Below are 144,179 nucleotides of genomic sequence, written 5' to 3'. Positions count from 1 at the left end.
ATCTCTATGGATGGATGGATGGATGGATGGATGGATGAGGCTGAACCCTTTAAACCGGGCGGTGGCATACGCCACCTAGCCATGACTATGACCCTTTTTTGTACTTTGTGGTGGGTGAAATTTCACCCCTGCCTTGATTTTATCCACCAATCAGATAACCTCTGTTTGGTTATTTCTACCCGCTTAAAGTCTATTTTGCCTTCACTGTCCCTAAACCCCAATGCTTTGAAAAAATCAGCCCCGTTGCCTTGCACTGTAGGGTTAAGCCCTTTGCAGAAAAGTATGAGGTGTTCAGCCGTTTCCTCTTCTCCACACGCACAGCACAACGTGTCTATACCTTGGTACTTGACTCGGTACATCTTAGTCCGCAATACTCCCGTCCTGGCTTCAAACAGCAACGAGCTTCCCCTAGAATTATCGTAGATATTTTCTTTGGCAATTTCTTGCTTGAAAGTTCCGTATGTTCCCAGTGCTGATTTCGTCTGCATCCCCGTTTTCCACAGACCCTTCTCTGTTTCCTTAACCTTTTTCTCAACCGCTGTTTCCTGGTTTGCACCCCTCCTGCAGTCCAAATATTTGATTGACAGTTTTCTGGTCAGCTTCCTCCATTTTGTATCAACATTCCTCATGTACAAATAACTGAAAACTCTCCTTGCTCACCGCTTTTCTGCCATTTCTCTCAATCGCTCCTCAAATTCTATCTTGCTGCTGGCTTCCCTGCCCTCGAATGACGTCCATCCCATGTCACCCTGTACCCCCTGATTTGGTGTATTTCCGTGTGCTCCAAGAGCCAGTCTACCTACCCCTCGCTGCTTAACTTCCAACCTTGCTCGAACCTCTGATCTCATGCACAGGACCGCATTGCCGAAAGTCAAACTAGGGACCATCACCCCTTTCCAAATCCCTCTCACCACTTCGTACCTATTGTAATTCCACAGTGCCCTATTTTTCATCACAGCTGCATTTCTGCTACCTTTAGCCGTCACATATTTTATTGCGATAGCAATTATATGGACACTTCAACCGGATTTCTGCCGTCGGCGTCGCCGTCGTCGTCGCCGTCGCCGTCAGGTTCCCTATATATAAAATCTTCGCCGCGTGCCGTATGCCCTAGCGGAAGCGTGCGGGAACGCGCGCTATCACGGAGAGCGAACGCACTCAATCTCCCACGCGCAAGCAAGCAAGCGGGAAGCCAGCGCCGGAGGGAGCGGGGGGGGGGGGGGGGGCGCACTTCCACTCTGCCAACAACCGCGCTCGTCGCTCGCTCGCACCGTCTCTTATCTCCACACGGCTCTGACCTTTATGCGCCGTGCATTCGCCGCTCAGTTTCCGTTGACGCGATAGACCGCACGTACCTTCGCCGCTGCGGCGTATCCGCTTGCTGCCAGAGTTTTGGCGGTCGTTGTCTGCAGTCATTCAGTGTGATCTATTCATGTTTGTGCGCGCTCACACCTCGCTTGTTCATTCAGTTAGTAATAGTCGGGCTACATTTTCCAACGCACGCTACACATGCAATGGTGCCCGGATCGGCAGTGCAGCGCTACAGGTGTGTCCCTTCGCACGCGCTGCCCACGGGAACCGCTTCTCATCAACACCACCCTTTCACACGCGCCTTCTCGTGGTCATCGAGTCTCTCTTCATGTCGGTCTACTTACGCCGCAGCACACCTGCTTACTTAATCAGCTCATGTTTACTACAATTCATATTGCTACCAAAGCCGCTCACCTTACTTCGTATGACATTGCTGTGTTGCTATCGCATTCATTGCTTCGCCCTTAGGGCGAAATTGTGAAATTTTTTCATGTTCCGTTAGGTATTCAGCCCCATTGTTTATCCACACTCCAAGATATTATTGCGATAGCAATTATATGGACACTTCAACCGGATTTCTGCCGAGCCGTCGCCGTCGCCGTGAGGTTCCCTATAGATAAACTCTTCGCCGCGCGCCGTATGCCCGAGCGGAAGCGTGTGGGGACGCGCGCTATCACGGAGAGCGAACGCACTCAATCTCCCACGCGCAAGCAAAGAAGCGGGAAGCCAGCGCAGGAGGGAGCGGAGGGGGGGGGGCGCACTTTTTCTCTGCCAACAACCGCGCTCGTCGCTCGCTCGCACCGTCGCTTATCTCCACACGGCTCTGACCTTTATGCGCCGTGCATTCGCCACTCAGTTTCCGTTGAAGCGATAGACAGCACGTACCTTCGCCCGTTGGTGCGGCGTATGCGCTTGCTGCCAGCGTTTTGACAGTCGTTGTCTGCAGTCATTCAGTGTGATCTATTCATGTTTGTTTGTGCGCGCTCACACCACGCTTGTTCAATCAGTTAGTAATAGTCGGGCCACATTTTCCAACGCACGCTACACATGCAATGCTGCCCGGATCGGCAGTGCAGCGCTACAGGTGTGTCCCTTCGCACGCGCTGCCCACGGGCAGCGCTTCTCATCAACACCACCGTTTCACACGCGCCTTCTCGTGGTCATCGAGTCTCTCTTCATGTCGGTCTACTTACGCCGCAGCACACCTGCTTACTTAATCAGCTCATGTTTACTACAATTCATATTGCTACCAAAGCCGCTCACCTTACTTCGTAGGACATTGCTGTGTTGCTATCGCATTCATTGCTTCGCCCTTAGGGCGAAACTGTGACATTTTTGTACTTATCCACCACCTCCAGCGTAACCTCCTGTATCCTATGTTCGCTGCCCTGATTATCATTAAAAGTAATGACTGCCGATTTTTCTTTCATCATCATCATCATCATCATCATCATCATCAGCCTATATTTTATGTCCACTGCAGGACGAAGGCCTCCCCCTGCGATCTCCAATTACACCTGTCTTGCGCTAGCGTATTCCAACTTGCGCCTGCAAATTTCCTAACTTCATCATCCCATCTGGTTTTCTGCCAACCTCGACTGCGCTTCCCTTCTCTTGGTATCCATTCTGTAACCCTAATGGTCCACCGGTTATCCATCCTACGCATTACATGGCCTGCCCAGCTCCATTTCTTCCGCTTAATGTCAACTAGAATATCGGCTATCCCCGATTTTTCTTTACTAAACTTCAAACCTAAGCTATCTCCCTCTTTACCACAGATGTCCATTAATCTCTGCAAGTCTTCCTTGCTGTCAGCCATAAGTACAATGTCATCCGCATACATCAGTCCTGGTAATGACTGTTTAATCCATTCTCCTTGCTTGAAATAGGAAAGGTTGAAGCCAAGTCCGCTCCTCTCTAATTTTTTCTCTAATCCTTGTAAATACAGCAAGAACAACAGAAGTGACAGAGGGCACCCCTGCCTAAGCCCCTGCTGTATCTCTATAGGCTCAGATACCTTGTTTTCCCATTTTATAAGCACCTTGTTACTTTTATAGATATCTTTTAAAAGATTTCTTGCTCCATCTTCCACATCTAGAGTGCCCACTATGTCCCACAAATCCTTTTGGATTACACTGTCATAGGCTCCCTTGATATCCAGAAATGCAAGTCATAGGGGCCTGTGTTCCTTTTCTGCTATTTCAATACACTGCGTCAATGAGAACAGATTATCTTCTAACCTTCTTTGTTTCCGGAACCCATTTTGTAGTTCCCCCAGCACCTCCTCGCTCTCCACCCATGCCTGCAATCTGTCCATTATAATCTGCATCATCACCCTGTAAACCACTGACGTCACTGTTATGGGACGGTAGTTGTTTATGTCGGCTTTGTCCCCCTTTCCCTTATATATCATGCTCATCCTGCTCAGTCTCCACCCGTCGGGGACTTTACCGTCCATTATCATTTTGCTCACTGCCTCTCTTAATGCTTTCTTAGATTTTGGGCCCAATGTCTTTATCAACATAATTGGGATGCCATCAGGACCTGTCGACGTGCTACTAGGAACCCTCTTCTCTGCCCTTTCCCACTCGCTTTGTGCCAGTGGAGCCACTGCACTGACTAGTCCATCCTCACCTGATTGAGCACATGCTATGTTTCGTTCTTTAAATTTTTCTGTCATCATTGTTCTTATATGTTCCATTGCCTCATCTCCCTCTAGTCGAACACCTTGAGCTGTAACTATAAACCTCTGTTCTAGGCTAGTCTTATTACTCAAGGAGTTGAGATGTTTCCAAAATTTCTTCGCTGCTTTTCTATCCTTCTTGTTTACTTCTGACAACCATTGGCTCCCCTTTCTTCCGATCTTCTCATTGATCAAATGGGATGCTTCCCTTCTACAGTTTAAAAAGTTATTCCATTTTCTGCCTACATCAGCTTCTGGTTCACCCCTCTGCTTTGAATATCTCTGTTCCCTGGATGCTTCCTGACGTTTCTCTATGGCCTTCTTAACCTCCTCATCCCACCAGCTCTTGGGTTTACGTCTTCTGTTCCCTTTTGTCCTGACTCGTACCTTAGTAAGCTCTAGCTGAAATAGTCCTGTTAAATTTGCATATGTCCATTCTGTTTTTGTATCCTCTGAAATTACTTCCTCAATTTGCTGGGTTGCTATTTCAAGCTGCTTTTTCGAGTAAAATATCCCACCTGGTTGTTCATCTTGCCTCCTACCTACTTTCATTTCCCTTCTAAAAGCGAGCGCCATGGAGCGAGCGCCACCAACGCCATCTAGTGATCACTTTATGAACTGGACGAGGTGGCTACGACGGAGGAGAGACTGACCCACGGCGTAAGGAGCTTCGCCCCTAAAAACAAGGGATGTGGCACTTTTTAGCACGGAGACGCCACGCTTCCGCTGACTCCCAGTTGCTGCCACATAGACCGGTTGTTTCCTGCACCGTTGCTTATAACAGTGATTACTATTGCCCCATACTTGTGGAGCTGCAGCACTGCTTCAAGCACGAGCTCTGCCAAAATTTTTCCGGGAGCACCGCCCTTTGTGGCAAAAGTAGCGATAGGCTGCACCCAGATTTCAAGAAGTGGCACAAATATAAAAACGAGCGCATGGTCAGAAAGTTCATTGCTTCCTTCGTTTGAAAGGCCAGCGTAGTCCACAAATCAGTCAATCTTGTAGCTCGATGTGTTAAAGTCACAGCCTTGGCGTAGCTTTATTTCATCTAAAATCAAGGTGCCAAATTTGTGGCCACCTTTATTGCACAACTGCTTCTAAATTGCACCCGTGCAAATAATGTATGTCGAAGCCATACTTGCACGGTATCTCCTTGAGGATTTGTGTCAAGCGACTCAGGGATGGCAAAGGCAACATATTCATGTCACTGATAAGCTTATAATCTCGTGGGCTTGATATTCTTAACATCATGCAGTTCAAGATCCACTAAGCATTGTAACGCATGCCGACTTCGTCTTGAGCTGCTTGAATGCTGTCATGAATGCCAGGCGTTGCAGAGGCGGAAGCTCAGCCAATGCGGTTTCAACGCAGTAATGTGGAGTTTTTAAAAGCTTTTCTTTCAGTGCCAAGATTTCCTTCTTGTCCTTCTGGTGGGCAGCTCTGGCTCGAAGCACCCTCTTTTTCAAGTTCCGCATTATGTTGCTTTTTCAGTTGCTTTCTCAGGCCTCAGTTACTTTCTTGTTCGAATTTTTCTTTTCAGGCGCAGGCAGCTAACACATACTGGCTATTTTGAAAACACACTACAATATTGGTGATGAATATTATCTGATGCCCGTACTTGTTCAGTAGGACCACTTATCCCTGAACAAATGTTCAAGGCATCAAATTCTGCCAGCAGGCTTTCAACGTCGGAGACACTGGTTGCAGTTTGTAGTAGCTGCTTATGCTGCTTGTTGTAACCATTTATGACACATCTTCAATTTTCGTCTATGACCACTGTTTTGGTAACTTGTAGCTGCTCTGCCACGAGCTGACGCATGTAGAAAACACCGCACGTTCTTCCAGTGGTTTCGTCGTGAGTCAGTGCGAGCCTCCAATTCTTGAAAGGCCGGGTCACCGTCGTCAAATCGTCGAATCTCACGCCAGAAGCATGAGAATAAGACGGGGCACGGAGGCGGCATCACTGTCTACGCACTGGCGCAAGCTGCAGTGTCACTGCAAGTTTCGTTTAGCGCAGCGGCCGAACCATGCGGTATCGATCTCGGTGGCTTCCGCCTGCACGCCAACCTTGTTTTGGAGATTCGCTCGGAAGACCAGGCAATAGCGCCGGGCGCTAGCTCCCATTTCCAACACGGAATTAGCAATTCCTGTCCATTTACAATATGTCTGTAGTACTAAATAATGTCTTCGGCCTCGAAATGACGCTCGCGTACCTTTGGTATGCCAGTGAGCCGCCTGTCCTTTCGATGCAACGCCTGCTCCCACCTTTTTAATTTTGTTGGGTTTCATGGTGGTGCGAAGAAGTGGCGTCCAGCAGCACCATTACGATAGCCACTTGTGCAGCATGGCGAAAACAGGCAGGCGTACGGAAACCTTTCGTATTGTCACCCAATGCGCATGTCACCAGAACAACGCGAACACATCACAGCCCATAGCAACGCCAGCCAGCGATCGTATCACAAGCAGTGCAAATAAGGCAAATCACATCACAGCCCGTAGCGACGCCAGCCTGCGTTCGTATCACAAGCAGCGCAACTAAGGCGCCGCGCGATGCAGCTGCGCTAATGAAGAAAGGCGCGACCCCAACGCCACTAGTTCGCGCGACCGCCGTACCGTCCACCTTTCAAGCTGAGCTCCGAAACTAAAGCAGTCTAAGAACGTTGGTGGTGCGTAGCCGTGGTAGCCATGGAAACCCGTAGGAGAAGGAGGAGGAAACCGCGTGTGCCGCGTGGTTTCCTCCTCACCCGCTCCCAGCCTTCCCGACCCCTGCCTCTCTTCTCTCCGCGGCGCGCTGAGCCAGGAGAAAAGAAAAAAAATTACTCCATCTCCCGCTAAAGGGAACCATGTGTGGATGCGAAGCAGCTGGGAGATGGTTAGCTTGAGCGGGAGATGGTGTAATCGGCTTCGCGTTGCCGCGCCGCCTCGGGATCCACCGCTCGACGTTGACAACACCGCATATCCACGAAGTGAATGATGATGAGTGCGCGAAGCACCGGGGGAACATTCGGGCTAAACGCCGGAAGCGTTCTCCGGAAACCGGAAGCTGGCTTCCGGGACCGGTAGCGGAACCGGAAAACTGGAAGTGTAACCGGAAGCGGAACCAGAAGCGGAAGCGGAAGCCGGCTTCCGGTTCTGGCTTCCGGAAGGCGAAGCATGCGCAGTGCGGCTACAGTGTACTAGAATAGGGGTAGTGGGCTCAGCGGCGCCGGGCGCTTGATGCCGCCAATGTCACTTTGGAAACGGAGCCGCGTGGTGGCGCTGCTTGCGAATGCAAGCAGCGCCACCACGCGGCTCCAGGGGCAAGGTTATTCACCATAGGGTACATTAAGCATTAAGCACATAAAGCACCAGGGGCAAGGTTATTCTGACATAGGGTACATTAACATGCAAGGTGGCAGGAATAGACTGAAGTGGGAGGAGATAGACGAGCAACTAAGGCAGTAGAAGCTGATGGTATACGGGTTTGTGGAGACACAACTTAGGGACATGGAGCAACAACCCTGTAATCCTGACTCGGAAAAGCAGCTTGAAATAGCAACCCAACAAATTGAGGAAGTAATTTCAGAGGACACTAAAACAGAATGGACATATGCAAATTTAACAGGGCTATTTAAGTTAGAGGTTGCTAAGGTACGAGTCAGGCCCAAAGGGAACAGAAGACGTAAACCCAAGAGCTGGTGGGATGAAGAGGTTAAGAAGGCCATACAGAAACGTCAGGAAGCATCCAGGGAACGCAGAAAATGGGATAACTTTTTAAACTGTAGAAGGGAAGCATCCCATTTGATCAATGAGAAGATTAGAAGAAAGGGGACCCAATGGTTGTCAGAAGTAAACGAAAAGAATAGAAAAGCAGTGAAGAAATTTTGGAAACATCTCAACTCCTTGAGTAATAAGACTAGCCTAGAGCAGAGGTTTATGGTTACAGCTCAAGGTGTTCGGCTAGAAGGAGATGAGGAAGTGGAACATATAAGAACAATGATGACAGAAAATTTTAAAGAATGAAATGTAGCATGTGCTCAATCTGGTGAGAATAGACTGGTTAGTGCAGTGGCTCCACTGAAACAAAGCGAGTGGGAAAGGGCAGAGAAGAGGGTTCCTAGTAGCACGTCGACACGTCCTGATGGCATCCCAATTATGTTGATAAAGACATTGGGCCCAAAATCTAAGAAAGCATTAAGAGAGGCAGTGAGAAAAACGACAATAGAAGGTAAAGCCCCCGACGGGTGGAGACTGAACAGGATGAGCATGATATATAAGGGAAAGGGGGACAAAGCCGACATAAACAACTACCGTCCCATAAAAGTGACGTCAGTGGTTTACAGGGTGATGATGCAGATTGTAAAGGACAGACTGCAGGCATGGGTGGACAGCGAGGAGGTGCTGGGGGAACTACAAAACGGGTTCCGGAAACAAAGAAGGTTAGAAGATAATCTGTTCTCATTGACACAGTGTATTGAAATAGCAGAAAAAGAACACAGGCCCTATGGCTCGCATTTCTGGATATCAAGGGAGCCTATGACAGTGTAATCCAAAAGGATTTGTGGGACGTACTGGGCACTCTAGATGTGGAAGATGGAGTAAGTAATCTTTTAAAAGATATCTATAAAAGTAACAAGGTGCTTATAAAATGTGAAAAAAAGGTATCGTAGCCTATAGAGATACAGCAGGGGCTTAGGCAGGGATGCCCTCTGTCACCTCTGTTGTTCAGGCTGTATTTACAAGGATTAGAAAAAAAATTTGAGAGGAGCGGACTTGGCTTCAACCTTTCCTTTTTCAAGCAAGGAGAATTGATTAAACAGTCATTACCAGGACTGATGTACGCGGATGACGTTGTAGTTATGGCTGACAGCAAGGAAGACTTGGAGAGATTAATTAATGGACATCGGTGGTAAATAGGGAGATAGCTTAGGTTTGGAGTTTAGTAAAGAAAAATCGGCAGTCATGATTTTTAATGATAATCAAGGCAGCGAGCATAGGATACAGGAGGTTACGCTGGAGGTGGTGGATAAGTACAAATATCTTGGAGTGTGGATAAACAATGGGGCTGAGTACCAAGCGGAACATGAAAATATCTAATGGCTAAAGGTAGCAGAAATGCAGCTGTGATGAAAAATAGGACACTGTGGAATTACAATAGATACGAAGTGTTGAGAGGGATCTGGAAAGGGGTGATGGTCCCTAGTTTGACTTTCGGCAATGCGGTCCTGTGCATGAGATCAGAGGTTCGAGCAAGGTTGGAAGTTAAGCAGCGAGGAGTGGGTAGGCTTGCTTTGGGAGCACGCGGAAATACAACAAATCAGGGGGTACAGGGTGACATGGGATGGATGTCATTCGAGGGCAGGGAAGCCAGCAGCAAGATAGAAGTAGAGGAACGATTGAGAGAAATGGCAGAAAAGCGGTGGGCAAGGAAAGTTTTCAGTTATTTGTACATGACGAATGTAAGACACAAAATGGAGGAAGCTGACCAGAAAATTGTCAATCAAATATTTGGACTGCAGGAGGGGTGCAAACCAGGAAACAGCGGTTAAGAAAAAGTTAAAGAAACAGAGAGGGGTCTATGGAAAACAGCGATGCAGACGAAATCAGAACTGGGAACACACAGAACTTTCAAGCAAGAAATTGCCAAAGGAAATATGTATCATAATTCTAGAGGAAGCTCTTTGTTGTTTGAGGACAGGACGGGAGTATTGAATTGAATTTTATTCTCCTTGAACAAATACACAAAGAAGGAGTAGCCACAAAAAGCTACTGAGATTAGTAGCTTGACGAGGTGGCTGCCCCTTTACACAACAGCAGCAGCAGCAGCAGTTATTAAACAATTGTTATACAAATGACTGCTTTTGCACATACGTACAGACAATGATTGCACAAGATAACATAAGCATTTTGCAAAAGACAAACGCAATCTTCAGATTAAATGAGCAAAAAATTGATAAATAAAAAAGTTGTCGCAGTTTCACCTGAAAGGCGAAGCATAAATTGCGATAGCAAATTTGTAGAGAGCTATACGGAGTAATGATAGTAGCTTTATCAGCTGTATAAACTTGGACATGCAGCAGCACCGGCAACACGCAGAACTGTTGTTGACGCCGTCGGCGTTATGCCCGCGTTCGCACGAAATGCGTGCGGCGTTGGTGACTGCTGCCGGAGCCTCTGATATAAATAGGCACTTGGTGCCGCAGCTAAACGTCGCCTCCCTTCCCTCCCCCTCCCCCCCACGGCCTTTCGTGCGTCAGAAGAAGGCGCGTTTGCTCTACATATATGGTGATGGTAAAGGAGGAAAGAGACGCCTACTTCTGCAGCCCTTAAGGGAGCACGGCACAGAACGCGCGTTTGTTCTCCGCCGTGCGTTCACTCCCCGTGAAAGCGCGCGTCCCTCGCGCCCTTTCACTCGCACAAACAGCGTTCGGCGGCGCGCGGCGACGATTTCATCTCCGTTGACGTCATACGGAACCTCACGGTGACGGCGACGGCGACGCCGACGGCAGAAATCTGCTTTGGAGTGTCCATATATATGCTATCGCAATAATACAACATAGTTCACAGAAACTGATCTCGCATTGTTTTTTTGGACAACTGCGACACATCTACAGATTTGTTGGCAAAATTATTGAGCAGAGCTGGAAGAGTAAAAGTGATTGATTGTTTCGCATAGTTGTTTTGACGAGTAGGTATGTGCCAAATATTGTGGTGACGTGCAGTGTATACGGCAATATTTTCTCTTGATTCTGAAATCTCGCTGTAAAAAGAGATGTTCTTTTTTGTGGCCGAACAGTATGTCTGGAGTAAACGATAATTATAAAAATAAAGACATTTATAACCTTACTGTTTAAAGAGTTGCTACATGTGAAAATCATATGGGACGTTTGCAATTATTCTCATAAACTTCTTTTGAATTGCGGACTAAGATGTACCGAGTCAAGTACCAAGGTATAGACACGTTGTGGGGTGCGTGTGGACAAGAAGAGGAAACAGCTGAACACCTCATACTTTTCTGTAAAGGGCTTAACCCTACAGTGCAAAGCAACGGGGCTGATTTTTTTAAGCATTGGGGTTTAGGTTAGGGACAGTGAAGGCAAAATAGACTTTAAGCGGGTTGAAATAAGCAAACGGAGGTTATCTGATTGGTGGCTAAAATCAAGGCAGGGGTGAAATTTCACCCACCACAAAGTACAAAGTATGTTAATAGTCATGGCTCAAGCCTGCCTCGCTACATCGCTGTAGCGTCGTTGAGCCCCCTGTTTCCGCCTGCTATCGCCCGCTGCTCTATGGCCACTAGGTGTCCCTCGCTGCTCTCATAGCATGCCTCTGCCTGAGACTCCGCGCTGTCACCGCCGTCAGCCTGTGCCATTAGCGCCTCCACCCGCTCTTCCAGCACGGCCCGCTTTTCCCGCTCTTCTTGTAGCTCACCAGCTATTCGCTCTACCAGGCTGGTCTCGGCCCCCTGCCTGTCCAGCAAATCGCCGATCCGAGTTTTGATCTATATCCTGCACCCTCGCTCCACCTTCTGCTCCCCTTTGAGCTCCTCCACACTAGCTGCCCATTCCCCTTCCATCCGCCTCATAGCCCCCCTTAAATCCTTCACACAGCCTGCACGCGAAGCTGGCCTCCTCAGCGTCGGCTAAGCTTGCGAAGTGCGTCTCGTCCAAATAACATCAACGTTTGCACTCTTCGAACTGCAGCAGCTCGCCATCACCCCTGACTTCCCTAGCCTGCCGCTCCATCGCCCGCGTGACCACCTAACGAGAACGCCCGCCAAAATACCTGAACAAAGCCCCACGGTAAGCCCTACGGCAATCTCGCTATCCGGCTACCTCCGCTAGCTTCCCTTAACACGGTTTAAAACTGCCCTACACTGCTTTCACAATGCAACACGTACGCCACGACCCGCTTCCACAAAAATTCAACTAGTTACCTACTAACATCCAACCAAAATAACCAAGAAACTAAAAACGCATGAAAAACAATATATATATATATATATATATATATATATATAGATAGATAGATAGATAGATAGATAGATAGATAGCTCGGTTAACCTAACACTTCCATCAACCAAATAATAAAAATAAATAAAAATTGAACTTATTCTTTAGTATGCTGCTCCTGCTACGCTGAGATCCACTCGGCGACGACCATATTCTAGTACACTCTAGTACAGTGTACTAGAAACTTCTAGTACACTGTAATTCTAGCCACGACCGTCCCGTTCGGCTTCACATTGGTCTCGACGGTCACGACGCCTGGTGAGCCATTGTGAAAGCACCCGTTGTTGACATCGGCGGCTTCACCTCTCCCTGTTGCCGCTGTGCGCAGTGGGCGCACTACCCCTATTCTAGTACACTGTAGTGCGGGTGTGGACGCCGCACTGCGGAAGGAGGGAGGGAGAGAGTGACATAGCCCCGACCATAAGCTGCTTCGCATCTAAAAGGTGAAAGCTTGCACTAGGCCGCGCAAAGCTCAAGACACAGCGAAGCTGGTCGATTGATATCGAGCGGCTGGCCTCCGACGCGTTCGGCGTCGGGAAGCAGCAGCGTTCTTGGCACTGTGCCAACCTTCGTTAGCCTGCCTGCGTTTGTGGCATGCCAGGAACGCTGTCTCTCGCACTAGCGCTAGTCAAGCGAAATGTCGCCAACGCGTTCGGCGTCCGCAAGTGACAGCGTTCTTGGCACTGTACCAAATTTAGCCTGCCTGCGTTTGTGGCATGCAAGAAGCGCTGTCGCTCGTAGACGCTCACGCGTCCAGCGCTAGTCACGCGAAATGTCGCGAAAGGGAAGGTACCTCTGAAAATGATCGCTCGAGAATACCTTTCCTCATGCGTAGTTAACTTAAACCAAGTTAAGACCTAGCAGCAACCAAGTTCATACCAAGCAGTAGCAGCCAGTAAGCTTCGCTGTGCCTAAGCTTTGCGCGTACGAGTGCAAACTTGTCTGATTTTGTTTTTACAGCGAAAGCTGTATATGGCTAGGCGAAACGAAAAACCGTTCGCCAGATGTTTCGATAAAGGTCTCCATTGGCTGCGCCGTCAGTTACATCACTCTCTACGTCGCACCCAAGCACGCGCGCCATGTGCCTACTCTAGAAACTCCCGCCGAAACCGGGCGTTGGCCCCGGTGAACGCGTTCCCGCCATTGCCTCACTGACGCTGCTCTGCCCGCAACGCCGCCTCCTCGGCTCGCCGTTGGCGCATGCGTTCGATATCTCGAGTTAGCTCAGCGTCGTGGTTAGCAGCATCCGCCCGCAAATGGCACTTGCGTTCCACTATAAACACAAACATGTAACCAATAATTGAGAAACACTTCAATACAGCGTCGGGATTAACCCACTGCTAAACACCGGGGCCGCACGTTTCAGCTGCGCTGGTTAACCATCTGTACGGAGTGCATGGGCGGTGTTTTTTTTTTTTCATTACTAGGGAAGCTATCCAGAGGAGCTGGCATCGCACTCGAACAGGACTAAGGCTGAGGAGTAAGAATATAGCCTTAATTCTTTTAAACAAACGGGATGCAATCATATTCGTCGCTGTATTTTGGGTAGCCACACGAACTTGGCCGACTTTTCCCCTATCAACAATTTCGGTTTGCAGTGGATGTCTGCTGCAGTTTAAGTGACCGGGAAGTCTCGTTGCACTTGGAATGCGTGGATGTTCTGACGTTGTGTTTTCTATGCCCCTGCCGGAAAGCACCGCTTCAGGATTGCAATATTCCCGCGAAAACTGGCGAAGGGACAGTGAGGCTCTAACGCGAGTAAATTTCAAAGGTAAATTATTTTTCCTGCACCTTTTCTGTTGCAGGTCTACAACGGCAGCACTGAAAATCCGTACACGAACCCTGGAGCACCGGTGCATATTATTACGGGATCAGCTGTAAGACATTTTCCATCTTCTTATAATGGCTATAAAATCTGCAGCTTATATATAAGATCATGGGCTGCCAAGCTAATTGTGGCATCATTTCTGATGCGGCTTCCAAGCATGGAGGAAAATAGGAGAGGGCGTGACCTCGCGTTTTTTACCTGTGTGTGTGTGTGGGGGGGGGGGGGGGGGGAGACAGGATCACGTTTATCATTCCTAGACCAGAATGATGCAGCGCTTTGTTGCAAGGTAGCGAATGTTTTATGCGTACGGTACGCCAAGTTGGGCCGCTTCATTTCTGCCACTGGCGGTTAATTTTCTTCTGTTCAGGTACATATGACTGGTCATTTATGTGTTCTTTTCTCGGGGTTCTTGCTTTCTACGTCACGACGTGTTATTTAGGGCTGCCAAGAGAAGCTGGACCCGTTCGTGAAAAACCCGGCGGAATGGAGCGCCGCACGTTTCTCTGACTATGGCTACACAGTGATGACGCTGCACAACGGCACCCATCTGAACCTGCAGCAGTTTTCCGTGGAAAATGTAAGAGCGGCAGTCTAATCTGGCTACTCCATTGCTCCTCCTGTGCGACAGTTAAGTGCAGACGGGCCAACTTCAGGAGGGTCAACGCGATTGCTGTAAAACCTTTTCCTGCTTTGAGAAACCTCATTCGTTGTAGAAGGCACTAAACATCTTAAAGACAACGGCAAAGGATTTAACTGCGCCAAATATGGCGCATGCAAAAAAAAGTAAAGAGCAACAAAGGCGTTTTTGTCAAGTAACCTTTGCCTCTGTACTGCTGTCTGCAACAAGTGCTCTCATCGTCGCAATGTGTTGAAGGGACAATTAAGAGAAACACTGAATCAGTTTATATTGATAATGTATTCTTGAACAACAGTAGTTTCGTTTATTTCGCGTTAATATTGTTATTATTAGAAGAGAAAATTACAGCCAAAGCTTTGTTTTTAAATTTTGCGCCGAAACGTCTTGCCCGGTATGTCAATGTGACGTCATGAATTACCCAAAGTATTTTTTCGCATTTTCGTCGTGGCTCAAAAGCTCTTGAAACTTCCTAACTTCAGTCTTTGGCTCGTTTAGAATACAATGTTGTCCATCTTTACCGATAATTATTTAACTAGGTCCGAGTAGTAGGCACGGAAATCGATGGTCTCATGGTCAGCTTGTGCGGGAATTTCTGAGAGGCGTCGCCGCCTGTCTCGTTCTTGGGCCTTTTTCTTTCTAACCAAGCGTTTTCTCACCGTGAAAGTGGCTTCGTTGGTATTGTGAAAGGGTCATTTACGAACACAGCTCAAATCACTTTTCTATTTAGTGTCCCTTAAACGTTTTAAATTGTGCTACGGACGACTCCGAAAGAGACCTCAATTTTAATTTCACGTTACCCAGGGACTCCAGCTCTTGGACGAAATCACGATCGTCAAGGAGAGCCATGGAGCCTACCCCAGTTTCCATCGCGGGACCAGAGAGTGACCTTCGTTCTAACTTGCATTGACCACGGCTTGCGATGGAAGCAACCTACGAACAGTTATGACTGGACCTCAAGAGAAATCTGACACTCAACTAATTTCTGTAGAAATGCGATAACATGAAAGCTTATTTTCTTCAATATATTAGGTTGGGTCACGTATCTAATCATGCCTAAATGCAAGAATGACGAACGTCGCAGCGCTAGCCACGCAAGAGCCCTAACTCGCACATGCTACTTTAATGCAGTGTGATGGATAGTTGCGCTAGTTTGTATTTTATTATTTGAAGCTAGAGCGCAGGACCACGCCAGTCGAAGAAGGTGACATAAACAAGCGTTCATAATGTAATGACGTGAAAGTTACTATGACGATAAGAGCACCAGCAGTCTCATGACCAATCAGTGAAAGCACCGGGTAACTACGACTCGCGGCAGAACAATTTTAAGAAGATAATTTTCTGTCGCCACCTTTCCCGTCGTGTACTGCTTTCCAGGAGCACTCCATGAACGCACACCATGTTCGGTGCTCTCGGTCCGGACCCAAAGACCCGAAGCTCATCTCCTTAGTACATTAAAACTTCACAGTGCTGTGACTCTTTTATGCGTCATCAATTATGTTTGACAACAGTTAAATCTGATCGACTACCTATAAAAGAAAATGCACGAACAGCAGCAAGTGTATACACCTGTTTACTGATTCGTGTTCCTCAGCAATGTTTCGGTGAGAAAATACCATAAGTGCATTACGCGTATTTATTGGATTTCATGCCTACACGCGACAACTCTGCTAAAAAAACTAATCAGTTTAAGGAGCTTTTACCACCATATTATAGAAAATACTGCCTACACCACTAGCTGCATGCCCGTGCAAGAACTAAGCTAAGTAGCAATCAAGTTCAAGGGGACCACCTGTGCAAATTACACGTACCTACCTACACTGCCACTCAGTTAATTTATCCTTTTCAGGCACTGGTTGCAAAATTCTCTACGCCAACGTAGCACGTCAAAAAGAAAACGATGGATAAAAATAATAATTAATAAGTTTCTCAAAGTCATAAAACAATTCTCATTGCACCTGTGCTGCGAGTTGGACGACTGCGTGTTAGCTCTCGGCGTCAGTAGGTCGTCATGTAAAGACGTCACTTCTAATGCGTCAACATTTGGAGTGTCAAAGTGTAAAAAAATGTGTGTGCTAAATCGCCTATGCATTTCTTTCAATGCTCTTCATGTTTTTCATCATGCATATTTCTTAGCTCACTGCATAGCTGCTCTTGAAGTACGTTTGACGCAAAATAGTTTATGTTCTCAAATTTGACGTTCCTGTTGACACCTCTCGCATTGAGTCCAGACTCTGCGCACTAGAAAATAACTCACTGAAGAATTGAGAATCCTTAATTTGTTCTATAGCTGTACTCATTTATTGATTCTGAACATGCGCAAAAGTAATGAAACTAAGTCATCAATGAGCAGGATAATTTGGGGCCAGAAGGGGTACACGGGTAACAGTGGCGCGCATTTTAGATCTCCAGGAAAGAAAATTAGGGGCAGCTTCACACTACTGGTGCGAATACTGGGCAAACAGCGAAGCTGGCACCCCCACCAAGCTTTATATCGGTTCGGCCAATTTTTGTGAGGTTATGCTTAGAGACTCGGCCACGTTTTGCGCAAGATCACCCCGGAATCATCGACAGCCCAAGGAGCAACGAACACACGGTAATTAAAGTATGCGGGCGCTCAAATGCATTTGCTCGCTTTCGCGGGCTCGTAACCCCGGATCTTCTGCGAATCGCCGACGTTTCACCGCCGCTTCGGCGGCGCGATACTCGGGGTCGGACCGAAGTCGTCTCACTCGCTCTCGAGTAGCGGCGCGGCGGCTTTCGCGCTGCGCTCCCTTTTCTTCGGGAGCGACGCTCTTCTTCGGCCGCCCCATCTTCGCGGCGATGTGCTCGGCGCGGAGACGGCGAGGCTTTTGCGTTGCCGAGGCGGCGACGCGGAGCTATATATCCCGTGGGTCGGTGCAGTGACGTCGTGGCTTAACTCCGCCTCTGTGCAGCCACGGCAACCACTCCGCACAGCGCGGTGACGTCATGGTTCGACAAAGCTAAGGCGAAGCGATGCGGCACGCGCGTTGACGTCACGACTCACGCAGCTGTGGTAAGGCTCTGCGCGGTCGGCGTAGCGGGGGCGAAGCGTTGCTAGCCAACGCAGGGTGACGTCATCGCAAGGCGGAGACTTTGCGCCGTACACTCGACGGACCATCCTCGAGCTTAAACAGCGTGGCTTGTTCACAGGGGTATGTGCCATTGCGCTTGGACCCTTTCTGCACTACCACCAGGATCGGCCCATATTTTGGCGTTACACCCAGGTTAAACCGCTTTGATGTTAAAAAGCCCAAGCGCGTTCTTTGTCACCTGCGGATCGCACAGGGCCGTGTGGAAGTCTACCACTTAGGAACTGGGGTTTAATTCCTGGTGTATCGAAAAGATCACTTTTGACTCCACCGCAATAAAGCTGCTAATCAATTTCCGTCAGTGGCTTTTTTGAAGCCACGGTCTTCTTTGGTGACTTCAGATCGATTTGAGGTTCATGGGGTCTGGGTATCTGGCCGTCACTTAATGGCCACTTACGTCCAAATAAGCCAAATTGAGGCGTTCTATAGTGCCCGTAGCTCTTTGTGCGGTCTTTAAAGGGACCCTGAAACGATTTTGACGATTGTGTACAAACGTACTGAGTCGTTAGAGTAGGCCCTTCTGATCATTAATTGGCGCATTTAAGCTCTCCACGTAAAGCGTGTAATTTATTATAAGGTTTTAAAAATTTACATCGCTACCGATTGCAGCACACCAAGCGGCTGATTTTTTTGCGCGGATGACGTGATTTGCCCAGAATATGTCACTGGGCCAGCTATCCGATTGGCTGCCCAGGGCGCGTCATGGATAATTTTTCCACCATTATGGTGAACAAATGTTGTTCGTAATAGTTTAGATGTTAGTTAATTTGTTTCTATAAAATGTCAGTTTCGCCCTAAGGGCGAAGCAATGAATGCGATAGCAACACAGCAATGTCATACCAAGTAAGGTGAGCGGCTTTGGTAGCAATATGAATTGTAGTAAACATGAGCTGATTAAGTAAGCAGGTGTGCTGCGGCGTAAGTAGACCGACATGAAGAGAGACTCGGTCGATGACCACGAGAAGGCGCGTGTGAAATGGTGGTGTTGATGAGAAGCGCTCCCCGTGGGCAGCGCGTGCGAAGGGACACACCTGTAGTGCTGCAGTGCCGATCCGGGCAGCATTGCATGTGTAGCGTGCGTTGGAAAATGTGGCCCGACTATTACTAACTGAATGAACAAGCGTGGTGTGAGCACGCGCAAAAAACATAAATAGATCACGCTGAATGACTGCAGACAACGGCTGTCAAAACGCTGGCAGCGAGCCCATACGCCGCAGCGGGCGAAGGTACGTGCGGTCTATCGCTTCAACGGAAACTGAGCGGCGAATGCACGGCGCATAAAGGTCAGAGCCGTGTGGAGATAAGAGGCGAGCGACGAGAGCGGTTGTTGGCAGCGTAGAAGTGCGCCCCCCCCCCCCCCCCCGCGCACTCCCTCCAGCGCTGACTTCCCCCTTCCTTGCTTGCGCGTGGGTGATTGAGTGCGTTCGCTCTCCGTGATAGCGCGCGTCCCCACACGCTTCCGCTCGGGCATACGGCGCGCGGCGAAGATTTTATCTATAGGGAACCTCACGGCGACGACGACGGCAGAAATCCGGTTGAAGTGTCCATATAATTGCTATCGCAATAAAAGAAAGTAACAGAAAGAGAATGCAGAAGGACATGTACCACTACACAAAAAGCACATCCGGCTCACAGCAAGTGTCGTCTGCCTGTGTTACAACGTGCTCCGTGTTGACGAGAGCTGTTGACGAGAGACGAGTGTAGGTCTTGTTCTTTCTTTTCGCAAGCACCATGGTTCGCCCTTGCGTTGTTGGCTCCAAACGTAGCGATCGGCGACATCTGAAGCTGCGACATCGTGCCCCGCTGCAAGGCAGCAGACGAGCGAAGTGGCTGCAGCGCATCGGACTGACGGTGTCCAAACGGTGCCAGCATCTACGCGCTTGCGGCCGTCACTTCACGTCGAAGGACTGCCACAATAGAATTTAGCTTGTCCGGTATTCAGGTGAATGCAAGCGTAAGTGTACTGGCCGTTTTACCACGTTTTACGTGATGAACGGCGGGGCAAACGTGAACTGTTTGCACGGTGCAGCCACCTGGCGGCACAAAGCTCAACCAAACGCAGAGCTGATATAGCAGTAACCAAGTTTTTTCTACTTTGCTGCTGGCTCAAATTTTTGGCAGGAGTGTAATCTTGAACACGTTGTCTTTTGATATGTTTCAAATGTTTTACACTTGGTTACAGGAATATTAGATCTGTATTTGGCTGTTTAAGCTCTGCGCCACCAGATGGCTGGACCATGCATGCCGATCAGGTATGCATGGTCTGCTGCATGCTGCTTCGCAGACGGTAACATCTACGAAGGAGATGATGCGATGCGGTACATCACAGACGTTATTAGGGATAACTTCGGCACGAGAAAAAGCGCAGTTCAAACAACAGATCCAGCAAAAGCAGAGAGGCCAGAGAGATCAAAATTTAGCTTAGAAAGCTTTTATTGGAAAAAGGCAGAAGAAAATGTCCCTAACAACACGGCAGCAGGACCCGATGAAATCCCAATACAGCTAATCAAAAACCTCGGTCCAAAAAGCAAGGCGCTGCTGACTAAGGCCATAGAGCAAGTGATTAGAACAAAGAAAATTTCCGTTGGATGGCGTGAAAGCAAGATGAATCTCATCTACAAAGGCAAAGGAGATAAGGATAAGATGAGCTCGTACAGGCCAGTTACAGTAACGTCGGTGATATATAGAATGGCAATGCAAGCCATAAAATTAGAACTGTCGAAGTGGGTGGAGAAAAACGATGTATTGGGGGAACTACATAATGAGTTCAGGCCAGGCAGACGCTTAGAAGACAATATGTTTGTACTAACTCAGTGCATAGAGATTTCAGTAGCTCAGAAAAGACCTTTATGGATAGCATTTCTAGATATTAAAGGAGCCTATGACAACGTAGACAGGGAATTGTTGTGGGATATTCTTCAATACGAAGGCATAGATGACGATTTCGTGGAGCTGCTGAGGGAGATATATAGAGACAACCAAGTACAAGTAGTATGGGAAGGTAGAAAAGGAAATGAAATGGTGGGAATTCACCAAGGATTGAAGCAAGGATGCCCGCTGTCACCATTGTTGTCCACGCTTTACGTCAAGGGTATAGAAAGACGACTGGAAAACAGCGAATTAGGTTTTGATTTATCCTGCATGCGTAATGGACAAATGGTGCAACAGAAGGTCCCCGGACTAATGTACGCAGACGACATTGTGCTACTAGCGGACAATAAAAAAAGATTTACAGATACTTGCGAATATCTGTGGGAATGCAGCGACAAATCTAGGCCTTAAGTTTAGCACAGAGAAATCAGGAATTATGATCTTTAATGAACACACGAGTAACTTCGTGGTGTCAATTAAACAGCAAGTAATACCCATAGTGAAGCAATATAAGTACCTCGGCGTACACATAAACGAAGGAAAGTATTACTCAAACAACCACCAAGATAATCTGAAAATAAAGGGGAAGCGGAATGCAGCAATAATGAAACACAGAGCACTGTGGGGCCACAATAAGTATGAGGTGGTGCGTGGAATCTGGAAAGGAGTAATGGTGCCAGCGCTAACATTCGCAAATGCCATTATATGCTTAAAATCGGATATATTGGCGGGTTTGGAAGTTAACCAAAGATCAGTAGGCCGGTTGGCTTTGGGAGCCCACGGTAATACCACAAATGAGGCAGTGCAGGGTGACATGGGTTGGGCCTCTTTTGAAGTCAGAGAAGCACAGAGCAAAATTAGTTTTAAAGAAAGGCTCAGGAACATGGATGAAAATAAATGGGCGGCTAAAGTGCACAAGTATCTCTACATGAAAAGCGTAGACACAGAATGGAGGAAGAGGTCAAGGAAGTTGGCAACCAAGTACAGGATAATCGAAACTGCAAATAGACAACCAGGAGTCATCAGAAAGAAAGTGAGAGAAATAGACACCGTGAATTGGATGCAAAGAATGGAAACAAAAAGGACAATGGAGATTTACAAGAATGATAAGAAAGAAATTAGAAGGGAAAATCTGTAAGATAACACAAAGGGCAGTGCCTTGCTATTTGAGGCTCGAGCCGGTTTCCTAAGGACGAAAACATATCGGAACAAATATTCGGAACTAGATGAGACATGTGCATGCTGCAGTAAAGACCCAGAAACCACTCAGCACATCCTGATCGAATGCGACGGGATCCACCCAGCGAGAACCGTAGGTAACGTGCAACTCCCAGAAGCGCTTGGTTTCAAAGTGGAAGGAAACATAAACAGATCAGCCGTAGAGATCAGCAAGAGACGATTGGAGTACTGGTGGCAAAAAAGCAGGGAAAAGATGGATACGACCTGATCTCTTAAAATCATAGGCAGCGGCACAAGGTAAATTTTTGAAAAAGAAAAATAATAATGAAAGGTATACAAAAATGCTAGATAAAGAACGTGTATAGTATACCTGATTAAATCAAGCAGGCTAGGTGACTATTTGTCGATGCCCCGTTTCAAAGGGGATGCCAATAAATGATCATCATCATCATCATCAGGCCGCTCACGTACGTCTACGAAGCTCCTTCACCACAACGGTATGGAGGGGCTTTAGTTTACGCCTCTGGCTATCCGTCAAAACAACCAGCCCGCCTGTGGTTCCGGGAATACCGGACACGCTCGCCGCTGCCACAGAACGCTCGCAACGCACGCTGCTTGATCGCTCTCGGAGGGGTTCGACGGCCGGGCGACTAGCGGAGAGGTTGGAGAGCCTTTGCGCGCTGGCTCCAAGACAACCGGAAGTAGACGACAACGTACGTCACAACATGAGGTAGAGCCAGCGAAGGCGGACCTTAGCCCCGATCACTCGGCGAACGAGTTGAGGAGGAATTGCATGGCTAGGGAGGAGGGCAACTTGTAATCGTCCGTAGCTCTCTTAAAGGGACCCTGAAACGATTTTGACGATTGTGTACAAACGTACTGAGTCGTTAGAGTAGGTCCTTCTGATCATTAATTGACGCATCTAAGCACTACACGTAAAGCGTGTAATTTGTTATAAGGTTTTAAAAATGCACATCGCTGCCGATTGCAGCATGCCAAGCGGCTGATTTTTTTTTTTTTTACCCAGATGACGTGTATTGCCCAGAATACGTCACTGGGTCAGCTATCCAATTGGCTGCCCAGGGCGCGTCATCGATAATTTTTCCAACATTATGGTGAGCAAATGTTGTTCGTAATAGTTAGGATGTTACTTAATTTGTTTCTATAAAAAGAAAGTAACAGAAAGAGAATGCAGAAGGACATGTACCACTACACAAAAAGCACTTCCGGCCCACAGCAGGTGTCGTCTGCCTGTGTTACAACGTGCTCCGTGTTGACGAGAGCTGTTGACGAGAGACGAGTGTAGGTCTTGTTCTTTCTTTTCGCAAGCACCATGGTTCGCCCTTGCGTTGTGGGCTGCAAACGTAGCGATCGGCGACATATCAAGCTGCGACATCGTGCCCCGCTGCAAGGCAGCAGACGAGTGCAGTGGCAGCAGCGCATTGGACTGACGGTACCTAAACCAACGTTTATAGAACTTCTTTCAGTTTTCAAACTCGTCGCTGTTGCGCGGCGCCGCCGCAAGCAGCGGCGGCGAGTGGCGCTGTAGTCACACCAGGCTCGAGCAAGTTTCATCAGGCGTGGGCAAACAAGTGGAGGCGTACGTCGTGTTTGGCTGTGTCGTGTGGATTTTTGCTGTACACACACAGAAAGCGCACACGTGCTTAACCGAGTGTGGATGTTTGCGCGTCCGCAATGCCGACGTGTTGTGTGCCCGGCTGCACAAGCGGCTATAAGACAAACAAAACATCGAGGCATTTCTTCTGGGCCCCGCGTGATCCGGCTCTCCGCGCTGCGTGGGATCGGGCCATTCCACGTCTGGACAAAAGGCTGTCAGACAAATCGCGAGTGTGCGATGTGCACTTCCACTGCCAGGACATCTTGAAGACGTACACCCACGTTGTCAACGGGCAAAAGGTCGAAATCGATAGGGGTAAGTGGAGTCTTGTGCAAGGGAGTGTGCCCAAAGTTTTCCCCAACCTACCATCGTATCTTTCAAAGGCGCCAACGAAAAAAAGGAAGACGCCAGATCGGGACAAGCTTGTGCTAGAGAGATCTTCGAATCAGTCAAGCTGTGAACCGCAAGATTGTGCAGGAAATTTTGACTTGACTTTGAATGGCGGTGTTCTCACTTTGAAGGATATTGAAGACGCTTTCTCGCCGTCTACGAGTTGGCGTAGAATTGTCGATTGTGACGAGAGGGGTAGTTTTGTTGCCTTTTACGCGATTAAGGCTGAACAAAGCACCCTGGTTATTGAAAAATGCGTCATAGTCGCTCAAGATATGTCAGTGAGTGTGAGTGCTAATGGTCGTGTGGCTAAATCCTTTAAAGCTGTTGTCATCGCCGTGTCACAGCTGACAGATCTGCTCGCGCATGTTGACACACTGCACGTGTGCCAGGGCTGTGAAAAAGTATGCGCAGGAGGGCTGCTGTATGAAGGAAGAAGCAGCTGCTGTGAAGTACTAACACAGAGCTCAAATTGCAGCCGTTGCTCGAAGCTTAAACTTAGGATGACCAGACAGGTGGGCCAGAAAGGTCGTAGGCAAAGGCAGCAGCAGCAGAAACTGAACATTTTTCAAAAAAGAGCCGTGCGAGCAGCGTGTCGACGAAGTAAACTTTTGAACAATGTGAAAGAGCTAAAAAAAAGCTGGAATCAGAATCCGACTACAACCTCAAAGAAGCACTGAGTGGGTTACCACCTATTCAACAAGTTGCCATTGAAAGTTCTCTAAAGCAAGCGAAGGCGAAAGCTCCTCAAGGCGCACGCTACAGCACAGCATGGATGATGAAGTGCCTGCTCTTAAGGATCGCGAGCCCAAAGGCATACAGGCTTATCAGGGCCATGAAACTCTTGGCGTTGCCAACATGTAGTCGACTTAACCAAATTCTTTCTGGAATGCCTTGTGAATATGGCTTTAACAAAGTTGCACTGGAGAGCATTCAAGCCTATTTTAAAGAAAAAGGAGGTACGTCCAACTATGGGACCATATTAATTGATGAAATTAAGCTTAGACAGGTCGTGGAATTCAACCCATCGACATACAGCTTTGATGGCTTTGTGAACTTTGCTGGAACAGCACCTGATGAAAGTGGAAGATTGGCAGATCATGCGCCTGTTGTGATGTTTGTTCCTCTTTTTGAATCCTGGGTTCAGCCTGTCGCCTCTTTTGCAACTAGAAGTGCAGCACCTGGTATTGTGCTTTCAAAAATGGTATTGGAGTCAGTCCTTCAATTAGAGCGTCACGGAGCTTCAATTATAGCAGTTGTATCAGATGGTGCAGGAAACAATCGCTCCATGTGGACACACCTAGGAATCAGTGGAAAGCTCTACCACGCTACAAAGAAGATCCAGCACCCGTCACTAAAAAAGGACAATACTTGCACTTCTTATGCGACGTCCCACATGTGATAAAATGCATCCGGAACCATCTGCTGACCCACACCTATGGCATGGTAAGTGTTCACTTGTATTTTACTATAAAGGTAATCATACCAACAGGCAGCTCTTGAGTCTTGTCTGTAGTATATTCATTATGTGTGGATATAAGATATAACATTTAAGAAATGGTGTGAGCCCTCCTTTGTTGATTCTCAACATTTTTATTCCTTCTCAGGCTGGCACACACAAAGTCAACTTCAACGACTACAAGTTACTTTACAAGACAGAGGAGGACAGACAACTGAAAGATGTGCCCAAGCTGACAACATGTCATGTTAATCCAAGCAACCTGAAAAAAATGAATGTCAAACTTGCGACGCAAGTATGTATTTAATTTTTCTTTTTTCGATTATGGTACATAAGCACAATACATTGTCATTTGCTTTCACAGTTTTAAAAAAAGAGCGCGCATGCTGAATTGCATGTGACTTTGCATTTGAAGGCCCACTAAGTTGCAATGCCCCTCTTCGCATTTCAGCTTTTCAGCAGAAGTGTTGCTATCGGCATGAACATCTACAGGGAGCAAAAGACACCTGGTTTTCAGGATACCCAAGGCACGGAGAAATTCACCCTACTGATCAACGACTTGTTCGACGCCCTGAATGCACGAATACCAGTTGAGGGTATTCGAAAAGACTCTCCGAAAATCCAAGTAAGAAATGTTATTACAACGCGGTAGAATGCTGTGGTGTGAAAAAGTAGTCCTACTGGGATAGCTTGACTTGCATGATATTGGTATGTATACTGCATAACATAATTGTTTACATGCTGTTTTTCTTTGGTGTAGGTGATAAAGGAGTTTCTTCAGATGCTCAATGCAACATAAAGGCATTGCAGAGACAACAATAGAAAAATGTTCACTTCCCAGATGACAGCCGAGTCTTTGCGTGTCACACTACTGTCGGTCCTTGACATCATCCAGCTTCTCCACAGCGAAGGAGTGTCGTATGTGCTCACTGCCAAACTAAATCAGGACCCACTTGAGGTACCACATTTCTTAAAAATATTTTAAATGCGAACAATGTTCATAAATTATTTGTGTGGAACACTCATTTATGCTAGCTTGTTTTATGTTTCAGCGCTTCTTTGGCGTTGTGCGAAACTTTGGGGGTGATGAAGATCACCCGAAAATCACCGGCTTCAGCCAAGTGTTTCGGCTCCTTAGCTTGCACACTCCGCTAAAGATGGCAACGAGAGGAAATTGCTCGGGGGCTGCGGATCCTGTCCTTATATCACTGGAGAAGACTCTAAGCAAGAAGAAGATGTCAGCCCTGGTCGAAAAACAAGATAGAAATGAGAAACTTGACAGCCTTTTGAAATCTATCACCCTTCAAAAATGTGCTGTGCGTGTTCCAGAACATGACTACAACCATCCATCTGCTCAAGACGCTGTACTATATTACCTTGCAGGCTATGTAGCCAAGAAAGCTTTGAAGTTTTCCACATGTATGCAGTGCCAAGCTACTACCACGGACGTGCACTGTGTGCCTCCAGCAGCTGCTTTAACTGAAAAGAGGTCGTTTGTCCCTGGCGCTTTGAAGCACCCTTCCCAACCACTTGTAAAGCTGCTGGCAGATATCGAACCCGTCATAGAAAAAGAAACAAAAACTGGAAAGGTTTTTGGCAGTCTCTTTTGGTCTATTGTAGACCTGCTATCTAATCGGTCACTTGTGCAACTAGGCTGTGATATGCATTCCGAAGAATTTACAGTAAAGATAATCAAGTTTTACTTGATAATGCGCATGCATTTTTACACTAGGCACCTTGCGGAAAGAAGCCAAATCAGTGAGCAAGTCAAGAATGCCAGAAAAAAGGCTCGTTTGCTCTAAACCTCAAAACCATTCAAGATCTTGTGAATATTGTAAATAACCCTGCAAAACTGTTTAATTAAATATGCAATTCTTCTGCTTTTGATACACTAACTATTGTGCTCTGCAAGGATAAAACCATTAGCTGATCACTTTTTTATATATTCTTTTATGATGGCTTACAAGCCATTTCCAATGCATTAAGCGAGAGAAGGCTGACAACGTAAGTATTGATTTTTAATACTTTCAAGCTATATGTGAATAATAATTCAAGGGAGGGGCAAAAAAAAAGAAATATACCTCAACAAGAACATATTTTAAAAGTAGAGCATACTACAAGGTAAAAATACACAACGCACACGAAAATATAGTTAAAAATTCAAGGATATTACAAAATGCACAATCAAAAACATAAGGCGACATTGTAATGTTCAATGAATTTTTTAAATAAGGAAAGTAAAAACTGTTATTCCTGTAAGTGTGATTCGAAGAGTGGCAATAACAAATGAAACAAAATTAAGAGCTATTTTTCCTCTTTATGAATTATTAAGGCTTGTTATAAAAGATTCGGCCCTCAGTACGAATTATAGTATCATAAGAGCTGAGAGCCGAATCCTATACATGTTATTATACTATGATGTGCCTGCGAGCTTAAAATTCATGAAATGCACTCCGTTGCATTCGCGACCTGAATAATCAATGTGCAGCGGTGTTTCCTAGTATCTCCGCCGTTTCTTAAGCTGAACGCGTCAACCATAATCTAATCTGGATTGCAATTTTCATAATCATATAGGGTCTCGCCGCCAGAAATGCAAGTAAAAAATAATAATAATAAACACGGGCACACGAGACTGCACGCCGAGCGCGCCTCCGACGAAATTCTGCAATAGCGCATTTGCCTCCCAACCAACGAAAACCTTTCAGTTTTCTCTGCTGGCCAAGAAAACGGTCAGTCAAAGTCAACGTTTATAGAACCTGCGTCAAAGCTACTCTTTTTGTCGTCGCAAGCGGTCGCAAGGTGCGTTTAATCAGTGAGCCAATAAACGTTGCAGTGAGCAACGTTGACCCTTGTCGCCTTGCACTTGACGCGAGCCTGCGCCAACCGAGCTCCCATTACAAGTGCCGAACAGTCCTGAGACATTAACTGTACGACTGCCTAAGGGGGTAAATTATTGGTTGGCTAGGCAATTCAATATTTGCGCGCGGATAGTCGCAACTGCAAGTGAGCCGCCGCCTTCGCTCGTATTCTGTAGTCTGCTACATAGAGCCTGTTGCTGCGGTCGCGCCACCTGTACCGGAAGTCGTTCTTGCGCCGCTTCGGGAGTACAGCGGAGGCGGAGAGTTTGGCAACTGAAGCAGGTTCTATAGGCACCGGGCGGCCGTCGTAAGGCGCCAGCGGTGCGCCGGCGATATGCTGGCGAACAGCGCCGCGAACGGCAGCTGTCAAAGCACTGGCGTGTGAAGCAGACGACGGGAAGAAGGCGCTCGGCGCTTCCAGTGATTTGGCACAGCGAGTTTTAAGGGCTGACGCACCGGAAAACGCATTTTCGTGTGTGTGCTTTTGAAAAAGGTCGTCACTTGTACGAGGCAAATCACATTCGTGGCATCAGGTAGTACATAAAGCAGAAAACGAGCGCAAATAGCGATGCAAATGCACCACGCGAACGGAGCTCACCGCGGCAAGCTAAGACGTGGAACTCCAGCAGTTATATTCCAAATGTTATTTTGCTTTGCGCTTTAACATTACCGCGCATTTAATCATGCAAATATGCGAATGACACAAAAATTATGGACAGAAAAAAAAAGGAGACGTACGTCTTCCTTATTACGTTTCTTGAGCTGCTTCACCGATCGCACATGTGTCAGTAAGTTCCCGCTGTCTGTCTGTTGTAGTTATTTTATCTTTTCAATGCTTCCCCATTCTTAATTGCTTATAAACTAGCCTTATCTTCAGTCAAGGCCCATTTTAAGTAGCTTAGCGCGACGGGAGCCGTCGGTGGCGGTGAGTGTGAACACGCCACTGCGTTGGCGTTCGCCGTCGATGCACAGCACAGTCATGTGCCGGACGCAACCAGAGTTGGGAATTGCTAGGAACGAAAATGTACATTAAAGGAAGACTGATACACTGATAATACGGCAAAATGACTACAAATCTGAGAGTTCGCCTTCGGTGCCCAAGCTCCGGAGCCGTTACACTGCGGAGGCGAAGACAGGCAAGTGGGACACGAAGCTCTTGCGTATGAACGGCTCTTTTATTAACGTTAGAACAACTACATCATAGCAAATCAGCGTCAGAAATGTACAGTGCCCAGCGATTGAAGCGCTGGCAGCGCGCGGCTGCCTCCGTTTCTTTTTTTCGTGCCACAGGTGAGCGCCGTGGGACCAAATGCAGTCATAATGCGTTACGAAGGTTCTCGCTTTCACTCTGCACCACAAGGCATCAGTTCGGTGTCCCCAGCGCTTACAGTGAGTGAAAAAAGCGCTGGCGACCATGCGATTCGAGTATCGCGTTTCAATTGCTGAGCACTGAACGCGCTGTTGCATACAGACCGCACGTATACAGACTTTCCGCCTGAAAAATGCGATGCCGCGATGAACAATGCTTAAATTGAATGGCCTAACCAGCTTCAGTCACGTTTCAGTAACTGTTTGTGCACCCAAAAACGCAACATGTTTGATCAGACTTGGTTTCACGGCAGCGCCTGCTGCGCGCGGCCCAGCCGCCACATGCCATTACATTCGCGGCGCCTCCGCATGAAGGCGCCACCGGTCCAAATTCATCCCGCGCCCGGTGCCTATAAACGTTGATCCAAACGGCGCCACCATCTACGCGTTTGCGGCCGTCACATCACGTCGAAGGATTGCCACAATAGAATTTAGCTTGTCCGGTATTCAGGTGAACGCGAGCGTAAGTGTACTGGCCGTTTTAGCACGTTTTACGTGATGAACGGAGGGGGCAAACGTGAACGGTTTGCACGGTGCAGCCACCTGGCGGCACAAAGCTCAACCAAACGCAGAGCTGATATAGCAGTAACCAAGTTTTTTCTACTTTGCTGCTGGCTCAAATTTTTGGCAGGAGCGTAATCTTGAACACGTTGTCTTTTGATATGTTTCAAATGTTTTACACTTGGTTACAGGAATATTAGATCTGTATTTGGCTGTTTAAGCTCTGCGCCACCAGATGGCTGAACCATGCATGCCTAACAGGCCGCTCACATACGTCTACGAAGCTCCTTCATCACAACGGTATGGCGGGGCTTTAGCTTACGTCTCAGGCTATCCGTCAAAACACCCAGCCCGCCTGTTGTTACTGGAATACCGGACCCGCTTGGCACTGCGACAGAACGCTCGCAACGCACGCTGCTTGATCGATCTCGCTGGGGATCGACGGCCGGGCGGCTAGCGGAGAGGTTGGCGAGCCTTCGCGCACTGGCTCCAAGACAACCGGAAATAGACGACAACACAACGTACGTCACAACATGACGTAGAGCCAGCGCAGGCGGAGCTTATCCCCGATCACTCGGCGAGCGAGTTGAGGAGGAAATGCATGGCTAGGGAGGAGGGTAACTTGTAATCGTACGTAGCTCTCTTAATATGAGACGCTTCACTTAAATTGTGACGCGAATGTTTTACTGTAGCTGCACCCTACGCGTCTACAAAATTTGACCGAACCGTTTCAGGGACCCTTTAATATGAGAAGCTTCTCTTAAATTGTGACGCGAATGTTTTACTGTAGCTGTATCCTAACCGTCTACAAAATTTGTCCGAACCGTTTCAGGGACCCTTTAAGTTGTTCTCAAAATTCCTTTTTAACCTCCAAGTTTCTGCTCCATATGTTGGGACCGCTAGAATGCAATGCTTGTATACTTTTGTTTTCAACGACAGTGGTAAGCTCCCAGTGAAGATTTGGTAATGCATACCGTATCCACTCCAACCCAATTTTATTCTTCTGTAAATTTCCTTGTCATGATCAGGGTCCCTGTGAGTAATTGACCTATATAAACGTACTCCTTTACAGACTCTAGAGGCTGACTGGCGATCCTGAATTCTTGTTACCGTGACAGGCTATTGAACATTATATTTGTCTTCTGATTATTAATCTTCAACCCCACTCTTACACTTTCTCGGTTAAGGTCCTCAATTATTTGTTGCAATTCGTCCCCATTTGCAGGAAATTTGCAGGCGCAAATTGGAATCAGCTAGCGCAAGACAGGGTTAATGGAAGATTGCAGGGAGAGGCCTTCGTCCTGCAGTGGACATAAATGTTGGCTGATGATGATGATGATGATGATGATGATGATGATAGTGCCCGTAGGACAAATAAAAAGGCGTAAAAATAAAACTTGGAACGAAAGAGATGCAACAAGTTAGCCTAAAGCTGTGTACGGGGCAGTAATAACACCTAATTACCGCAAAAATGACAGAACTTAGCCAAATCTGCTCCTTCGAACTGCGCGCGCGTGCCACCGAAACCAGGAGTGTGGCTTTACTCAACAAAACAACTGGATCCACTCCCGTTATCGAATGTAGATGTAAGCATGAAGTGGCTACCGGGAAAGCAGACCGGTTGGAGACGATAGTAGCCCCAATCTTAAAATGGTTGTCGTGCATGTTCGCAACGGCACACCTCATCTCACCACACCGCACCGCAGCTCGCCATACGGACGCTGCCCAGCTAGAAGAAGAAAGCCGGCTGGAGGCGGCACGACAGGCAGCGAAAGAGGCCAGGGAGACAGCGAGAAGAAGAAAAGCGCGTGAAGGAGGCGCTTTTTTCTCGAGGCGATCAATATCTCGAGGTGACGCAAAACCCGCGCCGACGAATTCACAGACCGGTGGTGCTCAAAAGAGCACAGGCAACCCGGTCTCAGCGCCAAAAGATGACAATCAAGTGTGTGGTGTCCTGCATCAGCCTTTTGAACGTCGCTATTGGAAATGACAAATAAAACTTCCGCCTCGGTAGTTTTGGGGGGCGGAGAAACAACAGCCACTGTAGCAACAACATCATGATCACTTATACCAGGAATTACACTCACGTTAGACACAAAATTACTGACATTGAAAAACAACAAGTGAAGGAGAATAGGACCCCGTGTTTGTTGGGAAACATGCTAATAAAGACCAAAAGACTCTGAAATCAAAGTTTTAAATTGATAACAGGCTCTAATATTGTGTTTCAACACACAATCGCCATTCGTCCACGTAACTTAAGGAAGATTAATATCACTGCCAAAAATAATGCACTCCTTAGAAAAGGTGCGAGTAATTTTACGCAATTAGTTTAGAATATTAGGATCACACGCCGGCGGGCGATAGAAGGCCCCTACAGTAAATTTTAGACCATCATATTGTGTAACTTGGCACCAAAGCGACTCTAGGGTTGCGGTCGATGCGAAGTGCGTAGCTGTGAAGCATTTGGCTTAAGAGCACAAAGACACCACCGCCGTGCGAAGACCTGTCATTGAAATATGCATTGAAAGTACTGGAAAAGACCTCATGATCAGCTATTGTAGGGCCAAGCCAACCTTCGGTTCCAATAACGACATCAGCACCTACACTATTTATTATGCCTTCCAGTTCACCGACTTTATTTATTATGCTACGGCAGTTTATTACAAGCAAGACAAGATTGCGTAGCTGCTTCACAATGCCATTACGTCACTTCCGCTTGTATCGCACTACTCGTGTGCTTCAGTGCCTGCAACCCTAGAGTCGGTTTGGTGCCAAGTTACACAAAATGATGGCCTAAAATTTTCCATCACTAATCAGCTCATCAAAGGCAACCTTCAATGAATGCCCACCCTCATATTTTTTTAGCTTTAGCGTGTTCGTGCTTTCTTTTTACGCGCATTGCCCGAGAGCCATCATCACTGAGTGATAGGCAGGAGTATTTTAGCTTATGCGCATGTTTGGAAAGTTTCTTTTCTCATTATAGTCAAATAGTCGAAAATAACTGGTCTTTTGGCGCTTGGTTATTTAGCGCCGACTCCATCGATTCTTACTAAGCTAGACACCCACACTACCGTCTTACCACAGAATACATCATCGACTACCTGCCTCCTTAGCGACGCCGGTTCCTTCATTCTATCGTTCAGTCCATAGATACCCACATTATTTCACCTGCTCCTGTTTTCTAGATCGTCAAGCATAGAGCCCATTGCTACAGAACACTAGGACATTTGCCCAACTACCTTTTCATTGTGATCAAGTTGTGGACTGCATGACGAAAGACGTTTCACTTCGAATTCCATTGAATTAAGGCGAGAATCAATTTGAGCAATATAGCCAAGCTTGACGGCGAGTGTGCCTACCTTTTCAAGAATTCTTCTCGCCACTAAGGAGGCTCTTCTAAACTTTATCGTCTGGGCCTGGATTCAATTCAACGTCACCGCTCAGTAGTAGCCCAAGCAGTCAGCAATACACACGCATAGAGCACTTGGGCAAGTAAACACCCCTAGGAACCTAAAACTTGTATTGTACAGTCAACCACAAAAGTTTGCGGACCACGCGAGCGCGTGGCCAAGAGCCTCTTCGCGACACTTCCGCTACGTCACCAGCGATCGACAGCAGCGCTACGTTGAAGACGCATCCCTCCTTAAATCTATGGCCTGTCTATTTTCGCACTGTGCGCAAATATTTTCTACCTATCTCTTTCAACGTGACGCGCTCTTTGTTAGCCAGGGCTACTTGCTTATATTTTGAGAGCAGAATATCAGTACAAGTAATCAGACAGCGTATTCTTCGGCTGTTATCAGTTCTATTTTCGCGTAGCCACGCTGTTTTTTTTTTTTTCGTGAGTGCGTGAGTGAGCGGTGAGGCAGCCATGGGACACAGATGCTTAGTCAGTAGGCAGAATTTTTCCGTTCCTCCCCCATCGCTAAGTGACAGTAGCGGCCGGGATTTGATCGCCTGCGCCCAGGTTTTGCTGCGCAAAGCCCGAACCACCGCGCTGCTATAGTGGTTACATTTAGAAAAATAAGAAATAATCGGGTGCGATGACTCTTTTTATAACCCTTTGCGACACGGCGTCCTCGTTTGGGGACTCGAACTTCGGAGGCGCGTCCCACGCCACGTGTTTCTTCAAATGACCTAAAGCTCAGTGTGCACATTCGTGTCCGCTTCCTGATAGGACAACTAGCGGTCAGTTAACTTCATTGTCCTGCGTATTGCTGCAGATGATCACTTTGCTGGAGACACTACCATGTTAGACAATCGTTCGACGTGCCGCGTTCCAAGACCAACGTCAAGAGTATTTTTTTTCTCCGGTCGACACGAATACAACCGAAAAAGCAAGTGTGCATGCGTTTCGGGCCTAATAGCTGATTCTTTTTATGCAAGCATTGAAGCTGACGGATTTCAGAATAATTAGATAATGAGTTATACGCTAATTAATTTTTTTTACTTAAGCTCGCACAAAACAGCACATTGCTTCGTCTTCTTTCTTGGAATGTAATAGTGAGCGTCTTGAAATGATGCCATGCGCATTTGACGCATTTGCAGACAGTGCATCATAATTCGTGTCTGAAGGGGATGAATTTATTCACAAGACATTTACAGAAGTGTCATGAAACATAGGTCTCTCAATGATCTAGTAGGAAGTGAAATGTCCGCCGTTTTCTAGCACCTTATTGATGCGTGTGGGCATCGACTCGTACAAAGATTCAGTAATCTCCGGTCGACCGCGCAGGCTTTCCCATTCTTGTGCGATCGCTTGCCACAGCGTATCGGCCGTGCGGCCGCGGTTGGCTCGTGTGGACAGCCGTTTCTTCAACATGCCCCAGACATTTTCTATGGGATTCAAGTCGGCGCCACATGGAGGCCACTCAAGCTGGCAAACAGCATGTTCTTCTAGCAATGACTGGACGATACGTGCTTTATGGATCGGGCTGCGGTCGTGTTGAAAAAAATAGCAGCCGTCGCTGAAGGGACCGTCCAGCGCATACGGAACGAGGTGTCTAGTGATGACGTCACAGTACCGTGACGCAGTGAAGGGCCCTTCCAGACGCACAAGGGGACCAAGGCCATCTTTGCTGATTGCTCCCCACACGCTCACGGAACACCGTCCACTGGATAGAACACTCTGTGTGTAATTAGGCAGATATCTGCAAGAAATAGCATACAATTGGGTTCCAGCGGCGCGTCTAAAGATGTTGTGATTCCTCTTGCGTATGAACTTTATAATGCTGTTATAGAGTTGCAATAGAAAACGTGCAAACATCATTAGATAGTACTGAAAGACCCACTGGCAGCTTTTAATTAGCTTCAGAGTAAGTAGTACTATGAAACAATCGTTAATGTTTTCAACATAATACCACTACAGAAAAATCTCGTAATGTCCAAAAGCTCATTTTACGTGAAACATGTTGTGATGCAGAATTAGCTTCGTGAATTAACTGCCAATACACTGTAAACACACCTGCAGTTTAGTGGACGCCAAACCCGCTTCCGTTGGTCCCAGCGCGTGGAAAAAGTTGACTCGTCGCTAAAGATGACATCGCCCCATTTCTCTGTTGTCCAATCTTTCATTGCTGTAGCGAACATGAGTCGTTCTTGTAGCTGGCTGTCTGAGAGGCAGGGCTTCTGTGCTGCCACGAAAGACTGCAGGCCAAGCTCACTCAGCCTTCTTCTTACAGTCTCAGACGATACCGTGAGCGAGAGCGCTTCTCGGATATCCTCTGCACTTTGAAAAGGATCAGCCACGATGGCGGCCGTAATCAGGCGGTCCTCTTCCTCAGTCGTGGCCCTTGGACGCCCACTGCGCTCCATATCTGTGAATCTGTCATCGTCGCGGAAAGCTTGAATAATCCTATTCACGGCAGTCCGGCTCCTGTTGGTTCGGCGGCAGATTTCGCGCTGAGGTATTCCCTCTATAAATAAACGCACAATGTGCCTTCTTTCGTCAAGTGGAACACGCAGCGGCATCTTTCCAAATAGGCAATCACCACGTGGCCTGAAGCAAGTCTACTACGTTTTCAGCGACTGATGCGAAGATGCGCCTATGTGTGAAAGAAAATTTTCTATGCATCCGCTTTTTCTTTATTTTTGATGACAGTGAAACACCTCCCTACCCTTTCTCTCAAGACGCAGAAGCAGCAACACTCATTGGACCAAGATGCTGCCAACCAAAGTGCGCCAGTAAACGTCGCGTAAAAAAATCGTCGCAGCGCTTCGTGAAACTTATCTACCCACTGGCACACTAGTCGACAAAGGTTGCAGTGATTGCTCCGATACTGCTATCAAGCCAGATATGTGGCGGTCTTATCGCAGACAGCGCTCTGCGTCAACACAACGAACTAACAATATCATGCACAGGAATAAAAAAAAACATGTGGTTGATCCCTCTTATATAGGAATCGGTATAGAACACGAAAGTGAAACGTGTCTTCACAGAAGTAGTGTAATGTTTATTGCACATTGATATATAATGTCTATTGTTGTTTTGTGGCTAAAGCGCCCTTAGGCGTTGATGCACCCACGCTGACGCCTGGTGGCACGTCTCCTCCATCACGACTACCAACGTCGATGACCATGAGCAACCGTCGTGCATATGGAAGCTGCACTACGCTGCACACGCTAGCACAACGCTAAAGACGAAGCACGTAACTGACACACTAATAGAACGCGCAAGACAAAGCACGTAACTGAATCGTCACCGAGTCAAATCAGCGCGTACAGCGCATCGTAATTGCAGCCTCCGCGATCAACTTCAGAAACATTTTCAGAGCTAATTGCGGAGGCCACGCCACCTAGGTGGCGTTGGTAGTGCTTCTTGATGCCAGCGTCCCTTCGAATGCTGGCATCGAGGCGTCGTAGTGCTGAGACCACCGAAGCGTTCACTGTCGGTGCGCGTTAGTGTCATAATGCAGTACTTCTCTTTTCTGCTCGTAGGCGGCGGCACCGCCCCGAGCAAGAGCGCGGGTACACGGAGGAGTGTTAGATATATAAGGCGCGTCTGTGTAGCTCTCTGCAAATGCGTTTGTGGCGCAATGGGTTAAACGCTCGGCGATCTGTCGTCGCGGACCGAGAGATTACAGGCAGGCGAGTACCAAGAGGGCTCATATCCGGGAGAGCGCCCCTGTCGCCGCTAGGTGGCGTACCGCTAGGTGGCGCGGATAGGCAGTCTGGCACGCGCTCGCGTGGTCCGCAAACTTTTGTGGTTGACTGTACGTAGAATAGGAAGAATGAGCACAAACCTGCAGTACAAGTTGGAGCGGGTTACTCTATGGCCGGATGCAAACGGTGTTGCCTTGCCCAATGACGCAGCGAAAGCTGGGGGCGTGGCACAGAGCCTTCACTATCGCTGCCGGCGGCACCCCGACGAAACTAAAAAATAAGCCGCTGGGACATTGTTCCGGGGTTTCTTGAGTGAAGTTCTCAACAGAAAAGCCTCCAACAATGCTTGCAGTAGTCAGGTGCTTGCAGTAGTGCTTGCAGTAGTGCAGTGCTTGCAGTAGTCAGACAGACAGACAAGGTGATGCGCGAAATGACAACTTGTATAATGACGATAACGGAAACCAGGGCCAAAGAAAAAGGAAGCAACAAATCCACACAGCCTCACTTAACATTAACATTTGTGCTCAAGTCACGTGCATTTTCCTGATTTCTTGTTAATTCGCGGTTTTCAAAAATGCTATTTCATTTCTTTCGTTTTGATGGAGCAATCTAAGGCATGTTCCCACATCCACCACTGACATCCATTTGAAATGCGTCATTCCTTACTGTCTTCGACCATGTGATAACTTTCGTGTCATGGAAGCGCGCTTCACACACGCATGCCGCACAGTGCGCAGCTCAACTTGGCAGCACATTCAGCCATGAATCGCACCAGGCTCTATCGCAAGCTTTACTGAAGCTGCTCATTGAAGTTGATCCTGGTGTTCCGTTTCGCTCTCAAACTTTGTCCGCGAGGATTATTGTCTCTTCGTGTGCGGGTTATGCACTAAGCGCATAGTTGTCCAGCCACCTTTACGCTATTGCCCAGCCTTGCGTAGGCGGGCTGCACATCAGAGTGTACAGACATTTCATTATAAGGTGCCGTTCCATATTGGCGCGCTTATAAATTGGCACCGTTAAACCAGAAATGTTGTAAGCTTATACAGAGAGCAGTGGCTCACTGCAAAGTGAATTTTATTCCCAGAGAGTCTGTTGAGGCAGCATGTCGATGTACGAGCCAGAGATGAGGCTACCGGTGTCTACGCCCAGTTCCTCGCAAAGACCCTTGGCAATGGTCTGGCCGTCTTCTGTCGTCTGCTTCTCTTCCAGCACAACCTATCGGTGACCAGACAAGGACGCGATGCACAACGTACATTACAATGTGCTATATATACGAATAGATTTGAAGTACAAAATAATATTTAGAGAAGGTGATAGATGAACATACTTAGAGCTTGTCAACTGTACGCAAATATCTCAAAGCAATGAGAACACACAGTCCAAATCTTGACGTTCCTTTGACGGATTAGGTATAGGACCTACAGTATTCTACTTAGTTCTAAAAATAAAAGTTTTTTTTATTCTTCCGTGCCATAACCACGATGTCATTATGAGGCACACCATAGTTGGTGATACGGGAATAGTTTTGACCACCTGGGTTTTTTTTAATGTGAACCTAAATCGAAGTCCCCCAGCGTTCTTCTGTACATCGCCTCTACCAAAATCCGACCGCCGCGGCTAGCATCGAATCACCGACCTCGATCTCAGCAGCGCAATACCACAGCCTCTACTTAGTCCTAGTGACAATAGACAGGTTAATATTGATGGTGCTTGGAAGGACAAGACGTAAGACATAGTATTCTACCTTGTTTGTTTGTTTGTTTTCCTACAATTTATTTAGCTTTTCGCACCCTGTTCCGCCTCCTAGCGCTTTTTGACCCCTTATCAATACGGAGGGCGGCATGTAGGCGGTTACCGGACACACACTGACAGACGATTCTGCTTTTAAATAAGCAGGTATCTATCAAACGAATACGCAGTGTGATTCGCTTATAGCTGAGTACAACATCGAAATAAAAATAAAATATAACGCTCGAATACAAATATATACACCGCCACTGAGATTGGTGACATGTTACTTCTTTAAAATAAATATTTTAGCACATAACGCCGGTGACAACAAATGCAAATGCGAAGGCTGCACTGCGCTATAATGACTCCACAAAGACTCGGAGATGACCGTAGGCTCATTATTCACGGCACGGTTTCCTTACACTGCCACACATCTAGCGTGCAAATCACAAATTCGCTTGTGCTACTTCAGAGGGGAGCTCTGTGCCGCCCAGTGGACGTGCCTTATTTAAAAAAAATAAACACATGGCAGGACACAATATCGTCTTGTTGCTCCCTATAGTAAGTGTCACAAGGTACGAGATCCCAATTGATTAATAAATTTTTATTTATTATTACACCTTCAAGGCCAATGGGACGTTGCAATGGTTGGTTTGTTTGGGTTAAGTGCCATTAGTCACGTACTCACCAGTTAGCTATACGATCAAGATCGGCTTGAACAGCGATTGAAACTAGGAGCAGGCTTTAGCTCAGGGTCAACTGTGATTCCCCTTTTCAGATATGCATTGAAGCCAGAGGTTCTATCAATACACAGCGGTAAATTGGTTGGAAAGAAAAGAAAATTCCAACTTACTGTTGACCACCGAATTTTCATTCATGCCCTCAAGATATTCGCAAAACTGACAAAATCGGTAAACTAAAAGAAAAAAATTATCGATGCCTTTCTTACTGTTTTAGTTTTTATTAGTTATTACAGTTAGCACGAGTTAAATCGTAGGCTCGGTTTGAGAGGTGACTTAAATTTTATGTGTAAGTGTCAAATGACCCATTGAGCGAAATGCAGCACCACTAAGGTGAAACCTGAGGAGGTGCGAAGCATGCAGTGATGCACCGCTAATGGGCTCACACTGCCTTAAAGCAATGGCTCACAATCACGTAAACGCGGTCTCGCCATTACAAGGACAGAAGAGAAGTGAATCAAAGTAAACAACACAGCAGCGTACGCTAGAGAGAAAGATTTTTCGCTATTTCCTGTTTAGGACAATGTATTCTTTTGAACTTAAGGCATTACGTTTGGAGAAAAACGAAAGCACGTGTTCTTCTTATTGAGCAGAATGCGTCTTGCAATTTCTTGGTTACGTTGTTGGCATTCTCCGTGTATAAAGCATGGTGATTGTTAATCGATCTAAAATTTTGCATATTGTCTACACGGTATACCTTCCTTGCATTGCTGTTCCACTCGAACATCCAGTTCACATGTTTCTACTCTAGTCCGTGTTGCCTTCTTTGAGTATGGCAGCACGACGGAGACTGACCCACCTCAAGCTCGACGAAGTCTCCGAGACCCTCGACGGTGTCCACGTGCACTCTCGTCTGGCCCACGAGGAAGAGGTCCCGCCTCTTGCGCACCACGCCACGCACACCCATGCTTCGCGACAGCAGTCTCTGTCGTGAAACAATGCCACCGACGATGCAAACGATAAAAGAAACAACAACGGCAGTCGCGACTTCCTTCGCATTATGCCTCAGTTATGGCAAAACCTATTCTAGATCGTTTCGCAACATACCGGTTGTGAGCATCGAAATCGAGACGGGAGGCTTAAGCGAGAGAAAGCCGTATTCTGGGACCGGATGTCGACAGGCATGTCGGCTCGTCATTATGTGGGTCTAGCGCGAGGCATCAAGAAAAGAAAAACAAAAAGCCCTACACTTTCAGTTTCCAACGAGGCTGAGATCTCCAAATAACTCGCGCGGTTGCATCCATTCACATGCACAAATTGTGGCCGTCGTACCTGCAGTACGATTTATTTTACAAGCCCCCATGCAATGCAAAGCGGTTCACCTTTCGAGTCCAGGGACGTGCATATACAAAAGTATTATTTCTCACTAGACGCTCGTATAAAGTTTTCGCAGCTAGTCCACAAATTTCACCGCAGGACTACCAATCGCGCAAGCACAATGTGCTTGTACAATCATGTACAAGCCCATTTACGTGCAATTCGTGCTGCCCTAGAGTGAAAAAGTCCGATAATAATCATTTAACTATTCCTTCTAAACGAAAAGAGAATAAATTACATCATGTGTAAGATAGTACGAGGCACTGTTAATGAGTTACTTTTCACTAATATATCAGAAAGTTGAGAAACATTTCCTGCGGCAGAAAGTGTTATCACCTAAACGTCGCACCATCCCCCTAAGGTCACCTTCGTCGAGCTGGACGTTAGTACCCTTGCTGCCTAGTTTGACCTCTTCATGGCTGCCGTAAAATAATTAAAAGCAGCGTGTGTACATTGTACTACGCTGTACAAACAGGACGCGCTTATTTCGCAAGCTTCCGCTGAGTTAGTTGAGCAGCCCTGGTGTCACCGTCCTCTTCCAGGGCTATTCACAAAAATCGCCACAAAACACACGTCCGTATCACGGCGCCTGGACATGAATGGCCCGATGGCGCAAACAATAAAAACAAGTAAGTTTTAGGATTGACGTCAAATTTCTCAGGGGGGTTCCTGTAAGCAAAGTAAATTAATGGCTTTGAAATGAAAACTTTGTACATTTCGGTCTGGGTGGGAATCGAACCCGGCTTATGGGTTGCCAGACGAGCGCGCTTCCCCGACGCAACGGGGGCTTCACGGTTCTGACTAAAGGTGTGCCTAGTGCGTCCGTGACTGTACACGTCACGTCGCAGCCATCTGGCCGACTAAAGGTTTCATCAAAAGATTACAATGTTTTTGAATTCCAACACGTAAGCAGTCCTAATTAAGTGCCTCTGCCGAATTATTTATTGTTCGCATTTCGCCTGTTTGTCGATAGCTTCCGTGGTCACGTCTTTTCCAGTCGCATTTGCAAGCGAACAGCTAGCCGCGATAATATCGCGCTTCACTGGGCGAAGCGGGCAACAAATCTCGGTTTCGGCGTAGTGTGGTCCCGTATGAAAAAAAAAACAATGTATGATTTCATAATGTATGGAGCCCATGTGTGCAGCCTAAACAGCTTCGATGGTAATCCATCCCTATATGAATGTTGCGGCCCCACATTTTTTTTTTTTTTTTGCGTCACCGCTACGGTCAGTATGGAGCAGTCCAGGCAACTGGAAGCATCGGCAAGCGTTAATCGCTTTCTTCTAATCGTGCAGATTCCGGGGCCGATTGCTGCTAGCTTCTCAACTAAAAAAAATTTGCGCAGCTTGCACTGGAGGCGCAATGATAAAGAGACAGCGGAGCTGATGGCCACCTAGCTAGTCCTGGCTTTTGGGCTAGGCTAAGCACTACCAAGTCATCCCCAGCATTTTCTGGAATTTATTTATTATTGATCGATTATCGATTAGCTACCGCAAGATTTGGCCACGTATTTGGGCTGGGCTGACTACCAAGTCATCCCCAGCATTTCACGGAATTTATTTATTACTGATCAATTATCGACTAGCTATTGATTGTCTATCAATTGTCTATCGATGGCTGACTGTAGCTTAAGTGGTCCTAACCATGCTTAGCTAGGCTTAGCAAGGCTCAGCTTCACTAGTTCACAGAGGTGTGGGCCATTGCGCTTGGACCCTTTCTGCACTGCCGCCAGGATCGGCCCACATTTTTGGATTCAGCAGACACATTACGCCCGGTTTAAACAGCTCCGCTGTTAAAAACGACCGGCTGTTTCATCGCATCAACTGTCTCTGCCTTCATCTTCAAGACTGCCACCATGGTAGCTACAGACTGCTCTTGCGTCATGGAATGGCGCTGTGATCGCCAGGTCACGGACGCCACCACCCATCAGCTATCAAAGGGCTGTAACAAATGCGAACTTCGTCAATACGGAGCAGTCCAGCCAAATGGAAGCATCGGCAAGCGTTAATCGCTTTCTTCTAATCGTGCAGGTAAATCAACTTGCGTCTTTTCACAATAACGTTTCACAAAACAAAACGAAAACATCATCGAATTATTGACATCGTCTTGTCAAAAGCATGAAATTTCCATTTCTAAAACAGACTTTGATGTGATTCATCGTGTTTCTAGTAAATATAAAAATCGGTCAAATGTTGTGGTCAAGTGCATGTCTCGTTCTATTCGAGACCGCATAATTAAACGAAGCAAGAAGAAAAAACTAAGCCCCCAGAATTTTGGATACAATGGCTCAGTGAATGTATACTTTAACGAGCATCTATGCCCTGAAATGAAGACACTGTTAGGAAAAGCTATCTCCATGAAAAGGGCAAACAACTAGAAATTTGTCTCGCTTGTAAACGGAAGAATTCATGCCCGAAAGGCTGAGTATGTAAGTGTTGTCAATATTCGCAATGATAAGGAGCTATCACTTATTTGTTTGTAGGAGGGACGTGACGGCGGCCGTACGAGCCGTGCCGTCGTCCCTGATCAAAAGGGCGAAGGCGGCGAGCCGAGCAACGGCTGCGACGACCAGCGTGGCTGGCTTCTGGAACGACTCCTACATTGGTGAGGGATCCCCTAGAGCGTTCGGAGTGAGCGGATGTGCATCGCTTGAGCTCCGCCGAACATGTGCTCTCACTGACCGGATTACCTCGAGATCGTCACCGACATTGCATCGGACCACCAAGAACTCACGATCCGGAACACCCGGACATCTTTCCCGAGCCGGTAGGACATTTTTTTTATTTTTTTATCGGCTCGAGAAGATCCGAAGCGGGCGTTGGCCCGCTAGGCATAAGGGTGGACCTAGTTCGCGTCGGCGAGTACGGGCCACCAGGTCTGGCGACGCGGCACCCTCCACCACCAATATGGACGCTCCCATCACGCTGATTGCCGGCACGACCACCACCCCATGCCTGCAACCTGCGGTCAACCCCTCCGAGCCCCTGGGCCCCACGGACATCCTCGACCTCGACGAGCTCACCTCGGCAAGCGACGACGAGGTCCCAGTACTTCAGCCCATCTCGTCTGCACCGTGGGGGCCGGTGACTGACACCGATGCGAACTGGAAACTGGCGATTTCCCGTCGTCAACGCCAACGCCAGAAAAAGTTCGACCAAGCTCGGGCGGAAACAATGCAGTCAGCCGGTCCTGCAAGCGTTCCTCCCAGCCACACCGTCGCCGGGGCTGCCTCGGCGGAGAACGCTCCCGCTGCGTCGAAAGACGCGGCCTGCGCTGCGTCGGCGCGAACAACACAACCTGTGAAGGAGCCGCGCCAGTTACGACGGAAGCTGCCGCCGCTCCCACGCACAGACCTAAAAATCATCATGCAGCCGAAAAACGGTCTGGCCATTCGGAACTTCACGACACACCAAATCTCCCGTGCCATTGTGGTGGCGGGCGATTCTCAACAACATTGCACAGGTGACCACTTCATCATCCGCACCCGCCCCGGATCGAACATTATTATTGCCAGCACGCCACATGTTGACACCGCCCAAGTTCTCCGCCGGATCACCACCCTGACACTGGGGGGGAATACCCACGAATTCAACACTTACGTGGTGGCCCCCGAAGACACGTTGCAAGGAGTCATCCATGGCATAGACCCCGGCACTACTCCTGAAGAACTCACTGCCAACCTCCGCGTGCGCACGCAGGGGGTGAGAGTGCACAGTGCGCGGATGCTTGGTGCTACTAAATCCGCTTTGATCACCTTCAAGGGCCCCCTCATCCCCCGCTATGTTCTGTATTACGGGGGGGAGGTAGCCTGCCACCCTTACAAGCCGACGCGGCAAGCCTGCCAAGTCTGCCTACAACCGATCAGACGTGTGTCCTACGCCGAACGCTCGAGTGTGTCGGCAGTGCGGTACCCTCGACCCTGTGGATGGTCACCCCTGTGCTCCCAAATGCCAAGTATGTGGGGAAGGCCACCTGACGGGCGCCAAAGAGTGCCCATAGAGACTGAAGACCCTGCGGCCGCGGCCCACCCCACCCACCCAACCCCGTGGGCGCAACCCTCAGCGCAACCCACCCAATCCCAAACGCAGGTCGTTCAGCAAGGAGGGAGAGACTTCGCGCAGCCTCTCTCACTCGCGGTCGCAGTCTTTCCCTCCTCTACCCCCTGCAGGACCTGGCCAGCAGCAACAGCCGCAGAACCAGGACCGGAAGACCAAAGGGCAACAGCAGCAAGCCACATGCCAACAGCCCCAGCAGGCCTCTCGCAAGTCTGCCGAGAAGCACAATTCCACTTCTTCAACCGGCACCGATACCAAGGTGAGCTGGCCAGCAGTAGGGGCGACACCCATCGTTCCGCCCAACACTCAGTCCCCCGCGTACGAACACCTTCTCGCAGAAAATTTCAAGCTCAAACAGGAGCTGGCTGCCGTCAAGGCGCGTCAAGCTAAGGACAGCGCTCAGCTCCACGCCCTAATAGCGCGCATTGGATCGCCACCGGAATCCACCGAATGCCACTCACAAAACAACCCCAACAGACAGGCAACCCCTAAGATTCCGCCCTCGCTTCCCACCCCGACGGACTCCGCAGTCACACGCGAAGAGATACGCGAAATGCTGTCTGCGCTCTCCCAACAACTCAGTATCGTCTTCACACAACACCTCACACAGTTCGGAGCCCGCCTTGACACCCTCGAGACACGCCTCGACACCCAAATTGCCGAAACAGGTGGTAATATACGAAGGAAGAGGGCCACCCGCAGCTCCCGCACCACGGAAGACCAAGTCCCTCTCAGAGTAAGCTTGGAATCGCTTGCCCCTGAACACTACTCTACACCGGCGTTGACACACGCTGATCTCGGCCTCACATCGGCCTCGCAAGCCAACACTCCGACAACCACACCTTCCCACAACACGAATTAACCATGGGCAGTACAACCCCACCCATTGGCGAACCATTAGAAATCTGGCAATGGAACTGCCGCGGCTTCCGCAAAAAGCGGAGCCTCCTCCAACAATACATTAACACACACCTTGCTCAACCAGATGTCATAGCGCTACAGGAACCTGGCACATCACCCATACTCCCAGGCTATGAGGCCCATGATAGCCCGACAGAAGGCAGAGCGGCCGTCCTGATTAACAAAGCATTAACTGCAATTGGTCTTGACAACATCCCAGACACCAACATCAACCATGTGATAGTGGAGCTACTTCTCAGGCGCAAAAAGAAGGCCGAGAGGCGAAGCATCATAATCGTCAATGTATATAGTCCCCCGAAACAAAAATCCACCGACTTCCACGCTCTCGTTCAGGGTGCCTGCAAATTAGCCCAGGGGAAGGAACTCGTACTCCTCGAGGACTTCAACGCTCTCGACGAACGCTGGGGATACAATCGTTCGGATGTCAAAGGCAAACAACTTGCAGCTGCCACCGAAAAATTCCAACTCGAACTGCTTACGGATCCAGCAAACCCTACCCGGATCGGCAACAGCGTATGCAGGGACACTTGTCCCGATCTCACCTTCGCCCGTGGTAGTGCAAACTATAATTGGGACAACTTACAGGAATCCTTGGGTAGTGACCACTGCATTCTCCGTACACAAATTACGGAGAGTGCGATGCGTCGCTCCATTGGACAAGCCCGCATCACAAACTGGGACGTCTTCCGTCGCGAGAGCGAGAATTCAATTGGCAACCTTGCAAACCTCACTGACTGGTGCGAGCAAATTAAAGAAATTTGGGACCGTTGCACCACCGTCATGAAAAGAACACCTCAACTCCCAGAAGTGGACGGCCATCTCCTGCATCTGTGGGAAGCCAGAAGAAGCCTCATCCGCAGATGGAAGACCCGAAAACATAACCGACGTCTCAAGCTCAAGATCGCAGCTCTCACCCTCGAGGCTGAGCAGTATGCTGAGCAACTGGCACGAATTAACTGGGCCCAGTTCAGCGACTCGCTTCGAGGCTCACTGGGTACGGCCCGCACGTGGCACGTTCTACGAGCCTTGATTGATCCTACTCGAACAAAAAATGAGACAAACAAATCAGTCCAGCGCCTCATACACGCCTTTGAAGGCACGGACGACGAGCTGCTTGCTCAAGTACAGCGCAAATGCTATGGTGATTATCACCCGCCTCCCTATCGGGCGAGGTATCAAGGTTATGCAAACCACACCCTGGACCGACCGATAACGTTGGACGAAGTTAATGCTGCCATTCGCAGCAGCACCCGCAACACAGCAGCGGGGGCGGATAAAATCACGTACTCTCTTATCAGGAATCTCAACGACACCGCCGTACAAGAACTCACGAACTTCCTAAACGACCAATGGCAATGTGGCACGCTCCCCCCCGAGTGGAAGCACGCAGAGGTGATGATGATACCGAAGCCGGGTAGGAAGCTCCAGATCGAGAACATTCGACCAATATCACTCACTTCCTGCCTCGGCAAACTCTTCGAACGCGTCATCACTAGCCGCCTGCAAAACTATCTCGAGGACAATGACCTTCTCCCGCATTCAATGTACGGGTTCCGGGCACATCTTTCAACCCAGGATGTACTGCTTCAACTAAAGGAAGAAGTCATTGACACTGCCCCAAAGCAAGGAGAAAATATCATTCTGGCCTTGGACATCAAGGGCGCCTTTGATAATGTGAGCCATCAAGCCATTCTCGACGGCCTCGCTGCCCTTCACTGCGGACAGCGCACCTACAGTTATGTTCAGGCATTCCTGTCGGACCGCACCGCCACGGTCGGTCTCGGTTCAATCCGCTCAAACATCATCAAGGTTCCGAACAAGGGCACCCCACAGGGCTCAGTGATCTCCCCGCTACTGTTCAACGTAGCCATGGTTGGTCTTGCGCACGAACTCCATCGCATTGATGGCATCCATCACGCAATGTACGCGGATGACATCACAATCTGGGCTACGCGGGGGTCCCTTGGAGAAAAAGAACATAACTTGCAGAAAGCAGCCACCTGCGTCGAACAATACGTACAGGCACGAAGCCTGACCTGTGCAACCGAGAAGTCTGAGCTCCTGAGAATCTGGCAACACAAGCCCCCCCAATCGGCGCAGAAGGACCCAGGCTACAGCCTGCGCGTCGTTGTCGCCGGCCAACAAATCCCAGAGAAAACCACCATCCGTATATTGGGAATGTGGATCCAGTCAAACCGCCATGTGAATCACACCCTCACTATCCTCCGCACTACCACGCTGCAGGTTGCCCGAATGATATCCCGGGTCGCCACTCGTCGCCACGGTATGCGCGAAGAGGACACCCTGAAACTCATACGCAACGTCGTGGTTAGTAGGATAACATACAGTTTGCCCTATCAACGACTTACCAAAGGCGAACAGGACCAAGTGGAAGCCATGCTCCGGAAGGCCTATAAGGCGGCACTCAAGCTACCCCAGGGCACTCCCACGAGCAAGCTCCTCGCACTGGGTCTGCACAACACCTATGCAGAACTTTGCGAAGCGCAGCTCGCCACGCAACTGCAGCGACTTGCACAAACACCAACGGGCTGCGCATTACTCCGACGCCTCGGTTATACCGGCCAGCTCCATGAAGCAGCTCGCCGCAAGCCCATTCCAGACCACCTTCGCACCACCTATAAGGTCGCCCGAATCCCCCGTAATATGGACCCCCGACTACATCAGGGACGGCGGGAAGCCAGAGTGGAAGCTCTCGAACGAGAGTACGGGCACAAGAACCCCACTTACTATGTTGACGCTGCCAACTACGACCGCACGAACACCAAGGCAGTAACCACAGTTCTGGACAACACACTCCAAGAACTGACCAGCGCCTCCATACGATGCCACAACATCACCGAAGCCGAAGAAACAGCTATTGCGCTCGCTCTTGCCCATGGCTACAGACATAGACGATCGCTCAAAGTTCTGACGGACTCCCAAGCGGCTTGCCGTAACTATCCACAAGGGCGCATCAGCCAGCCTGCCCTCGGTATCATCCTAAGCGCGACAGACACTGGCGAGCATCTCAGTACACACACACACCCAATACGGCATCGGATAATATGGACCCCGGGTCACATGGGGCTGGAGGGAAACCAGGCGGCGGATAGGGTAGCTCGAGGGTACACGAGCCGAGCACCCCCCAAATGCTCCCCTGAGGAACCCGTTCCCGTCCCGTGCGACTACTCGGCCATTCTAAACCACTATAGAGGACTTGGGAAAACCTATTCCCCACCACACCGAACACTAAATAAAGAGGAATCGGTCAGTTGGAGACAAATCCAAACTGGCATGTATCCCAATTTGCATATCCTCAGTAAAATACATCCTACGGCATACCCTTCTCGCTGCCCATGGTGCTCAGATAAAGCAACCTTATATCATGTCACGTGGGTATGTCAGGCTATCACTGCCGTACCCCCCATACAACACCCCACAGCGGAGCGATGGGAAGAGCTGCTGGCCAGCGAGAGCCTGGACGATCAGCTAAGTCTCATTGACCGGGCCCGCAGAACGGCAGCCGCAAGCGGAGCCCTGGACTGAGGGCCCCCCACCACAAGCCAAGAACCTCCGACCAGCCGGAGTCTCTTCGCAGCAATTTTAAGGACAATAAATAAGTTTTAACCACCACGTACATTGGTGACCCGGGAGAACGCGCGTTCCACCGAGCGACACGCTGCCATGGCCACCTGGCCGGAGCCACAGCTTGACCCGCCTCTGCCGCCGTTCTTGTCCCGCTGCGTCGGCGTCTGGTTCGCGCAATTTGAGGCTGCTCTGGAGCTGAATACCATCTGGCTCCAGGAGTTCAAGTACGAGGTGCTATTTCACGCCCTGCCACTTAATGTCCAGCTCCGCCTCGGCGTTCCATCGCCTGGCCCGCGCCCCTACGACGAGCTGCAGCAGTCTGTCCTCGACTTCTACGGCGCTGCCTACCATACTCTTCCAGAGGTTGAACGCACGGTGCGCGACTCTGTGCCAATGCCTTCCCGGCCAGCACCAGACGCGTCTCCTTCAACGCCCGTAAGCCACCATCAGGCAAGCCGTCCTCCCTCGACTTGCCCCGATACCGTTTCGGCGACCACCCGATGCGCTACCGCACAGTCCCCGGCCTCCGGCTCTCTCCAGTGGTCTCTTTTGTGCGAGTACGCGCACAATGTTCTCGACACGACCGTGATACCGGCCGCGTCATCGCCTTGCTTCCCACCACCGAAGACACGCGACAGTGGTGCCATCGCCGACCCTACACCGGCTCCTGGGCCGCACGCCATCGGGTCTGGCACCAACGACGTCGCTCCTGCCGTTCGGGCTTCTACCAACCCTTCACCGGATTTGTCGACGCTGCCGGATGAGCGATCCTCCGAGTCAGCGTACGAGCCTTGCCCCGTGCCGACTCCGCTGCCTCCGACCGTGTCAGCTGTCGTTACACCACTGCATCTGCCAGCCAGTGAGAGCGACGCAGCAACAGCAGCGACCTTCTTTCCTGCCCTGCGCTCCCCGTCCTCTCCTTCGGTCACCTTGCCGTTGAGCCCTTCTAGGTACTACTCTGACATGTCGGACGTTGGAGGCTGGGAACAATCGTCGCGCGACGCTGATAGGGCAGAAAAACTGACACCATCATCTCGCGACGCGAGCCGTGATGCTGTCTCGTTCCCACCACCTCAACTTGTCCTTCGCGTCGTTCCCGCATTGGAGCTCGCCTGTCAACATGACTCGGCTGCTCGTGCTCCAGCTGTCCCACATTTTCGCCAACTCTCACCGGTGCCGTCATCGAGCGTCGTCCGACGACGCCTTCCTGCCCGTCTCGAGCGCCACTCACGTCCAAGGCCGTTGACCGTGGTAAGACCGAGACTGCGGCCCGCGCGTCTCGGACCCTCTTATCGTGACTCGGGCGGTGTCGCGCGCAAAAGCTTGCAGCTTACGACGTCTACCGCGGGTCGGGCAAGACCGGACAAGCGCGGTCACACGGCACATCGACCCGAGCTCGCGCATCTGCGCGCACGTGGCGATCGAGCGTGCGGCTTGTCGTGCCCACCAATGACTGCGCCCGGTCCCCGTTCGTTCCGCCTGGCCTGCGTGAACCTTCTATTGCCGGCGTGCTGTGTACCGTGCGTCCGCATCACCACTCGCAGCCTCGTCCACCGGAAGGACTTGCTTGTCCCCTTCGCCTCCAACGGACTCGCTACCTGGACTGACCCCGGACTCTTTTGGCGCTTGCTCCTGGCACCTAATTTATCGCCGTTACGTCTGGGCGGGGGGCCCTGTAGCGCCCACCAACGCCGCAGCGCGGAGCGCTTTGGTCGGCGCTCTCAGCCGGTGCCTTGGCACCGGCTGTCGAAGTGAAAAATAAAGAAGCGCAGCGCGTGCTCGGGGCGCAAGCTCGGCACGCGCAGTGTCGTTCTAAAAGCCAGCCACGCTGGTCGTCGCAGCCGTTGCTCGGCTCGCCGTCTTCGCCCTTATGATCGGGGACGACGGCACGGCTCGTACAGCCGCCGTCACGTCCCTCCTACATGTTAGTTTTTTAACACTAAGCTAGCTAACATAGTCCACTCTGCTAACGACTTCGTCAACAGTTCCTCCTGTTACACTTCAATTCACTATAATGTCCGCAGCTTGCACAAAAATATTAAAGCCTTTCGTCCTTTCTGGCATTGCATACTTTCCTGTTTGATGTTACTGCTAACATGGCTTCGTTCAGACGAATTGCACCCGGGTATTCATTCTTTTCCACTCCTCCAAGTACGGTAAATAGGTGGCGTGGCACTATTTGTGAGCTATTCGATATCGGGCTCTGTCATTAAGGAGTAGTACTTTTACTCATACGCAAATGAATTTTATATGCTTGTTGTGAATTGTCAATGCTTTGTTCTAGCGGTAACTTATCGTGCTTCAAGCAATAAGAAATCAACTTTTATGCAACATTTTGAACACTAATTAGTTTATTTTAACCAATTTAAATCAACGAATAATAATATGTGGAGTCTTCAAAATTGATGTTATAAAGGAACATGGTGGTGAGTATTTTAATATTAGAAGATTCTATGGGATTCCATAATGTCATTAGAACCCCAACACGTATAACTTCAATGACTTCCACACTGATAGACCATATCGTGTGCAACTTTAACACCGATTCAAGCTTGTGTAATGTTTATGATTCGGCTGTAACGGATCATTCTGCTACCGGCATCTTTTTCCTTCTCTCCACTCATTCTCAGGGCCATTCTCATGTTTCTCATAGAGTTAACTATGCAGTATTACGTGAGCGTCACTGTTCTTTAACTGTACATCCACCTAAAATGTAAATAAGCAATTTGGCAGCTTCAGCAAAGCGTTGTGTGATGCATCAGTGCAATCGTCAAACACCTTAGAAAAAATATATTATAACACTCCTCTCTTTCCTTGGATCACAAAAGAAATGTTAAAATTAATTAAAGGTAAAGACTGTTGGCACACTAATGTAGAGTCACATAAAGGTAACAAATACTACGAACAAAAATTTCGTACCACTCAAAATATAGTAACTAGCGTTTTACGTATTCGTAAAACAGTATTACACAAATTTAATACTCCGTAACTCTGGTAATTCAGAGACTACATGGCGCATTATCAACTCAGTAGTCAGGCCATCAGTTAGAGAATATACAATGCCAGACTTGAAAGTGTTAGGAATATCTGTGGAATCCTATGTAACGTCATTTAATTCGTACTTATGTACGATTGGTCAAGCAATATCTAATAATGTACCTCTTCTTTCTTCTATTACTTACCCGGAAATGACGGCAAAGTCATTTGGTTTTGTGAAACATACAGAGGAAGAGATAGTGTTTGTAGTTAATGGCATGCCATTCAAACATTCTACTGGGCATGATGGAATATCGACAGTGGCCTTAAAGCTATGTATTGATATAATGAACGTGCCAATAGAAAAAATATTCAATCTCTCTTTCTGTGCTGCTACTTACCCAGACCTATAAAAGATCGCTGAGGTTATTCCCATTTACAAAAATGGTGACCATAACTTGTTAGAAAACTGCCTTCCTATTTCCTTCTTAAGTTGCCTAAATACCGTCTTTGAGAAACATATCGCCAAACGAATTACTTCATTTCTAGAGCGTCAATCTATTTTGTCATATTGCCAGCATGGTTTTTGAGCTAGAAGATCGACAAATAGAGCAGTATTAGCTTTGTGTGACTACATAAATTCCCACTTGAACAATGAAAAAACTGTCCTAGGCATTTTTTAGACGTGCGAAAAGCGTTTTACACTGTAAATCATGACACACTGCTAAATAAGTTAGCAGTTAGAAGCTAAAAAGTTAGAAATAAGTTAGGCTTTCGAGGCCTAACTCTTATATTTTTCCGCAGCTATCTCTATAACAGAAACCAACTAGTTCTCATTGAAGATACCAAGTCCGTCGTTTCTGACATTGTTACAGGTGTCCCACAGGGCTCAGTACTGGGGCCAATATTCTTTTTTTTTATTTGTAAACGATCTTCCCAATGCCTTAAACAACTTATCTGCTGTAATGTATGCAGACGACACTGTTTTACTTTGTGCGCTAGACACCTTGGACAAAACATTACAAGTGGTTAATATTGAACTACTGAGTGTCAAGCAGTGGCTTACGTCAAATAAGCTAACTCTGAATACCAAGAAAAATAAATATATTATCTTCACTTCTTCATGGAACGCACCCCTAAGAGAATATAATTCGCTTCCTCTAAACCATATTGTACTTGAGCGGGTAAGTTCTATTCAATACTTGGGTGTCACACTCGATGAACCTTCATTGGAAGCCTCACGTTGCATCGCTCTGCAAAAAATTCAGCAAAGCTTGTTTTATTCTGTACAAATGCCGTTATTAATGCCACTCTGAGAGCAATTTACTTTACCATATTCCATACCTACTGTATTGCATCTTGGGGTCACCCGTATGTTTCATATGTAAATCCTATTGTACTTCATCAGAAAAGAGCATTACGATTTATGTCTTTTTCTGATTACAATGCAAAATCAATGCCGCTGTTTCCAAGTTTAAATACACTGAATTTATTACTGAATTTTAAGACAATAAGTACTCAGAATAGCATAACCATTAACTGCCTGTCGAGTTCAGATTTTTTATGCTCCAGAAGCAATACACGCAGCGCACTTCAGGGAAGTTTTCTCTTGCAAAAATTAATAATGTATATGGACGGAGGAGTTTAAACAGCACTAGAGCACTCCTATGGAATAACTTACCATCAGAAGTAAAACAAGGCAGAATTTTTTCATTGTCATTGAAGTATCATTCTCATTCACTACTGTTATCTGTTTAGGGTATTTATTTCCTTGGGGCCTTTCTCTGTTTTGTCAATTCCAGTACAAAATTCCTTTTTGTGGGTTTCTCGCAGCTATTAGTAGAAGCACCCTGCCTTTTGTTTATAAATGCATATGTATGCACATATTACTTGTTTACACTTCGCCGTATTACTGTTGTGATTGTGAATACTGACTAGCATGGAACCCAACTAGCCTTGAGCTAGAGATCCAGATGTTTTATACAATATTTCCTGTGTACTCTTCCTATTTGGATAAACTTGAACTTAAAAATGTCACAGTTTCTCCCTAAGGGCGAAGCAAGGAATGCGATAGCAACACAGCAATGTCATACGAAGTAAGGTGAGCGGCTTTGGTAGCAATATGAATTGTAGTAAACATGAGCTGATTAATTAAGCAGGTGTGCTGCGGCGTAAGTAGACCGACATTAAGAGAGACTCGATGACCATGAGAAGGCGCGTGTGAAACGGTGGTGTTGATGAGAAGCGCTTACCGTGGGCAGCGCGTGCGAAGGGACACACCTGTAGTGCTGCACTGTCGATCTGGGCAGCATTGCATGTGTAGCGTGCGTTGGAAAATGTGGCCCGACTATTACTAACTGAATGAACAAGCGCGGTGCGAGCGCGCACAAACAAACATGAATAGATCACACTGAAAAACACTGGCAGCGAGCGCAGCGGGCGAAGGTACGTGCGGTCTATCGCTTCAACGGAAACTGAGCGGTGAATGCACGGCGCATAAAGGTCAGAGCCGTGTGGAGATAAGAGACTGTGCGGGCGAGCGAGCGACGAGCGCGGTTGTTGGCAGAGTAGAAGTGCACCGCCCCCCCCCCCCCCCCCGCGCTCCTTCCGGCGCTGGCTTCCCGCTTCCTTGCTTGCGCATGGGTGATTGAGTGCGTTCGCTCTCCGTGATAGCGCGCGTCCCCGCACGCTTCCGCTCGGGAACCTCACGGCGACGGCGAAGGCGACGGCAGAAATCCGGTTGAAGTGTCCATATAATTGCTATCGCAATAAAATTTGAATAGACAGCTGAAAAAGGTTGTCGCAGTTTCACCTGAAAGGCGAAGCATCAATTGCGATAGCAAATTTGTAGAGAGCTATACGGAGTAATGATATTAGCTTTATCAATTGTATAAACTTGGACATGCAGCAGCACCGGCAACACGCAGAACTGTCGTCGACGCCGTCGGCGTTTTGCGTTCGCTCAAAATGCGTGCGGCGTTGGTGACTGTTGCCGGAGCCTCTGATATAAATGGGCACTTGGTGCCGCAGCTAAACGTCGCCTCCCTTCCCTCTCCCTCCCCCCTCCCCCACGGCGTCTCGCGCGTCGGAAGAAGGCGCGTTTGCTCTACATATATGGCGATTGTAAAGGAGGAAAGAGACGCCTACTTCTGCAGCCCTTAAGCGAGCATGGCGCAGAACGCGCGTTTATTCTCCGCCGTGCGTTCACTCCCCGTGAAAGCGCGCGCCCCTCGCACCCTTTCACTCGCACATACAGCGTTCGGCGCGCGGCGGCGATTTCATCTCCATTGACGTCATACGGAACCTCACGGCGACGGCGACGGCGACGCCGACGGCAGAAATCTGCTTTTGAGTGTCCATATAATTGCTATCGCAATAAAATACCAGCCCAGTGTTCACAAGATATGTTTACTCTAGACCGCAGTGGTGTCAGGTCAACGTACTTGGACGCCAATGTGTCCCTATGAGTATTTTTTTCTTTGATGATAGGCCCGAAACACTGCATACTTTTGGATTACACGTCCTGCAGGCATTCTCCCTGCATCTCCGTACGAACAGCCACGGATGGCAGCCTCAGCGGTGATATTATCTAACGACCCGGCCGACAGCATCCAGACACATACAGTCGCTTTCCAGTCGACCCAGGAGAATCTCTAGACGCCCGCACAATTAGAACGCAGAGATGAAATATCTAAGCAACAAGACCCCTCGGATGCCTGTGCCACTATTTCGTGATACCTACTTGCGTTGGTCCAACCAGACAACCAACCCAGACAAGGTGGAAACGATACCACTTACATACACGCATATACTACAACACCACAGACTATCCCGTAGAACATTCCCCCCACCACACGTGAAGCTAAACCGTGCAGATGCAGCCGCTTGGCGTCAGCTCCAAACTAATACGTTCCCCAGCCTTGCTCTCCGCCACACTTTTTACCCTAGCCAGTACCCCGACAAATGTCCTTTCTGTGGTGGTCACCCAAACCTCTACCATTCTACGTGGGAATGCTCCAAACCACCCGGCTTACCTAGAATACCCAACCCCTCCCCATCCCAGTGGGAAGCCGCTCTTTCCAGCACAGCCTTCGACGACCAGCGATGCCTGATCGACCGGGCCAGCCGGATAGCAGCAGCAAATGGGGCCCTGGACTGAGGGCTCCACCCTCTGGGACTTCGTTCTTAAAACATAAAATAAAGTTTTCTACTACTACTACTACTTGCGTTGGCTACTATGTTACACACATGCAACGACCGGTGCGTGATCCCATGACACAACGTCATAATCGCTACATCGGCGCCAGACAGTCTTTCGAGAAAGCTGCTGCTGCCACACACTCACCTTCAGCACAAGTGCCTCCTCAACGGTGGAGAACTGGAGGAAGTCGTAGTCGCTGCGCTTTGGTCCCTCCGTGTCAGGCCGGTCGTAGAAGTACAGCGTGGCGGTCTCCTTCTGCGCCAGAGGACATAAGCACCGAGTGATTACACTTCGCAGACGCAACAGGTTCGCCCACAAAAGGCTTTCTTCTTTTTATTGCGATAGCAATTATATGGACACTCAAAGCGGATTTCTGCCATCGGTTTCGCCGTTGCCGTCGCCGTGAGGTTCCGTATGACGTCCAACGGCGATGAAATTGTCGCGCGCCGTATGCTGTATGTACGAGTGAAAGCGCGCGAGGGACACGCGCTTTCTCGGGGAGCGAACGCACGGCGGAGAGCAAGCGCGCTTTCTGCGCCGTGCTCCATGAAAGGCTGCATAATTAAGCGTCTCTTCTCCTTTACAATCACCATATATAGAGAGCAAACGTGACTTCTTCCGTCACGCGAAAGGCCGTGGGGGGACGGGAGGGAGGGAGGGGAGGCGACGTTTAGCTGCGGCACCAAATGCGTATTTATATAAAAACGTTGCGAGGCGAGACGGTGGTAAAGACTTCAGACGCTGCTTGACGAGTGTCCCATTCTGATCTCGTCGAAAATCTCCGAGCCGGCCCCAGAAGCACGGCCAACAACCTCCAACGCCGCGCGCGTTCGGTGTGAACGCGGGCAAAACGCTGACGTCGTCGACAACAGTTCTGCGCGTTGCTGGTGCTGCTACATGTCCAAGTTTATACAGCTGATAAAACTACTATCCTTACTCCGTATATCTCTCTACTAATTTGCTATCGCAATTGATGCTTCGCCTTTCGGTGAAACTGCGACATTTTTTTGCGCCTTCAGCAGCTTCAAAAACAGGCAGCAACAAAACGTGATGGGAATTTTGAGAAAGTTTGAATGTTTGTGTCATAGTTTCCACAAGAGTAGAGCTATAAGTAAAAAAGTCACAGTTTCGCCCGAAAGGCGAAGCATCGATTGCAATAGCAAATGAGTAGAGAGCTATACGAAGCAAGGATAGCAGTTTATTTGGCCATATAAAGTTGTAAACAATCGCTTACTAACTAAATAGACAAGCACGGTGTCACGTGCGCACAGGTAAATATGAACACATCTCGCTCGATGACCGCGGAAACTCGCTGTGAAAACGCCGGAGCGAGAAAGCACGCCAGCAGCAGCGGGAAAACTGACCGTCGCGCTGTTTCTATTCTCGTCGCACTTCGACGCGAACTAAACGTCGGAAGCAGAGCGCATGCGAAGCTATCGGCACTTGGCGCATGCACTTTGTCCTCGTGTCAGATCGCTTTGAAGATGAGGCCCACGCGGGCGCGCAATCCGCCCGCATCGCAGATCGCTCTCAAGATACGGCGCGGCCGCGCTGTGAGCAGAAGCCGATGGAGCAGAGCGCACCCCCCCCCCCCCCTCTCCGTCGCCCCCGTGCCTCGCGCGCGCGCAACTTTCAGCACATGCCCTGAGCTCCAGCCGCCCCTGAGTGGCAACTCACCGACGTCGAGGGATGGGACACCGCTGTGTCTAGCTCCAACCCAGCCGACCAAATACGGCTGGTGGACTGGGCTTTGAGGGTCGCCGAGGGCCACAAACTGCCGGCCACCCTACGCGCTCCTGAGCCCCCTCACAAGTAGTTTTGGTACATAAGGCACACGAACAATAAATGTTTACCACCACCACCACCGCGCAAGACGACCGCGCGCTTCCGCCCTGCCTTCCTCCCTCGCGTTCGCTACATTGAGCCGCGATTGTCGGCTCCCCCCATACGCTTTCACTCGCACACACAGCGTATGGCACGCGGTGATGATTTTATCGCCGTTGGACTTTATACGGTTCCTCATGGCAACGACGACGACGGCGACGGCAGCGACGGCGACCCCATATAATTGCTATCGCAATAAAATATTGCGAGGTTGTGCGTGCAAGAAAAATTCGCAGTTTCGCCCGAAAGGCGAAGCATCAATTGCGATATCAAATTAGTAGAGAATTATACGTAGTAAAGATAGTAGTTTTATCGGCTGTATAAACTTGTACACATTCGCTTATAACTGAATTAACAAGCATGGTGTCAGCGCGCACTAGCAAACATGAATAGATCACACTCGAAGACCGTAGACAGCCACTATGAAAACGCTGGCGTGAGCAAGTGAGGCTGCAAGTCACGCCGTAGTGGGGGACTCCGGAGTAATTTTGACTACCTCGTGTAAAATAACGTGCACAGAATGAACGGTAGCCAGCTCTTGCATTTAATGCCCCCATCAAAATGCCCCTGCCGCGGCCGGGATTTGATCCCGCGACGTTGTGCTTAGCAGCGCAACTTTATATAGCAGCTAAGCCAGCACGGCGGGCAAACAAAAGCTATACCTTTGTGAACTAGTTAGGATGCCACTACGTTGACATTGGTAAATTTTCTGGTTTTTCCAGGTTTCCCCCGACTTTATTTATGAAGTTCTCAATCAGGCTATGAGACCGGAGGTTCAGGCGCACAAATAAATAATTGGCTGCTAGAGTACCCAAGTTACTAGTCAGTCCATAATTTTCTACTACTACCAGGCGGGATGCACTATCATATTTGACTGAATCATGTGTTTCATGATATTGCGACCACCTGGCTAGGCTCACAACCACAAAACCAAGAAAGACACCATATCAGCGGATGAGCGTAGGTTCAAGTTGAAAATTTTGCTTGCCTGGTGACAAAGCTAGTGACATACCACTAGCTCTACCATAACCGCTTTTCGGACTATCTTTCCTGATTCAAAGCAACAAGGGCGAATATTTCCTGTATGTTTCCTGAATTTTCGAGCTCGAGCACATTCATAACAAATTCCAAGCTTTTCCTGATGGTAGACACTTGTTAATAGGAACAAATAGCTCGCGCATATAGAAATAAAAACTAAGTCCTTGTAATTCCATACGAATCTTGGCCAATCCCCCATAGTGAGTATGAGCCCGTAACAGACGGCGAAGAAAGAAAAAGAGCGTGTTAAACTTGGGCTTCCTTGCCAGAATAAACGGCGGCGTAAGACGAGCTACTTTTTAAGCGTATTGTCTTGCGCCGTAGTAGAAGCCCAGTCCACCCGGGCAACGACGTCTTCTTACTTTAATTGGTGCCAAAACCCGGAACCTGCTTTCGTAGAGGACCATGGAACGCTTGCGGAAGCGAGATCGGCTCGGAGACAGCACTGTACTAGGCTCATCAAGGACGTCCTGGACCTTCTAGCCAGCAACGAGTTTGATCTCGCGGCACTTCGCAGCATTGTTCAGCGCCTCTAGAAAAGCAACGACGAGCTCGTCTAGGCCGACCAAGCACTTCAGGCAGAAATGAGCAACGACGAGGTGGCTGCAGACATTGACTCTGTGCTGGAGTACGAGAACCGGACTGCGGGAACGGTTGGTCTTCTACGACATTACATCCAGGAGCTCGCCGTCCGGATTTCGGGTACGTAAATGCCCACAGGTGATGTGCCAACTGACTCCTCTTTGTCACGTCAAACCAGCCCTACAGAAGCTTCATTCATGTCCTGATCGAGTCTTCCTAAGCTATACCTAACGAGACTTGACGGTTCACCTAAAAAGGAACACCATTTTGAGACTTTTTGCTACTTGGTACACGAAAACCTGCGCCTTAAAACGACGATTGATTCCCCTACCTCCGGTCTATTCTGAACGGCCGTGCAGACAAAGCTATTGCAGGCATACTGACGACGGACAGCAATTACCAGCACGCCATTTCCATCTTTAAGGAGCGGTTCGGAGGCTTATGAATTATTGAACAAATACCCTTGGAAAAAATCCGTACTCTACGCCCTTTACTATCACGGCAAACGTTACTGCGCTGAGAAGCCTCTACGATTTTGTGCGAGTGAATATCTGGGGCCTCAAGAACTCGTAGTCTCGGAGTCGACCTATGCAGCAATATCGTGCGATGTGCTGAAAAAATCGATTGCACAACACATAATGGTGGAACATTACCGACGGCGTCGACTTGAGGCCACAAGTGCGAATGACAAGCCAAGCACTGAGTAAGAAATTCAGGAACTCCTCAAGTACCTTTGCATCGAGGTGGAGTGTAGAGATCAGACGACCTACTAGCAACGTGTCTCGTACGGCGGTCTGCAGCAGTCTTTTGGCAGCTGTATGGTCAGCCTGCCGCATCAGCTGCCATCCTCCATAACAACACCATCCCAAAGAAGGCGGGCGTGCGTATTCCGTCAGAAGGCCCATTCAACGCAGGATAGTGACGCACCGATAGACAATGTAGAGAAAAAGCGTCTTCTGTGGACGGCTGGCTGCTGCTTCAGGTGTGCCACCAAGGGACACCGAGCCATAGACTGGCGACGTCAGGTGAGCTCCTCGCACTGTCAGGGAAGGTGCGCTTTTTCGATACACGCTCCTGAATGCGCGCTCAACGTGCTCCCATAGCAACTCCACTGTCCCTTCAGTTATGCTCTGTCAGACGAAACAAAGTGAAGCAACATAGACAGCATACCTCTGTAACCATCGCCCTATTGCATGTGCGCCGTGTAGACTAGAGGGTGCGTGCGCTCAGACTCGGAGTCCTCGGTGTCGGCTTGACGCCAAGGATGGCTTTTCTATGAGAGGAAATCTCTGATGTATTAATGCGTCCTAGCCCCCAGCCAAGTGTGTTTAGCTTCTGTAAGATTTCTGTATGCTGTGGAAGGACGGCAACTTTTGTAAAGAATCACGCAGCCTTACTAGTGTATCCCGAAGAGGACAGGGACCAAAGTCGGCGTATATGCAGTGTGGATTCGGTTTACCCAAATTTCCCATATATGCTCGTTTCAATTAATGCCCCGAACGACGCATCACTGCGAAAGGAATTTGTTTCTCGCCTGTGGCAGTACTTTGACGCATCTCGCTGTACCCCATTTGCCGGAGATTTCAATTGTATTTTACGAGCTTCGGATTCCTCGAATAAACAATCCCCGAATGCCAGCACAGCCGAGCTCCGGAAGCTTCTGTAGAACTACGACTTGAAGGATGTGACCGAACTTGCGCCAGCAGACAAAGTCGGTTTTACACATTGGCAAGGCGACTGTCAATCAAGGCTCGCTCAATTCGGCGTGTCTAACGATCTCTCACCGTACAAAGTGCATTACTTCGTAACGACCGTCGCATTTCCTAATTATGCGTCTGTCACGGCTCTATTTGAAGAAAAGGAAAGACCAAGAAGGAGGCGGAACGAGCGGAACTTGTGGGAGTTGAACGAGTGTGCTAGATGACGAAGAGAGCCGCGACAGCCTAAAGGCATCGAATCAAGGCAAAATAGGACTGGGCAAACCTAGACGTACGATAACGTGGCAAGAGTTCCAGAAAGAATAAAAAAAACTGTCAGCCCTTCCACTGGGGTGGAGATGGAAGACCAGCAAAGCTGTACTATGATGGGAATTACGTATTTCCAATTATGACTATTGATATGTGATGGTGTAATTGGTTATTTGAACTATTAAAGAATGAGAAATATATATGATCCGGTGGTTTTCATTTATTTAGTGACCACAGGGACCATGGCCGTATGGTGGCTACGGTACACCGCCATAGGGTGTACGGCAAAGGTTGTCACCTTCTTCATAAACACGTCACGAACGCCGCGCGCGATCGGTGCGAACGCGGGCAAAACGCCGCCGCCGAAACACAGTTGTGCGCGTTCTTTGTGTGACCGCACACAACCGCTGTCAAAACGCTGGCTACGTGACGGAATGGCTAAACGCCGTTGTCGACACTGTTGGAGGCGCTGCGGTCGCCGACGCGAATGGTCGCAGATCACATCGGCTCCGTTGATTTCCCATTTCTGTGCCGGTCCTTTAGGCCACACCTTGGTGTTGGTGCCACTAGTGGATGCAGCAAATCGTCAGGTTCATTTTGACACCAACCTCAACCCGATACCTGCCCGGGAAGCCCCAGGAGAGTTTTCATAGAGGTCCACGCCGCGCGCAAACCTAGGCCGACCTGGCTTAGTTGGAGTGCGCCTGCCAGCACGCTAACCCTCTGACGGAGAAGCACTCGGCTACCAGCCGCCGCCCTGCCTTCGTATACCTTTCGGCCGCCTACCGTATAACTTTACCTTTCGGTAATCACCAGGCCTTCGCGCCCAAGAGAAACGCCGCCCAGCGTTGCGTTTCACCGCCGCCACCGCAGCAACGCCAAACGACGCGTCGGCTTCCTCAGCTTCGTCGGCACAGCCACCGAAGCAAGCAAAGGCTTCGCCTCCTTCACTACGGCGTCATGTTCCACTCCCGCGCCTTCCAGCCGAAACAATTCACATTGTGGGTCGTCCAAAAGCCCCCGTGGACCTCACCAAGTCTCAACCTTGGCATCTTTACACCGCACTATTACAAGCAGCGAACCTACAAGATCTCCCACCTGCGTCGCGTGACATGGTGCGTATTCACCCAACCAACACCTTCATGCTCAGCGTAGCGGAGTCAGCTCGTGCACAAGCCTATCTGCGGATCACTTCTCTCACAGTCTCCGGCAAAACCTTCGCCCTCCATGTCTACGCCCCGCCTCGGATGATGCTCCGCGGGGCATACTATACCATGCCTTTGACGACTTCACGGACCAAGCCATCCTGGAAGATCTCCAGGCAAGCAATCCCACGTTATCCGTCGTGAACGGTCGACGCATGGGAAAAACGCCCCATATTTTGGTCACCCTCATCGACACTAAACTACCTCGATGGATATGCTATCACGGGGTCCAACTTCGCCTTCTACCCTTTCACAACAAGGTAGAGGCCTACTTCAACTGCCGTTCAACAGGTCACAAGACTGATGTCTGCCCCAAACCACGACAAGACCGCTGCCAACGCTGCGGAGGTGACCATCCCCCACCACCCGAAGGATCGACACCCACCTGCACTCCCCATTGCATAATTTGCAACGGACAGCACTCCACGTACAGCTCTAACTGCAAATATCGTTTCGTTAAGACGCGCAAGAACCCCTCTGCAAACAACGCAACCAGTAAGCACACCGCAGGACAAGCCCGGGTTTCATTGACATGGGCCAACTCCATCACCACCTCTACGCCCACCTCTACCAACACCGGGTCTCAACAGAGTGGTTGTGGTAAGCGCTCGATCTCCAAGTACCGGTCAATCTCCTTTCCGCCACTGCCGAATACGGGAGATGGAGGAGGGGACCGACACCAAGCACACGCCAGCAGATCCAGATCAAGATCCCGGGACTCGCGGAGAAGCTCGCGATCTCCTTCCGAGAGACATTCGAGATCCCGCTCGGTCCGACGTCGAAGATCTCGTTCCACCTGGAGGCCAGCCACTACGACTCAGCCGCAGTCGTCCAGCAGCCAACTGCAGCCCAAGAGAGTGGCCTGGGACCAGGGGCCCCCGGGCTCTACCAAACCGACAGGACCTCCAGCGGTCGCATCAACGGACCCCCAGGTGAGGGAGCTGGCCAAAGAGAATGCCCTTCTTAAGAGCAATATCACCTCCTTGCAGTCCCAGATAGCGCGATTAACAGGCTATATTGAAACACTAGAAACAAAAGTTAATAACGCTATGTGCCCCCCATCCCCCTATTTCAATGCACCCCCCTCCCTACCCCGATGCAAACTGAAACCTGCACCACTCCCTCGACCAGCAATAGCGAGTCAGGGTCGGCGCAGAAAGCAGCCGGTAAACGCAAAGCCGCCTCTACCACAGCGTCACTACATGCAGAAGTCGACATCACCACTGCGGTACACGAGGCGGTGCAGGAGGCTATTAACTCCTTTTGAAAAAAGGCTGGAAGCCAAGATAGTCACCCAAATTAATGGTTTACAAGAAACTCTGCTGGCCAGAATGCCAGACACTCAACCTAACCGGACCGCCTCGGCTCAGCCGGGCTCCCAGCCCATACAAGTGAAATAACCATCATGGATACTGCACATACCAAACTTATGGTGTGGCAATGGAACTGCAGAGGCTTCCAAAAAAAGAAAGGTCATCTGCAGCTACTTATTCAACACGTGGGTAACAACCAACCCAAACATTTTCCTGATATCATAGCGCTACAAGAGACAAATTGCAACGTAAAGCTCCCTGGCTACAAAGAATATAACCAGCTGGGAGCCTCTTCACCCCCCAGCACGGCCATCTTGGTGCATCGTAAACTGACAGCTGTGAAGCATGAAATTGAATGTGCCAGCATTCAGCACACTCTTGTTGAAATCCTGCCCAAGAAGCGAGGGAACATGGCTCTCTTCATCCTTAACATTTACAGCTCACCCAGAGACCGGGGAGCCCACTTCTCTCCCATATTAAAGCATCTTGCATGGCCAAAGGCGCTCAACTACTCGTCACTGCGGATTTTAATGCCAAACATCCCGATTGGGGTTACCCCAAGTCGGACCCTAAAGGGACCAGACTATGGGGAATCATTCAAGATACAAGGTTTACTATCCTCAACGATCCACAGCAACCTCCGACAAGGGTCGGAAACAGCGCATGCAAGGACACATCCCCTGATCTTACCCTGGGCAAAATGTGACGGGAGCCAAGTGGGAAAATACTGGATTAACGGTAAGCAGTGACCATAACATCCTAGTCACATTAGTGTTCACCTCACATAACAAACGAACCCGCACGGCGGCACGCATAACCAAATGGGATCACTTCCGCCAGTATCGGGGGGAAACAGCCCCCGACACAATTCTTGACCGCGGAGAATGAATTAAGATCCTAAAGAGCGACGTCACAGCCGCAACGCAGGAAATGAGTGTGGAAAATCTAGCGTCCACAGATTCTCGTCTCCTACACATGTGGGAGGCACGAGAAGGCCTCATGCGAAGGTGGAGGCGGCAACGCCACAATAAGAAACTCCGACGACGAATCGCGAAGTTAGAACGCGACATTGAAACTCATGGCACCACGCTTGAACGTCAGCAGTGGGAACAAAGATGTAGCAGCCTGAATGGTCAAATGGGCGCCAAAAAAACGTGGCATCTATCACGCCATCTCCTCGACCCTAACAGCACCAAATCCGAGACCCGAAAACGCCTTGAACGCATCATTTACCAATACCCGGGCTCGGACGAGGAGTTGCTTGACGAACTGGCCAATATCTATATCAATACCGAAGCCAATTTAAATGGCGGTAGTAACACCAGAACGGCGCTACCAGAATACTGGGGAAACCCTAACCCCCAACTCGATGCTGATTTTTCAGAGACCGAGGTTTGCGCGGCACTCCAAAGGCTGCGCACAACATCGGCACCGGGTCCAGATGGAGTGACCAACAAAATGCTGCGCAACCTCGACTCGAAATCAGTGATGGCTATCACCAAATACATGAATAAATGCTGGAGATCCGGCCAAATGCCTGCAGAGTGGAAGCACGCCAGGGTCTCCTTCATTCCGAAACCGGGAAAGAAACTGGAGCTCGGCAACCTCCGACCCTTACCTCGTGCCTGGGTAAGCTGATGGAGCACGTTGTGCTCTGTCGCCTACAAAATTACGCAGAAGCCCCCCACGATGATGGGCTTCCGTGCACATCTTTCTACCCAAGATGCCCTCATCCAGCTGCACCAGGACCTCATCAAACCAGACAGTGGCAAAAACACCAAAGCTCTAATGGGACTCGACCTTCACAAAGCCTTCGACAACGTGAAGCACTCCTCCATTGTCAGCAGTCTAGCCGCGCTACAACCTGGAGAGCGCACATACAATTATATCAGCACCTTTCTCTTCGACAGAGCGGTTGAGCTATCGGTGGGCTGCCTCACTTCCCAGCTGATCAAACTCGGCGACCGTGGCACCCCTCACGGAGCCGTTCTCTCCCCATTTCTCTTCAACCTCGCAATGAGCTCACTACCCCACAAGCTGGGGCGCGATCTTGTACGCGTTCCAAAATGGAACTACGGTGGCTGTAATGGAACGCAGCTGGTCCGTTCCATCGAGCCGCACACGATTGGTCAATTTGAACCGTGACGAACGCCATGACGTCAATTGTGACGTGAGCCGTGACGTCTTGCTGCTGTCAATCATTCCGTGTCGCTGCGTTATGCGCCGTTCTATATCAGCGGAAACCACGGTGCAAGAAATATACTCTTACACCGTGCTGCAGGTCAAACTGCGGTACCTTGCTTCCGGTAAGTATCACACGTTTCCAAGTTATTACAGTGATCGCCGTGGTAAATGTATAGGTTGAAAACTGAGCTTGGTGCTGATCGAAGGCCGCTACACAAGTGTCTTTAAGTGCGTTCGTGTGGTAGTGTACAAGCTCAATCGCGCCCGAAATATTCAACGCAGACCCAGAGGGTTCACGTGGAAGGGGTATCACGAGTGCGCACAAGTTTTGTATGGCCGTGCTGTCGGCACCGACTTTCTGCATAAACATGCATGAGATAATATTGATCTGTTTATACTTAACTACACCACTGAGTGTGATCGGTTTTCGCTGATACTCTATTCATTTACTGCTCTGAAACAACCAGATATCAGATGTATTTGTACACGTCCTACTTTTTTGTAGTCTGCTAGCGAGCAATTGACTGCGATTTTTTTATAACGGACGAACGCAACGGAACGGTTGCCAAGTCCGTCCGTTTCGATAGAACGGATTAAAACAGCTACCAGATGGCTTGGATTGGATTAAAACGTAAGCGCTTGGGACAGTTAGCCTCTTTCGTATCCGGTTCAATCCAAATCGGGAATCCCAACAATTGGAGAAGATGGCGTTTCCTTTCTCTGCCGTGTCTTTTCGTGTCGCCTGTGCGGCTAGTCGCACAGAGACGACGACCCGAGGTAGATGATGCATTTGAAGAGTAGACGGAGGAAGAGTTCCGGCAGCATTTTCGTCTGTCCAAACGAACAGTGCGTAGCTTGTGCGACGAGCTTGACCCCATCGTTGGATGCCAGAAAGTCAGTGGCCTTTCCACAGAAAGGAAGGTGTTGTGCGCGCTTCGATTCTTCGGCACCGGAAGCTTCCAGAGGAGCGTTGGTCGCGAGGAGCAAATAGGCATGGCGCAGTCGGCCGTGAGCAACACCATCCCCTAGGTGACGGAGGCCATCATTTCCGTGTCTGCCCGGAGAAAGTTGGTAGATTTTTCATTGACACCGGCTGCCAAGGATGAGGCAAAGGCGGCGTTTGCGCGACGCGGTGCCATTCCAGGCGTGCTAGCGTGCGTCGACGGCACGTTGATCGCCATTATGAAGCCAGAGGGACTCAGCCTGGCCGACACGGCGAGCCTAATGTCGAGGAAGGGTTATTACGCCCTAAACGTCATGGTCGTAAGTACCGTTGGAATGTTTTACTTCAAACTGTAGCTGCCATTTTTACTCGCCCTTAGTAGCAATTGTTCAGTGTAATGCCAATCTGGCATAACTAGTAATGTAACGGTTAAAAGAGGACGTGCGGCGAACTGTGTACGAGCTCGTTGAAGTCTGACATCTCGGCGGTAATGATGAGTGCCATGTGTTTCTGTGCATGAGCCGTTTGCCGTTCCAAAATTGTGTTTTAGTTCTGGCGTGCATACACAATGGAGTTGTGCATTTTGGAGGTATTAAGGAACATGGGTAGCAGTCGTAGCAAAAAAAAAGATACTATGGAAGCATTTTGAACAGGGAAGTACTTACAACCATTGCATAGGTGTTTTTGCGCAATATTGTGCCCCAAGTTTTCATTTAGCGATCACTTAGTGCAAACCATAGGCGTGCACACAAAGGGGGGGGGGGCGGCGCATTGCCCCCCCCCCCAATGCAATACCCTGTGCACGCCTATGACAAACAGTGTAGCTGCTTGTACCAGCGTTAATTTATGTATTGTTTCTGCATATGAATGGCAAAAAGAGATTTAGAGCATATCTGCAGCGCTATTTTGTATTGCTCCTCATTGCAGGTGTGCAACTCGGAACTTTGCATCCTTGTTGTGGACCCCCGACTCCCTGGTTCGGGCCACGACTCTTGGGTGTGGCAGCATAATCCACTGTGTGCGCGCCTAGCCGCACAACTTGAGCCTGGCGAGTATCTGCTTGGTAAGTATTTGTAATGTGTACACCTAACTAGGGCAGAGCACTTTGGTTGGCAACAACTTTATTGATAGTCACAGGAATATTGATGTCACAGGAATGGTGAGCTTTCATAAAACATACATAATTTATTTATACAAATTGCAGTGCCCCTAGTCTATCACGGGGCTGTGTTTGTACAGTGGAAAATACATTAAAGAATTTGTATACACATCAAGTACCCCTCCATACGGATGGTCAATGTTACCAAATCAAAACATCCGACAGATTATGATAATTTAAACACAAACGAAGTGGAGCTATACAAACAATCCTTTAAGAAGAATGCCGCAGCCGTGGACTCAGAAACCATTGTACCCTCTTCACTTTGAAAGAGTCTCCAAGGCTACCACTTATTTACAGTACTACTCGTGAAGCAGTCTTAAGGCAATGCGTTATGCCCCTTTACCTGTGAAGAACTGCATTTGCTGCTGCGCCCAAGCTAGCATTGTTCTCTACAATATGCACCTCACAAAATTCTTCTTTCCTCGTGAAACATTAGAAATCCTATGTTACAACAGCTTTTATGCATTGTGTGCATCCTATGATATGTCACTTGCTCTGCATGTAGATGCATCAATTGTTACTTTCTACTCAGGTCAATACATCGAACATATGTTTGTTTTCTCATAGTTTGTGCTTACAGTAATCAGTAATTGGCACTAAGTACTTCTTTCCTAGTGTAGCATGAAACATGATAGCAACATTAAAGTGCAGCCTTTTCTTTAAATATCACATGAAATATGAAATGGAACCATCCCTTGACCCATCATAGTTATGACAAACTTGATGGAAGCAGTACATGTGATTGGCACTCTGTGCTCACCATCAGGAAAAGGTTTGCATAATTTTCATGAAACACACCAGAATGATCGGAACTGCCGCATCCTGTGCATTCGGGCGCTCGGTGTACATCGGTAGGAACGAGGCAATATGCTTGCTAGCTACCTCTTGTGCTAGGTGCATGAAAACTTCCATGCAAGCATGAATACACAGATGAGGAAAGCAAGTAAAGTGTAATTAATGCGGATTCAAACGCACAAAAAAATCTAACGCTGAGTGTTGTGACATTACACGCGTCACATCATGTCCAAATGGGTAGACGTAAGTTAACGTAAAAGCACAAAAAATACAGAGGTCAACTTTATCACACGCTATGATGACAAGTACATCATGAACCTTGTACATACAGCACGCTACACGTAGCAAAGCATGTGAGAACATTGCAACATCAGCATCACACAATTCTTTTTCACCACGGCACATAAAACTTGCAGTTACATTTAAGTGACCTTGCAAGAAAGTATGACTTTGACAGGTACGTCCGTTCCCTTCTCTGTGTTATGAGTCACTGACTAGAAGCATCCATTTCTCGGCAGCAATTGTAGTGCAATGAAAAAAAAAACAGGTGAATCATAATTTTAGAAAGGTAAGTGCACTTGCCAGCTGTGATGGAACATAAATTACATACAACATGAATAATTGGCTCTGCGATCTAGCAGCACCCAGAACGTGTCACACTTGAAATGTATTTTGCAATGACTCACTTGGAGAAAACTAGAGGAAACCAATTACCGGCGTGGTGCAATGATGATGGCCATTTTCATTTGTGAAACTATGCAACTTAAAGAGTGACTAGTTTGGTGCTCTGAAAAAAAGACCACATTGTAGTTGTTGCACCTTAGTCTCACTGTGCTGACATGAAAATATCACAGTGCAAACACCATGCGGTAACGTTTCATAATGAGTGCAGTAAGCCACAAAACACAGTGAAGCAATATAAATATCACAGTACAAAACCAGCAAGCGACAACTACTTGTTATGATTCCAGTGTGAATGACTAGGCGTCTTCGAAATGTGTAAATAAAAGAAAGCATGCTGGCGTTGCAGCTGGATTAGCATAAATAGAAAGAGGAAAATACTACAATACAAAAATGGGTGCACGCATTACGCCTTTTGTCCAAAAAATCCTCCTGTATTATTCATACAAGGCAACAATGAAACACTAAAACTCAAGCGTAGCAACAATAAGTGCATAAAATGAAAGTGAAGTTATAAAACTCAAAGAGCAATAAATAATATAAACTGAACTCATAAAACACAAAACACAATAAATGAATAAAATGAAATTGAAAAGGTGAAAAACCATAAATAATTTCCTCCTTTCTTGTTGCAGGTGCCCAGCTATGACTAGTGCTAGGGAGCGCACCTTCTCCAGGATGCCCTCCTGAGCCGCTGCCGTCCTGTCTGCCTCGACAGCGAGCCGGGTTGTGGATTGTTCGATCCTCCGCAGCATCTGAAATGAATAATTGTGGTGGAATTGTTCGCATGAGTTGCTGATTACTCGCAACCAGCTCATCGCTGGAAGCTGTAGTTGTCAAGAATTGAAATGTGCACAACAATTGCCCGCCTCCCTCGCTGTAGCCACTGTGGTGTCTATCCTCCCAACACATCACATATCCTATGGCAATGTCATCCAAAACTACCCCCCCCCCTTACCCACACCTTCATCCCTCCCATCTACCCCTTCCTCCGAGTTACTGACCGCCGCAACCACCCTTCACGACCGGCGATTCCTTGCGGACTTCATCGGCCTAGCGCTGAAGCACGCCGCAAGCGACGCCCTGAACTCAGGGCATCGATGCTTTTTTTTTTATCGCAGAATAAAAAAGTGATTTCTCTCTCTCTCTCTGTTGAAGAGCCACTGGCCTGATGGCATCCTTTGGCAGTGTCACGCTTCATGCACAAGCTATGCCCTCTTCGTTTGGACAGACAAGGACCTGTTGAAACTACTTTTCCGTCATCTACTCAAATGCATCTCTTACCACCAAACAACCCTTTTTGGGGCCAACCAACCTTTTGCCCGGCTGTTGATCGTTGGCAAGATACGATACCGAGTCCTCAATACAACGCATATTTCTTATTTACATCAAAAGTCGGTTTGTTTTCCAGATTCATGAATCACTTATGATAACAGAGCATAAATAATATTTATGTCCTTCACGTAAAATGACACCAAAGGATCTACTAACCTGAAGCTTCCTACGCTATTTTCCTGTTCACCAACAGTGTAGCGTTCCGCTAAATGTACCACTTGCAGATAATGGCAAACTCCAAGTCGGCACCGTTCAGGAACGCATGATATTACGCCGGCAGTGTGCTTACCTCTTGGTAGGGGAGGTCGGTGACGCCACGGAAACGGACCGTGCCCGTCAGCTGGAGACACTCGGCCCCGGAAGCTGGGTGCGCGACCCCCTCCAGTGCTTCTGAAAATACACACCAATGTCGAAGGACAAATCGCCCACACCATTCGACGGTCACTCACCTTTGCTCTTGGGATATAGCGGTAGCATCGCGGCGGGCCTCGTAGACCTGCTGCTTCCTTCACCAATCCTGCCACTGGTCGACCGTTTTCACAACGGGCCCTTCCGCGTTCAGCACGACGGCCAGCTGCTGCCGCAGCCGTCGCCGGTCAACAAGGGTGAAGCCCGGCCCCAGCTCGCTGGATCTTAAAGCCAGCTGGAGATGCTGCTCCATTAAACCGAGAACCGTCTCCCGCTGGCCCTCGGAAACGCGCGGTCCCTTAACAGGTGCAGAAGCTGACACGTTTTCCTACATGGCTCTCTGCACGCAACGGCTCGACTGAACCAACAGCTTCAAAACTCGCGCCGTTTGAATTTCAATAGTGGTGGAGACATGCATAAAAGCATTGCTTGAAACGGGGTAGTGGCTAGCGCCACCACTAAACGTGATGATGATGATGATGATGATTTATTGGCATTCCCTTTGAAACGGGGTGGCGACAAATAGTCACCTAGCCTGCTTGATTTAATCAGGTATACTACACATGTTCTTTATCTAGCATTTTTGTATACCTCTCATTATCTTTCTTTTTCAAAAATTTAGCTTGTACCGCTGCCTATGATTTTAAGAGATCATGTCGTATCCATCTTTTCCCTGCTTTTTTGTCACCAGTACTCCAATCGTCTCTTGCTGATCTCTACGGCTGATCTGTTTATGTTTCCTTCCACTTTGAAACCAAGCGCTTCTGGGAGTTGCACGTTACCTACGGTTCTCGCTGCGTGGATCCCGTCGCATTCGATCAGGATGTGCTGAGTGGTTTCTGGGTCTTTACTGCAGCATGCACATGTCTCATCTAGTTCCGAATATTTGTTCCGATATGTTTTCGTCCTTAGGAAACCGGCTCGAGCCTCAAATAGCAAGGCACTGCCCTTTGTGTTATCTTACAGATTTTCCCTTCTAATTTCTTTCTTATCATTCTTGTAAATCTCCAAAACTGCGACGCCACCTAGCGCCATTTCAAGACATTAACCGCAATAATTTGTTTAAGTCATTCTGCATTCCAAATTGAATCTTTCAAAAGCAACACCAACACATTTTGCTACTCAGTCATAATAGTGAAATATTTTTCAACATGTTAGAAACGCTTCTAAGTATGTTATACTGTCCCCAAGCAGACGTCAAAAACGTGACGCAGGCGTCCACTTCGCTCATTGGCTCTTTGTTTCCTCTAGTCCTCGCGAACATGGCGGACCGCCTATTTCGTGACGTAAAGAACGGACCGCCTCCGTTCGATTTTGGAACGCGTACAAGATCGTGCTCCTGGATGCAATCCCAGGTCTGCGCCACACACTTAATGCGGACGACATCACGCTATGGACGACCACCGGGTCCGACGGGCAGATCGAGGAGACCTTCCAGAGGGCCGCGGACGTAGTCGTCCAACATGTGGGTGACGCAGGCCTCGAGTGTTCACAAAGCAAGTATGAATTGATGATCCTCCGAACTCCCGACCTACGAAGAATAAAATGTCCACTACCCATTATCAACGTACTGGTTAATGGCACGCCAATACCCCAAGTGGAACACATTAGGATACCTTGGCCTCATCGTGCAGAAAAACCACTACAACAATATCACATGTGGTGGGCAGCCTCGTTCCCCGGGCTCCCCGAATGGGCCGGGACCCATACAAGTTCGATGGGGCAAATGAAAACATCTGCGTCGTCATCGCCCTCCCCGCTTCCACACTCAGGGGTAAATTGAGAACGAGAAGAGAGAGAGAAAAAAATTTTTAGACCATCGAGATGAGAGAAGGGGGTGAAGTAGTCGTAGCGTTGTAGAAGCTACGATGCCACGAGTGAAGTTGCTGATGGCGGCATTGGGGTAGCTCAGAATTGTGGTGAAGCCTGCCACTGCTGCAAGTGCGATGGCGACCTCTTCGGCTTCAACTGCGTTGGGGGCTCCCAATGAGCATGCTGTGCGTAGACGGGACTCGCAGTCCCGGCTGTTGGGATGAGAGACCACGCTGATGGCGAAGTTGTTATTGGTTGGGTATTTGGCGGCATCTACGAAAGCCGCTTCCGGGTTAGACCCGTGAGTTTTGTGGAGAGTACTTGCTCTCGCTTTTCTTCTTCCATCGTGGTGGCCGGCCAACATGTTCTTTGACATTAGCTTGATGAGGAATTTCCTCCTAATTTCTGGCGGAATCGTGGCAGGGTCATTGCGCGTTGGAAAAACCCTGTGGCCAATGCGGTCCGGGATCCAACGACCCGTCCTGCTTCCTTGAAGCCGGTATATTTGCGCAGTCCTTTGTGCTTCTAGGAGTTCCAGCAGGGTGTTGTGTAGGCCCAAACTAAGGAGGCGTTCTGTTGAGGTATTACTGGGAAGTCCCAGGGCGGTCTTATAAGCCTTACGTATCAGGCGGTCTAGGCGATCGCATTCGGTTTGTCGGAGTTGTAGGTATGGCAAAGCGTACGTGAAACGTGGCACGACAGATGCCTGAAGGATCTGGAGTAATTCCTTCTCCTTCATGCCCTGCCTGCGTGCGCTTACCCTGTGTATCAAGCGAGCCGCCTAATTTACCGATGTGGCAAGGCGGTCTAATACCATGCTCGAGAATTCGTCCACCGAGCGGCGGGACAGGCCTCCGACCCGGAGGACCACATTATCTGGGACTGCCGGAAGGATCCTCCCCCCCACTCTCTCATGGCCACTCCCTCATCCCGGGCATGGAATAATATCCTCGCCAAGACTAGCCTGGAGGATCAGCTCCGGGCCGTGGACAGAGCCGGGGAGGTGGCTGTCAGGCACGACCTGACAGACTACCTCCCCCCTTGAACGACACCTATTGTCGAATAAAGTTGTACCTACCTACCTGTCGACACTGTTAGGGGAGATGCGGGCGAGAGCCCAGAGAGAGTCGGCGACAAAGGCGGCAGAGGCCGGAAGGGCTGCGCGCATGCGCCGCTGTGGGATAGCGGGCACGCACACGCACAATCTAGGGTGCCTCGATGGCCTCCTCGCCCACCGCTCCCCGGCCACTGGGAAGTCGCGTTTGCTCTGCGCGGTGCGTTGGCTCCCCGTGAAAGCGCGCGTCCCTCGCCCTCGCGCGCTTTCATACGGCCAATGAGAGCTTTTTTTTCTACATCCGGACGGGACCATCTAAGAGCGAGCCCTTAACAGCTGCGCTGTAACAAATGTTACTCGTCACAAAAGAGCAGGAAAAACCGCAATAAAAAGAAGTCGAGTTTAATGCGAACTCTGAAAAAAAAAACCTTATCGAAGCCCAGAACTGCCACCCAGGCAGCTGAAGAGAGGACATAAAAGAGTGCAAAGACCACCTGTTGTCAATTCTATACAGAGGCGCTATGACCCAACTAGTACTGAATCACATCAAGGAGGTGAGGAACCACTCAAGGTTTTTAAGACAAAAAATTCACCGACGATTACAAGTTTGCAGATTTTCTTCTTGTAGCGCAAGAAACACACGGACGTAGAAGAAGAACGACGACACACACAGACGCTCTTCTTCGTTCTTCTTCTATACGTCCGTGTGTTTTTTGCGCTACAAGAAGAAAATCTGCAAACATGTTACACCAACAAGCCCAAATGTCTACACTGATGGACGATTACAATACTCCCTAATGCGAAATTTGAGTGCAGCTCTACATATTTTCGTTTCGTGATATCGGCCACGGCGGCCGCATTTAGATGGGGGCAAAATGTCAAAACACCACTGTACTTAGATTAAGGTGCACAAAAAGAACCACAGGTGATCCAAATTATTCTGGAGTCCCTCAATACGGCACGCCTCATAATTAGATCGAGGCTTTGGTGCGTAAAACCCCCTGTCGCAGAAACGAGACGAGACAGCTGCGTTCGATGCGAACGAAATCAAGATTCTTCTTTTTCTTTTCTTTATTGCTTTTCTTAGCGCGCGCGCCTTTGGAGCCCGCCGTCTTCTTCTTTCTCGTCTTGTCGACTCTCATGAGTTTCAATAGCTTCCGGCCGCGAAAAGTTTCCTTCTCATCAGTGGAAGCAACCTTCGAGTGCGTATAGGTGTTGAACAGGTCTCCGAACGAGTTTTCCTTTGGATTTTAAGAGACAGGAGCGCGGTTTCCCGTCGACTCCAGAATATACTTCAATGACCTTAGCCAGGTTCCAGAAGGATCTAGGAGCACGTGCACCGCTTAAAACGATATCTCCTTGGTTCACTGTCATTTCTTGCTTTCTTGCGTTACACTGCTCTCTCAGTTCTTTCAGATATTCCTTGTTCCATCTCTTCCACCAATCTTTCGTAATTTTTTGCTTATTTCTCCACATTTCTTCTATGCTGATCTTTTTTTCACTTTCTGTACTGTCCTTGATCCTATGCTTTCCACCTATTATATCAGCCGGCACAATAGGTAGAGGTTCATCTGGTTCGCTGTATACATAGGTCAACGGTCTGTTATTACGGGCAGCTTCAACTTCAGTTGTTATTGTTTGCATCTCTTCTCTTGATAACATTCTTTTCCCAATAACTTTCCTCATTGTTGATTTCATGCTTCGTACCATTCTTTCATAAAAGCCTCCCCACCAAGGCGCTTGTTCTGCGATGTACTTCCATTTGATTTGATCCCCTTGGCTTGCTCTTTTGGAGACTTCTTTCTGTAGTTCCTTTATCATACGATTGATGTCTCTGTTGGCCTTCTTGAACGTCCTTGCGTTGTCACTATAAATGATGCAACATAGCCCTCGTCTCGCAGTAAATCTTCGGAATGCATGTAAGAATGCTTCTGTTGTCGTGTTGTCCACAACTTCGAAATGTACAGCTCGTGTGGTAGCACATACAAATATTACAACATACTGTGTTGTAGTACCTTTCATCGCGTCCTTTACAAGTAACGGACCCGCGAAATCCACTCCGATCACTTCAAATGGTTGTCGCTCGTTGACTCTGTCAGCAGGAAGTGGTGCTGTTTCTTGGTGTAGTGGTCTAGCGTCAAATCGTTGGCACTTTAGACATCCATGAATTATCTTCTTCACGAGCTGTCTTCCTTGTATTATCCAGTACTTAGTTCGAAGCTGTGATAATGTGACGCTTATTCCTCCGTGCAGCGTGAGTTGATGGATATGGCGTACCAGCAGCTTTGTACCAGCCGTCCACTTTGGCAGCGCAATAGGATGTCTTTCGTTGTATGATAATCCACTTTGAAGTAGCCGACCTTTGTGTCTTATCAGACTTTGATCGTCTTCAAAGACTTCCGTACCCTGAAGAAACATCCTTGTTGTCTTCGTAGGAATGCTCTTGCTCTGTACTATGTTTTCTCGTAATGTTGTTGTTCTAGCTTGATTATTGTCGTCTCAGCATTCTTCAGTTCCTCAAAACTCAGATCTCCGATGATCGGTCTCTTTTTTCGTATATTCCGGATATACCTGAGAACCCAAGCTGTGACTCTGAGTAAGCGTATGTATGTGCCATACTTCTCCGCGTCAATCACTGCCGTATTTGAGGTGCATGTGTTGATCGCATAACTTTCACCATGCTCAGTGTCGTCTTTTGCTTCTGTTTGTTCTGTATTTTTCTTTTTCAGAACTGACCATTTTGGACCATGCCACCATAGCTCTGAGTTTATCAGACGCTCTGCGCTTACACCTCTAGTCATCAAATCAGCTGGGTTTTCTTCACTTGCAACGTAATTCCACTCTGACAGTTTCGTTTTTTCCTTTATCTCCTTCACTCTGTTTTCGACAAAATTGTCTCGTTTTTTCTTTCCGCGTAACCAACTGAGAACAATGGTCGAGTCTGTCCAATATCTCGTTTCGTTGAGTTTTCTTACAAATCCTCTTCTGATATATTCAGAGAGGCGTGCAGATAACGTCGCAGCCATTAGCTCGAGTCTTGGCAAAGACATTTCTTTCATTGGAGCTATTCGTCCTTTTGCTATGAGTAGCTCAGACTGTTTTTGGTTTTCGTAAGTATTTATCAAGTAGGCTGCTGTTCCGTAAGCGTACGGGCTTGCATCAGAAAACAAATGAAGATCCGTGTGAAGAGGCTGGCTGCCTTGGTTAATATCAAACCATCTAGGTATGCTGAAGTCATGTATTAATCGTAGCTCTTGAATCCAGTTCCTCCACGACGCCGTTTCATCTTCTGGTAGTGGGTCGTCCCAAGATGTCCCCTTCCTCCACATGTTTTGTATTTGTCGCTTAGCTGTCACTGTGAATGGAGTGAAGACGCCTAGAGGATCGTATATTCTTGCTGTTAGCTGTAGCATTTGCCTCTTAGTAATTGGACCGCTCGTATCGATGTCCTTTGTGTCAAAAGATGGGAGGTACAATTTATCTTCCTCGTAATTCCATCTTATGCCAAGTACCTTTATCTGGGTTGAGGTTTCCATGCCTGTGTTTTCCTCTTGTATGTTTATAGTTCGCTGTAATCCAGGCTCATTAGTTTTGAACTTTCTGAGTGTCATTGACGCCTCTTGAAAAATGTATTTTGACTCTTTATAAAGTTTTTCGGCTTCTTCTGATGAGTTGGCTCCCAGTATCACGTCGTCGACGTAAATGTTGTTCTTCAACTGCTTAATCGTTTCCGGAAAGCTATCTTCCAACTTGCTTAGGTGGTTTCGTACAGTTGCTGCAAGTAAGAAAGTACTCGGAGCTGTCCCAAACGTAACTCGTGACATTCTCCATGTCACGACTTTTGCGTCGCTACCGCTTGGAATTCTGTCCCACCAAAGAAAACGCAATGCGTCTCTATGTTCTTCGTGTATTGAAATCTGCAGAAATGCTTTCTCTATATCAGCTGTCATTGCTATGTGATGGTGTCGGAAGTTCATCAGCATATGCACCAGATCACAATTGAGATTCGGTCCTGTTTCGAGGTTATCGTTTAAAGAAAACCCTTTTGTCGACGATGAAGATGCATCAAATACAATTCTTTTCTTTGTGGTTTGTCGATCTTCCCTTATCACTGCCTGATGCGCCATGTAGTAGCAGTGTGTCATCAGTCTACTTTTTTCGTCGACCACTTCTGCTACTCCACTATTTAAATAATCTATGATAGCACTGTCGTAGCGCCGGAGTATGCTTTCGTCCTTCAGTAGCCGTCGAGTGAGTTGTCGTAATCTGTTCATAGCTACGCTCTTGTTTTCATCAAGTTCCACGTTATCTTTATATGGAAGTCTGACAGAATATCGCTTCTCTTCAAATTTTAAGTGCCTCTTGAAGTGCTCAATCACTGCCTCTTCTCTCCCGGTTTCTTTCTCAGGGCACTTTATGCCTAGATTTTCAATATCCCAGAAATGGCTGAGTTCTGTCTGTATGTCGCAGTTATCCACGTTGACGTTAAGTACCATTACGGTTGACTTCTCCATTATTGTTGCTGATATCCTAGCTTCACCTTGTACTGTCCAGCCGAATATGGTTTCTGCTGCTGTCAACCTCTCTTCTAGTCTTCGGATCCCACCTGTCATTACTTGCCAATACTGGTCTGATCCAATAAGTATTCCAATTTCTATGCATGATGGTACCATCATGCATAATTAAAGGCACGTGCCTTTACATGAAACGTCAGCCAGCTTGAATCCGTCCTCTTCATACTTCTTTTGCAGTGAAATAGGCAGGAACGGTAATCTTTCTTTTGAAATTATGTCTACCTCCAGTGCTTCCAGTACCACTTCTTCACTACTGGAGATACTTTTCAGTTTAACTTCAACTGAATTCATGACTCTTTCATTTTGTCCTCCTCCGAATGAGCCTATCGTGAGTCTTTCTTTTCCTTTAACCTTACAGCCAAGTTTCTCAGATAGGCTTTTCAGTATGAATGATCTTTGGCTGCCAGTATCCAGTAGAACACGACAATAACATGACTGCCTTCTACCTTCTGCTAATGCAACTGCAGTCTGCAGAAATACACTTGATGAGTTGTTCATAAACTGGCATGTAGATGTTTTCTCTTCTTGATTTTCACTTTCACCAAGAGTACATGTTGCACACTGTGCTGTCAGTTCTTTGCTTCGGCACATAGACGTCGCATGCCATTTTCGACATATCTTGCACCTAATGTTTGCCTTACATATTTTAGCAGTATGGCGAGGCCTGGTACAACGGAAACATCTGTTTACCTCTCTGAACTTCATTTTCTTGTCTTCATAAGGCATTGTTTTCCTACAATCATCAGTATAATGAGTTGTATTGTCGCAAAATATGCAAAACTTTGCAGCTGTACTTTGAAAATTAACAGTTCTTGTATGCTGCTTACTCTCAGCCCTGTGGCTGTAGCTTTCTCTCCTTTCTGTTGACAAGTCCTCTCTGCACTCTACTTGATCTTCGATGTATTTCATCAAGCGCCTGAGAATATCTTCTTGACGTATAGCCACATTCTGATCTCGTGATGAAGATCCACTGAACGCTTCTCTTTGTTTTAACTGGAATCCAATGTACATATCCACTGGCAAAGCTCTTTTCAGGATAGGAAGCAACATCGATGCATAGGACTCGCTTTTCAATCCTAAGGACTCCAATCCACGTATGTGCACTTGCACCTTTTGTGACAGCTTTCTTAAACCGTCAATGTCGTTGCAGCTCGCTACTGTATTCAAGTTAGTCAGTTCTTTCATGTGCATTTCTACCAGCACGTCATCTTTTCCGTACCTCTTCTTGAGTATATCAATGGCGTTGCTATAGTTACTGTCGGAAAATTGTAGTCCCTCCACGGCAGCTGCCGCTTTTCCGGTTAGTGATGACAGAAGGTACGTAAATTTCTGATTTTCGTTCAAGTCGGTTCTTTCGTGTACAGCTGTTTCAAATTGCCGCCAAAATCTCTGCCATTTCATTTTGTCGCCGTCAAACTTCATTAGTTCTAGCTTCGGTAGCTTCACTATTGTTGCTTGCTGAGATTGTCTAGTTTCGCCATTGAAATTGGTTTGCTCCCTCGCTGTTTGCCGTACTTCTTGCCGAGAAAGGTACGCGTTGATGTTGTGCAGAGCACTTATTATCTTTAGCTCGTACTCATTTGTTTTCGCAAACTCCGAGTCAGCTGTTTCGGGCGTTATGAACTGCTCCATCTGCTCGTCCGCTTTCTTTAGCGAGTCTGCAATACCTTTAATCTGGCTGGCTATCAGCGACATCGCTGTAGGATCTTGATTCTCCTCCAGTTTCTTTTCAGCATCGCTCACTAGATTTGTTATTTGCGTCCTCAGCGTTTTTCGCTTCTTCAAAATCACTTCTCTGTTCATCTTGAATAACTGAGGAAACTGCTGGTCGCTTACATATTCTAGCGGCGAGACGTCATCCGAATCTTGGTCGCCCTCTGTGTCCGTGCCGCTCCTTGCCGTCGATGTCTCGTCTCGCTGCCGTTGGTTCGCTCTCGGGCCTCCTCTTCGTCCGTCTTCTGTGGCCAGTCCGTCGTTCTGGTAGTCCGTGGCCAGTCGGAAGAGAAGTAGCCGCTAAATCCTGGTCACGGCACCATGTCGCAGAAACGAGACGAGACAGCTGCGTTCGATGCGAACGAAATCAAGATTCTTCTTTTTCTTTTCTTTATTGCTTTTCTTAGCGCGCGCGCCTTTGGAGCCCGCCGTCTTCTTCTTTCTCGTCTTGTCCAATAAGTATTCCAATTTCTATGCATGATGTGCCTTTACATGAAACGTCAGCCAGCTTGAATCCGTCCTCTTCATACTTCTTTTGCAGTGAAATAGGCAGGAACGGTAATCTTTCTTTTGAAATTATGTCTACCTCCAGTGCTTCCAGTACCACTTCTTCACTACTGGAGATACTTCACTACTGGAGATACTGGAGATACTACTCGAGATACTTCACTACTGGAATACCCCCCTTAATTTAATTTCATTTCGCGATATATTGGTAGGCGCGGACAATCTGTCTCGCTAATGTGGAGATCGCGAGAGCTAGCGTGTGGGTGGCGCGTGGGCGCGATTCACAGCAACCACCGCCGACAGATCTACCAGACGACACGTGCTACTCTGGCGCCATCTCGTAGCCATCGACGACCAAGGTGAATTTTTCCCCCTTAACTGACGTTTCGGCCACACACGGGAGCCTTATTCACAACGTTAACAAAGCAGCCATGACTCTTCCCGACCAGACGAGATTTCGTCAGCCATCGTCGCCGCACTATATGCGCTTTTCTTCTCACGCTTTCGCCATACCGTCCTCTGCTTTCCACCTCATGGTTCCGCTGCACCCTCCTCTCCGCTTTCCTCCTCACGTCTTTCATCCCCCGCTGCGCTCCGCGTTCACTTTCACCTTTCGCTGTGCTCGTTCGCTCGGTTACGCCGCCGACGCAGGAACGGGCGCCTGAGAGCTGCGCTGTATAAGAGAGAGAGCGCGCGGCACGACAAAGAGAACAGAAGCACTGCTAAGTTATCGACAGTATTCTCAAATTGCATCGTGACATCCAGTGTACTCAGGCATCCAAGGACTTGGAATATGGAAGCCACGCATTGTATAAAAGCCACGGATCGCGGTGACGATCTTGGTGCTCAGAAGAACGGTGGCGTTCTTCTGAGCACCAAGACTAATCCCGCCACGAAAGAGGAATGCGACGCGGGTGACGTCAGTACCCGCCCCGCCTGGTTCCTGCCGACGAGGAGTCGCCAAAAGGATTTAAGGGAGAACCGGCAAATTGTTAGGGAGAGTCGCCACCATCCGCCCCATCGGTCTGGTTCACTCTAACAGCTACTTGTATGCAATTACCTGCTATATCTGTACATATTGTATAGAGCTTTTCATCTGCTCTTCGTCCGCTCCAAGAGCTCGTCTCTCGTCCTCGACCCCGAGTCACAACAGCATGCGACCGTGAACTGACGAAGAAAGTATGGTTGAAAGTTAAATCGCATCATTGCTAAAACAAAACAGCTAGCCAATGAGTGCACATCAGAGAGCGAAATACAATGGGCTGTATATAAGTGGAAACGGCAAGAGTTGATGGACTGAGCGCTGCGCTTTATAATAAATGCTTTCCGAAATTAGTGCCGATAATGCGTGATGTGTGGTATGACGTATTTAAACAGTGGTTGCTGCCGTCGTGTACGCAACGACGCTTTTGTACTGTTTTACTGCCAACGAAGTAAGCGCCGACACTGAGTGATTTCCATGCCATGAGTCTTTTAATAACCGATAACTAAATTTTCGCTAAAATTATAGGCTCGACTTTCCTTCGCTACAGTCGTCACGAACTATCCATCACACAGCATCAAATTATCGCATCAGCGGTAATCATACGGATACTCTGTGAGGCCAGCTTTGCTGTTGAATCCAGAGCAGAGATGTTGCAGGTGGATCTGAGCACAGCTTTCGATAGATATTCCCCTCAAGGCATGCAACACTGCAGCTTCTTAGGTATAAGTATACATGCATCTGCCCCAGACAATTAAGTGTCCAAACGTTTGGTTGTCAGCGGGCAAGCGACACCGACAATCGGCTCAACAGATCCGTCAGGCAGGGATACCCTATGTTCCCAGCTCTTCTTTCTATGTACTTGGAACCCTTGTGCCGAACTATTCTGAACGACGCTGGAATGAAAGACATAAGTATCGTATATTCCGCAATGAAAGTTCTCATCTACGCGGACGACTGTACATTTGTATGTGCGTCTAAAGAAATCCACCAAAATGTGCAGCATGGTATCAAATTCTGTAAAGTGTATGACGCTAAAGTAAATTGCTGATAAGTTCGCGGGTGCATGGCTAAGTGCATGGGACTCGAAGCCCCATACCTTTCTAGAAGTCAAATGGACCTCTGAAATCAGCAGTTACCTCTGCGTGTGCAAATCTACAGAATGGATGAAGCAATTACAATTGACACTCTCGCGGCAAAAGAGCAACAATGGCATGGGAGAATTGTCCCACTTTTGAAGAGCCTTTGTACGTAACTGTCTGTTTATTGCAGCTATGTGGTACGCAGCGCAAGTGGTGAGGGTTTCGGCTGAATTTTAAGGGCTCTGGCTCCTTTCAAAGCGTATCACCTCTGAATAAAGCTGAGCGCCAGGCCGGGTTGCACTTGTGCCCATTTTGAGCGAACCAGTTGGTGCCGGCCGCGGTGGGAATTCAACCCACGACCTCCAGCAGCCGAGGCGAGCGCTCCACCACTAGGCCACAGTTGCGGTATTTTATAGCGAAGCTGTATACCCTAGATTCCCTAGATATTTTTTTGCTTTCAGCAAAAAATCTAGCGACTTTAGTATACCTCTACCAGCCAAGGAAATTTTCGTGTCGTTGGCGTAAGCAAAGAATGTCACGGTAAACAAGCGGCTCGTGCTCGCGCGCGCTCGTGCCGAGCGCGGGCCGAGCGCTCCGGCATTCGTCGTCGTCTTCCACAGCTGGCTGCGTTGCCGCTCATCATTCCGGCGTAGAATTTCACTTCTCTTCTGTCGTCGCAATGGGGAGGCCGCGTTTACGGGGTTATGAGTCATTGCTTAACGCAGTATGGGCCCATTAGCGGCGCATCACTGCATGCTTGGCACGTCCCCAGGTTTCACGTTAGTGGAGCTGCATTTCGCTTAATGGGTCATTTGACACTTACGCATAAAATTTAATTCACCGCTCAAACCGAGCCTACGACTTAACCCGTGCTAACTGTAATAACTAATAAAAAAAGTTGTCGCAGTTTCACCTGAAAGGCGAAGCATCAATTGCGATAGCAAATTATTAGAGAGCTACACGGAATAAGGATAGTAGTTTTATCAACTGTATAAACTTGCACATGCAGCAGCACCAGCAACACGCAGAACTGTTGTCGACGCCGTCGGCGTTTTGCCCGCGTTCGCACCGAACGCGCGCGGCGTTGGTGACTGTTGCCGGTGCCTCTGGGGGCGGCAAGGAGGTTTTCGACGAGAACGGGACACTCGTCGAGCAGCGTCGGAAGTCTTTACCACCTTCTCGCCGTGCAACGCTTTTATATAAATAGGCATTTCGTGCCGCAGCTAAACGTCGCCTTCCCTTCCTCCCTCCCGTCACCCCACGGCCTTTCGCGCGACGGAAGAAGTCGCGTTTGCTCTCTCTCTCTCTCTCTATATATATATATATATATATATATATGTATATGGTGATTGTAAAGGAGAAAAGAGACGCTTAATTATGCAGCCCTTCATGGAGCACGGCGCAGAACGCGCGTTTGCTATCCGCCGTGCGTTCGCTCCACGTGAAAGCGCGCGTCCCTCGCGCCCCTCGCAGCAACGGCGACGGCGACGGCGACGCCGACGACATAAATCGGCTTTGGATTGTCCATTTAATTGCTCTCGCAATAAAATCACAAAACAGGCATCAGAACCACATGATGGATGATAAGGCGCGTGTGATTATTGGGAGCACCCTCCGACACGTTCCGGTAAAGATTAGGTTTGTAGCTGCTTCGAAATGGGTTGACGTCATTCAAAGCCCTCGTGTGTAGTGCAAACCGTATAATGTATGCTAATAACGTCTGCGAATAATGCGACGCACGTTCCTTCTCTCGCGTGTGTTTCCCGGTAAAGATTACGGTCGCGTAAGCTACTCCGAGTGGAAAAGTACTCAACAGCATAAAAATCACGTAGTGACGTCACCACGGTCTAGCAAATCATTCAGTTCATTCCAGGCTACCATGGGTAGACCACGGCAAATAAAGACACCAGAAGAACAGCGTGAATATAACGTCGTTGTGAAGTAATAAAGGGTTTGGTTAAGTACATTTCACTTGTCTCTGGTTTCACTCTTTTTAGAGCCACATGTGTTCATTCAAGTGACGTCACAATGGGTAATCGTTGTGGGTGTCGTTTACGGCTTCGCTGTCCATCCACCTTCACAGCTTGGATTGAAGCCGCAGTTTATTGCCATGTAATACCCCAGAAATTAATTTTAAGAGCCTAGCGCTTCAGGGGCCCGAGCTATCCGCGTCGGCGTCTGTCGCGTGATCACTCTCAAGAATATGTGCTCAAAACAGAGTCAAAACAAGTGCAGAATTGATCAAAACCAGTTCAAAATAAATTAACATGATTCAGAATAATTTAGGACACAAATAATCAAGCATTATGCTTATTAATTAACAGAAATTCGTTAAGATCACTTCCATCATTCGAAATTGCTTTGGCTCCATGTGCATGGCGGTTTCCCACCAGTTGTGCCTTAGCACACGTGTCAAAAGTGATGATGGATTGCTAAACACAAGATAAACACGGGATAAAACAATATAAACACAAGAGAAACTCCAGCGAATAACTGCTCCGCACTTCCCCAGCTTTCACGTTGAGTGGAACTTCATTACCGCCGAGTTTACCAATGCATTAGCGCCGAGTTTTTTCAGCGTTTCGCTGGATTGCCATTCCGCGGCTCTGCGACGAGTTCTCTTACTACCTGTCATAGGTGTCCCGTATAATGACGGCGGCTGAAAAACGAGATCAGCGTCAGATGATTCTCACCTGGACATCTCCGTTGTCGGCGAGCAGCTCCTGCCACCGCAGTTTGAGCCTTCCTTGCACTGCACCGAAATAGGTGTCCTGCTGGCGCAGCGCCGAGTGCGAGCGTGCCATGGGGCGAACGCGTTCCAGCAGACCGGACCGGTCAGCCAGCCGGGCTTTCAACTCCACGTTGGACGGCATGGATCACTGGGCATAAGCAGAAACATCGCTGCTGTGCCACAGGAAGAGATAATAGTTGGTAGCCAGGTTTGCTCGTACGGCAACATAAGACAGAGCAGATAGCCGTACAAAAATATTAAGGGAACGGACGACACTGGCACTGTGTCGTCCCTTAGGGCTCATTCACACTTGCGACTAGGCGAGGTCGCGCGACCAGTCGCAAGTAGTCGCAAATGGTCGCTTTTCTCGAAATGCGACCGTTTCGGGCCAGCCGCTCATTGCTCGATTTTTCAGCCGCGCGACCGCAGTCGCAGAACAGCTGAACCAATCACACGCGAAGAAACAGGACATCCGTAAATGTTGACGCTTATTTTACGCGGCGATGACATTTCAAGCAGACGTGAACGGCATATCGTGAGACATTTCGGTTTAGCGACTCGTCGGTCGCATTTGTCAGTGTGAACATCGTTCGTCTTGAGTAGCTTTCTGGTCGCCAGTCGCAATCGGTCGCGCGACCTCGCCTAGTCGCAAGTGTGAATGGGCCCTTAATCTTTTGTCCCGCTATTGCGCGGTGTGCCATATTATGAAGAGAAATCGCAGCTTCATAGAGCGAACACTAGAGGACAGTTTCACTCTTGTGGGCACTGCCACTGTGCCGGTTCATACAGCCTATGGTAGTGCTGGGTAGTACAGCTCCCGTTAGCAAAACGCTCCTGTGAGCTTCTACCAGAGGCGCCGCCGGGAGTGGCTTTGCCTACCCACGCTACCGGATCGCCGGCAATAGACCACAGCGATAAACATCACTCGCGGCGATAATAGACCGCCACTCCCTGGCGTGCGGACACCGATAACAAAAGCTAATTAGCGAGGCGCATTAGCCTCACTATTATTTGGCAGCGACTTGGTAGCGAAGCAGCGGACACAACGCGCAACATCGTGCTCCCACGCTCTAGGACACTATGACAAGGGCTCTATATTGTGTTACTTCGTTCTCGTGGCGTCTCCGTTCTTGTGTTTTCATAGGAAAGTATTAGTATAACATAATACTTGCCACTTCAAATCCTTCACATGAAAATTATTGCGATAGTTTAACCTCTATTAATACCGTGCAACTGCTTTCAGGGGCTTAAAGAACAAAATTGTTCAGGATATATCAATTGAATACACCCTCAGTGAATGTTACTGCGCAAATATTAAATTACCCTGTTTTAACAAAGCAAATACAATAAATATTTATCCCTTTGGCGAGTGCACTGAAGTTTCCGTTATAAACAATTCATTGGTCACGCTACCCATACATGTATATGTCGTTATAAAGTGTCTCGAAGCAACCTGCAAATTATGGCCTCAGTTCTGTTTAAGAAAAAATGCTTCTCAGCAAATCCGATGGTCGAGAGGACAACACATGCACTGCCCAACATGCCCATTGTGTTTAGAGTGTACAATTGCTGTATTTTCTGCCTATATTTATGTGTCGAGTACGTTGTAATACGACCAATTTTATGATCATTTTTATGCTGCTTAAGCAATGATCCTGTTCGTAAATTTTTATAGGTTTACCGCTCTTACTCGTGCTAGTGGATCTCGTTCGCTCGCGTATTGTTTTCTATTACAAAACGGATGAACTTGATTCTGATAGCTAGCAGTTGCCCTCCAGCAATATTCCCACAAAACCTTCATCCAAAAAGGTTTAGTGGACATGCAGCGTTAAGAAGGCACTCGACACACTGCACGATCCTCGGTGCGACCAGACATGTGGAGTCTATATAATGCTAAACCAACACGCCCAGTTTTCCATCCTGACTGACGTATGGGTTTAGACTATAGTTGGTAACAAATAACAGCGCCAGCAAAAGACGACAAAGGTCCTGTCGCTTTTTCCTTTTCCTCGTATTGTGCAATCGTGCTTTGATTTTCTTTGATTTGGCCTTGTGTAGGTTCCCATTCTTAGCCAATCCTGCATAGAGCCTACGTGCCACTGCGACAAAAGAGGCCATTTTATCGGCGAGGAGCAACATACTCTCCAAACAGCACGCCGCACTCCTCCTCCCGCTGGTATGTGCAGAAAGCCGATTTTCCCAGCGGCAGCTTGGAATGGTAGCGGTGTCATTGCGAATCAGTGCGGTTCGAACGTGTTCTATTTGTGATAGCTGCCATTGTGAGATGACTCACGATCAACGGGCTACTACTGCACTGTATTCAGTTGCAAATATCGCAGCCATTACACTCTGTGAATGTGGGCTACCAGCGGAGCCGTAAAAGAACTACACTAAGATCACTATACGCACAAACGTGGCAATCGCGGTGTCGCTTTTAGTCACGTCACGAATGTTCGCAATCACCGATATTTCGTTTTCAATTATTATTATTATTTGATTTGAAAACATAAACACAGGAAAGAGAAAGCGAGAAGCAAGGCTGGCAACTGCCACCAGAAGGGGCACAACGCCTGCCTACTCTTCGGAAAGGACGAGAGAAACATAGAAGGTTCGTTTTCAAACCACACTCGGTAACACACAGGCCAACTGAAGCCAAACCTTTTGCCCACGAAGTCTCGGCGGAATCTCGCATCCGCGCCACTGTAAAAGTATTAGCCTTCCGAGCGTGGTACCTCCATCGTTGCGGCGCATTAATCGCTTCGCGATCTGGTGGCCTTTCCTATCGAGCCCGCCGCTTAAGGCCTGTACACGCTCGAGCCGCACATCGCCGCAAGCCGCACCGCATGCTGGCGGTTCCGTGACAGCGGGCGGTTGGAGCAACCGGGCACAAAATTCGATTCACGCTGGGACCGGCGCGAGCGGTGCCGTACGCATGCGCCCTCTGGCTGGCAAAACAGATAACCAGCGACTGGCAACATGCAACAGCGCGGTCGCAGCGTTTGTGTGTGCTGGCGACCAGCAAAATTTTGGCCCGAGCCAGGATTTTGTTATTACGTTTGTTTTCTTATTAGGTAATTTTCTGATTAGTGAGCTCGAGCGGTTCGCATGTGCCGGCATCCGCACTCCGATTTGGGGACGCGACGTATGTTAAGAGCCCGCAACCGAGAGGCGGGGCAAAGATGTTCTAAGTCGGCAACTATCGTCAACAGCAGACGACACTGGCATATTTTTGTCGGCGTGGGTTCAAGCTTCCGCGTCACGGCGAAAACGCAAAACTCTTGCACTGTCATACTTTGTTGACTGCATGTGTTGTGTTGGCGCGCTGAGCCACCTCTCGAACACTATGCAGTGATCTTACCTGCGCCTTTTTTTTTTCGTTTTCCTCTCTTTTTTTTTTAAATCATTGCTACCGCATACTGTTGTAACAACATACATCGCTATGTACTCGGTCGTGTGCGGCGTGACGGCGCATTTTTTGTAGATGTGCTAGCGAAAGCTTGCAAGACCGCGCGTGCGTTTTTAAGCCAATGAACAAGGGATTTGTCACAGCAACAGCGTAGCACGCTGAAGCGCCGCAGCGTTATACAGGGTGTTCATTTATAAGTTCTAGAATTTTTTTAGGAATCCTCTGTGGCAGGTAGCATAATTCTGATCGTTGAGCTGGGTTATTCGATGAGGCGGACATCAGTAACACGAGAAATCCCATATTGAACTAATTAAAAAAATGACTAATCAACTTCTTAGTTAATTATTGTACAGCGCATATTGTGATTTACGAATTGGAGCCGGTGAGCTTGGCAGGCGTATCCACTTGGGATGAATTTCCAGAATGACGCCAGTTTGGAGATATGTGCCATCAAACTCGACCTAAAAATGCACTGTTGTTCCACTTACTTTTTTACCAAAATGCTGTTTTATACATTGAAGCACTAAAGTAACTGGAATGCCCATGTATTTCGTCCCACACTTTGGAAAATAATATCTCAAAGCTGGCGTCATCCTGGAAATTCATTTCAAGTGGATGCGTCTTGCAAGCTCACCTTGCAAGCTTTTTGTTACTTGAATAAGTGTTTCGATTTTTTGTGCTACTAATGTCCACCTCATCGAATAACCCAGCTCAACGATAAGAATTATGCTACCTGCCACAGGCGATTTTTAAAAATTCCGTAACACTTTAAAATGAACGCCCCGTATATTAACATACTCATATCTATTATCGCGGAATACAGCTGTGTAGATCGACAAGTCACTTCTCATCATCACCGAGCACGCGAGTGAATATTCAACTACGGCTTGTTGATTTACTTACGTTTTTTTTTAGTAGCTGCCAAGTTAAAAGTGAGCGTACAATTGATTACATGATGGAATATGACCGTGTCACACAGCACTCGTGTTTGTTCGTTCTGTGTTATGTCGTTGTTACATTGATGAAAAAAGCCGGCGAAGCAGTGCCCCCGGACCTGACCAGAATCTTCGAGGTCAGGCCCTAGAGACGCTTCTAGACCCCTTCAATGACTTTTGGACATCACGCAAGCTATCACAAGAATGAAAAACAGCTGGAGTACGCTTTATCCCCAAACCGGGCAAGTCCCCGCACATTGACAACCTGTGGCTGATATCCCTCACATCATGCATAAGCATAATCATGAAAAGGATAGTACTCAAATGCCTCCAACAACACCTGGACGAAACCCAGCAAATACCAGACCCCATGTTTGGCTTTATACGACATCTTGAGACCCAGAACGTGCTAATGCAATTGAAGAAGGAGATTGTCATCCCTGCCACACACCACGGGCCATTCTCGCGCTAGACCTGAAGGGGGCATTTGACAACGTGGCACACGAGGCGATATTTCGAAATCTCAACAACACAGGCTCAACAACACAGTGGCGTATTTAAACCACTGAAAAGTAAGGATGGATGTTCAGCCTTGCTGGTGTGGCATTTCATAGGTTGTAACCCACCATATTTTTAACCAAGCAATAAGGAAATTATATGGTCATGCCGTACCATCAGTACAACTGAAGTGTTGCTTCCCCAAGGAGTCTCACTGCCACCTTCCCCATTTTGCGAACACTTTGTAAATACAAACTAGCACATGGTATGTAGTCACATTATATGCTGTCTGTATGCTTGGTGAAGTGCACCAAGCATTTTCTCACCCTTAAAACCTGGGCTAATGCTGTCTTTTTTTAATAATAATTATGCAATAACCTTACTTAATACATTGCTGTGAGAACAATAGTTGGCTTAACAGTAGCACTGCACACATAACCTCATACCACATTGCAGACATACTCTATAGAGGCTGGCCACAATCAGCGTAACTGAAAGCCAGCTGAACAGGGTGCGAGTTCATGTGTATCAAATAAATGTCTGTTCCATTGAGAGGTTATATATCTGTCTGTAATATAATTATCAATTCAGAATACATATGGCAGAAGAACAATACACAAGACAACACATTCAAGTTCCCTGTGAGAAGCTGCTTTTTGCCACTATTACATGCAGCAAAAAGAGACTTCATTAAGCACCACTATGGCTTGCGTGCCTCTTTGTGCATTGTACAAGAAGTAAAGGTGGGCGAATGTAAACGTTTTCAAATACGAATTGAATAAAATATTATTTATCAAATATTCAATAGTCATACGACAACACACGTACCTGTAGTAACAATATTTATTTTCATATAAAAAAATTGGGTACCACACCTTAACTAGTGCAAAAAGAGAGCTAAATATTGGGCACAAAGGATAAGTTTTAAATGCAAGACTACTGATTGTTACGTAAAAAAATCGACATAAACAGTCTATCAACAACTTTAGAGCCTGGCTGCAAAGAAGCTTTTCAAGAAAGAATGGCCTCTGAATGGCTAGCTTTAAAAAACGTGCAATATATTGTTCCCAAGAGAACATCAAAGTTGTAGAAAAAAAAAGAATAGCCGATGAAGGACCTACATGTTGTAGACATATGTAAAACTACTTGTTGCAAGGAAAACAGCACAGACTTGTAGCATAAAAGATCAGTCTGCTAGATCAAGAAATGTGTGGTCACCTTTCGCATGAAAAAAAAAGCCTATGGGAAAGTTTTCTTGCCAATATGACTGAAAGATACTTTCGTAAACGTGCTTGCCTTTGGGAGGCTACATACACTTGTTCACATGCAAGTACCTGTCGCGTATTCATTGTTAAAGAAGTTCAATTAATATAATGACACGAGAGCCTCCTCTGATTAGGAAAAAATAATAGTTGTGTGGTCATATATAGATAACATTTAGAATGTCAAGGTACCCTTTTCCATATTATGCAAGTACTCATGAAAGACAAGACTGCAAGAAACAGCATAAAACTAATGCAAAATCTATAACTGATTATGTCAATGAGATTTCCATTTCATGTGGCAAAGTATTTCACACGGCAGATAGGATGTGACATCTGTGATTCAGAGATACGTCATTGTATCGGGGCACAAGTATTGTACAACTGATAATTTTTGGAATAAAGAAATAACAAGCATTGATTCCCGGTATGTCACCATGCCACTTGTATCTTAAAAAGGACTATAACTTATATGTCAAGCTTGCACCATTATGTTTATGTGACCATACATGTGTACCCCATCTGTAATGAACCATTGCTTTAAGTTATGACCACTGTCATGTCATTCCCGTACATTAATTGTGGTTTTGCACAATACACCTAGAAAACTTTTGAGCGGCATTGCAGTACTTTTTCTTGTATGTGCACACTGGCTTTCTGTCACAACACCCACTTCCCATCCATGATAAATGCTGCAGTCAAGCAAAATAGAGTTTCAGACTAAGGTACCTAAACTGCTTTCATTCCAGAAAACCCCAAACAAGGTTTAGATTCTTGAGGACACAAGTTACTTGCGTCCTTTGATGTAAGGCTGTTTTCTGCATGCAATGAATGTTAAGATTTCTGCTGTGCAAATCAATGTTAACCTGATAAAAGGGATGGCAAGCCAAAACTTGCATTCGTGATACTAGTTACTATTGGGGCCAGATTAACCTATGGGCTAAGGGGGCTGCAGCTCCAGGCTAGGGGGCCCTGTGAGAAAAATATTTCCTTGAATTAAACTTTATTTCTTGCGTTCAATACAGAGTAAAACATAATGTGAACAAATACATTGGGATCCCTAGCTCGAGGCCAGTTGCAAACCATAAAAAATGTAGAGGATGCAAAGCAATTAATTTAGCACAGACACATGTACTTAAACTCAGCAACAATATGCACTTTACATTAGAAGTAGAGAATACAATACAAAGAATCTTCAAAATGCAAACGGTATCATTGAACATTTACAAGGAAAATGCACCAGAAAAAAGAAAAAGGAAGCGTTGAATGTATTAATAAACATACGAAAGAAGATCACGAAAATGCTGTTTTAATTATCTCTGAAAATTAGCTGCATTTCTAACTTTTGTGGGCTGAACGTTCCTCTCGACTACTCCAACACTTCAAATTCTCTGTTTACCACACACATTACAAGCCTTTGGAACCAGAAAATTTTGTTTTAGTGCACTGCGTGCACAGCGTCCTGATTCGGTAAAGTTGGTAGCAGAGAGTGGGTAGTCAGTAACGATGCTACTATTAACCATTACAAGAGTTTAAAAATTTAGTAATGAAGTAAACGGTAAAATGTGTACGTGTTGAAAGAGCGGTGTCGTGTTAGCATTGTATTGTGAGGAAGTCATAAAGTGGGCAGCCCTCTTTTGAAGTTTTATAAATGGCTCAATGTATGAATGGCCGAGAGATGTAACACAGTACCACAGATGGCTGTGTAACAAGCTGAAATAAATTTCTCGAAGGGTTTCTGTATCAAAACAATTTCGGCTCTTGAGCAGAATATAACAAGCCTTGCCGAGATTTTTGCAAAGCTTGTCAATGTGAGGTTTACTTAGAAACAACTCATCTAATTAGTACAACCCCTTGATGGGCCCCTCAGAAATTTAAGAGGACCGTTCACCAGGGCCCTGTGGAAAATTTTAGTTATACTATAAAAGTTGTAAAGTGTCCTCCAAGGAGTATTCTACCACAAGAATTTTTTAAAACAGCATAGTAGCAGCCGAAATAGAAGCAAAGAATCTGTAGTACAAGAATGTGACCTGCTCTTCGTGCACAGAGGCATTCTTTCTTTGCCCAACCAGCAATGCAAAGGACCTTTCTCTCTTGCCTACTCCCATATAAGAAATGAGGGTTCACCTCCTCTCTTTTTTTTGCAAAACACCTAATGCACCTTTCATTTTTTTTATTTAGATCACGACAACAACATAATACATCCATGTTACATTTACAAGTCGAACTGCAATGAGTTTGTTGACATGATGGCAGATAATTAATGTAAGGAGATGGATCGTTGCGAAGGTGCATGAAGCTAAACATTGTTCCCTCGTCAATTCCACGCCTTACGTTTCTCATGTTGCCTAGCTTTCTGTTTTCCTTTGGTGCAGGCTAAATGGTGACGTTCACAAAAGATTTACAGATGTTAGGCCCTTCTCGCATGCTCGTCTTGTACGATGAATTACTGTGGCGGTTAGCACTGGTAACATCAGTAGCCACCCTAACCGTGATTACGCAGCAACATGGCATCGCCCATGCAGCCCGGACCACCCGCTTCAATCTCAATTTGCCCTTTTACTAGCTGTATGCCCTGAAAGCAATAAATAAATGGTAAAATCCATCACTGCGTAGTCTCATCTCATGCTGAGGACAAAGCATTAGGTATTTCTTGTTCTTATTGAGATCAGCTGTTTGTTTTGACACTGCTAGGACTACACAGGCAGTAAAAGTGGTTCGGTTTCTATTTAGCAGGTGGCACCACAGCAGTAGCAATGGTGATGCATTGACGATGCAGAACGCTACGAATGCGTCATTGTTCACTGCATCATTAATTCCTACTCTGCTCTAGTACGGTATGTGATGACAGTGGTGAGCAAACGTCAAACACACGCTGAGCAGATGGCACGGTGCATGTGAACATTTATCAGGGTGTTCACTTTTACTAAAACTGGCTCAGGAGGCTGTATTGAACTGCTCAGATAGCGTGTCGATGAAGCGAAGCCCAACAGTAGCATTCATGGAAACGCAGCCTTTAGTTACAACGTAGGAACATTTGTTGCGTCACTGCTCCAACAGTGGCTGATCTATCGAAAGGATGGCAAGCAGACGCTGAGCAGCTGACGCAGCATGGATGAACACATCTTGAGGGGAATTCAGCCTTCCTATTGGCTAAGAAGCCCTGCCGCTGCCCCAGTGCTGCAAGGAACTACTGAGATGGAGTATAACTGGCAAAGCACATTGTTCAGCATGAAAGGTTGGGCAGTGGCAGAGAAGGTGCGTTGCAGTGTCGTCACATCCGCAAAAAATAGCAAGCAGCACATTTGCATTGTTTACATTACAGCACATGACACCTAGCACAAAATTAATAATTGCAATACGTGGAGCAGTGATATAACTTTTAAGCTGTTCCCTAGCCTCCCCTCTTCGTAAAGAGTAAAATGTGCAGTGACAACACTGGAAACAAACAACACGTGTACAAAGCAAGGAAAGCTGGTTTGATACAAAACCCATACTGAGATGCAAAGAGCACAAACGACCAGCAGTGCTTCTGCACTGTTTACTTCAGAGCACATGCATAAAAAGCACCCTAAAGAGCTTGTAGTGTGTGTCCAACTCAGCAGCTGCTTAGCTACAAGAAAGTTCGGCCAAGGAGAAGGAGGTTTCATTATTTTTCAATGTATGTGTACAAGTACGGTTTGTTTCCGCCTGCTTGAATTTTGGTTTTGGCATCCTTGAATTTTGGGTCTAATGTTCTGTACAAACCGTTCTGTATGCACGGTTGACTTGAGAGCATATGCATATCGCATAAAACGAATACTTATACGCCTAGCACCACTGCGACACATTGCACGTATACATAACAGTACCCTTCACCTCGTACAGTAAGAACCCCAGCACTCAAACGCTCTGTACGTGTTCGCGGTCACCAAGGCGCATCGCAGCCCCCAAAACAGCTCACATGAAGCAAGGCACAAACAGCACATTACGAATGGCTGCGATGACGCGACAATAAAGCTAATCGCTACAGGTCATATGGTCACTTCTTAAACACAAACCAGCACTGCACAATGCACATACACGTATGAGCTTCGCCGCGATGAAGCGCGCACACACAACACCTAGGTACACCATACGCTGAGATGGGCGACCGCACTATTTTCGTCCTGACGCGTACTGAATGCATGTGTCATGCTTAGAATGCGCGTATATGTGATGGCCTTCGCGTTTGTACTGCTGGTACTACACAAGCGAAATACGGCCCAACACACACGAAATCGCCGGTTTCATTGCTTCCGACGCTCGCGTAAACACAACACATTTCCATCTGTTGCCGTTGACGATCGCACGCGCTGAAGAGGTCAGGCAGGGTACAATGGATTGCTGCGTTCGACGATTATCTCCGCGAGTGCTCGATAAATCTTGCAATGATCCTACAAAAACACGAAAACGACAAAAAAACAAACTGCCACAGCAGCCTAGGCGCCTAGGCCTCGAGCTTCGCTTCGCTTCGAACCAGCGCCATGTTTGTGCGGTCACCGCATACATGCTGCATACTGGAAAAAGTTCACGACCGCCTCTCGTGACGTCAGAGCGGCCATTTTAAGCGGACCGCGCGAGGGCGGTGCGGCTTGCGGCGATGTGCGGCTCGAGCGTGTACAGGCCCTTACGGGCAGCCTCCTCGCTGGTTCGTGCCGCCCGCCGCTCTCGCTCAAGTTTGCGGCCCCGAAGTTGGGCCTCGTGAGCAGCTTGTTTGTCTGTCCAGAAAAGAGGAGGCTTACGCTTCGCCTTTAAGAGTTGTGGTGTCGCGGCCTACGGGCCGACGAAGAAATCCAACCAGCAGTAACCCAACGAATGATACCCGTTTATTTTCTGACACCCAAATATATACATAGGAACAACAGCGCCACAGACGTTCACAGGGTTTCCAGACAGGAAACCGAAACCAAAACTAACGACACAACATATCCCCCCCCTAACCTTTCAATGTCTTAGTAAGCTGTTAGTGGGTTAGTACTGCATGGTGCTTCGTACATTAACAACTCGCTCTCATAAAAGAAACATAAGGCAATAAAAAGAAACTGACCGGACAACCGCAGCAACTACAATTCTATATGAAACACTTGAAAACTCCATTCCCTCCCCCAAAAATTATCTGTACGAAATGTTTAAAACAACATAGGCTATACGAAAACAAAAAAAAACATGTCCCAGTTTCGCCCTAAGGGCGAAGCAATGAATGCGATAGCAACACAGCAATGTCATACGAAGTAAGGTGAGCGGCTTTGGTAGCAATATGAATTGTAGTAAACATGAGCTGATTAAGTAAGCAGGTGGGGGGAGAAAGACGACGACGTTTCAACGCAGACGTGGTTTCCTTGGGTTCCTTGGAAATTGCTCGACAGCAACGAAAATCTCGCCCTTATCCGGATACAAAGCTTCTCGGAAGCCTATGGGGATCTGCGGACTCTGGTGAGGACTCTCCTTTGCCTTGTCCTACTGATCGTGCTGGTCTAATAGACTCAAAACACGCACGGCTGGCGCTTAGGCCTAGTGCGGCCGCGCCGCCGCGCTCGCCCGACGAAGAAGTGTTTGTACCAGATGTGAGCTCCTCATCTGTACCTTCCACTGGACTGCTGCGCGTGACAACATCCATGCCAACTATGCAGCAGCAGTGTACCACCGATAGCTCGAAGACACAAGATGCAACATCGAAGGACAGTCCACTTCGTGATGTGAATGTGAACCTATCCGCAATCGTGCCGACGGACACTGGTGACCCTATGGACGTGCAGCCCTCTGGCGGTTCGACGAATGCAGCCAAGCGAGGTCCCCCAGTCAACGTGCTTCAACAAGACGTCATCGCATCGGAGCAACCGGCAAAAAAGGTAAGGGCCACCCCAGACAATTCCTCCACGCCCTCCCCTACGCCCGCTCCCTCTCAGTCTTACCCTACGCCCACCCCTTCTGAATCCTATCGAGTTCATATACGTCCCCTTTCATGCTACGACATAACTTCAGTAGCCACGAAATATGTCCAAAGGGTCATCGACCAATATCTTGAAACCACTGGATACAAAGGGTTCGCCGCATATAAATCTACCAACTCGATCACTGTGCACTTGGCATCTCTCAGTGATGTGCAGAAAATGTGCACTTTAACATCTATTCCACTGTCAGAAGATCAGCACCTACCTGTGCAGTGCTACTTTGCATCGGGCCCTAATATACAGAGGTGTGTTGTCTATGGCATTGACCCGGAAGACACCCCTGAGATAATATGTCGTGAATTGACGTCCACGACACACAGGGTGCTCGCAGCTAGGTTCATGGGCAAAAGCCGTACTTGCTTAGTGACGGTACAGGGCCCCCCATGTATTCCAGAACGGTTTTACTATTATGGTTGTATATTGCGACCTAAACCCTACCTCCCTCGGGCGATATTCTGCTACCGCTGCTTTCAACGTGGACACATGCAGGCTTTTTGCCCACAACGTACTATTGACCCAGAAAAGCTCACACCAGAAGGCCAACCACGATATCGATGTGGCTTATGCAAATCTGATGAGCACGATATGACAAGCACAAATTGTCCGACTAAACAGAAGGCCACAGCACGGATACGAAGGGCTGTACCAAAACGAGTATAGTAACAACTCACAATCGTTATGAGGTTCTTGAAGAAGAGCCAGAGATGCTCATGGCAGAAGAAGCAGAAGCCCCAGAAACACAACTGTATTCTTCTGCTCTTAAACGTGGCAAGCAGTCGCAGACAAAGAAACAGAAATTACCGGAACCTCTGTATCAGTCGGATGATGACCATGATGACATTGACGCTCGGATAGACGCACTGGCCAGAGAGATTGAGCGACTACGCAAACATAAAGAATTGGTAATTCTGCGGCGTCAGAAAACAGGACCAACACGTAACACATCAACCAGTGCGAATGCCACAGTTACGCCTGGATCCCGTCCGGCACAACAGGTCAACCAAGCTGTTTCGGCAGCATCAACCAGTACGAATGCCACTGTTAAGCCTGGATCCCGTCCGGCACAACAGGTCAACCAAGCTGTTTGGACAGCAGTTTTAGATCAACTTGCTCAACTAACGTTGCTCATTCAGGATTGCCTGCATCATGGCTAATTCTCTGCATCAACTGTCACAGGATGGAATTCTACAGTGGAATTGTCGCGGCCTAAGCTCCAAGTTAGGAGAAATTAAAACCAAGCTTCAATATAATAAGCTACATGTATGGGCACTGCTTATTCAAGAGCATAATAAGCTATGCTCACTTTCCAATTTTAATGGGTATCATAACCCATCTATTAAAGATAGACGTGCTACTACAATGGCTTCAGCTCCCGGAAAAGCTGCAGTGTATGTATCATCGCATATTGCTCACACAGTGATTGATCTGGAGCCATGGTGTAGTGTTAATCAAGAAGTTGTCGGGGTCCTGGCACGACCAGTGAAGACTCCTGTCATTCTAGTGTCATTCTACGCCAGACCACAGCGCACACGCTTGAACTTGGGATGGATAGCCCATCTACGGTCTACGTACCCGGGAATTCCTATTCTCGTGGGTGGAGACTTTAATGCTCCACATACAGAATGGGGGTACAAGTACAACTCCCGAAGAGGATGTCAAGTTAAAAACGTCATGAGCGATGCCACTTTTACTCTGTTGAATCTTCACGCTGTGGCTACCTGTGCTGTACCCGCAGTATCTAGAACACACGCTCCAGACCTCACGTGGTGGTTGGGCCCTGGAATGCCGCAGTGGCGGGTGGAACCAGATACCTGGGGCAGTGATCATATGCCAATAATGATTGGTTTGCGCAGAACGTGCATAAAGAAAATTCGACGGCTTGTAACAGTCACGCATTGGGATAGGTTTCGGGAATCATCGATTAATAAAGTAACCTCAGAGCCCTCAGAAATTCTTCCCGCTTTGCAAGAACTGCTCCGAAGTAACACCACTGTAACCACAGTTGACGAAGAACAACCTCATCCGGACCTCGCTCTTTTGCAACTTTGGGCAAAGCGACGTCAGGCAGAAGTGTATGCGTCGAGGAATCCCGATGTACCAGGTAGCCGTGCACGTGCTAACCATATAGCGGCGAAGGCGCGTCGGCACGAAAAGCAACTTTCTCGACGACGATGGTATGAGTGGTGCGAGAATCTTGGATCGGGCATTGGGAACAGAGCACTTTGGCGTACGTTCCGGTCAATGGAACGCGGTCATAAGCAACCTGACCCTGCAGCGAGCGTTAGGTTAGCGATGCAAAGTTCGCCACATGAATTTGCAGAACACGCTGCTAGAGCGTTTTTCCCGAAGTACGATCACGCGTCACCTGTAAACTGCCCTGAAATTGATGAGTCTGATGAATCCGAAATATCCAGCCCTTTCAGCATGGCCGAACTAATAGCGGCGATTGAATCTTCGAAGAAACGCACAACACCTGGACCCGATGGTATTCCTTATGAGGTTTTCAAGAACATGGAAGGAGCAGCTCTCGACGCACTTCTTCAGGCTATTAATAAAGTCTGGGAGACTGGAAACGTTCCACCTGACTGGAAGCATTCAATTGTTGTCCCGATCCCGAAACCAGGAAAGTCTCCAAATAACCTGCAGTCTTTACGCCCAATTTCGCTAACCTCAACTGTCTGCAAGCTCGCTGAAAAGATGCTGGCCACACGTGTTTCCTGGTGGCTTGAACGCCATGATAAATATCATCCTGCTCAAATTGGCTTCCGTTCTTACTTGGGAACTGAAGACGGTCTTTCTATCTTATCAGACGATGTTTTACAGATTTCACCGCACAGCCACGCTGTGCGCACGGTAGTAGCAACTGACATAACGAAAGCTTATGACAATATAGACCATGAAATCATTATTGCCAACCTCATCGACCTGGGACTTCCACCGCGAGTCCTAAGATTTATCTACTCATTTCTTCAGAATCGCACATTTGCGATTAGAGTAGATGGGAGGCAAGAAGGATACTTCACATCGAACAGAGGAGTCCCACAAGGTTCGGTTTTAGCTCCTCTTCTCTTCAACGTTGCTCTAATACCTCTAGCCTGGCAACTACACCAGATTCCAGACGTGAAGTTTTTAATCTATGCGGATGACGTAACTTTGTGGTCCGCACATGAAGATGTATCTCGACAAACTCAACAGATTCAAGAAGCCCTTGATGTTCTGCACAACTACGCTCGGAAAGCAGGGTTGGACATTTCCGCCCAAAAATCAAGCTATGTTGTGGTGGCCAACAAGAAAGGACGCACAAGAATCACGCAGCGCCCCTTTACATTTAAAATCGGCGCAGTGACAATCCCTGAGGCTTCGGAGGTCCGCATACTGGGTCAAGATATTCACCATTCCGGCGGTGGTGCACACTGGCTCCGTAAAATCAGACAGACTTCGACAAAAACACTTCACCTTATTCGTCGCATTGCAGCAAAAGCAGCTGGAGCTCGTACTGACGTAGCTCGACGGCTGGTACGTGCAGTCTTGCAGCCACGAATTTTATATCAGGCACAATTTCAACGGCTAACTTTGGCACAGTTGGCACAGTTAGAAACGATTAATCGCGATGCTATGCGTACAATAACAGCACTACCACGCATCACTCCGATACCAACGTTACAGGAACATGCCCAGCTCAACACAATTGCAGAGCTAATTTCGCAACGTGAAAAAGCACGTGAAATAAAAAAGCAACTTGTTCCGGCTGTCGCTGCGTTACATGCTCATTTTCAACGCGGCTCTCGTATTGACAATCAGCCCTATCCAATGCCTCCCTGGGAATTCACCAGCATCACAACTAATAAGCCAACGAAGTTACGACGCAGCGATACAACAGGTATTATTGACGACCACAATATCATCGATGCATCATGCGCTGACACCTGCACAGTCTATACGGATGCTGCTATTCTCCCAGACGGCGGGAGGACATCATTCCTCAGTACAACGCATAATTTCATCAGCGGCCACCAGCGCTATTTATCTACGGAAGCCAGCGCTCTAGTAATGGAACTTCAAGCCATCCACGACGCTGTGCAAGATGCGACATCTAAACTGCCTACCATCAAACAACTAGATATCTTCACTGATTCTTTAGCGGCTATTCAGGAACTGAAGAAGGTTGACAAGGCGATGGAAATCTGCGAGACAATACACACGATGAATAGAAAAACAGCTACCTGCGTCAAGGTACACTGGATTCAAGGCCATGCAGCGAACCCTCACAACATTGCTGCTGACCAGCAGGCACATTGCCCTCCTAATCCAGACCTTCCGTCTATTCCCCTCCCACCTCAACCCCTTAACTCGCTCCGAGCCCGTAAAAATTTTCTCCGGCAGGACACACGCGCTCTTATCCCCCCGTGTGTCTGCTCCCTCCCCCTTCACCTTACTAGGGCGGAGGAAGTTGTGCTTAGGAGGCTTCGGGCCGGGGTGGCCCTTACACCGGCTGTGATCTCAAGGTGGAACTGGTCGCATTTACCACTGGGTGCTACGTGTCCATACTGCTCCGTCCCTGTGATGGAAGCAGATGCATACCATCTAATATGGACATGTACTGGTTTACAATCGGAACGCTCGCGTCTCCTACTGCAAGCCGGCCTCCGCTACAGTGTGACAACCAGCTATGACCGCTGGATACATGATAACAGATTCCACAAAACACTGCTTCAATTCATACACAACACAGGCCTCACAGCACACATATAATACACATATACACATCAAGAATTATGCCTTAACGGCAAGTCTTTATCGCAATAAAAAAAAAGTAAGCAGGTGTGCTGCGGCGTAAGTAGACCGACATGAAGAGAGACTCGATGACCATGAGAAGGCGCGTGTGAAACGGTGGTGTTGATGAGAAGCGCTTCCCGTGGGCAGCGCGCGTGCGAAGGGACACACCTGTAGCGCTGCACTGCCGATCCGGGCAGCATTGCATGTGTAGCGTGCGTTGGAAAATGTGGCCCGACTATTACTAACTGAATGAACACGCGTGGTGTGAGCGCGCACAAACAAACATGAATAGATCACACTGAATGACTGCAGACAACGACCGTCAAAACTCTGGCAGCAAGCGGATACGCCGCAGCGGCGAAGGTACGTGCGGTCTATCGCTTCAACGGAAACTGAGCGGCGAATGCACGGCGCATAAAGGTCAGAGCCGTGTGGAGATAAGAGACGGTGCGCGCGAGCGACGAGCGCGGTTGTTGGCGGAGTGGAAGTGCGCCCCCCCCCCCCCGCTCCCTCCGGCGCTACCTTCCCGCTTCCTTGCTTGCGCGTGGGAGATTGAGTGCGTTCGCTCTCCGTGATAGCGCGCGTCCCCGCACGCTTCCGCTCGGGCATACGGCACGCGGCGAAGATTTTATCTATAGGGAACCTCACGGCGACGGCGACGACGACGGCAGAAATGCGGTTGAAGTGTCCATATAATTGCTATCGCAATAAAATTAATAGAGTTGTCACACATAGTCGCCGTAACATTTCGGAGGTTGTCCTGCCCGTGGCGGTTGGACGCGAACAGGAGCCGGACCCGGTTACGGTTCGGGGGGGGGGGGGGGCATGTTGGGAGTAGCCACATCAGGAGGAAGAGGCGCACCTGCTTGTGGCTCAGGCGTGTCTACAGGGTCGAGAGCAGCACTGGTGGCCACAGGAACAGGCAGAGACACAGCCGCCGCTTGAAATGCCTCAGGAGCAGCTGGTAGCTCAGGGTTCGTCGGTGACGGTAACCTCGGTGTGTTAGCCTCTGGCACGTTCCAGGTCTCCTCTGAACGCACAGTACGGGGACCCGAAGGGACTTTGGCAAGTTTGGATGCATTCCAGGTCCTGCCATCATCGAAGCGGAAAGAGGACTGTCCGCGCGGTCCCAGCACTTTGCGGGGACTGCCAAATGAGGAGTCTCCCTTGAAGGTGACGGAGGGCTTCCTCACCCGGACGAAATCACCAACTGCGATGTTGGTCTCCGCGGTTCGACGAAGATCTGTCCGCTTCTTGCTGCTCTCTTGCTTATACTTCACCCGACGATGCCGTTGACGGAGCTCCGTAGCTGGGTCCTTGAAGAAGGAAGGCGACGGGTGCCCAACGAAGTCCAGGCGTGTTCTCGGCAGCCTTCTATGCAGCAACAAAGCCGGGGCGACTCCCGTGGTCGCGTGTGGTGTGCACCGGTAGATGCCAAGGTATTCGATGACCGCTGGGCGAATTCGTCGATGTTCCAGCAAAGCTGTCTGCACGAAGTTCTTAAAAACGCGGTTGAATCATTCTACAAGTCCATTCGCCTGGGGGTAGTACACCGAAGAGTGCAAGAGGCGAATGGCACGATAATTCAGGAACTGGTTGAATTCTCGGGAACAAAAAAAACTGAGGGCCGTTGTCGCACACAATCTCGTCGGGGTAGCCCTCTCGAGAAAATACTGAGAGCAGAAAGATTGTCACTTCGCGCGTCGACACCTCGCTGCAAAACTGTACTTCAGGCCACTTGGAGAAATAGCCTACGAGGGTGATAGCGAACCTGCAACCGTGCGGCGCTCTTTCCATGGTACCGACGATGTCGATGGCGACCTTCTGCCATGGACGCTCTGGCAGGGGCACAGGTTGCAGCGGAGTTACTTCAGTCTTGGCACTCTTGTCTGCAGCCTGGCAGACTGTGCAGTTGTGGATTGCAATTTCTACTTGCTTGTGCATGCCAGGCCACCAAAAACGCTCTCGTAGTCGCGCCTTGGTGCGAACTATCCCAGGGTGGGCTTCGTGCGCGGTGGAAACGACCTGTGGTGTAAGGGAAGGAGGAACTACGAGCCGTTCCCCGCGCAAAAGCAGGTCGTCGACCACAGACCTCAGTTCTTCGCGCACGGTGAAGAATGGCTGAAGTTCACCCGGGATGGACTCGTGGGGAGGCCAAGATGATGCGACGTAAGCCTTGACTTGCTCTAAGGTTGCATTTTCACGCAGGAACTGCTCGAACTGTTCTTTAGTGAGACAAAGTGGAGCAATGAGAGACGCGACCTCTTCATTGAACGAAGCATCTTCCTGCGAAACAGACACTGGAAGGCCGGACAGTGCATCCGCAACTTGATTCTCTGACCCCTTGCGATTCTCTGACCCCTTCCACCGTATAATTGTAGCGCAGAAAACGCTCTGACCAGCGTGCGATGCGAAGGGGGCGTTGTCCTAAGCCTTGAGACGACAGAAGAGAGACCAAGGCTTGGTGGTCCGTACGAAGTGTGAAGCGCCGTCCCCAGAGGTATGTGTGCCAACGCTCGCAAGCCCATACACACGCGAGTGCTTCTCGTTCACCAACTGCACACTTCCTCTCTTTTGGGGAGAGTATGCGAGATGCGAAGGCAACTGTGCGTAGCTGGCACCCATCCATTTGTTGGAGAACAGCGCCAAGGCCGCAGTCAGAAGCATCCGTGGAGACAACCACCGGAAGAGTGGGATCAAACATCTGAAGTACTTTGCTGGATGACAACAGGTACTTGACCTTCCGAAAACTAGTGGCGACGGCATCACTCCAGATGAAGGGTTGATTCTTGCGGAGCAGCGTGCGCATCGGATCCACGACCTTAGCAAGGCAGGGAACAAACTTCGCGTAGTACTCGACTAGGCCGAGAAATGATCGCTAACCAGCGGCATCAGGGGGGGGGGGGGGGCGGGAGTTTTCAAGATAGAATCCACTTTCTCTGGCAGCGGTGAGATGCCCTGGTATGTGACACGGTGACCCAAGAAAGACAATTCTTGGACGCAAAAGTTTCACTTGTAATTGAGCTTCAGTGGTGCTCTTGTTCGGTCTGGCCGAATACAATGATATCCTCAATGTAGAATAGAACGCCGGAGCACCCTTTGAGAATCCGTGACATCAACTGCTGAAAAGCTGCGGGGGCAGACGCCAGACCAAAGCATATCCGCTTGAATAGTCCGTCGTGAGTCACGAATGCAGTCAAGTCTCGGCTCTCGGGATGTAGCAGAACCTGGTGGTAGGCGGATGCAAGATCCAGCATGGATAAGGTAGTGGCACCGACGACGCTGTTCAAGAGCTCTTTCTTCAGTGTGAAAAAGCGGAAATCTGTCGGCGATGACTCCTTTGTTAGGTCCCCTGAGGTCAACACAGTCGAATGCCACCGTCCTTCTTCCTTACCACGACACCCCTTCCGAGGCATTAATGCGCTCGATGACATCCAGTTCTTCCAACCGACGGAGCTCTTCCGAAACTTGAGGTCGGAGTGTCAGAGAGAGGCGCCGAAGTTTCGAGGCACCGCGAGTCGGATCTTGATCCGATGGACGAAACCCTTGGCGAGACCAAGGCCTGGTGCGAAGAGGGAGCCGAACTCACTAGATAAGGTCTTCGGAAGAGGGTTGGGAGGTGAAAGTTGGCGCTGGCCTGAAAGCTGTGCCATGTCGACTGTCCCTGGCATCGTCGATGTCTCGAAGCAATGCAGAGACGACCCTTCAATGTGCAAGTCCAAAGCCTTGACTGCATCAATTCCAAGAATGGATGTGCCATTCGGCACAACGTAGAACAGGAGGTACGTCATGCGTCCCTTGAACGTGGCTTCCTTGAATAAGCAACCATGTACGGGAATGGAGCGCTTTGAATAATCGAGAAGCTTCACTCGCGGAGTCACAGTTTCGCCCTTAGGGCGAAACTGTGACATTTTTTTAATGAATGGCCTTCCAGCCAACGTCATGCATTGCTTACACCTGGTTAATTTTCACGACAGCCATCTCAGACATGACTCATTAAGTAGAAGAACTGAACTATTATGTAGCACGTCATTATTATCACCAATCAGGTGTAATGAATATGTAAACAAATAAAGGATAATAACATTGCCTATGAAATTTTACTAAAATCTCAGGACTACTTCAAAACTTCGAATGTTCGTCTTGTGTATGTCCCAATACTTTTTAGGAAACTGAAAGGGAGAAATTCAAGGGTGAAATTGACATCTCTTGTGGCATCATGGCAGAAAAGGGAAGGTGTGGCTTAGTGGGCCCATATGAAAGAATCAGCTGCGATTGTGCCACTCACGCACAAGGAACGACACTTTTGTATTTTATTTACAGGCAGTAAAGTGATAAATGGTGTCAGTGGACGCTGGCGTGATCATGACAATACCACCGTACCGATATGGGCCATAAACGATTCTAATTGGGGAACATTTCTGCAAACCCTCACGGTCCTTTCTCATGTTTCTTCAATTGTTCAAACACGTTAAATTTAGGGTAGGAGAATATTCTTACAGAATTACTGAAGAATTGTACCAGTAATTATATCATGGTGCTGCGATCTAATTCAGCAATATAGTTAGTTAAGAACAGAACAGCAGAATGCCATAGCAACTTTGGTGATTCTAGCCGAAAACAATGTCTTCTTGCAACACTTTGTGGGCATAACTCAAGAAGGGTGTGGTCTGTGATTGGAATCGTTCTCTATTTTTACACGACAAACTACATTAGCACGTCCCGGTGTCTTTTCGCATAATTTCCAATACTCCTCAGCGCACGTTGTGGTAAAAGATATGAAGACCTTTAGTATTTCTAGAATTTCGTGAAGGTATATGGGAATGGCTCAAATGATAAGACACGTGCGCTGCATATTGAGGATAGAATGTTTACGTTTTGAGGTATCGGTTTGTACTAAGCAAAAAAGCTTGTGAAATAATTCGGACAGCCTTCATTTGCACCGAAGATCTGGTACGGAAAAATTCTGCTTTGATATAATGCAAATATACTCAGTCAAATAGCTTCTGTATTCCTTTGTAAGAATACTACGTCTGGGGCTGCCGCCAAGTTTTCTACTTCTGTGTCTTTTAATTGCACACACTGGACACTATTTTTTGTGGTACGTTCCAAGCTGCAAAATAATCGCACAAACACGCCTTTTCCATGACATAACTGAAGACGCCAAAAATATTTCTTAGTAATGTCTTCATAAATGTTTGCCTTAAGAAAGAAATTAACTTTCAAAACACGTAACCTGGGTTTATTGTCTCAAATACATTACACCTAATGTGCAAAAGAAGTTTGGAAGCACGTTCGCATGTTCACGAAACCAGCCAGCAATTTTTTTTAGGAAGACGTTGGTACAGTAGAAAGAAACGAAACAAGAACCGTAACTAAATGACCTGCATTTGGGAATACACCATCCGGCGGGAAACCGCCAAACTAAGCAGCGACAAAGGGATAAAAAAATAGCGATACCGCTGGCTTCGAACATGCGAACTCACAATTTGGGTATCAGTGATCCTAATCTGTGGTCACGCAGAACGCTCGGCCATAGAGAAAGGAATTCAACAAGAGGGGACACTCCCATAGGGCCCAGCGGCCGAATTGACTGCAGCGTGCCAAGCGGTCGGTGTCAATCACTTACATCACTTCCGGTTTCGGTTTTGGGCGCGCGTATTTTGAACGCAAGCTAGCACGCCGGCTGCGCCCCCCCCCTCCCCCCTTTTTTTTGCTCTTTGTGCAGAATCGGTTTATTATTTAGTAAAAATGATTGCGAACGATCTCGTAAAGTCCCATCGAATCTGTGCCACGTGCAATTTCACAAAGTAGACGCAAGACCTTTTGTGCAATGAGGAAATATTTATTTTGCTCTATATAAAAGCTCGTTCCGCGCTTTTTGTGCGTTCATCCAACGTTGTGACACCACCAGGTAAGGCCGTAGTTCCTGTATCAAGCTCCACCGGACGGCACCAGCTGAAAAAAAAGTAAATTACAAGCATGTTACATTTGCAAGCACGTAACAGCATGTTACAAGCATGAGTCATTTTGGTATTTAGACATAGGAATACTGCGTGTAGAGGCGAAACGTGCGAAAGCGGTGAATGGGCGGCATTACAAACAAAAGCAATTCGCTTTTACATACATGGCGTAGAAAATACCGGACTCATCCCAAACATATATGAAAACATCTGATTTCCAAGCGTTCCCCCATTTCCGGGCATTATTTCCTGCACTTTGGCAGCACAAATACACGAGCGACTTCGCGTTTCCAAAACTTGGCCTCGGGCGACGCGACGGTACGCTACATACATAGAGACGAACGCAACAGGCACTCAAGACAAATGCGTGGCTGCAATGCCTTTTTTCAGTCCTTTAGAAGACGTAATTTTCGAATTACAAGTTTCTGACATGTTCGTCGTTCGCGCGTTCTGTCGGCGCCAGCAGCACACCCCATGTTATTACTCTTGGCAATCGCCCATCGCGTTTTCAACAGGCGTGAGTACCGAAAGAAGGTATATGATGTTGCGGAGCCACAAAAAACGTCACAGACTTGTCCCTCTAAGATTCATTACACGCCAAACTATATCACCACGGCCGAGCTGCTTATCGCTAACTGCGTCACAGCGCGCTGTGCGGCCAGCGTGCCTCAAAATACCCCAGAAAGTAACGAAATTACTTTTCAGTAATGTCTGGCGTCAGAGAAAGCGGCACAAACTTCTCCTAGCAAGATGCACTAGACTACACACCACGGCTGAGTTCTCGCTAACTGCGACACGGCGCCCTGTGCGGCCAGTGGCTCAAAAACCGAAATAAGCTACAATAGTCTCATAGGAAGCGTCGGAAACATGTCTCAGCACGATTCATTAACTCAAATTAACTGCGCCAGGATGGCCGAGCTGTTTTTCGCTAACTGCGTTCTAAGTCTCGGTCCCGTGCAGTAAGCCTAATTGCGTCGTAGACTGTGAAACAATATTTCTCACCTTGCCGTAGTCCAATAGTGCAGTGGTGTCTTGTCTCGGTGCAGAAGGAAAGCAAGAATACGCCGAGAGCCCAATAAACCACGTTACATTTAAAGAAAATGTCACAGTTTCGCCCTAAGGGCGAAGCAATGAATGCGATAGCAACACAGCAATGTCATACGAAGTAAGGTGAGCGGCTTTGGTAGCAATATGAATTGTAGTAAACATGAGCTGATTAAGTAAGCAGGTGCGCTGCGGCGTAAGTAGACCGACATGAAGAGAGACTCGATGACCACGAGGAGGCGCTTATGAAACGGCGGTGTTGATGAGAAGCGCTGCCCGTGAGCAGCGCGTGCGAAGGGACACACCTGTAGCGCTGCACTGCCGATCCGGGCAGCATTGCATGTGTAGCGTGACATGAAACAAACATGAATAGATCACACTGAATGACTGCAAACAACGACTGTCAAAACGCTGGCAGCAAGCGCATGTCGCCGCAGCGGGCGAAGGTACGTGCGGTCTATCGCTTCAACGGAAACTTAGTGGCGAATGCACAGCGCATAAAGGTCAGAGCCGTGTGGAGATAAGAGACGGTGCGGGTGAGCGACGAGCGCGGTTGTTGGCAGAGTAAAAGTGCGCCCCCCCCCCCTCCCGCTCCCTACTGCGCTCGCTTCCCGCTTCCTTGCTTGCGCGTGGGAGATTGAGTGCGTGCGCTCTCCGTGACAGCGTGCGTCCCCGCACGCTTCCGCTCGGGCATACGGCGCGCGGCGAAGATTTTATCTTTACGGAACCTCACGGCGACGGCGACGGCGACGGCAGAAATCCGGTGGAAGTGTCCATATAATTGCTATCGTAATAAAAGAAAAAAAAGGAGACAGACGGGTCGCCGCGCGCGAGCGCTCAAACGCGCGCGCAACCATCCTCGCTGGTTTCGGGGCAGTGTCTGGCGCAAGGTAAATACATCTGGTAGCGAAGCTTCCATAGAAGCCCATACGTTCAAAACATGGTTGCTTATAGGCGGTTCATGGGGCTTAGCGCCATCTGTGTGAGGAAGGAACACTTCCGGCGGAAGAAAAAAATAATTTGACGTCATATTTGTCAAAACAGAAGTGACGTCATTTTGTTCTCATATGCGCGAAATTTGTTTTCGGAGCCGTGCCATTAGAGCTGTATATTCAAATGCCCCGCCATTCGACTTCATGGGCGTTCCGACGTTTCAGCGCGAAAGGCGATGCCGGAAAAGATCAGCCGTACGGGTGTCGAAATCCCATCGCTGCACAGAACATACTTTTTTTGGAGGTCGACGAACGCTTTGGGCGATTGCGTAGAGTGCTCGTCCTTTCGTCGGACGCCAAGCCCGTCGGCCAGCTCTGTTGCACGAAAACAACTAAAGTAAACAAGTATCTAACGGTCGCAACTCACTACTTTTGACTGCACAGGTTAAGAAACAATAATTCAGACAAACGTCGACATGCAAAACAACGCAACATGTGAGAGGGGCGTATTCTAAAAGGTGAACTTTACGAGCGCGCCTTTCCACGCACTCCAAGAGTTGCATGGCATTGCAAGTGATAGCGGCGTCAACGCCCGCCGCTACCGATGGGCGCTCTCACGGTGGGCCCTGAAAAAAGGTATTTATTGATAATGATCAAGTAAAATACTGTTGTATCTTTTCTCGCCATGCGTATATAAAATGAATTCGGAATTTTATTTTCGTTGAATGAACCTAACTGCGTCTCGATTTAATTTAAAAGCACTTTTCTCTTTCCCAGTGTTTATTCCCTCCAAAGATAGTCGCGCTTCAATCGCTGCTCCCATAACCACCCTTGGTGATGTCGGTGACAATCGGTTCTGAACCGCTTTTCGCCCGAAGCTTCGCGACCTATGTGCATCGACCTTGTCTGGCGGATGACGCATGTATCTGGCGCGTCATTGACCTGTGGCTAGGTAAGGCAAGGAAAATAAGTCGCAAAGCTTAAGTTGATTTATACGCAAAACGTTTTAGTTTTCTCGGCAAAGAATTTAAAAAATAAATCAATGCCTGTTAACTTAAGTTCACATTCTATTTTTTCGATGCTCGCGGCAGCTAACGTTCGGTGTCAAAAGTATAGCGTGACGTATGGTGACGTGTTTCCTGTTGCCAGTTTTTGCCGAATGTCCCCTCTTGTTGAATTTCTTTCTCTGTGGCTCGGCTATCGGTTCGACGTGCTGCGGGAGGCAAAAACTAGGTTTATATACGTACCACAATAAATTCTGCGACCTTGTTATGAAAAATGCGATTTTGGAACGACTTTTTTGCCATTTCAAGAGCTGCTGCTGCAACTATAGCTGAAATCTGAGTCATTGAAGTTGATAAATCCCCGGTAATACGTCGATCGATGCAATAGGCTCATCCCAAATTGCTTTTTACTGGCCAAAAAAGTCTCCAAAATTTGGCATTTTCCATAGACTCCCATACTTCGAACTTCGCCCGCAATTTGGAACGGGTTTTCTGTCGTAAGTAATGGTACCGCTTGATGTGATGTCGGGCTAAGCTCCTAGAGCCTATTTCCACGGTAATATTTGGAAAGATGGCTTCTATGATTAGTTATTTGGGAAAAACGACGCTCTCCCATAGAAAATGCGCATGTTTTCAGAGGCGGGCGCTAGAGGCGCTGTTCGACGATGTCCCAGACTCCTGGTATTGAGAATGGAGGTGACGAGGGACAACTAGCAGTAAATCTGGTCCATCAGAGCTCATGTTGCGTCGGTAAAGAATGTCATCATGGAGAAGAAACATTTTGATTGAGCGATCTGATTGGCCAGAAGTCAAGTGCTCGATTATCGACCGTAGAGAGGTGTCCTTTCGCTGCTCACTAACGATGTCGCGAAAGTCAGAAATGGCCAGAAAGGAAGTATCGGCATCCTGGTTGTCGTTATCAGGAGGACCGAAGGGGTGACGAGACAAGCAGTCGGCGTCCAGATGCAAGCGGCCGGACTTCTACATTACAACGAAAGAATATTCATGGAGTCTGAGTGCCCAGCGACCATGGAGGCGCCCAGTCGGGTCTTAGAGTGACGACAGCCAGCACAGGGCATGGTGGTCCGTGGTGACAGAAAATGGGCGGCCAAACAAGTAAGCGGGAAATTTAGCCACTGTCCATGCCAGAGCGAGACACTCGCGCTCGGTGATAGAAAAAACGCGCTCGAACTTGAGTTGGTGCAGATGGATCAAAGCGGCATAATATCGGAGGCATTGTCAACAAGCGGATGAGGCTGTAGAAGGCGTCGGCTTGTTCAGGGCCCCAAAGGAACGCAATGTCTTTCTTGAGAAGGTCGGTCAGTGGCCGGGCGATATCCACAAAATTTTCAACAAACCGACGAAAATAGGAGCATAAGCCACGGAGCTGCGCACATCTTTTGCTGAGCAGGGTACAGGAAAGTTCTTGACTGCGTTTATCTTAGCAGGATCAGGAGGTATACCGGCAGCACTGACAAGGTGGCCAAGAAGTCCGACTTCGCTAGGTCCAAAATGGCACTTATTTTGGCAAAATGGCAATTATTTATGTTATTTTATTTATTAATTACCTGCACAGCAGGGAGGTTACAGATTTACTAAATACATGAACAAATTATTACAATGCGTGGAAGAAAGCATAGTTTTCTATGATGTACACAATGCGCGATGACAAACTGTTCCAATCTCGAACAGTTCTAACAAAAAAAAAAAGAATAACGGAAAGCGTCACCCCTACAAGAAAATTCCCTGACCTTCAAACAGTGGTCCAGTCGCTTAGATATGTAGTGTGGTGCCTAGATATATTGTTCGCGGTTTATGCCTGTTTTAGAATAATAAATATCGTGGAAAATGTTTAATCTGATATGTCTTCTACGATCCTTCAGCTCTTGCAAATTAAGTTTATGTTTGCTTTCTGTCATGCTAAGCTGCCGGCTATAGTACCAAGAACAAATCTAACTGCCCTATTCTGGATTCTTTCTAATTTATTTATAAGCTCAGATGCGTGTGGGTCCTAACAAACACATCCATATTCAAGTATTGAACGTACATGACTGAAATACAGCTGCGTTTTTAAGTTACTCGGTAAATGACTAAAATTGCGCCGCAAGAATCCCAAAACTGATGCTGCCTTATTTCCAATATAGTTAACATGCTTGTTGCATCGTAAATCAGAAGTAAAAAAGACGCCTAGATGTTTAAATTCCTTGCTTATGTTTAGAGCAAAATCATGAATTCTATACCTATACGGATGATTAGCTCGTTTTCTTGTGAAGGTGACATGAGCAGTCTTATTTATATTTCATGACATATCCCAACGCACACGCCAGTCTGCTATGGTGTTTAAGTCAACTTGCAGGATTTGTGAATCGGAAATGGAATCAAGGATTCTATAAACAACACAATCATCGGCAAACATCCTGAATGAATACTGTATACCAATTGAAATATCATTAATGTACAACAAAAACACTATTGGCCCCAACACTGAGCCTTGGGGAACTCCCGACGTAACTGATGCATATTGTGAAGATATACCGTTCAGAACAACAGCCTGTTTCCGCAATGACAAATATTCGGCAATCCACGCTATTATTTGACCATCCAAGTTATAAGCTTTTCATTTAGAGATTAGGGCACTGTGTGCGACTACATCAAATGCTTTACGGAAATCTAAGAAAACGCAGTCCACAACTTATTGCTTATCAATTGCCGAGGCTAAATCGTGTATAAACTCTACCAACTGTGTATTGCAAGATAAACCACGCCTGAAACCATGTTGGCTGGGGCTGAGGAGATTATATTTAGCTAAATGGACCATAACGCAACTGTATATTACGTGCTCCATAATTTTGCAGGTTATACTAGTTAAGGAAACGGGCCTGTAGTTCTGAACGGAGTTTCGCACACCGCTTTTATGTATGGGCATGACTCACACTAATTTCCAATCATCAGGCATGTCGATTTCACTGAGGGGCTTCTGGAGCAATCGCGTGAAATAAAACCATAACACGTCCGCACAATTCCTTATGATAGCGGCAGGAATGTCATCAAGGCCGCATGCCTTAGCCTGGTTCACATATTTTATTAATTTACGGATACCATCGACACAAAAGGTGACTTCCGGCATGCGGTCTATTTCAACAGGTAATTCAAAACATACAGTACACGAGCTGGACGACAAAAACACAGATGAAAAATAACGGCTAAAAATTTCAACTTTAGACTCATTATCATGAATAATTGTTTCATCATTTTTCAAAGCAGGTATCGATCTGTTGTCCTTGCCGTTACGCTTCACATACCTCCAAAATTCTTTGGTATCCCTGACAAGTCTTTCACCTAGATTAAAAAAATACAAGTCCTTAGCGATGTCGGACTTTTGTCTAAATTCAATTTTTATTGCGTTCAGCAAGGCCAAATGCTTTGGCGAATTAGACGTCTTGTATCTTTGATAAGTTCGTCGCTGTCGTCGAACAAGGGCACGTAACTCTACATTAAACCAGAGTTTGTATCGAGCTCACCTATCTGATATAACTCGTGATGGGACAAAAGCTTCACGTAGTTCAAACATTTTCAGTTTGAAAGTATTCCACAGTTGTTCGATATCTAGATCATCTGCGAGTGCATCAAAAGTTGAAAAGAACGACTCGAAAGCAGCGCTATACACCTCGTAGTTTGCCCCGCTGTAGGCATAAATCTTTCGACTAGGTGTGAAGTTGAAGGCCAGCCTCCCTAAAGACTTCATGAATAGCGGCAAAGCGACTGAGGTGGCTCTCAAACGTAGGGAAAATACGACAACATCGTCCAGGTAACATAGGCAGGTGGACCACTTATATTCCCGAAGGAGAGTGCACCATTCTTTCGAAAGTTGCTGGGGCATTGCAAAGTCCGACAGGCATAACCTTAAAATGGTATTGGCCGTCCGGCCTAACGAATTCAGTCTCCTCAAGGTCCATTTTATCAACCCAAATCTGCCTATAACCGGATCGGAGGTCGATTGAAGAGAAGTATTCGGATCCGTGAAGGCAGTCGAGAGCATCATCAATCCGCGGGAGAGGGTACACATCCTTTTTTGTGATCCTCATCACTTGACGGCAGTCGACACAAAATCGCCGGCTGGCATCCTTCTCTTTGACCAAGACAACCGGCGATGCCCAAGGACTTGAAGAGGGCTCAATTACACTTTTGGTTAGCATCATGTCTACTTCAGCTTGGATAACGTGGCGTTCTGCGTGAGACACACGAAAAGGACATCGGCGGATAGAACTAGCATCGCAGGTGTCAATTTTATGGGTCACAACAGAAGTCTGTCCCAGCGGGCGATGCTCCAAGTCAAAGACGTCGCGATAAGACACCAGGACGCGACAGAGATCCACAGCCCGTTCGGGAAGCAGGTCATAAGCGATCAACTTTGAAAATATGTTGTGATTGGACGTTGGGCTGATCGGACAGCAGGCGCTTGCAGACGAGGACGGAACATCCAATACAGTGATGGCGGTAACCTCGATCGGAGAAACGGCGCCTAGCGACATGCCTTCCGGAATAACTTTCGTACATGAACCAAAGTTTAAAACAGGACGACATACGCGGTTTTTGGCAATAGTCACAATGGTATGAGGAAAGGCAACTGTGCGTATCAGATTAAGAGTCAGCACATAATCACCGTCAGGAACAGATGGGACTTGAGGCGGCAGCCTTAGGAAGTCTAGAGAACATAAACGAGGCTCAACTGATTTTGGATGACACCAGTGATTAAGCAGCTCGAGTTTGAAGAGGCCAGCAGCGCAGTCAATCAGTGCTCAATGGCCCAATAAAAAGCCTAGGCCGAGTCATGGGAACACCGTTCAAGAACAGCAAATAAAACGGAAGCGTTGAAACCAGCAACAGTTATTCGGGCAGTGCACATGCCAAGGATAATGGGCGTTGCTCCATCGGCGACCCTGATAACACGGGATGCGGCAGGTGTAAGGACTTTCTTTAGGCGACAACGAAGATGGTTGCTCATTATCTAGGTATGGGCTCCAGTATCAACAAGCGCTGGGACACATACGCCGCCAACTTGTACATCGACTATATTGCGTCTGGTCGGCATGGTGAGATGAGAGGCTTTGGCAGAGACGTCAGCAATGCAGCGTCACCTCCGGGAGCTGCATCTTTTAGTTTTCCGGAGGTACGTACCCAGGTCAGAATGACGGCGACAGGCGACTGGACTGAGGTGACTGGGACGACGGGCGACGACTTTGCGGCGAACAAGACTGGTGACTGCTCGGCGACGGTGAACGACGGCGCCATGTGGTCGTACCGTCGGTGGCGTGCAGGTTCGGCTCGGCTTGCGGCTATGGAATGGCAAAACTACCATCTGGACGACGGCTGTTCGAGAACGGCATTGAGGGCCAGAGGTTGCGACAGGATCGGGCGACGTAACCAACGCGGCGACAATGAAGCAAATAGGTCGGTCATCCGGCGTTCGCCATTCTACCATGTTGCGAGAACTTCAAGGGATCCATTGATTTTGGGTATGCACAGGGCGTTCGGTTGGACGGGAACTACCCACGGTGCAAATTGACTGAAAGCAGATATTGACGAGTTCTTGGCGCACAATAGCCTGAAGAAGGGGAACCATAGGAGCGCATGTATAGGTGGGTACAGAGCCACGGGACACATGGCTTCCAGCTCACGGCGCACAATCTTCGTCAGCTGCTCTGAAGGCTCCTGCTGCCGCGAAGTAGTGTCCTGTCGGTCTTCGCAAGGCGATGTTGCAGCCGTATTGGGAAGCCGTGCAAATGACTGATGGATAGGACGACTGATCACCTGCTCTAAACGCTTGCACTCCGTGATAACGTCGTTAAACGAAGTACAGTTCTTACAAATCAGTAGATCGACGCGTCATCGGCGATACCAGTTAGGACATGCCCGACTTTGCCACACTGCCATTTCAGAGTCGGCCTTGAGGAAGAGTGCCAGCACGTCTTGTACATAGGCGATGTAGCCTTCGGTGGACGTTTGAACAAGTGAAGTCAACTCTTTCTTGGCGACGACCTTCCGACCCAATGGTTTTCCAAAGATATCTCGCTGCTTCTGCTTGCATGTCTCCCAGTCACGGGGCTCTTCTTCGCGGGTCTTGAAACCACACTCGCGCTGTTCCCATCAAGTAAAATATTACGTTCGTCAACATCACTGGGGGATCCCATTTGTTGTGGCCGCTCACCCACTCGTACATCTCCAGCCAGTCATCGGCGTCGGCGCCATCGGTGCTGCAAAAGGTTCTTGGATCACGCGGATGCGTGACTACGACAGTCGACGCAGGCGTTGGCGAATCAGGCACCGTCTCCTGCGACATCGGTGAAGAACCGAAGCGTCGGCCACTGCGAAGCTCCGCTATCAGTCGGTACCCTGCAACCCTGCCAAATATGACGAAGATGAAGCCCGATGCACAAACGTATATTCACATGGGGAAAAGTTAGCGGTAAACGCACAGACTGGTACAAAGGTCACAGCTCCAGTAATGATGATGATGATGACCTTATCTTTGGCGCATACCCACTCACGGGGATCGGCCAAGAGTCGGGCAGATTTTATATATGTGCTAAGTGCATAAATTTAGCAAATGTCTAATTTTGGTATAGATATTAAAGCGAATAAATTCTAAGACGATTCAGTGGACAATAAATATACAAAAAGTATACATACTAGTACAAGAGGCAATAAGGTAATGATAAATGTAATAGTATGCTTAACAATGAAATCTGTTTGATTCAAGAATGAATTTCTCTATGGCGATACACCCCTGTGTGAGTGTCCAGGCTGCTGGAGTTGGGGACGGGCATATCCAAAGTGGTAGCTGGCCCATGCCGTCGTCCACCTCATCCACGCTGAAGACGTTGTTGAAGGCAGGAACAGGTTCTCATCGAGAACAAAGAGTACTAGGTTTATTTACATTATTTACATGAGAAGTAGGAGAACGTTACGTCTCATCAGTCTAGCATGACTGGATCGAAGCACTGCCTACATCTCAGGGCAGATAGGAGAGCACTCCCGATGGCCCGCAAAAGTCCGCTTAAAACCCCTCTGGCCAAACTGCGGTCCCATCATCCTCCAATCGGAGCCTCGATAGTCACCGAAGGGTCCGCCTTGAGGGCGAGGGTGCGCATAATCCCCCGGCGCCTTCGTTTCCCGAACACGTTCGGAGAAGTGCCCTCGGGCACACACTGCTCACTCCCCCATAAAAAATTGCCCCCACCTCCCCGAAGGGAATCGTGAGGAAATGCGAATGCATTTCTTGCGCCGAGAGTACACGGCGTAGTAATTTTAATGGCGTAAATTAATGACGAGATGAGGATTTGTACCGTAACCAGTTATTTACACATTCATCAGCACCTGTTGACGTTTCTCTGCCGCGTCTCGAACACGAACTTCAGCGTTCTCGGCTCGCAGTTGACATCTCACAGCGGCGTATCGAGCACACATTTCCGGATCTTCGGCTCGGCGTTGGCGTTTCGCAGCGGCTTCCCGAGCACGGAGTTCGGTATCGGCAGCTCGCTTCGCTCGCTTGCGTTCGGCATCACGCGCTCTTCGCTTCGCAGCCTTGTCTTCCGCTTCTTCTCCTCCGGTTGATGATGACGTTGAAGCTACTGCAGTGACGTCACCTCCAGCGAGAGGTGTAATGCTCGGGTTGGATTGTATTACACTTCTTGCTAGGGGTACCGTTGCCGTCAGACATTCGCCTTTACCGACTTCTTCCATCGCCTTGAGAGGCGCCCAGCCAGCGAACGGTCGAGATGGATGGATGGATAGAAACTTTTATTGAGCGATGGTAAGTATCGCGGTGAGTCTTCGAAGATCGGAGGCTCTTGGTCTCGCGGTGGGGGGGCCCTCAGTCCAGGGCTCCGCTCGCCGTCGCCGCCCTGCGTGCCCTGTCAATCAGGCTAAGCTGATCGTCCAGGGCCTCGCTGGCCAACAGCGACTCCCACCGCTCCGCGCTCGGGTGTTGGATGGAGGGTAAGGCAGTAATTGCACGACACGCCCATGTAATGTGGAATAGAGTGGCTTTCTCGGAACACCACGGGCAGCGTGAAGGGTATGCCGTGGGGTGGATTTTGCTGAGGAGGTGGAGGTTGGGGTAGGTACCTGCCTGGATAAGTCTCCAGCTGGTAGCCTCCTCTTTGGTGAGTGAGCGATGGGGGGGGGGGGGGAGAGTATTTTCTTCGGGTACCCTTATAATAATTTAGAATGGACGAATAGTCACACGGTACTGGAACGGGTGCCTCAGGGGCAGGGTGATCGGGTGCTCGGCTTGTATACCCTCGAGCGACCCTGTCCGCCGCCTGGTTTCCCTCCAGCCCCGCGTGGCCAGGTGTCCATATGATCTTATGCCTGATCGGAGGTGTTCGAATGTGCAGCTGTTCGCCAGCGTCATGTGCTCTTAGGAGGATATTGAGCGCAGGTTGAGAAATGCGCCCTTTCAGGTAATTGCGGCAGGCGGCCTGGGAGTCCGTGAGAACGTGAAACGACCGTCCTAGCTTGTTGCCCTGAGCGATGGCAAGTGCGAGTGAGGCGCGCGCTTCACTCCATTTATATATACGTGCGAGCGAGTGAGCGAACGGGAGAGTGGGGCGCAGGGAGGAGAGAGAACGAACGGCGAGAGAAGGAGCGGCGAAGCACTGCACCTACCCTCCCCTACACTCTCTCCACACACGCGGGAGCTCCGCCGAGTTCCCGCGATGCGAGTGCCCTCACACGCCAGAGCGCGCTCCTCCTCTCCACTCACTCTCCGCTACTCCGCCCGCACCACGAGCTCCGGTTGCTAGGGGCGAGGATAAGCGCGCGCGCCCGCAGCTGTTCCTATGGGAGAGGGAGTGAGAGCGGAGAGATAATACCTGCCGGCGCGCGGACACCTAAAGTCCCTATATATAAAAAGTAGCGACCTCTCCTCCTCCGCCTTCCCTCCTCCTCGTTTCTCCTCTCTTTCGCGCTCCTTTTTTGACCGTTGCGCCGCCTACACCGCTTGAAACACGTGCACTTGTTTATCTTTCACCGCTGATCAGATTCGACGATCGCCGACTGTGTTCGTTGCTATCGTCGTGCTCCTCGCCAGTCGGTAGACGCTTCTCGGGCGAAAATGGCGATGGAGCGTGATCGTAAACAAACGCAGCCAGCGCCCTGGGGCTCGACGGTCCACGTGATGCCAAATACCGACGCGGCGTCGGCCTCGGACAGGGTGTGCGAGGAGGCGGCGGCATTCTTCAAAGCGTGACGCTACTTTTTAATATAGGGACATTACGGACACCGACATACGCCTGACATGCCCCGACTAAGAAATGCATTCGCATTTAAAAGGAGGGGACACTCGTAGACAGGTGGCTTCGCGCCTGACTTGAACTGACGCGTCTGTTGTTCCTGGAATGGCCAGCCATCGACGGGTTTGTTTGGAGAACGGCCTTGGCGGCCAGCTGGTCTGTCAAGCGGCCGTGAGAACGCGTCCTAGTAGAGGCCCTTTTCCAAGAGTCTCCTCCTCCTAGCGTCGTGACACGTACTCCTTGAAAGGCATGGTGTCGCCGCTGATCTTTCTCGGCGGGACTCTTTTCAGCCTCCCGAAGCGATTCGTCGCAGGCAATCAGGAGATACTTCCAAGATTGCTGCCCCCGCTGGTCGCCGAACGTAACAAAGCACAGAAGCTCCGAAAGAAAGCAGTTCCGGAGTGTTCAATGGCAGTCCGAGCTGTCGCATTGCAAGTTGTAATGTTCTTTCTCTTAGGGAGGAGAAACGCCGGCAGTCCAGTAAGTAATGGTCGATCGTTTCTAATGTGTTACAGAAATGGCACAAAGGGGAACTCGCCAGAACAGATCGGTGCATGTCAAAATTTAGGCGGGGGAATCGACATCGCAGTCTTGTTAATGCCACTTCTGTCTGTCTGGATTTGCAAAAGTTCCTGCTCCAAGGGAATTGTAAGTGGTGCAGTTCGGTGGATGATGCTAGATCTGATTTTGATGCCATAAGGGTGTATCTTCTAAACCTGACAGACGTTGTGAAACCCGTCGTTTAAAGAAGGCAACACACAGGGCCTGTAATAGAAGCCTTTGCCAGGCAACCTGCCGCTTGATTCATAAATATGCCTTTGTAACCAGGCACCCATACTAATCGCTAACTCCGCAAATGACTTGGAACCAATGAGTGCAAATTCTTTACTATATGCGACTCGCCGGGAGCAATAAGTGAGGTGCACAAGGATAAAGAGTCTGGTAATATTACCGCAGGTTGTTGTGGGAGGCTGTAGCTTACGCAAAGCTAAGACAACAGGGCCGGTATCTTGTAGTGATGCCTTTCCTGTAATAATGCCTTTTCGCGCTTATCGCGCTTTGTCAGTGGTGAGAGCGACGTTCCGCTCGCGTTATCAACGGGATCAGCCTGCCGTGAGCGGTGGATGATAAGACTAGTATAGAATAAGTCACAAGTCATCGCTACAAAATCGCGGCCCAGCTAGGAATTCCGCTAGGAATATTGGTGTGTAGTTGGGGAGCCGAACGGAAAAAGATCAATCTAATGCCGATGAATAGATTCCAACTCCGGCCTTTTCCTCACTCTGCGAAGCATCTGTTGATATAATTACGTTTGTTTGCAGCTTGTCCAAGTGATCCTGGAGTAAGCCGTTAAGAATATGCCAGGGTAAATTGCTTCGCATGGTTGGGGTATATGTTATCATAAGTAATGACCAATGAATTTCGGATACTGTTTACCGTGATTATATCATTTAAACGTACATTTAACGGACTTAATAACGATTCTGTTTTATTCACCTGTGGCGTGTGAAACCGAGGTCACGAGACTCCAAAAAATAAAGCTGGTTGACTGATAAAGCTCGACTGGGATCTTCTTATTGGAGATTCATAGAGCCTTATGCATATTTGAACAGTGAGTATTTGAAATCTCACTTCTAGGGAAGGAAGTCGTGATTCCTTGAAGAGCACGGCGTTTGCGACAAACTTTGGCAGCCCCATACATAAGCTTCAAGTGCTTCCCTTTCTAGCAAAAGTAGTGGACGTAGTTTATAAGCAGGGGAGCCACTCAGCCAGAGAATAACACACAGCCGAACTCTAGTATTGGCCGGATATACTTGAGGTAAATCATTATAAGTATGTCTCTGCGCATGCCCCATCGATTATTGCTAATCATTTTCAATATCCCCACTGCACGGGAAGCTTTTGAAGTTATATTTTCAATATGTTGACGCCAGTTAAGGTTTCCATCATAAATAATTCCTAGGTGCCTGACTATTTCTACTTGTGGAATAGTGAAATGGCGGTACGAAAGGGTATCGTAACTGGGTCTTGGACCGAAAAGACAAGAACAGCGCTCTTATTTACATTAAGTGACAAATGGATACTATCCAGCCAAGCTTCCAACTCGCATAAGTATTCCTGTAAATACTCGTACAGTGACTGAATATCATTTGCCGAAGCAACAAACGCTATATCATCAGCGTAAACGTACGTGCATACATTCTGATGACAAGGAATGGAGCTTAGCAAAATATTAAACAAAAGCGGCGATAACACTGAGCCTTGTAGAATCCCGCGTGTTTGTCTCAATTTTCCTGATGCAATTCCACTTTGCGCACAGTAAAACTCCCTGCCCTGCGAGAACTCAGTAGTGCACGTTACGAAGTAATCAGGCAATCGAATTTCCTGCATCCTTTCTGCTAACATAGGGTATTCCACACTATCGTATGCTTTTCAAATGTCTAATGTAACTAGAGCTGCACACTAGTTGTGGTAGCGAGCCAAATGAATTCTGCTTATACTATAGGTCGACGTGTGCGCACCAGATTGACATCTCTGGCCTAAATCCAGTTTGACAGAGGCTCAATAATTCTCTTGTGGTCACAAATTCAATCATGCTGGTGCATAATAATCTTTCTATTAATTTTACAAAATTTGATGTTAGAGAGATCGGCCGAATATTGTCTAGTACATACCCTTTGTTTTGGTCTTTAATCAGTGGAATCACCTTCGCGATTCTCCACGCAGGAGGGATCCAAGCATATTGTATTAAGTGATTTACTGTATCTAACAAAACGTTAGCAGCGACGTCAAACAGAGTTTAAGCATCTTAGTAGTGAGTCCATCAGGACCTGGGGCTGTAGCTGGTAAACATGAATCAGCCTCTGACAATTCTGACAAAGAAATCTCTTCGAAATCTTCAAATGTGGAGAGGATAGGAGGGAAGACAGGTCGAGAATCGAATCTCCAAACCTCTCGCAATTACCTCTAGAGATTCTGCTTTATCACTCTTGGTTAAAACTATTGACTCCAAGTTCAAGGGACGCGGAATAATATTTTGTGATCTTAAAAACCGAAACAGTGCACGCTTATTACTTGACTTTGAAAAAAATTCAAAATGTCGGACATTGCAATCATGTTTTACCTAGAGACCGTTCTTTTAAACGTTCCAGCCATAAATTTATAGTTATTCCAGTTTCTCGGATACTGGTTCTGCATGAGTTGTTTCCACGCAGCTTTCCGTCGCTTGTAATCCCGCGAGCAGTCGTCATTCTACCAACTTGTAGAAGTAGTGTTCTTGCTAGCTTTTAACTGGAATTATGGTCTCTTGCGCGAAGTCTCTAAGATTGAGCAAATATCCTCAGCGTTCAATGCATAATTTTCAATTGTTGATTTGAAAGTTGTCTGCAAACATTCTTTTAAGTCTATGGTAATCCACAAATGAATGGATTCAAACCTCCACGGTGGAATGCGGACCTATAACTTCAAACTTAATTGGAACGTGATCACTATTTGTCCTAACATCCACTGTTTCCCATGAGGATATGGAAAGACCTGGACCCGAAAATGTAAGATCCAGCACATATCTAAACTGTCCGCGAATAAATGTAACTGATCCCGAATTTTGACATAAAAAATTATTACTTGTTGCCCAGTCCCACAGACGCTTACCACACTGGTCTGATCTGGCTCCCCAGGATATGTGATGCGAGTTGAAGTCTCCAGCCAATACAATTTCTTTACCGTATTTTGTCAGAACTAGTGGGCGTGTATCCTGCACACCCGAAGGAAAATATACATTAGCCACCGAGAAAGGCCTACAGCCAGGGAGAGTAATTTCTACCGCTAAAATTTCACATTCTGGAGACATCATCTGGAGTGACATATTTGCCCTGCGGCAAAACTTGCTTGAGACCATAATTAACAAGCCCCTTCCTTTAGACGGGCGATATAGGCGAAACGATCTAAAATCACGCAATTAAACAAAATCATTTTTCGGAGATAACCAAGTTTTCTGCAGTAGAATTACATCTGGACAAAGTTGATAAGATAGGACGTTTAAATTGGCAGCGAATATTGATCTGCAGTTCCACTGTAGTACCCTCATCTACCTTCCGGTGATTAGAGCACCACAGAGGCAACTGCCTCCTCTAAAATATTGGATTTTCAGTTGACTTCAGAGAGTATTTTCATAGATTTACAAATTGAGCGTAAAGTGGTATTCTCCAGGGGAGAAAACCTCCTTTTCTGTGCCCTCACATCAATTTCCATGTTTGAGGTATCCTGTGAATCAGAATTGTCTGAGCTAGTAGTGTCTTTGCTTGAGGAACCTGTAATAGGTCTGACTTGCTTTATGTGAGATGTCGCAATAACCTCATCTTCCTGAGCGTGAGGTGTAGTAGCATTCATTTCAGAGTGCATTGGTTGAGCAGTAGCTGTCGGTAATAATTGCACTTGTTGTGAGGATACAAGTCCATTACAGCATTCCGTGACGCTTTCTACAATGCGCTCCATGATTTTAGCCATAGACTTTTCAATCGCCTGTGCGCTTGGTTTCGTGCTGTCACACTCGCATATCCATGAGCTCTTTCCTTTACCGCCACAATGGCATCTCGGCGTGAGCAACGCCTTTTGTCCATAACTTCCAGGATTTGGATTTCTTGAGTTCTACCAGGGCAGTTAGAATTATCAGCCTTGTGGGCTCCATCGCAAAGGCAGCACGTGTCCGATTTAGCCGAGCAGTCACTAGCCGAATGGCTCTCTCCGCATGCACAACAGTGAAGGCTAGATTTACAACCGCCTATGCTATGTCCAAAGCGCCAACAATTGCGGCATTGTAATGGGCGCGAGGCAAGCGGATCCACTCTGAAGATCAGAGGTCAGACCTTTGTCTCAGTGGTGCAAGATGTACCCGCAAACGTCCACCCCTTCTTCTTCATCTCTCTCTTGCGCGCCCGGTCCTGTCCGAATACACCGGATATGTGCAACTGGATATAAATGTAAATATGTGCACGCACATATAAATAAATTACGCATACTAGATCTGCGTAACCTTTACACACATCATTACCACGCGTAGCACATTCCGCACCACGCCGACCGCCATTTAATGCTACGTATATTTATTTACAAAATACTGCAGGTCTTGCAGAAGGAGCATAAGTATAGAAAAAACGAGAAAATGCATGTCCACGTGACAAGCAGAACAACAATGACAAGGAATAAATATAATATAATGATGGTTGAAAAAATTTCAGATTTTAGAAACGCTGCACCAAAATAAGACCCATGGACAATAACCGTTCAGGGAAGTTCCGCTTAATTTTTATTACGATATCAGTTATATGGACACTCCAAGCGAATTTCCGCCGTCGTCGTCACCGTGATGTTCCGGTATATATAAATTCCTAGTGCCATAAGATCGCGGCCGCCCCGTATGCTGTAGGTGCGAGCGAAAGCTTGAGAGGGTGAGCAGGGAAGAATGGCTTGATGCGGCGGTGTCTTCGCAAGGGAGGGAGGCTACGAGAGTGCGCGCCACCTTATCACGCGCACAAGAGAGGGGAGGGGAAGTTTAGTGGTCATCTCCTCTTCTACTTCAACTGTGGCGCCTCTTCCTCTTCACAGCCACAATCTCTCTCTCTCTCTTTTCAGCTGTGGCGGCTGAGCGCGTCCTATTTTAAAGATAGATCATTGTCTAGTACACTCTACTTGAAGACAATCTGCGCTGTGTTCGACGGCTAGCCGACCGGAAATAGCTAATGGCTTCGCGTGCGCTTGTGTTCTTGCACGCCTAGTTCACGTTGAAGCGAAGGCAGCTCGAAGGGGAATTCGCTCGCCGCTGCTGCCGCTTTTCATCACACAAGCGTTCTGACAGCGAGTGTCCACGGTCATTGAATGAGATACGTTCGTGTTTGCCTGTGCGCGCCTGACACCGTGCTTGTTAATTTAGTTAGTAGGCGAATGTTTACACCAGTTTATGCAGCCGATAAAACGACTAAGCTTACATGGTCTAGCTGTCTATAATTGGCTATCGCAATCAATGCTTCGCCTGTCGGACGAAACTGACTTTTGTATTTGAATTGTTTATTCGACCCTGATGATGTTTGTAGTAAATAATTTTGTAATAAATAAATTGGCATTTAAGGTGCTTGAGACTATGGCATAATCGGTAGCTGTTTCTATTATCAGCAAGTTGTTACATGCACTGCACACCAGGGGAACACCTTCCCAAGCGAGAGAACGCACTGGCTTTAAAGAGGTGGATCCCATTCATGTAATCATTTAGTTAACAGAAAACTCAACGAAATATAACGAACTTGTGCATATGGCCATCGTGGGTGTTCGATTTACCACAGATGTCAGCAGTCATGAAAACTTTGCGAAGCCCATGGGTAGACCAGGCATACGTGAGTACATTGAGAAATATGAACCGACATATTCTACAGCTATACAAAAATCAATTCGTAAACGTAGTGGTTAAAAGGATGTCCGGCAAGGAGACGACCTACCTTTAGTATTCACTACATCTTTGGAAGAAGTATAAAGTATAGATTCGGAAGGATTATGTGTTAACATCGAACTTGAATAACTGAACATTCTCTGATTTGCAGATGATGGTGCCCTGTTCAGCAACGCCGGTGGAGACGTGCAAGAAATATTTGAAGACAATGTGGCGCATACCATCGAAAAATCACAGATTTAACACACATGTTAGAATTTGCGCGAAAAGAACCTTTATGGAGAGGCTAATTAAATGCTATACAACAAACTGTGTTTACTTTCATCCTATGCAACGTGTAATCTCAAGCAATGCTTATTAAATGGAAAACACAGCAACGCTCACAACCTTAATCTCGTGTAATTTTCATATCACCGTCGATAAGGTATTCCGAAATGCAAACCCCAAATTAGGCGGATGCAGCCCACGCGGCAAAGTCAGGAAGATGAAGGCGATGTGTGATGCTTGTCGATGGAAGAATGGTTTAGGCACACGCCGAGTGTTTGACATAACTTGAACCACGCTTGTAAGAAGTGCATCTTAGGGATCCAAGATCATTTGTACGTAGACATCGTGAGTGTACACTATTTATTCAAGTTCGATTAGTTCACTAATGAGCTGCCTTAAAGCATGCAATTTTATCAAATACTCGTTTACGGCATACATTTGAGTGTAAAAGTTGCAGCGCGTGCTCGGAAACATCCAACTAAATTGATTCCACGACGTTATCCTCTACTTGGTTCTTTTTTTCGGGCTCTGAACAAAACCCGCTAAATAAAACAAATATGACGTCACTTCATGCTTGCGCGTATGGCTATCAGCGCTCAGCACAAGCATGTTCACGAAGGCCGTCTGTTTCTTTGCAATAAGCCCTAGCAGCATGGCCCAAAGTGATAAGCCGGTGATGACCGAAACACGCGCTCACGGGCTTTTATGTTTACGACAGGCTTCGACCTTTGAGAACCACACTGTTGGGCAAACCCGATGCGCAAGCGAGCAGCGACGTCCTCTTTTTCGTTTTTCGAGCGCTTTCGTCAGCGTCCGGAAAAAAGAACCAAGTAAAGCATATCATGGGAAACAACTTCGTTTCGTTGGCTGTTTCTAAGCACGCTCTACAACCTTTACAATCAAATTTATGCCCTACAACAATTTTTTACACATTTTGCATACGTTAACGTAGTTAATAGGCTAAATAATTGCCCGTGGAAAATACTTTGAGTTTTGAGTAACTCAGAACGGCTACGAACGCCATGACACTGGACTCATTCACGTAAGATGTATCACTTCTTGTTAAAAAAAGCTCGGTTCACTTAACGTGCATGAAACACCGTGTATATAAGGATCGCACAGTGGTACACACACCTTCGGGATCCGCCAAGAAAGAGCACATATAGCCAGTCGCAAAATAAAAAAAATTACGACGTTATATGTACAGGTTCTATGCCGGATGTAATGCACAAATATTTGTGTACCGAACCAACGGTACACACTGAAGAACAAAGGTAGTCAAAATGAATGCAAAGCTCTCCTCCATGGCGTTTCTTATAGCCCCTTATTTGTTTTGGGAAGCTACACTCCCCAGTCAATAAATCAATACGACAGCAAACGGCACGAATACTGCAAACATGATGCAAGTAAAACAATGGCTCACGTAAGAAGAATCCACGGCAAAAGTGTCTGCTGTCTGTCACGGCGGCTTCGTAATAATTGTGCCGTGTTTAAACGTCTGACTACGCCCCTCAAATAGGGTGACGTGTCGCCATGGGAACAGGCGCGTTCATTGCACCTAATCAAAGCACGTGCGGGAGAGCTCAGCAGCTGGCACAATGTCGGCAGCAGCTGTTGCTGAGCACATGCAGGTTCGACGATGCGCAGGTAAGCGCACAGTACCGTTCTTTCTTACTCAAAGCCCACGCTCCCTTGCCTGATCATAAACGCAACGTCCAGTTTGCCCGATGTGCCACTTTCCACAAGGCAGTGGAATTGCACAAACGCACATTTTACAAACGCTTGAGCGTATTTCTTGTGGCACCCATAGAGTTTACATGCAGCAAAACATTTGTTTGAATAAAGAACAAGCACAAAACAAGCATCCAAACCACATCATTGATGATACGGCACTCCTGATAACAATGTAATGCACGTAGCGCTCCACACATGCATTTCCCGGTAAACATTACTGTTGCACAAACTGCCGCGGCGACGGCAGCTTGCGACGTGGGGAGACACGTCACTAGCCTTTCATATATAAAAGAACCAACCTAGCTACTGTTGTCATTGTTGTTGCAGCACCGCTATGGGTAGGCAACGCATAGTTATCGACTTCCGAGGAGCGGAAAAGGGTAAAGAAACGGCAATACGATCAGCGGCTGCGTGCTGCCAAAATTACCATTAGGCCAAATTACCATTACTATCATTACTGCTAAGCAATAAATCATTGCATACCCTTCTCAGCAGTTGTAGTGGTGGTTTTAAACAGCTTCGCTGGACATCCACTGTCGCAAGGCCAGGATGGGGAGTAAATTTCTTTATCGCAGCGCTCGGTATTTACATGGGACCCACTGATTAAAGTAGTCGTCTTGCTCTCCAAGTTTTTAATGCCAAAGCATCGTAAGCGCCATTGTGCGAAAATCCGTCGGTGTAGGCGGCGTGACCGGAAGATGGTACCAAAAATAGCCGACAGCGCAAAGAGTAAAGGCACGTCACAAAAATGCTCGGATTGCATCGAATTCCTCAGGGCGGTTCCTGTAGAGAAAGTAAATCAATGGCTTTGAAAAGAAAATGCGGTGAAAGTCGGTCAGGGTGGGAATCGAACCCGGGACTCGGTAGTGCGAGATAAGCACGCTTCCCCGACGCCACGGCGGCTTTTTTTTTTTTTTTAGTTCGTCGTATTTATTACAGTAACATGTAACCCAATAAAACACCCATCAATTGTGCATAGTCACAGAGTGGCCGGCACAATGTAGTCACTCGCAGCAGAAGCACTGTTCATACTTGAGGTGGAAATACTGGTTCTGCTTTAGAAAGGTGGTAAGGCTACGCACCTCACCAAAATGGGGTACCAGTCCGGTGGAATATAAAGTCCATCATAAACATGTTTTAGGTGCGCATTCATCTGGATGGAATTCAACCTCGTAGGTACAACCGGTTCGTCGTTGAGGTCATCATTTGCGCTTTCCACAAACTGTGCATTCCCATGAGAAAAAAAAAATAAACATGTCGAAAGGTACGTTATCATCGGAGGTCGGCAGCAGGTATCGCACAGTATAAGCGTTGATTTCAAAGCCTTCCTTTAGAGTCCGTTGGGGGTCATCCCAAAATACGATGGCGTCCTTGCAGTTAATAAAACAATGTTCGATTGTATCTGGCACATCACGAAGACGACAGCTCACAGAAGACACAAATATACCCTTTTACTGTAGCCGCGTTTATACCGGTAAGGTTTCACTATGAAGTTTACAAAACAATGCTTTGCAGCAAGGGGACATACATACCCATTTTATCAACTCGCTTTAGTACATCGTGGCCTAACCATTCAATGTATAGTGATCGGTAAAATGAAGGCGGAAATAGCACCAACAGTAAATCTTTGTATAACGTTTTACGCGACACGGAGTGCAAGCATTCAGTAGAAAACCGAACTGCCAGGAAACGAACCGCCAAGCTAGCCTCTTGCATGAACCCCCACAAGCATAATCGCGAAGAACCATGTTTTACCTGCGGCAAATAGTGTCTCACTTCTTCTTTCGCGATACTTCGCATCCTATAATTCGGTCATTCATGCAAGTCGCACTTGATAATGCTTTACCTAATATAGTTGTTTCTTCAGACGCCACGGCGGCTCCACGGTTCTCGTTGACCAATCGTGTGCCTAGTGCGTGCGTCATGCACACCTGACGGCCCAGCCAATGGGGAGCAGGTGGCGCCACGTCATCCATGAGTGTTTAAAAAACATAAGAGAAATACTTAAGACTGCTTGCATGTGGAAATGCGAAAGCATTATAGTACCTTTGGTGAAATCTTTCTTTCCGCGCGTTCCTAGTGCGCGCAAGCTCTCGCCTGCGTTTTAACTGCGCCTCGGTAAGGGGGAAATCAAAACACAGTAATTGAGGTCATAGCGCTGGATCTACAGGTACAAGAAAGACAACAGGACGTGCGCTAACTGAAAGTTGCCGCTGGTCTACTTCCCGAAAGAGAAGCAAGACGTTGAGACTGGAAACGGGAAAGGTATAGTTAGCGTGCCACATTTTGACGCATTTCTTGTCCCTGACGATCCAGCGCTATGACCTCAGTTACTGCAACGAACCAACTAAATCTGCACTGCAAATCAAAACGCGCCAAGCGTCTCAAGGCGCTCGCTTGCCCGCGAGTTCATAACTCGAATTAGGACCGCTCAGCGGTGTTCAATTGCATGGTCATTTTCCTGGTATTTCATTTGCCTGAAAAGTGCATATGTGTTACAAAATGGAAAATTTTCCAATTCGGCGACCTCAAATTTCCGGGCAGCCGGAACGAATCACTCGTTTCGACTACGTTCACTCCTTTTCTTTTTCCTTCCTTTTTTTTCCTCCCTATTTTTTCTGAAGTGTACGTCTGAATAAAGGGCCGACTCTTGCGGATATTTTCTGGACAGGCCGCAACGTGATTCTACATCTTTCAGATGCACAAGTTCCCTTTATCGTGGCGACCTTTTCGGTGGGAGCAAAATCAGACTGAAACGTTTGGAAACAAACAAGCAATTGTACACTTCTGGGCATTCCCCCATGCACCGCGCTCACTTTTAACCACCTCACCGCTTATGACACGAGACTTGATTATGTCGCATTCCTAGAACTGTACGTACATCAAAAACTTTGCATGGTTTCCACCAAACCTTTCTCCGCGCAGGAAATGGCTCTTTACCACTTTTTATGTAACAACGCGGGTCTGACGGCGGGGGGAATTATGTGCCGTTTGCAGGAGCTTCCTGTACCTGCTGGTGGAAACCGACATGAAACACGTCCGCATGTTGTCGTGAAGTTCTGAAGAATATGGCACCATGAGTACGGTTTCTCTCAGGAGGCGATAAAAAGTAGGCCAAGTGGGCTCACAGCCGCGATATCGCGTGCGCGCGATATCAATTACCATCGGGGACCCGCACATATCGCACTTATGTACTCGTGTCTCCGTTAGCGCAGAACTTGGACCGGACACAAAAGGCCTTGACAGCCGTACACGTGCACGCTGACTGAGACGAGGAACACACAGCGAAAAAAAAAAAAAACATCGGCTACCAGCACCAGACCGAGCGCAAACAACCACAACAAGCGTGCACATGTCACCAGAGCAGCTCGAGCAGCCCCGCTCACTTAGCGCAATGCCATAGAGAAAGAAAAAAAAGTTAACTTTTTTTTCTTTCTCTATGGCAATGCTCAAGCAGCGCCCTCACAGCCCCTAGGAACAGGCCGTGCCCGGCTGCCGGCTCGAGTAGGGAGCCTACATGCAAGCGCTGTTTTCGAGAGAGCGGAGCTGTGACACTGAACTCGAGTACACTCTACTGTCGCCTTTCCCTCTCCGCCCCAAGCACAGCCGTATATTAGGAAAACGTTGCACAGGCCACTCTTTAGGCCACTCATTACGTAAAATAGGCTGTCAGCTCACCAACAGTAAACGTCTTTTTCAGTCGCCTCACGCGCCTTCTGCTCTGGAGACTGAACCTTCTGCTTGACATCAGTAGTTCAGTATACGGTGTACTAGACAATGGTCGAGTGGGCCGAACGGCGCTCTGCCGCTGAGGCGCCGCGTGTGGAAAAATAGTGCGAGGACGCTGCGAGCGAACTGGATTGGGGCGGAGACGTGCTCCGCGGCATATTCAACGTACTTTCGCTGCGGTCGCCGAGGCCGATTGCGCATAGTAAGGTCTTAAAATAGTGCTTTATTTCAACTGCAAATTTATGTTTACTCCATTTTGCCAAACATATATATTTGAGGCATGGATTATACAACGCGACGTCTTCAATTTTACTGTCGTTGTCAAGCGCGTCGTCTGCTAGCGAGCGCGCGTTCGCTACGCGGACGCTGGCGGACGCCCAGTTTTTCTCGCAGAACCTCTGTGCAGTACATTTTTAAAATGTTTTAGTTGCTTTGGTGCGCCCATGACTCTTGACGGCCGGTACCAAATGTAGTTTTAGCCAGGTGAACTGCTGTTTTACGACTGTCCTCTAAATTGGTATCTCTGCACCATGAAGGCTGCGTAAGAAAATTTTATTATTGATATCGTGTCATTTTACGCACGCTTCTTGTTGGTGGATATTGATCAGGGACAATGATCGAAGAAAACAATATTAGAGGGAAATAAACCAGGTTTATTAAGTGCGTGGTGCGAAGAAGGACCAATGTATTTCTAGGTAATTAAATCAAAGGGTACATATCTATAGACATATATATATGTAAGGGAAAAATAACATATTCTAGATGCAATAATTGAAAAAGTGAGAACTCCCGATCGGGAATATTAGTGAACACTGCAAATAAAACTCATTCGCAGAATATTCATTGCAGGCAAAACCATTTATATATATATATATATATATATATATATATATATATATATATATATATATGTGTGTGTGTGTGTGTGTGTGTGTGTGTGTGTGTGTGTGTGTGTGTGTGTGTGTGTGTGTGTGTGTGTGTGTGTGTGTGTGTGTGTGTGTGTGTGTGTGATACTGTAAGACGCCGAATAGTCGTTTCCGTTCGAATGTAACGCATAGCAGCATTATTGAAGTCTCAACAGTGAGTGATTGCATGCAAGTGAGGACTGCTATTCAGAATGATTGTGCTACCGGAGAGTCGTGGCTGTTGCGCAGATGCGTAGTTCCTAAGAGAATTAACGGACGGGTGTTAATAAGTCCTGCTTAACCAGTTCCTAGCTCTCGTTCAATATAAACGCCCCGTTTTGGGGCAGCCTGTAAATCTGCTAACTTGATTCAGACAAAGATTTTCGACAGTCTCACCATGTTTGCTATCCATTAAAACTCGGTGCCTCATGTGGTGCCACACTTATCTTCTTCAACAAACTCAACAGATCTACACATATCTTTACGTGTGTGTGAGACATGTCATTCCTTTAATTGTTTCATTACGTTCGATATGATAGTGCACCGCATAACTGAAAGCAGCCGTTTATAATATACATGCTGCTGAGATGAGCGGTCATACATTTCGGATAGGCATTACATTTATGTATGAAGTATAACATGTTTTTCTCGGAAATCACACTCGAGAACAATTTATGTTGTTTACACCCCCAGAAATAAGCCGAAGAACGCAGCCACCTGTTTTTTCTTTTTTTATTATAAGCATGCAAATTCTTAGGTTTTACGTGGCAAAACCACGATATGATTATGAGGCACCCGGTTTAGTTTTCACCACCTGGGGTTTTAATGTGCACCTAAATAGAAGTACACGTCTTTTTCCATTTCATTCCCATCGAATTCCGCCTGGATTGAACCCGCAAGCTCCTTAGCAGCGCAACGCTGTATCCAATATGTAGCCACTAATTAGGCTACCACGCAGGCTTTCTTTCCTTTTTCTTTGTTTTCTTTTTGGAAGTATCGGCTGGAAAAAAATTCCACGTACGGCTTACGGCAAAAGATTAGCATATAGAATGACTAACTAAAACCGTTTTCGGCACTCGAGGTCCGACTGCAATAAATGACCCCGTACCAATTACTCCGCATTCTGTTACGCGAGAAAGGCGGAAACTTGAATGGAATGTTGCGCTGTAGTTTACTCCTTTTTTTATCTATAACAATACTTCCCGTAAATCTGAGTACAAGGCGCCGGATGGGGCAGATATGCTTTACTTGTTCGAAGCGGCAAGCAGGAAGGTTACATATATGTTTCTTCGTCTGCGTTTCGCAAGACCTACTGATAGAAAACTATTTGCGCAACAATACACACGAGAGATACATGCTGCTTGAAGAACGAGAAAAATAGTTTTTTCTCCGAAGGGAACCGTACAATAACATAGTAGAATGAAAGCCGACACTGCGGCCGCAATGTAAGCGCAATCACCAAGCGGCATCAAAAATAAAATAAAATAAAGAAGAGAAAGAAAGGAATTTATTCTTAAGGCATAAATACATATCAACCCCATTTGAGCGGTCTGAACGCAAATACCAGCGCGCGAAGTAGTACGAATGACCCTGGCGAGCTGTATTGCCAGCAGTTTCCGACGGCGCGACCTTGATGCGGCCCAATCCACTTCGACCTCAGCGCCGCCACAGTATTTTTCCACGTCGGGCGCCTCACTACAAAGCATGCGCCGCCCCAGCCGCTCGTCCCACTCGACCGTATTCTAGTACACTCCAGTTCAGTAGCACTTCGGAGGCTTCGGTTGTGCAAGTCGACATGGATGAATGGATGGATAGTCTTTTGAGATGGCGCCACATGGTGCCGCAGCTAGAGTACAGTGCCTAGAATATAAGTATATTCTAGGCATTGTAGCTAGAGTAGCAGTAACTAGAGTGTACTAGAATAGGGTTGAGTGGGACGAGCGGCTGGGGCGGCGCATGCTTTGCAGTGAGGCGCCCGATGTGGAAAAATACTATGGCGGCGCTGCGATCGAAGTGGATTGGGCCGCATCAAGGTCGCGCCGTTGGAAACTGCTGGCAATACAGCTCGGCAGGGTCATTCGTACTACTTCGCGCGCTGATAATTCCGTTCAGACCGCTAAAACGAGGTTCATAATTGCGTATAACATGTATTTATATCTTCAGAATAAATTCATTTCTCTTCTTTATTCTATTTTACTTTTTAATGCCACTCGGTGATTGCGCGTGCATTGCGGCCGCAGTGTCAGCTTTCATTCTACTATGTTATTGTACGGATCCCTTTGGAGAACAAATATTTTTCTCGTTCTTCAAGCAGCATGTATCCCTCGTGTGTATTGTTGGGCATGTAGTTTTCCATCAGTAGGTCTTGCGAAAAGCAGACGAAGAAACATGTGTAACCTTCCTGCTTGCCGCTTTAAACAAGTAAAGCCCATCCGGCTCCTTGCACTCAGATTTACGGGAAGCATTGTTATACATAAAAAAGAGTAAACTGTAGCGGAACATTCCATTCAAGTTTCCGCCTTCCTCGCGTAACAGAATGCGGAGTAATTGGTACGGAGTCATTCATTGCGGTCGGACTTCGAGCGCCGAAAACGGTTTTATTTTGTCATTCTGTATGCTAATCTTTGGCCGTAAGCCGTACGTGGAAATTTTTTCCAGTCGATACTTCAAAAAAGAAAAAAAGCCTGCGCGGTAGCCTAATTAGTGGCTATATAGTGGATACGGCGTAGCTCGCGGGTTCAATCCAGGTCACAAAATTCGATGGGAACGAAATGGAAAAAGAATCGTGTACTTCTATTTAGGTGCACGTTATGAACCCCAGGCAGTGAAAACTAAACCGGATGCCTCATCATCATATCGTGGTTTTGCCACGTAAAACCAAAAAAAAAAGCTTGTTTAAATAATAATAAAAAAGCTGATGGCTGCGTTAATTGTTCGGCTTTTTCTAGGGGTTTAAACAACATAAATTATTCTCGAGTGTAATTTCCGAGAAAAACATGTTATACGTCATACATAAATGTATAATGCCGTTCCCAAATGTATGACCGCTCAACTCAGCAGCTTGTATATTATAAACGGCTGCTCTCAGTTCCGGTGCACTAATAACGACCATAATGAGACAATTAAAGGAACGTTCATGTCACACATACACGTAGAGATATGTGCAGATCTGTTGCGTTCGTTGAAGAAGATAAGTGTGCGTAGCCCCGCACTAGACAAGCAAATACTGGCTGTCCGGCATGCCCGCGACCGGGCCGGTGGGTCCCTACTGGTTCCGACGTGGGACTAGCCGGGTGCGCTACGAGTTCGCGTCCTCATCGGACCTACCAGGGGCGTAGCCAGGGGGGGGGGGGGGGGTTGGGGGGGTTCAAACCCCCCCGAATTTTTTTCCGCAACCCCCCCCCCCCCCGCCCCACTTAGCCACCCTTTGTTCTCGTCGCTTCGCACTGACATAATTCAAGGAACCGGTGCTACTATCACAATTTCATTCCTCGGCGCTTCTGTTTGGGTTGGTAATTTACAGCGCATCATTTCTGCATATGGAAAAAAACTGTCACGGTGTTTGTCAAGGCTTTGACACTCTCTGGGGTTTTGGACGAGAATGTGGCGGCCGCATTCTGAAGCAAAAAATGCGGCAGCCGCATTTTAGACGAAGGCGAAAATGCTCGAGGCCCGTTTACTTAGATTTAGGTGCACGTTAAAGACCCCAGGTGGTCGAAATTTCCGGTATACATTTCCGCCGCTTCCCTTCAGGTGCCGGTGAGGCCGCGCTCGCGCAGGATCTTAGGCTACGTTCACACTAGGTCTCGGAGCTGTCGGAAGCGGCAAAATCTTGCAGAAATCCACCCGCCTAGGCGGCAAAACAGGCAGAAAAACAAGCGGCGAGCCAAATCGGTCTCGGACCGATTTTTTCGCTATGGCGAAGCGGAAACGCGGCGGGAAGTCGTTCTGCTCGACCGGAAGCTACACTAGCATGTAAACAACCGGTCGTAATTTAATTGAACATGGCACCAAAAGTGCAGGCTGCAATGCTCATCGACGCGATCAAGAACCAGCCCTTGCTCTACGACAAGAGTGGTACTAAAACGTACTGTCACCAATACTCGCGATAGTATTCAATATCGCGCGACCGGAGGTGCGGGAACGAAGCCTTGGCGTGACCCAACTTCTCGCGCTTTTGCAAGGCCAGGCGAACCCACCACCACCGTTTCCGAGGTGTTCGCGTCTTCCGTTTATTCATTGTCCATTTCTAGAAAACAAGTAGGTAGAAGTATAAAAGCCATTTCTTCTTCCACTTCCAGGGCAGACAATAGTTAGGCAGATTCCTCGTTGGCGCTCTATAATTCTCCTCGCACGTGCACGGTATGTTGCAGAAGTCGCCGGGTGCTTTTCTCGTCGCGACGATAGATTGGGAGCGTAGGTCTCACGTAGGACGCGCAGGCTTTGGCGAGCCCCAAGACAAGGGCCAGCCAGGGTTTGGTGTCCTGGAGGCGCCGACAATAATACGAAATGATGAAATGTTATTACAACTTGTAAATAAAAGGTATTTAAAGAAATATAATCACGCCTAGGCACTAACCTCTGACTCAGCGCTACCGCGCCCGTGTGAGGAGAATCACGGAACGCCAACGAGGACTTTACCGAAGGTCGCAGATGACACGCGAAGTTGCGCAAAATGATCACTTTTGATGACGGGTGGGTCAATGAATGAGCATACCGCTCGAAATAATGCGATAATGAGCGCCACCACGCCGACAAACGTACGCAGACTAGATGGATGTGGACGAAAGCGGCAGCGGCGGTAGCAAAACAAATGTGAACAACTTGGACATGCGCGGAAAAGATTTTCCAGCCGCTTTGGCCTTTCCGCCCGCTTGCCGCTTCCCAAGTGTGAGCGTAGCCTTAGTATGCGCGCGAAACGTCTCTTGTTTGCGATTGCGCCCCTACGGAAGGCTGGTAGTTACTAGCTGTTGTGTTGAATCCCAAACCAGCAATTACGCAAGGCTGGTAGTTGCTGTTGTGTTGTGGAATCCCAAACCAGCAATGTACACACGAAGAGGTTGATGCCAGCAGTGAAATTCCACCGACTCGAAACAGAATGCACGAAACAGACAGCCGCCAAGCATGGATTACTGTTGTGCGCAGTACAGCGTAAGGAAACTCTTGTTGCAGGCGCTGACAGTTCTCGTCGGAGTTCACGCCTCCTGAGAAATTGATTATGTGCACTATGCACTGAACAAGACTGGAGTTCATTCCTGCATCGCTAGTACACTAAACAGTCGAGATTCTGTCAGGTACGAGGCCGCTTCCTGTTTGCACCGGCGTAAGTGAAGCAGAAATGAGATGCACGCACTAGAGCACTGCACGGGCTCGGGCTTACCCGAAAGCCCGGGCCGGGTAGAGCAGTTTTTTCACGGGCTCGGGCCAGGCTCGGACCGGGCTCGGGCTTTCTGGTGGTGTGCATGTAACGTGCAGCGAGTTATCCTCGCGCGTCTCGACTCTGAAAAACATGTCTTTTTCGGTCTCGGGCCGGGTTCGGGCCAAAGGTAAAGGGGTGGCGGGCCGGGCCGGGCGGGTAACGTAGAAAAAACTTCCGGGCCCGGGCCGGGCCCGGGTTCCCCATAAATTTTTTGGTCGGGCTTGGGCGGGCAGGCCAACGTAAAATAATCGGCTTAAATAATCGGCCCGTGCCGTGCAGTGTCTCTAGCACGCACTACTTAAAATGCGTGCACATGCCATGTCTATGCTGTGCGGTGAAATATTATGTACACATTCTGAATCTGTTGACGTAAAGGCAAATGACGGCTACACGCTTGCACACAGCGGAAGACACAGCGGCCCATGCTCTTGCCGCAGGAAATGCAACCCTCTCGTATGAGGGAGCAGGGCGACGAAAGCTTCGAAAAAAAAAAAAAAAGCCTTTCGCGTTTTTGCGCGTACTTCAGTTTTTTAGCGCAAAGACACAGCGAACAAGCTATTGTTATGGGAGTAGGTATAGCCTGGTCACGCATGCATTTTGACGTGTATAGCGGGCCTTGACTTGTGAAACGCACTTCTCCCCGACGAGGACGACGCCATCTACGCTTAACGAAGATTAACAATTAATGATGTCTTTTCCGATCGGGCGGGTCGTCTCAATGATGCGTTTTCGAAGACTGGTCCATTCAGTGGCGCGATGCGAGACCGTTGCTCCTAACGCCCACTGTACCTGTCGTACTTACTGTATTTTACTGAGCTTACTTTACTTTTTAGTTAATTTCTTCACAAGCACACGCGAGGGGGGGGGGGGGGGCTTGCCCCCCCCCCCCGTTCGGGCTGGTGACCCCCCCCCCCCCCCCGAAAAAAATTTCTGGCTACGCCCCTGGGACCTACAATAAAGTTAGTTCACTCTCACCACATGGGGCACACAGATTTAATGGGTTGCAAACATGGTGAGACTGTCAAACAAAGTTTTCCTTGTCTGAATCAAGTTATCAGATTAACAGGCTGCCCCCAAACGAGGCGTTTAATATATTGAATGAGAGCTAGGAACTTGTTAAGCAGGACTTATTAACACCCGTGCGTTAATTCTTTCAGGAACTGCGCCTCTGCGCAACAGCCACGACTCTCCGGCAGCACAATCATTCGGAATAACAGTCCTCACTTGCATCGGTCACTCACCTTTGAGACTTCAATAGTAGTGTTATATGCGTTACACTCGAACGGAAACGACTATTCGGCGTGGTACAGTAATAACACTTCCCTATATATATATATATATATATATATATATATATATATATATATATATATATATATATATATTGGTTTTGCCTGCTATGCAAATTATTTCTGCGAATGAGAGTTCTCTGTGCAGTATTTAGTAATAAGTTTGTGTGTTACTGCAAACACGTGCGCTTATTCCGGTCGGGAGTTCTCACTTTCTCAATTAGTGCATTTAGAATATTTGTTATTTCTTCCCTTACATATATATCGTGAATATATACGTCTATGTACCCTTTGATTTAATTACCTAGAAATATATTACCTAGAAATACATTGGTCATTCTTCACGCCACGCAGTTAGTAAACCTGATTTATTTCACTCTAATATTCTTTTATTCGATCATTGTCCCTGATAAATACCCGCCAACAAGCGCGCGTACAATGAAACGATATTAATAATAAAATTTTCTTACGTAGCTTCATGTTGTAGATATACCAGTTGCATTTAGAAGACAGTGGTAAAAACAGCAGTTCACCTGGCTAAACCTACATTTGGTACCTGCCGTCAAGAGTAATGTTCGCAACTAAAAAACGGCGTTGCATGGAGGCTCCCTAACTAAAACATAAAACAAAATGTGCCTCACAGAGGTTCTGCGAGAAAAACTGGGCGTCCGCCAGCGTCCGCGTAGCGAACGCGCGCTCACTAGCAGACGACGCGCTTGACAACAACAGCAAAACTGAAGACGTCGCGTTGTATAATCCATGCCTGAAATATATATGTTTGCCAAAATGTAAACATAAATTTGCAGTTGAAATAAAGCACTATTTAAGAGCGTACTAGCGCAATCGGCCTCAGCGCCCGCAGCGAAAGTACGTTGAATATGCCGCGGAGCGCGTCTCCGCCCCAATCCAGTTCGCTCGCAGCGTCCTCGCACTATTTTTCCACACTCGGAGCCTCAGCGGGAGAGCGCCGTTCGGCCCACTCGACCATTGTCTAGTAACCATACAGTTCCTCTAGCTGCCTGCGGGAGCCATATATCCATGCATATATCCCTGCGGGAGCCAAGGAGGTTTCGGCGGGAGCCACTGCTAGGGTGTCTTGAGGCCCGCACGCGCCAGGGGCGCGCGCATCGAGGCGCTCTAGCCACCGCAGCTACACTGTACTAGAATAGGGAAAGTGTGCAGACCGTGCTGCTGGCTCTGAGGCCGCTCCGCGATGCGCCGAAACGAAAGGTCCAGGGGACGCTGACACCCGCTCACACGTAAAGCCCCTTCGTTACTCACACGTCCGCTCGCCGCGAAATCGTCTGCTCACCGCGAAATCGTCTGCTCACCACGCAGTAAATTGGCCGAGCTTGGCGACGGGTCTTAAGTTCCGCTGCGTTCTTTCTGTGACTTGCACATGTAAAACGTCAACTGGGTAGTACCAGCTTGGATAGTATTGAACCCTGGCTGTGGCGAAGCATTTTTCTAGCCCGCGTTTTGCGATGATTCGCACTTTTTTCTGCCCTGTTTCGAGTGCGAAAAGGCTCGTCACTTCTCACATACCATGGCGACCAGGCTGCGAGCTGACCGCAGCCTATAGTTATACAAAAACGGACTCCCCGTGTGCTGTAGGACGTAATGCTGGAAGCAGAAGACATCGGCGACGCCGATCCGGAGAGACCTAGCTCAGCCTCGGAAAAGCGTCACCGTCGTTACTGCTGCGTCGTGGGCTGCCATGAACAAGAAGGGCTGAATCCCAACATCAGATTCTACCGTTTTCCTTCAAGGCCTCACGAAGTGGAGCGTCGGGCGCGCTGGATAACTGCAGTTCGTCGCGCTCGGTAAGCGAAATGGAAGACCGACATAGCAGCAGGCATGGCTGGTGATTCACGATTCGAGACCCGGCCGGCCACAGCGACAATTAACAATTCGACCGGTGCGAAGTGATGAAGTGACCGGGTGTGTGCAAATGACCACAAATGGTCGGGCTGATTCGGTGACAATTCACTACCCCACTACGAGCAGCACAGGGTAAAAGTTGAATGTGCTCATCCTTGACCTCAAGCCAGCACGTTGAGGCAGCACAGCAAGGTAGTATTGATTACAGCACATCGATGTTCGAGCGCTGTCATTAAAAGCTACATCAAGCGAGCAGCGCACGAGCTCGCGACGCAGCGCGATTCGCACGTACGTACGTTACTGCTAGCTTATATGCATTGCATCAGTTATTTATCAACTGCTAAAGGGACAGATGGCCGCTACTACAGCGCAGGCATAATTACTTGTCTAGCGGCATGCAGTCAACAAAGATTGCAGGAGACCCGCCGTTTCGCGGCATGTCGAAAGACCGCTGCCGTCGCGGCGCGTACGATCGTGCGCTCGAGCAGTTCGTACACCGCGGCATGCTGAAAGACCGCTGCCGTCGCAGACTTGCCAACTGTATACATTCTTTTTATTTGCCAACATATGTGTCTAGGCACTGTAACTGTACAGCAGGCAATCTAGCCACCGTACCGCAGCGACATCTCTTTCCAGTGTTTCACGCACGACCGGCTTTATAAGTATATAAGTATAAAGCCGGTCGTGGTTTCACGTTAACATTTTTTTTTTTTTGCCTACACTTGTGTAGCCAGTGTAGGTAAAAAAGAAAACATGCTACTAGAGTGCAAGTAAAAAAAAAATATAGCCCTATTGTATCATGATTTGTTGGGGTGCCAAAAACTTCTATAATTACTTAAGATTTCTTCTTGCGCACGTAGTAGCATTCCCGCCTTTGGGTTGGTTGGGTGATGTTTAATAACAAATTTCTGGCGCTTGCACTTCGCAAAAGCATAGCCTTCAAGATGAAACAAATTTGTTGCTAGCGACCACACTACCCTTCTGTGACGGCTCCTTCGGAGAAACAAAAACAAATCTCGGAGGTCATGCTTTTATGCAC

The 144,179-nt window shown here is 48.0% G+C and overlaps 2 protein-coding genes across 3 annotated transcripts in view; one reads left to right on the top strand and one right to left on the bottom strand.

Annotated features, from left to right (window-relative positions):
* The window catches only part of LOC119450941 (acid phosphatase type 7-like), a 278,007-nt gene extending 262,095 nt beyond the window's left edge, over window positions 1–15,912 (top strand). The window contains exons 10-12 of the mRNA XM_037714405.2: window positions 13,791–13,862; window positions 14,253–14,390; window positions 15,252–15,912. Of these exons, the coding sequence (XP_037570333.1) occupies window positions 13,791–13,862; window positions 14,253–14,390; window positions 15,252–15,335 (294 nt within the window). The 3' untranslated portion in view covers window positions 15,336–15,912. The remainder of the gene's footprint in view (window positions 1–13,790; window positions 13,863–14,252; window positions 14,391–15,251) is intronic.
* Window positions 15,913–37,960: 22,048 nt separating this feature from the next.
* On the bottom strand, window positions 37,961–133,674 carry LOC119450938 (uncharacterized). 2 transcript variants are annotated; one of them, XM_037714404.2, is made up of 5 exons: window positions 133,596–133,674; window positions 86,352–86,537; window positions 56,582–56,692; window positions 40,179–40,304; window positions 37,961–38,123 (listed from the first exon to the last, which is right to left on the bottom strand). In XM_037714404.2, the coding sequence occupies exons 2-5, from the start codon at window positions 86,529–86,531 to the stop codon at window positions 37,983–37,985; spliced, it is 558 nt and encodes a 185-aa protein (XP_037570332.1). In that variant the 5' UTR covers window positions 86,532–86,537; window positions 133,596–133,674; the 3' UTR covers window positions 37,961–37,982. The 2 variants fall into 2 exon arrangements, with proteins under 2 accessions (XP_037570332.1, XP_049522318.1); XM_049666361.1 differs by lacking the exon at window positions 133,596–133,674 and adding an exon at window positions 129,607–129,692.
* Between the last annotated feature and the right edge of the window lie 10,505 nt (window positions 133,675–144,179).

Source organism: Dermacentor silvarum, chromosome 4 (assembly GCF_013339745.2).
Source record: "Dermacentor silvarum isolate Dsil-2018 chromosome 4, BIME_Dsil_1.4, whole genome shotgun sequence".
In the NCBI taxonomy this organism is placed as follows: domain Eukaryota; kingdom Metazoa; phylum Arthropoda; class Arachnida; order Ixodida; family Ixodidae; genus Dermacentor; species Dermacentor silvarum.
Note: the sequence above shows the minus strand (reverse complement) of the source record. Positions and strands in the feature narration are given on the sequence as shown.

Coding starts and splice junctions, on each gene's coding strand:
- LOC119450938 (XM_037714404.2), bottom strand. CDS start 86,531: ATGCCGTCCAACGTGGAGTTGAAAGCCCGGCTGGCTGACCGGTCCGGT. Junction 56,693..86,351: donor CCGACAACGGAGATGTCCAG/GTGAGAATCATC, acceptor CCTCTGGCGCAG/AAGGAGACCGCCACGCTGTA. Junction 40,305..56,581: donor AGGAGGCACTTGTGCTGAAG/GTGAGTGTGTGG, acceptor GTTTCACGACAG/AGACTGCTGTCGCGAAGCAT.